Source organism: Rhinopithecus roxellana, chromosome 11 (genome assembly GCF_007565055.1).
Source record: "Rhinopithecus roxellana isolate Shanxi Qingling chromosome 11, ASM756505v1, whole genome shotgun sequence".
NCBI lineage: Eukaryota > Metazoa > Chordata > Mammalia > Primates > Cercopithecidae > Rhinopithecus > Rhinopithecus roxellana.
In genome coordinates, this window is record NC_044559.1 from 125954775 (window position 1) to 126098953 (window position 144179).

The 144179-nt window shown below is 40.0% G+C and overlaps 1 protein-coding gene across 1 annotated transcript; it reads left to right on the top strand.

The window, feature by feature from the left end:
• Window positions 1-30427: 30427 nt before the first annotated feature.
• On the top strand, window positions 30428-100292 carry LOC104677081 (cyclin-Y-like protein 2). The gene is given in 13 exon segments (XM_030941152.1): window positions 30428-30650; window positions 33241-33315; window positions 35261-35292; window positions 42724-42822; window positions 51755-51792; window positions 53642-53653; window positions 60018-60061; window positions 74638-74749; window positions 76142-76145; window positions 86479-86645; window positions 97724-97782; window positions 97785-97885; window positions 99412-100292. Coding segments are annotated over 13 exon segments (1077 nt in total). The 3' UTR covers window positions 99523-100292.
• The last annotated feature ends 43887 nt before the right edge of the window (window positions 100293-144179 follow it).

A 144179-nucleotide genomic window follows, 5' to 3' on the forward strand; every position in this document is an offset into this window, starting at 1 on the left:
AGAACAATTGTGGATACGTGAGTCCAGAATCACAGCCATAAACCATGAGGTGCTTGGGAGATTTTCAGAAAATGTGCTAATGAAATCCAAGGGAAAAGACACATATTCAAAAAGTGGTGTTACCTTTGACTCCCCAAAGCGTATATAAATCCTCAACTCATCATAGATCTAAATATAGGAACTCAAACTTAAAACTTGTAGAAGAAAACGTGAGAAAATTTTTATAGGTTTGAGTTAGGTGATGATTTTTATATAGGACAATAAAAATATGGAACATACAAAAATAAATTTAATGCTCTTAATTTAAAATAATACAAATGATTTATGCACTTTAAACTTTGATAAGTTAGATTTTGTTAAATTCAAAAGCTTGTGTTCTTCAAACCACACAGTTAAGGAAATAGTCGAGTTATGGACTAAAAAAAATACTTGTAAAACAGCTTTGGATAAGAATAGAAGAAAAATCCCAATAAGAAAATTGGTGAAAGATTGGTATGGAAAGTTCACTACAGAAAATGTACAAATGGCAAATAAGTCTGATTTGGGGGATTGTGTTCAATACCAATGCTAATTTTTAAAATGTCCTGTGGTTAATTTTTTGGAGTGTGTGATTTACAACATGCCCCTACTGCATGGAGGGAGAGAAGATGGTAAAATGAACAGAAGTAATAATTGTAAAAGTAAAATCTCAATGGGTCATAATTTTCCACAGAACAGAATAAAATGTGTAGCTGTCAATTTACAACACCACTCAGTAGGAACACAATACAATAATTCCACTATTAATACTGGCCAAATTTCTTGTCTTGAAACCAGCTCAATTTTCCTATACAATTGGTGTTTATGGGGGCTTTTGGGGGGGAGTAAGCATAGAAATTGACAGTTAAGACCATTCTTGCATTGCTATAAATACCTGAGACCAGGTAATATAAAGAAAAGAGGTTATAAAGGGAAGAGGTTTAATTGACTCAGGTTCTGCAGGCTTTACAGGAAGCATGGTACTGGTATCTACTCGACTTCTGGTGAAGCCTCAGCTTTCACTCATAGCAGAAGGCAAAACAGGAGCAAGAGAGAGGGAGCTGGGGGAAGTGCCACATACTTTTAGATGACCAGATCTTGGGATAACTCAGTATCAGGAAGACAGCACTAAGCCATATGAGGGTTCCATCCCCATGATCATCTCCCACCAGAACTTAACCTCCAGCACTGGAAATTACAATTCAACATCAGATTTAGGCAGGCAAAAATATCCAAAGTATAGGATTGACCTCCCAGTCTTAAAGGTTGAGAAATTTAACATTTGTCATCTGAGTTTCTTTCTCAATAAACTGATCATTAGGACTCCCACATAGTTTCACGGACCTGAAACTTTACAGAGAACCACAACTGGAAAATGAGACCTGTTGCCAGTTGACTAACTCCTCTTCCTTCTCTCTCATTCCTGTTTTCCCACAGGTGGTTACAATGAGATGCTAGGCCTCTCATCTAACCACCTGCTGCCTGTTGATCATCTTCCTTAATCCCTTTAATTCCTGTCTATATAAACTCCTAACTTTAGTTGGGAGAGAGACGGATTTGACGGTTAGACTGACAGCATCCACAATAAAGCTCTTCCCTGGCAATACTCGTCTTAGTGACTAGCTTTCTGTGTTGTGAGCAACCACACCTAGGCCAAACTCCTGGTGTTCAGCAGCAGTACATTTGTTCTACTTTATTCTCTGAGCTAATAGCTTTGCCTTATTAAAACTTGCCTCACAGCCACTCAGGTCAGGGGATGCTCAATGAGGAAGAAACCATTAAAATAACTATGTTATCCAATTTTGTCTGGGGCTGCTGTGATCGGGCAGTTCACTGTGCAGTGAGAAGCCTCCAGAGCAACATGCAGCAGCCCTGTCATCACGCTGTTTTCCTCCTCCATCTAGCAGAAATCTTCGCACATCTGTGAAGCCAACTATAGCCATAACTGCAGCCCAGGCCGAAGCTTTTTGCTAATAACCAATGAGCTAGAAAGGTGGGGTTGGCCCATTTCTCTGTACATTGTATCTAAGCCCTGTAGTTTGGGCCCTAGAAAAGAGCTCTACCTAACAATGAGCTATTCTGCCAAACAGTCAACTGGGGATTTCAAAACTTGGACTTGTAGGGACTTTCAGTATTGTCTAATAAATATGCACTCTATGTCCATATCTTTTCATATTTTCAAGTGCAAAAAGTAAACATTTTTGCTCAAATATTCCAGTTACCAAATAATTCATATGACGGTATTGGATTGACCCCCAAATAAATATAAGCTGAGAAACTGGGCAAGGCTGATATGTTTACCTCCTCCCATGTTCATGGAATGGGAGATGTACTTAGTGAGATTTGTACTTGTATGGATCTTGCTGCTGGCTTTTCTTGGACTAGTTTGAGACACTCAAGCCCTAGAATCCTTTAAAAATCAATAAGGTCCAGATTGAGGACCCTCAGAATGTATGCTCTTTTCATTTTTTCACTTATGCCAACCACTTTTTTCACTGATGATAAGCACTCAAATTGTATTTCTCTCTTTAATACTAATATACATGTGTTAGAAAAGAAAAATAGAAAAAAAACCTGTATATAATGTGTGTGATACTTGGTTTTAAGTGAAACCAGTAATGTTCCAAGTAAAGATGTGCTTTCCTAGTGTTACACAGCTCATTCAGGTGGTGCATTTCTCTAAGTACACTGCTGGTATATGATGAGTAGTTGCAAGGGGCTAGTTAGTAGAACACCTGGGTTAGAGGCTCTCCCACTTCCTCCTACATCTGTCTCTGGTTCTCCAGTTTATTTCAGGACCCCTTTCCTCACCTTCTCTAACACACCAAGCCTGCATCTACTGTCAGCAGGATGCCATTGACACAGAGTCAAATTTATGACTTAACAGAATTTGAGCTGAATAAATGTTTGCAGAAGTATAACAAACTCAATATAATGCATGCCATAAAAGAGATATGGCCGTAGTGCCAAGGAAGCAGAATGAAAGAACTGCGTTTTCAGGTAGAACAAGAGCAAGAAAGTTACCTGAAAGAAGTGGCAATTTAAGCTGATTTTGATACTTGGATATAATTCTAGTGGGCAGAAAAACACATGGGCAGTTGAAACTGAGAGAGGGTGGTTATGTAATGTAATGGTTAGGGGATGTTTGGGGCTAATGTGAGTCATGCAGTTTGGCTGATGAGTGGGGAGAAAATGTAAGATCTATGTGGAGAATCTAGAAATTTATGGTTGGAAACACTACTGAAGAACAGGGAAAGATATTCGCACTGAAGTGTGGGATATAATTGTGTTTTAGAAACTAATCAGAAGATTTTAATATGCAATGAGCAATAAGAGTCTAGGGGTGAGGAAGTCTGATAGAAGATGTGAGAAGGGGGTTAATATAATAGGAGGGAGGATGCAGAGGACCTAACAGGCTTAACTAATTCATTAATTTATGTTGAGCCCTAGGGTTGTGGTGGTAAGCAAAAATAGCCATATTACAGTCTAATGCAGTGGGAGAAATTAAGTAATTGCACACAGCTGAGCATAATCACGGCAGCGATGTATACTCAATAGAAGCAATCTCAATCTAGGAAGATTTGAATACTCAGTCCTAGTACTTACTAGGAGTGACTGAGAATATCATACTTTCTGTCACAAATGATTCCCTGTTAAAAAGTTTGGGTTTTGTCTTTTCGATAATGAGACACCATTGAAAATTTTGGATCAGAAACTAAAATTTAAAAAGTCATTTTTTCCATATTTCTTCCAATCATGTTTTCTTGTTTCTAAAGATGTGCATTACATGATGTACACCATAACATTCTGGAAGCTGAGTCAGAGACAGCAAATCACATAAGTGTCTCTTCTATCCTGAGTTTACGTCCAGTGGGCATGAAGTGTTCTACTTTCATTCAATGAAATACTTTTTTGAGACAGAGTCTAGCTTTACCACCCAGGCTGGAGTTCAGTGGCATGATCTCGGCTCACTGCAATCTCCCCCTCCCGGGTTCAAGCGATTCTCCTGCCTCAGTCTACCGAGTAGATGGGATTGCAGGCGCCAACCACCATGCCTAGCTAATTTTTGTATTTTTAGTAGAGATAGGGTTTCACTCTGTTGGCCAGGCTGATCTCGAACTCTTGACCTCGTGACATGCCTGCCTCAGCCTCCCAAAGTGCTGGGGTTACAAGCTTGAGCCACCACATCTGGCCAATGAAATTCTTTAAATAATGCTTCTGTGAGCACACCATAACTCATCCATAACAGTATAGAAACTCAACTTACATTGTAGCTTTCTAGATAGGGGACTTTTCCTTCCCTACATTGCATTGTTCAATTTTCTAGAGTTATAATTAGGCATATTTGGTTATATTTGTTGGCTGGTAAAAAGTCAAAATAAGAGGAGACACAGTGATCTTAAGAACTCCAGCCTGGGTGACAGAGCAAGACTCTGTCTCAAAAAAAAAAAAAAAAAAAAAAAAAAAAAAAAGAAAGAAAGAAAGAAAGAAAAGAAAGAAGAAAAAAAAAAAGGAAAACCTCTAACTTTGTTTTAGTTTTTATTTTTAACTTTTATTTTAGGTTCAGGGGTATACGTGCATGTTTATTATATAGGTAAATTGTGTGTTGCAGGACTTGGTGTACAGATGGCCACCCTCCACCTTAAGTAGGCCCTGGTGTCTGCTGTTCCCTTCTTTGTGTCCATGTGTACTCATTGTTTAGCTTTCACTTATAAGTGAGAACATGAGGCATTTAGTTTTCTGTTTCTGTGTTAAAAAACTATAACTTCGCTACTCTGCCTATGGAGTAGCCATTCTTTTTCCTTTACTATCTCAATAAACTTGCTTTCACTTAAAAGAAAAACTATAACTTTAAAACATGTTTCTATGCATCTCATAAAACTGCCATTAGAGATTTCATGTATTAGGTTTATAATTTCCCACTATATTTAGGTACAATTTAAGTACTTGCCTTCAAATTTGTTGCCAAATGTTTGGACAAACGGAGGCAAGATGACGCACTTCCGGGTTCTTCATCACCAACTTTTCCCGTGCACGTGAAAACTCAGCCGGCGCCCAGGAAGGTGCAGACCAACCAGGTATGCGCCAGGTGATGTCAATCTGAAGAGACCAAGATTCACCTGGTTGCACCTACGGAACGCCCCCCCCCCCCACCCCCCCCCACACGCCCGTGCCCCGCCTATTGCCCTTCCACTCCTAGAAAAGCCGCTCCCGGTGAAGGAGCCGTGTGGGCTTCCTCAGCCCCCATTTTTGTCGGAGACCGACAGACCTCACCCCCACACTTTCTTCCCTGAAGCTAGATGATCAAAGAATAAATTTGCAGTTTTGCTCCTAGCCTTGCCTGCTTGCTGGTTCTTTTGTGCTCACTCTGGTGGTCTTAGAAAAACAAATCACCAAAAACCCCTTATCCCAACTAACATATGTTTGTAGTTTTGGGTTTTGTTTATAAAAATCAGTATTCTTACTTATTCTATCCTGATTTCAAAATTGTGATATCATTTAATCTACTTGTAAGTGTACAATTCAATGGCATCAAATACGTTCACAAAGTTATATAACCATCAATACTATCTATACCTAAAATTTTTTCACTTTCCCAAGAAAAACTTGATCTATTCAACCTTAATCTTTCCTTCTCTCCTCCCCGTCCCTGGTAACTTATTTTCTACTTTCTGTCTTTATGGATTTGCCTATTCCAGGTACGGCATGTAGGGAGAATCATGAGATATGTGTCACTGTGTCTGGATTATTTCTCTAAGCATAACATTTTCATGGTCCATCCATGTTTCGCATATGTTTAAAAATTTGTATGGCTGAGTAATGTTCCTTTGCATGTTCATACCTTGATTTGTTTACCCATTCATCTGTTCATGGGCACATGGGTGATTTGTACCTTTTGGCTATTGTGAATGATGAACCTGTGTACATTGATGTACATATGTCTGTTCAGATCTCTATTTCCAGGTTTTTGTATGTACACTTTACAGCAGAATTGGCACTTTTATGTTAAAACTTCTGAGAAAATGCCACACTATTTTCTTTCTTTTTTCTTTTTTTGAGACAGAGTCTTGCTCTGTCGCCCAGGCTGGAGTGCAGTGGCATGATCTCAGCTCACTGCAACCTCTGCCTTCAGGGTTCAAGTGATTCTCCTGCCTCAGCCACCCCCCACCCCCCACCCCCAGGTAGCTGGGATTACAGGGGTGCACCACCATGCCAAGCTAAGTTTTTTTTTTTTTTTTTTTTTTTTTTTTTTTTTTTTTTTAGTACAGACTGGGTTTCCCCATGTTAGGTAGGCTGGTTTTGAATTCCTGTCCTCAAGTGATCCACCTGTCTCCCCCTCCCAAAGTGCTGGGATTACAGGTGTGAGGCATCGTGCCTGGCCCACCACACTATTTTCAACAGCAGCTGCACCATTTTACTTTACCACAAGCAAAGCACAAGTGTTCTGATTTCACCACTTTCTTGTCACCTCATGTTATTTTCCATTTTTTGTTAGCATACACATTTTACTAAGTAGAAAGGAATATCTAATTGTGATTGATATTTGTACTTCTCTAATGACTAATGATATTAAGCATCTTTTCAAGCTCTTGTTTGTCATTTTTGTATATTCTTTGAGTAATGTCAAAGAATTTTCAAGTCCTTTTCTTGCTTTTAATTAGGTTATCTCTTTGATTATGGTGGTGTTATTCGTGTTCTTTATATATTTTGGATATTACTATCCTGTCAGACATATGATTGGCAATTATTTTATCATATTCATCTTTCTGAAGATTGTTTTAGCTATTTGGTGCCCTCTGTAATTTTATATTAATTTGAAAATTAGCTTTTCCTTTTCTGTTAAAAGTGTTACTGGAATGTTAAAAGAAATTACATTGAATTTTGTAACTCTCTTTGAGGAGTACTGGCATCTTAACAGTGTTAAGTCTTCCTATACACAAACAGGGATATCTGCCCATTTATTTGTTTCTTCTTTAATTTCTTTCAGCAGCAGTTTATCATTTTTAGTATATAAGTCTTTAATCTACTTAAATAAATATATTGCAAAATATTTTTCTTTTTAGGTGCTATTGTTAATGGAGTAATTTCCTAATTGTGTTTTTGGATTTTTCATCAATGGTATAGGAAACAAAATAGCTCATCTTGTACCCATAATCTTGCTGAATTTGTTTATTAGCTCTGGTGGTTTTCTTTGGATTCTTTGGAATACTCTACATATAGGTTCATGTCATCTGCAAATAGAGATATTTTTACCTCTTTCTTTCTATTTTGGATGTTTTTATTTTTCTATCTAATAGCTCTGGCTAGAACATCCTGTTAAATAGCAGCAGTAAAAAGGAGTATCCTTGCCTTGTTCTTAGTGGGAAATATTTTTAGTTTTTCACCACTGATTATGGTGTTAGCCATGGGTCTTTCATAAATACGCTTTGTCATGTAGAGGAATTAATCCTTTATTCCTAGTTTTCTGAAGGTCTATCATGAAATAGTGTTGGAATTTTTCAAATGCCTTTTTTGTATCAACTGAAATGATCATGTATAGGTTTTTCCCCCTTTCTTCTATTAATAATATGTATTGCATTTGTTGATATATTTGTGTTGAACTACCCTTGCATTCCTGGGATAAATGCTATTCACTCATAATGAATAATTCTTTTAACAGACTATTGAATTCAATTTACTAATATTTTGTTTAAAATTTTTGCATTTATAATTGTAAGAATTTTGAGTTTCAGTACAATATTTAATAAAGTAAGATAATTAACACTTTATTATAAAATAGGCTTTGTGGTAGATGATCTTGCCTTCCTGTAGGTTAACGTAAGTCTTCTGACCATGTTTATATGGGCCAGATAAGCCATGATGTTTTGTAGATCAAGTACATCAAATTCATTTTCAACTTATATTTTCAACTCTCTTTATGGAGATGTAACCCCATGGTAACTCAATGTGCATCTGTAGTTGGTTAATGTATTGTTCAAGCCTTTTTTTTTTTTTTTAACTTTTCATCTATATGATTGATGTATTTGTGATTGTAAGTAGGGCACTGAAGTCACCAACTATAATCACAGAATTGTTTATTTCTCCCTTCCATTCTGTCAATTTTATGTCATATATTTTGAGGGTTTGTCATTAGGAGCATCAATGCTTATAACTTTTATTGCTCTATTGACTCTGTTAGTGATATAGTCTCCTTTATCTCTTTTAGGCTTTAAGACTTAAAGTTTATTTTGTTTTAATATTATTGTAGCCACTCAGATTTGTTTTGCTTACTATTTGCATGTAATACATTTTACTATCCTTTTACTTTCAAGTTATTTTTGTCTTTAGACATACAGTGAGTCTCCTGTAGATTTTGTATGAATATTGTTGTATCGTTTCTTAAAAATTAATTCTGCCTATTGTTCTTTGATTGGAACTGTTAAACTGTTCACATTTAAAGTAATTGCTGGTGAGACGGGGCTTAATTTTACCACTTTGTTTCTTGTTTATTATTATTTTTTATTATTTTAAATTGTACTTTAAGTTCTAGGGTACATATGCACATTGTTCAGGTTTGTTACATATGTATACATGTGCCGTGTTGGTGTGCTGCACCCATTGACTCATCATGCTATCCCTCCCCCTTCCCCTCACCCCATAACAGGCCCCAGTGTGTGATGTTCCCCACCCTGTGTCCAAGTGTTCTCACTGTTCAATTCCCATCTATGAGTGAGGACATGTGGTGTTTGGTTTTCTGTCCTTGTGATAGTTTGCTCAGAATGATTGTTTCCAGTTTCATACATGTCCCTACAAAGGACACGAACTCATCCTTTTTTATGGCTGCATAGTATTCCGTGGTGTACATGTGCCACATTTTCTTAATCCAGTCTATCATTGGTGGATATCTGGGTTGGTTCCAAGTCTTTGCTATTGTAAATAGTGCCACAATAAACATACGTGTGCATGTGTCTTTATAGCACCATGATTTATAATCCTTTGAGTATATACCCAGTAATGGGATGGCTGGGTCAAATGGTATTTCTAGTTCCAGATCCTTGAGGAATTGCCACACTGTCTTCCACAGTGGTTGAACTAGGTACAGCAATGAGACATAGATTTGGTCTTTTCACATAGTCCCATATTTCTTGGTGGCTTTGTTCGTTTCTTTTTACCTTTTTTTCCCTAAACTTCTCTTTTTGCTTCATTTCATTCATTTGATCTTCAGTCACTGATATCCTTTCTTCCACTTGATCAGATTGGCTACTGAAGCTTGTGCATGCATCACGTAGTTATTGTGCCATGGTTTTCAACTCCATCATGTCATTTAAGGTCTTCTCTACACTGTTTATTCCAGTTAGCCATTTGTCTAATCTTTTTTCAAGGTTTTTAGCTTCTTTGTGATGGGTTCAAACATCCTCCTTTAGCTCAAAGAAGTTTGTTATTACCGATTGTCTGAAGTCTTCTTCTCTCAAATCGTCAAATTTATTCTCTGTCCATCTTTGTTCAATTGCTGGCATGGAGCTGTGCTCCTTTGAAGGAGAAGAGGTGCTGTAATTTTTAGAATTTTCACCTTTTCTGCTCTGGTTTCTCCCCATCTTTGTGGTTTTATCTACTTTTGGTGTTTGATGATGGTAACATACAGATGGGGTTTTGGTGTGGACGTCCTTTCTGTTTGTTAGTTTTCCTTCTAACAGTCAGGATCCTCAGCTGCAGGTCTGTTGGAGTTTGCTGGAGGTCCACTCCAGACCCTGTTTGCCTGGATATCACCAGCAGAGGCTGCAGAATAGCAAATATTGCAGAACAGCAAATGTTGCTGCCTGATCCTTCCTCTGGAAGCTTCATCTCAGAGGGGAACTGGGCTGTGTGAGGTGTCAGTCTTCCCCTACTGGGAGGTGCCTCCCAGTTAGGCTACTCGGGGGTCAGGGACCCACCTGAGGAGGCAGTCTGTCCATTCTCAGATCTTCAACTCTGTTCAGGGCGGACCACTAATGTCTTTGAAGCTGTCAGACAGGGATGTTTAAGTCTGCAGAAGTTTCTGCTGCCTTTTGTTCCTGTTGCTGGTTTTTGATATGTGTTGTAAGTTTTTTTTTTTTCCTTACTTCCTTCATTACTGCCTTTTTACATAATTTTTTGTTGTGAAAATTTGATTTTTATCTCATTTACTTATGTGTATATTCTTTAGATATCTACTTGGTAGTTAGTATAGGGATTACATCTAACATCCTAAAGTTATAACAATATAATTTGAATTGATACCACTTATGTAACATACAAAAGCTGTTTCTCGGTTGGGTGCAGTAGCTCTTGCCTATAATCCCAGCACTTTGGGAGGCCAAGGCAGGCAGATCACAAGATCAAGAGATTGAGACCATCTTGGCCAACATGGTGAAACCCTGTCTCTACTAAAAATACAAAAGTTAGCTGGGCGTGGTGGTGCACACCTGTAGTCCCAGCTACTCAGGAGGCTAAGGCAGGAGAATCGTCTGAACCTGGGAGGCAGAGGTTGCAGTGAGCTGAGATCATGCCACTTGCACTTCAGCCTGGTGACAGAGTGAGACTCCATCTCAAAAAAATGAAACAAAACAAAACTGTTTCTCTACAGTTTCATCCTACTTTCTGTTATTAATGATACACACTGCATCTTTATTCATTGTGTGCTTAATAATATAGATTACTAATTATTTTTACACATTTGTCTTTTAAATTTTATAGAAAAGAGAGTTAGATTACAAACCAAAATCAGAAAACAAAATTATTATTTGTAACTGTCCATGTATTTACGTTTACCTTACCTTTATTTAAAAAACAAAAAACAAAAAACAAACAAAAAAAAACCATGGTGTATTAGTCTGTTCTCAAATTGCTATTAAGGAAGTATCTGACACTGGGTAATTTATAAAGAAAAGAGGTTTAATTGACTCACAGTTCCACATGGCTGGTGAGGCCTCAGAAATCTTAAAATCATGGCAAAAGGCACCTCCTCACAGGCAGCAGAGGAGAGAATGAGAGCCAGCAGGGGAAATGTCAGAAGTTTATAAAACCATTAGAACTCATGAGAAATCACTCTCACAAGAACAGCATGGGGAAAACCACCCCCATGATTCAATTACCTCCCAGCAATCCCTCTCACAACACATGCAGATCATGAGGATTACAATTCAAGATGAGATTCGGGTGTGGAGACACAGCCAAACCATATCAGAGGCTTCAGGTTACTGCCTAACTTTCTTTCATTTCAACCTGAAAGAATCTCTTTAGCATATATTGCAGGGCAGGTCTAGGGAAAAATGAACACCTTTAACTTTAAAAACTTTTGTTGAAAGTGTCTTCATTTATCTCTCATTCATGAGGTAAAATAGTTTTTCTGAATATAAAATCAAGTAAAAATTATTCAAAGCATTTTTTTCGAGATCGAGTTTCACCCTTTGTTGCCCAGCCTGGAATGCAATGGTGCGATCTTTGCTCACTGCAATCTCCACCTCCTGGATTCAAGAGATTTGCCTTCCTCAGCCTCCAGAGTAGCAGGGATTATAGGCACCTCCACCACGCCTGGCTAGTATTTTTTTGTATTTTTAGTAGAAATAGGGTTTCGTGGTTTCACCATGTTGGTTACACTGTTCTGTTAATAACTAACTCCTGACCTCAGGCAATCCACCCGCCTTGGCCTCCCAAAGTACTGGGATTACACGTGTGAGCCACCACACCCAGCCTCAAAGAATTTTAAATATATTCAACCACTAACTTCTGGCCTCTAAGGTTTCTCATGAGGAATTGGCTGATAATGTTACTGATGGTTTGTTGTATGCGATGAGTCGCTTCACTTTTGCTGCTTTTAGTATTCTCTCTCTGTCTTTTAATATTTTGATTATAATGTATCACAGTATGAGTAATGTTGAGTTTATCCTATCTGGGGCTTGTTGAGCATCTTTGATTTGTAGATTCATCTTTTTGCATAAAATCTGGGAAATTTTTAGGCATTATTTATTCAAATATTCTTTTTGCCCCAGTCTATCTCTCTTCTTCTAATGGGATTCCCATGCTACATGTTTTTTTGCTTGATGATACCTCACATATTCCCTATGCTCTCTTCAGTTTTTATTACTTTTTTCCTTTCTTTTCCTCAGAGTCAATAATTTCAATGGTTCCTTCTTCAAGTTTATTTATTATTATTTTTGGTTTGCTTAAATCTGCTCTTAAACCTTTCTAGGCATTTTCAGTTAATGTACTTTTTATCTCTAGAATTTCTTGGCTCTCTTTTACAATTTTTTAAAATTATTATACTTTAAGTTCTAGGGTACATGTGTACCATGTATAGGTTTGTTACATATGTATACATGTGCCAGGTTGGTGTGCTGCACCCATTAACTCTTCATTTACATTAGGTATGTCTTCTAATGCTATCCCTGCCCCCTCCCCCCTCCCCACAATAGGCCCTGGTGTGTGATGTTCCCCTTCCTGTGTCCAAGTGATCTCACTGTTCAATTCTCACCTATGAGTGAGAACATGTGTTATTTGGTTTTCTGTTCTTCTGATAGTTTGCTGAGAATGATGGTTTCCAGCTGCATCCATGTCCCCACAAAGGACACGAACTCATCCTTTTTTACAGCTGCATAGTATTCCATGGTGTATATGCACCACATTTTCTTAATCCAGTCTGTCACTGATGGATATTTGGGATGATTCCAAGTCTTTGCTATTGTGAATAGTGCTGCAATAAACATAGGTGTGCATGTGTCTTTAGAGCAGCATGATTTATAATCCTTTGGGTATATACCCAGTAATGGGATGGCAGGGTCAAATGGTATTTCTAGTTCTAGATCTTTGAGGAATCGCCACACTGTTTTCCACAATGGTTGAACTACTTTATAGTCCCACCAACAGTGTAAAAGTGATCCTATTTCTCCACATACTCTCCAGCACCTATTGTTTCCTGATTTTTGAATGATCGCCATTCTAACTAGTGTGAGATGGTATCTCATTGTGGTTTTTATTTGCATTTCTCTGATGGTGCATGATGATGAGCATTTCTTCATGTGTCAGTTGGCTGTATGAATGTCTTCTTTTGAGAATTGTCTGTTCATACCCTTTGCCCACTTTTTGATGTTTTTTTTTTTTTTTTTTTTTTTTTTTTTTTGCAACTGTGTGCAGCTTTGAAAGGTCCTATTTTCTTCTTTTTATTTATTGTTTTATTATACTTCAAGTTCTAGGGAACATGCGCACAATGTGTAGGTTTGTTACATATGCATACTTGTGCTGTGTTGTACTGCACCCATTAACTCGTCATTTACATTAGGTATATCTTCTAATGTTATCCCTCCCCCCTACCCCTCCCCACAATAAGACCCAGTGTGTGATGCTCCCCTTCCTGTATCCAAGTGATGTCATTGTTCAATTCCCACCTATGAGTGAGAACATGCGGTGTTTGGTTTTCTGTTCTTGTGATAGTTTGCTGAGAATGATGGTTTCCAGCCGCATCCATGTCCCTACAAAGGATGCAAACTCATCCTTTTTTATGGCTGCATAGTATTCCATGGTGTATATGTGCCACATTTTCTTAATCCAGTCTGTCACTGATGGACATTTGGGTTGATTCCAAATCTTTGCTATTGTGAATAGTGCCACAATAAACATATGTGTGCATGTGTCTTTATAGCACCAGGATTTATAATCATTTGGGTATATCCCCAGTAATGGGATGGCTGGGTCAAATGGTATTTCTACTTCTAGATCCTTGAGGAATCGCCACACTGTTTTCCACAATGGTTGAACTAGTTTACAGTCCCACCAGCAGTGTGAAAGTGTTCCTATTTCTCCAAATCCTCTCCAGCACCTGTTGTTTCCTAATTTTTTAATGATATCCATTCTAAATGGTGTGAGATGGTATCTCATTGTGGTTTTGGTTTGCATTTCTCTGATGGCGAATGATGATCAGCATTTTTTCATGTGTCTGTTGGCTGTATGAATGTCTTCTTTTGAGAAGTGTCTGTTCATATCCTTTGCCCACTTTTTGATGGGGTTGTTTGTTTTTTTCTTGTCAATTTGATTGAGTTCTTTATAGGTTCTGGATATTAGACCTTTGTCAGACGAGTAGATTGCAAAAATGTTCTCCCATTCTGAACGTTACCTGTTCACTCTAATAGTAGTTTCTTTTGCTGTGCAGAAGGTCTTTAGTTTAATTAGATCCCATTTTCAATGTTGGCTTTTGTTGCCATTGCTTTTGGTGTTTTAGACATGAAGTCCTTACCCATGCCTATGTCCTGAATGGTATTACCTAGGTTTTCTTCTAGAGTTTTTATGGTTTTATGTCTAACATTTAAGTCTCTAATCCATCTTGAATTAATTTTTGTATAAGGAGTAAGGAAAGGATCCAGTTTCAGCTTTCTACTTATGGCTAGCCAATTTTCTCAGCACCATTTATTAAATAGGGAATCCTTTCTCCATTTCTTGTTTTTATCAGGTTTGTCGAAGATCAGATGGCTTTAGATGTGTGGTATTATTTCTGAGGACTCTGTTCTGTTCCATTGATGTATCTCTCTGTTTTGGTACCAGTACCATGCTGTTTTTGTTACTGTAGCCTTGTAGTATAGTTTGAAGTCAGGTAGCATGATGCCTGCAGCTTTGTTCTTTTGGCTTAGTATTGACTTGGCAATGTGGGGTCTTTTTTGGTTGATATGAACTTTAAAGCAGTTTTTTCCAATTCTGTGAAGAAACTCATTGGTAGCTTAATGGGGATGACATTGAATCTATAAATTACCTTGGGCAGTATGGCCATTTTCAAAATAATTATTCTGCCTATCCATGAGCATGGTATGTTCTTCCATTTGTTTGTGTCCTCTTTTATTTCACTGAGCAATGATTTGTAGTTCTCCTTGAAGGGGTCCTTTACATCCCTCGTAAGTTGGATTCCTAGGTATTTTATTCTCTTTGAAGCTATTGTGAATGGGAGTTCATTCATGATTTGGCTCTCTGTTTGTCTGTTACTCATGTATAAGAATGCTTGTGATTTTTGCACACTGATTTTGTATCCTGAGACTTTGCTGAAGTTACTTATTGGCTTAAGGAGATTTTGGGTTGAGACAATGGGGTTTTCAAAATATACAATCATGTCATCTGCAAACAGGGACAATTTGACTTCTTCTTTTCCTAACTGAATACCCTTTATTTCTTTCTCTTGCCTGACTGCCCTAGCCAGAACTTCCAATGCTATGTTGAGTAGGAGTGGTGAGAAAGGGCATCCCTGTCCTGTGCCAGTTTTCAAAGGGAATGCTTCCAATTTTTGCCCATTCAGTATGATATTGGCTGTGGGTTTGTCATAAATAGCTCTTATTATTTTGAGATACATTCCATCAATACCAGACTTATTGAGAGTTTTTAGCATGAAGGGCTGTTGAATTCTGTCAAAGGCATTTTCTGCATCTATCGAGATAATCATGTGGTTTTTGTCTTTGGTTCTGTTTATATGCAGGATTACGTTTATTGATTTGCGTACGTTGAACCAGGCTTGCATCCCGGGAATGAAGCCCACTTGATCATGGTGGATAAGCTCTTTGATGTACTGCTGGATTCGGTTTGACAGTATTTCATTGAGAATTTTTGCATCGATGTTCATCAGGGATATTGGTCTAAAATTCTCTTTTTAGTGTGTGTCTCTGCCAGGCTTTGGTATCAGGATGATGTTGGCCCTATGAAATGAGTCAGGGAGGATTCCCTCTTTTTCTATTGAATGGAATAGTTTCAGAATGATTGGTACCAATTCCTCCTTGTACCTCTTGTAGAAGTCGACTGTGAATCCATCCAGTCCTGTACTTTTTTTGGTTGGTAGGCTATTAATGATTGCCTCAATTTCAGAGCCTGCTGTTGGTCTATTCAGTGATTCAACTTCTTCCTGGTTTAGTGTTGGGAGAGTGTAAGTATCCAGGAAATTATCCATTTCTTCTAGGTTTTCTAGTTTATTTGAGTAGAGGTGTTTATAGTATTCTCTGATGGTAGTTTGTATTTCTGTGGAGTTGGTAGGATATCTCCTTTGTCATTTTTTATTGCATGTATTTGATTCTTCTCTCTTTTCTTCTTTATTAGTCTTGCCAGCAGTCTATCAATTTTGTTGATCTTTTCAAAAAACCAGCTTGTTGATTCATTGATTTTTTTGAAGGGTTTTTTGTGTCCCTAGTTCTGAGTTCTAGTTTGATTGCACTATGGTCTGAGAAAGTTTGTTATAATTTCTGTTCTTTTACATTTGCTGAGGAGTGCTTTACTTCCCACTGTGTGGTCAGTTTTTGAATAAGGGCGATGTGGTGCTGAGAAGAATGTATATTTTGTTGATTTGGGGTGGAGATTTCTGTAGTTTTCTGTAGATTTCTGTAGATTAGGTCCACTTGGTGCAGAGTTGAGTTCAATTCCTGGATATCCTGGTTAGCTTTCTGTCTCGTTCATCTATCTAACGTTGACAATGTGTTATTAAAGTCTCCCATTATTATTGTATGTGAGTCTAAGTCTCTTTGTAAGTCTCTAAGGACTTTCTTTATTAATCTGGGAGCTCCTGTATTGGGTGCGTATATATTTAGGACAGTTAGCTCTTCCTGATGAATTGATCCCTTTACCACTATGTAATGGCGTTCTTTGTCTCTTTTGATCTTCGTTGGTTTAAAGTCTGTTTTATCAGGGACTAGGATTGCAACCCCTGCCTTTTTCTGTTTTCCATTTGCTTGGTAGATCTTCCTCCATCCCTTTATTTTGAGCCTATGTGTGTCTGCACATGAGATGGGTCTCCCGAATACAGCACACTCATGGGTCTTCACTCTTCATCCAATTTGCTAGTTTGCACCTTTTAATTGGACCATTTAGCCCATTTACATTTAAGGTTAATATTGTTATATGTGAATTTGATCCTGTCATTATGATGTTAGCTGGTTATTTTGCTCGTTAGTTGATGAAGTTTCTTCCTAGCATCGATGGTCTTTAGGATTTGGCATGTTTTTGCATTGGCTGGTACTGGTTGTTCCTTTCCATGTTTACTGCTTTCTTCAGGAGCTCTTGCAGGCAGGCCTAGTGGTGACAAAATCTCTCAGCGTTTGTTTGTCTGTAAAGGATTTTATTTTTCCTTGACTTATGAAGCTTAGTTTGGCCGGATATGAAATTCTGGGTTGAAAATTATTTTCTTTAAGTATGTTTAATATTGGCCCCCCCTCTTCTGGCTTGTAGAATTTCTGCTGAGAGATCCACTGTTAGTCTATTGGGCTTCCCTTTGTGGGCAACCCGACCTTTCTCTCTGGCTGCCCTTAACATTTTTTTCTTCATTTCAACTTTGGTGAATCTGACACGTATGTGTCTTGGAGTTGCTCTTCTCGAGGAGTATCTTTGTGGCATTCTCGGTATTTCCTGAATTTGAATGTTGGCCTGCCTTGCTAGGTTGGGGAAGTGCTCCTGGATAATATCCTGCAGAGTGTTTTCCAACTTGGTTCCAGTCTCCCCGTCACTTCAGGTACACGAATCAGACGTAGATTTGGTCTTTTCTCATAGTCCCATATTTCTTGGAGGCTTTGTTTCTTTTTACTCTTTTTTCTCTAAGCTTCTCTTTTCACTTAATTTCATTCATTTGATCTTCAGTCTGATTACCTTTCTTCCAGCTGATCGAATTGGCTACTGATGCTTATGCATCTGTTACGTAGTTCTTGTGCCATGGTTTCAGTTCCATGAGGTCATTTAAGGACTTCTCTACAGTGGTTATTCTAGTTACTCATTCGTCTAATCTGTTTTCAAGGTTTTTAGCATCTTTGCAATGGGTTCAAACTTCCTCCTTTAGCTCAGAGAAGTTTGATCATCTGAATCCTTTTTCTCTCCACTCGTCAAAGTCATTCTCCGTCCAGCTTTGTTCCATTGCTGGCAAGGAGCTGCATTCCTTTGGAGGGGGAAAGGCACTCTGATTTTTAGAATTTTCAGCTTTTCTGCTGTTTTTTTCCCCCATCTTTGTGGTTTTATCTACCGTTGGTCTTTGATGATGGTGACGTACAGATGGAGTTTTGGTGTGGATGTCCTTTCTGTTTGTTAGTTTTCCTTTTAACACTCAGGACCCTCAGCTGCAGATCTGTTGGAGTTTGTTGGAAGTCCACTCCAGACCCTTTTTGCCTCGGTATCACCAGTGGAGGCTGCAGAACAGCAAATATTGCAGAACAGCAAATGTTGCTGCCTGATCGTTCCTCTGGAAGCTTTGTCTCAGAGGGGTACCCGGCTGTGTGAGGTTTCAGTCTGCCCCTACTTGGGGGTGCCTCCCAGTTAGGCTACTCAGGGGTCAGGGACCCACTTGAGGAGGCAGTCTGTCTGTTCTCAGATCTCAAACTCTGTGCTGGGAGAACTGTTACTCTCTTCAAAACTGTCAGACAGGGACATTTAAGTCTGCAGAGGTTTCTGATGCCTTTTGTTCAGCTATTCCCTGCCCCCAGAGGTGCAGTCTACAGAGGTAGGCAGGCCTCCTTGAGCTGCAGTGGGCTCCACCCAGTTCGAGCTTCCCTGCCACTTTGTTTACCTAGTCAAGTCAACAACGGTGGGTGCCCCTCTCCCAGTCTCACTGCCACCTTCCAGTTGGATCTCAGACTACTGTGGTAGCAATGAGTGAGGCTCCGTGGGTATGAGACCCTTGAAGTCAGGACATGGGACATAATCTCCCAGTGTGCCATCTGCTAAGACTATTGAAAAATTGCAGTATTAGGGTGGGAGTGACCTGATTTTCCAGGTGCCATCTGTCACAAGCTCCTCTTGGCTAGGAAAGGGAATTCCCTGACCCCTTGAGCTTTCCAGGTGAGGCACTGTCTTGTCCTGCTTTGGGTCATGCTTGGTGGGCTGCATCCACTGTCCTGCACCCACTATCCGACAAGCCCCAGTGAGATGAACCTGGTACCTCAGTTGGAAATGCAGAAATCACCCGTCTTCTGCTTCACTCATGCTGGGAGCTGTAGACTGGTGCTGTTTCTGTTTGGCCAACTTGCAACTATCTGCCTATTGGTTTCTTTCCATCATTTCTTCTGTATTTGTTTGGAATGGTCTAGTAGGGAACAGCTGTTCCTTCTACACCACTTATTTATTCAGTTATTTATATTATTATGCATGCATGGCTGCTTAGTATATTCTTTGGATTATGATCCAATGCTAATATTATTTATTTTGTTTTCACCTTGTGTCAACTGTTGTGGTGATCAGACCCAACACCAGGCCATGGGAGCTATGAAAGTCTGGCAGAGTCAAAGGAAGGAGAAAAGACAAGCTAAGAGAGAATGTGGGACCAGGGGGCGAATGCTAGTATGGAGGCTGTGAAGGCCCTGAACTCTGGGAGCCCACTGTTTATTGGTGATCAAACGAAGAAACAGCTGGTGAGGATGTGGGGGTTGAAAGGAAGCAGGGTATGAAGTGAATGAGCTACAGCTGTGATGGTTTAGCATTTTTCTTAGAAACATATGGCTACTTGAGATAAAGGGAGTGCTAGAAGCAAGGAGCCAGCTAGTCTAGATGTGTTTCAAAAGCCATGAGGGGTTTTAGACCTTGGACCCTTGCCATGTTCCAAGCATGGCCTCAGCTTCTCTCCCAACCCTCAGCTTTTCTCCCAACACTCAACATTGGCCTTTGAGAGCCCCTTCAAGTTGGCACCTGTTTCCTTTTGATGTGCCTTAATCATTTTTGAGTTCTTCCTTATTTTTGGCATCATAAAGCATTCCAGGCTTATCATGCATCTTCCCTGACCTCAGCCCTGAAATTAACCCTATTTCTAGGGAGCTCTGGTTCATTAACTGGAGAATGGTACTAGAAACTATGATCTGATCACTGGGTGTGCTCATTAGCACTGGAATGTCATTTACTCTAGGATCTCTCCATTGACAGAGCTAGGGACTCTATGTTGGTATACTCACACATGCATTAACATTTGTCTATACCTATCTGACTGTGTGTCTACCTCCCTACTTATAAAAACCATGAGTCCATACTGTTGTTTTTGATTCCACTCTAACACCACCGAGTTTATTCTAGCTTTTCCTTCTTGGTAACTTCCAACGGTGAAAACATTGTCTTTTATTTTCCAAGATATGTTCACTTGTTTCTTTGTTCCTGGTGTGTGTGTCTCTCTGTGTGTGTGTGTGTGTATAGTAGACTGAGAATTGTGAAACTGTATGCTTGTTGAGAAACAAATTTACTAATTAGAAGATATTATTTGTGGGACTTTTTTTGTCTTTAGCTTCCAACAATGAAAATGGAGGTTTCCAAAGTTACTTAGGCTTGTTATGTTCTTCCCCACCTCTTTCTTCATGCTCATATTATTAGATTTTCTTTTATTAGATTCCCATTTCATTATATTCCCTTTTTCCTTTTTAAATATCTTATGCACAAATGAGCAGATAAAGTGTATAATTTTTAATATCCCCTCCTCATTTTATGAAGCATAGCTTATACACTCTGTGCATTTGTGTTCATGTGGCCTTGATGTTGGCAAATTCAGATTGGTGCCTGTAACTGCAGTTTCAACAGGTTCAGGACCAGGATAAAGGGCTTCCAAGCTTCCTCCAGTTTCCTGGTTGCATGCATGTGCAATATACTCCCCTCGCCTGGGTCTTTTCTGCCTCTTCTTGCCAGTTGGGTCTCAGCTAGCTTATTAACCAGTGTTTTCTGAGATTTAATGGAACTGGCTCAGACTAGTTGGAGACTTGAAAAGGGCTATGTTATAGTAATAGATTTTGAAGGTATATTATTATTTTAGAGTAGATATGAGTGTACAGCAAAATGGAATGCAGAGTCCAGAGTTCCCATATGCCCTCGATTCCTGTATACTCTTGGGTCACTCCACCAACAACCTCCTACACCAGACTAGAATATTTATTATAGTCAGAGAACTTACATTGACACATCATTGTCACCCAGAGTGATACTCTTGGTGGCACACATTCTAAGGGTTTGGAGAAACGTATAATGAGAATGAAATGTATAATGAATGTGTTATTATAGCTGTTATGATGTTCTGCAGTATATTTTCATTACTGTAATAATCTTATGCTCTATTTATTTATCCTTTCTTTTCCTAACCACTGGGAACCACTAATCTTTTCACTCTCCATAGTTTTGCATTTTTCTGAATGTTATATACTTGGAATCATAGAGTAGATAACTTTTCAGATTGGCTTCTTTCAGTTAGTAATATGCATTTAGTGTGTAATATGCAGTTAGTAATAGCTCATTTCTTTTCAGAAGTGATTAATATTTCATTTTCTAAATATACCACATTTATATTTATCATTAAGCTACTTAAGGACATCTTGGTTCCTCCGAACTTTTGGCAGCTATTTTAAAAGCTGCTATAAACATCTGTGTGCAGGTTTTCATGTGGACATAACCTGTCTGGTCATTTGGATAAAGGCCTAGGGAGTGCAACTGCTGGATCACATTGTAAGAGTATGTATAGTTTTGCAAGGAACTGCCCATATTAGGAGAGTCTTTATGATGGTAGAGGAGAACATGTTAACATACCGATGAATCAGTCCAATGAAGGAGGTAGAACTTGAAAATCCAGAAAATGACATAACCATGAGAGCTCTTAAGATACAGTTAGGCACTTTGAAAGATTAGGAAGTATATTTGAGCATTCAGAAATTTATAAACCAGTCAACCTGAGACTGCAAGCACCCCAGAGCTCCCACAGAGAGGCTTAGGGAGGGTGGGGGAAGACCCTTATATAGTGAATGTGGAAGAAAAGGAAAATACTTGATTGGGTAAAATGGAGCAGTGGCCTCATTTGGAACATTACAGTGGAAAGTCTCTAGTTAGATGGTAGTTGGTGGTTTCTGATTGGTTAAGCTTAAGTTTCCTTTTATTATTTATACTGAGTTAAGTTTTGGTTTGTTGAAGGAGGAACTGAGCATACTGGAGCCACCTCAACCTCATGGCCATCTGTTTATTTGACCATTTTTAACAGAGCTCCATTTAAAAATATTTGTTGCCACACCTGGAGTGCAGTGGTGTGATCACGGATCACTATAGCTTCAATCTTCCAGGCTCAGGCGATCCTCCCACTTCAGTGCTCCCTACCCTGAGTGGCTGGGACTACAGGCATGTGCTACCACATGACCATGCTCGGCTACTTATTTGTTTGTATTTGTTTTAGAGATGCGATTTCCCTAAGTTGCTTAGGCTTGTTTTAAAATCCTGGGCTGAAGTAGTCTGCCTGCATTGGTCTCCCCAAGTGCTGGAATTACAGGCCATCTAAATCTTTTATCTCAGATTTGCCTTGTGAGAAAAGGAGGGGTACTTTTTCTGACATGATGAGGCAGAGAAAGTTGGGATGAGAGCATCCTGTGCATATTATTTTCTTAGGTGATGGGAAGATGATTGACTCTTGCCTAATGGGATATATTTTATCCTTGAATGATTTGGCAAGATATCAGGTGAAAGAAGTTGAATAAAAGTTAGAAGAACATAGAAAAGATTTGTTATACATGTTGGGTTTTTGAATAAATGATGTCACTGGAGAAACAAAACTTTTATTGAGTTTTGGAAATATTCAGGGCTAATTTGTTGTGTTAAGTAATTTGAATTTATGATGATACCTCTGACCACTTTTTGATATTTTTGTGGTTCAGCTGAGTGGTGTCATTAAGCCAACACCAAATGGGGCTCATCCAGGGATGAGATTTTGCCAGAGAAAGGATGAGCATCAAGTCAGGGAGCTTAAGATAATTATGAGAAAGTGACTATCTAAAATTGCTTAGGTAGGAGAGAGATTGGATGTTTGTGTATTTGGTATTTGGGAGAAGAGGGGTGTGGGTATGCACATGAGATGTGTTGTTTATTCTCTTAAGAGATAAAATAAGGGGATTCATGGACTGTAGTTCTGGACAAGGTGGAAAACTCTTAAAGTGGAAGTATTGGTGCAAGTGCTGTGACAGGCTGGAATGGTGCAGTCAGTCCCTTCATCCGTAAATCAGTAGAATATTAGCAGTTCAGACTCAAACCTTATAAAAAATAGATGGAGAAAAGGAAGTCCCTCACAGTAACTGGCACCATAATCAAGATAGAATGTTTCCAGAATAAATGGAGTTATTTGCTTTCAGCCCCAGGTGGTAGCTGTTGTCTGCCCTGATGATATGTGATAATAATTTGTGATCCCGACGTCTTAAAATGGGGTCACTCATCTCCAGTAGAATTAAGGCCACAGTGAAGTTGTCCCCTCATCCCCAAAGAGGTAAACATATATGAATGGACTGAGGTGACAACAACTACTGCCACCTGGGATCATGAGAGACCTGAAATAAACTGATAGGAAGTGAAAGGTGGCTGAGAAAATGAGAATGGACCCATCTGCAGAGGATCATAAAACCAGTAAAGACAAGATCTTGTCCAAGATGCCTTCAGAAGTTTTGCCCATGAGAACTCTAAGGACTTCTCCATACCTGGTGGCTGCTGCTGTGATCTCTACCCAAAAGGAGCCTCTGACAAGCATCCAAAGGGCTTCTGGACCCATTGGAGTCTTCTAGAGGTACATTGGTCTCCTGAGACATCACTGAGGTTTTTTACTCTCTTTATTATTGCCTGTGTGTAGAATGATAATTGCCTAATTGATATCTAATTGATAGTGTGAATACCTCTTGATATGTGGTAAATCTGAGCATATATAATTGGGTGTCATGTCATTGTGAAGCCTCACAGCTTCAGTCAGTGTCAGCACAGCTAGGCAGCTTGCACTTAATGCAAATATAAGTGGGCATTGTCTACAGGCACCTGATGACTCAGGTACTTTAATGGTCACTAATGAGTGTATCTCCAAGGAATAGTCTGACAGCACATGGGTAGCCTGACTCAAGGTAACTATATGTCCAATCCAGGGTCATACTGAGTGGACATCTACCAACCACAGGTCATTCCCCCTGCCTGCCATTGAGCAGTTCAAAAGTGACTGGTGTAAGCAGACAGGAGTGGGCTTATTCAACTCACTATTTTCTTCTTCTGAAGGGATCATACTCAGGATCTAGGTCATTGTGCCTTATTGGAGTCCTACACATTTCACTTTCAAATTATGTTTGAAAACTAAATGACCATGTTGCTAATCATTCACAAAACATTTTTAAAAATTACATTCTAGAACCCATATTAACATCCTGTGACCTGTAGAAAACAATAGAGAAATGTATTAGGCAAAACGTTCTGGCAAAGACCAGTCTGATATTGGCCTGATTACTAAACCTCAGGCATTGGTCACATTAACTCACAGAGCTAAGAAAAATAAAAAGTACCAGCCTTGTTACTCAAGATATTAGGAATTATTAATTTAGATAGATAAAAGATTTTAGCTAACAAAATATTACAATGCCATCCTGAAGAATATGTCCCTCTTCCAGAGAACCCAGGAGATTATCATGACCCCTGGAAAGCCCAAACAGCAATAATAGTGAAAGTTACATAGCTGCCTGAGTGCAGAAATATAATCTCTACTGAAAATTAGTTTTATACTAGGCACGAATTTCAAGATATACATAGAATTTTTGCTCACGAAGTCAAATTACATGTACAAATTCCATATGGTTTAGGAGTTAATAGTAGTAAATTCATTATGCTTACAGGAAGCGAAGTAGGGTAAGATTATTATTCACTTCTGATGTGACAGGACTTTATAGGGCAGCTGAAAAAATTCTCATGAAAAACCACGTTTACAAAATGTCAAGTTATGATATCCAAGATGAAACCAATGAGTCACAACATTCACATAATACACTGTACAACCCTGATCTCTTGAAGGTCATAAAATGTTTCTTACCTCTAAACCAAAGTTCCATTTTATAATTTATTTTTTCTCATTTTTTTCTGTCCTCTCAGCTTAAGGAAAGATCATTACAACCTTTTTTGTATGTTTTCATATATGCTTGCAAAGGGTTGTAAATTTTATTGTGATCATTCTTGCTTTAAGCCAAAACTTCCCTAATCTTTCTTTAGAGATTGTGGAATAGCATGCTAGCTTCCTTTCCATATCCAATTGTTTCTTCTGTATTCATTACCCTAGCTATAAGATTATGTCTTTTGGACCTCCCCTGCAGCTAGGTATGGCCATGTGACTAAGTTTTAAGCCAATAATTTGTAAGCCCTATGCTATGAGTACCTTCTAAAAAGCCTTCCTCCTTCTTTTCTCCCTCTACCCTATTCTATGGAATGAAGATCCAATAGCTGGAGATCAGTAGTCATCCTAGGTAAAGCAGGCAGGGGTGATGGGCAACACGGTCTGTTAACTCCCTTACTGGAAGATAACTTTCACAAGAATAAGAACCTTGGTTATGTTGGTTCAAGCAATATCCCCAGCACTTATATACAGTGTGCCACATATTTGCTAAGGGCTCAGGTACTAAATGGGTAATGAATGAATGGATGAATTATTTAGTTTACTTTGGAGCTATAAATAAACAAGGTCTCCACTCATTTCACAGAATCAAACTCCTGATTAATTCAAATCACTCTAATTTATTTCTCTTTGCTCTCTCAGACTTGCCAATATTATGGTAGGATAGGATTTTTCTTAATGTACTTCAATATTACCTTCTATCAAAATGTTTTAAAATCTATTTTCATAACAATGCTTCCCAATATTTTCCTGTTTAGAGAGTTTAAGTCTTCCATTTTTAAAGTCATGGATATCTGTGTGCCGCGTAAACCCAACACTTTGGGAGGCTGAGGCGGGCAGATCACGATGTCAGCAGTTCGAGACCAGCCTGACCAACATTGTGAAACCCAGTCTCTACTAAAAATATAAAAATTAGCCAGGCATGTGATGTGTGCCTGTAATCCCAGCTACTCAGGAGGCTGAGGCAGGAGAATCGCTTGAACCTGGGAGGCAGAGGTTGCAGTTAGCCGAGATTGCACCACTGCACTCCAGCCTAGGGGACAGAGTGAGACTCTGTCTCAAAAATAAATAAATAAGTATATAAATAAATAAATAAATAAGGCAGGGCGTGGTGGCTCACGCCTGTAATCCCAACACTTTGGGAGGCTGAGGCGAGCGGATCACAAGGTCAGGAGATCGAGATCATCCTGGCTAACATGGTGAAACCCAATCTCTACTAAAAATAGAAAAATTAGCCGGGCGTGATGGCAGGTGCCTGTAGTCCTAGCTATGCCTGAGGTTGAGTCAGGAGAATGGCGGTTGAACCCGGGAGGCGGAGCTTTCAGTGAGCCAAAATCACACCACTGCACTCCAGCCTGGGCCACAGAGGCAGTCTCCGTCTCAAATAAATAAATAAATAAATAAATAAATAAATAAATGAATAAAAGTAAAGTCATTGATATCTGTTTCTGAGTGTGTCTGTTGTTAAATGCAGGCACTATTTTGTAACTTTAAATAGACATCATCTCAAGTCTACAAGAATTATCCAAAATGGTATCTAATGATATTTCTAGGTCTTCAGACACTATTAACGAAGATTGTGGCCACTGGGTCCTGAGGGTTTTACTAGATATTGGTTACTGAAAGTGAACTTGCTTGAATTCTTTTTTTTTTTTTTCCACCGTGGTTTCCCTCATTTCAAAGTATCACCTGTTTTTGTTCTCGAACTTTATTTAAATATTTTCAACAAAATTTTATTACATATGAATCATCCCTTCTTCCATGATTTTTGAAATTACTCATTGCTTCCTATGATAATGATTCTTCTGGTCCTTTCTGTAGTTAACTTACGTTAGAGTTTGTAAATATTCACACATTTTGGAATTGCATATAATTTTCTTCTTAATTATTTTTTCCTCTTCCCCCAAAGTTGTTGTTATTTCTTTTAACTCTTTGTGGGAAAAATTAAGCCCATGTTTCACTTTTTTTATATACTTGTCTGTCATGGAACTCCTGATTTATGCTCAAATTACTTTTCAAGTTTTAGGGAAAGACATTATTTGGGTTTTGTTTAGTGTATCAAGCTTTTTTTGTTTGTTTGTTAGACGTATAAAGAAGTGTAGACTTTTCTATACATAATATCCTTTTCCCCACAGTAGTCTTTTGAAAATTCTGTTAAAATAAAGGTCATCAAAATATCTCTTCTTAAACCTTTCCTCTACCTGAAATACCTCTGGAATGACATGGTCCTTTCTCCCTTCTTGCTTTTGTAGAAGTCCAAAGCTAATCTGCCCTGATCCGGACTGCATGCACTTGTGCCTTTTGGGACGCTTGTGCCGTTTGTTCTTCCTTCTCTTCTAATCTCAAAAATGTATTTTCTCTGTTGGCTCTTTCCCTCTAACATAGAAGTATACTCACCCTTTTTGTTGAATCTTGGAATAAAAGCCTTTCTTTACCATGTGTCTCCCTTTAACTACTACTACATCTCTCTTCTCAGCCAAATACTTGGGAAGAGAAGCCCTCAGTTTGTGTAATTGTTTTCACAGATCTGGTTCAATACCTTACCCACTGCCTGACCTCCAGCTCACTCACACACACACACAAGCTTAATCATTAAGTTGTCATAGCCAATTTGTCGCTTTCCTGCCCTCCTGGCAACATTTGACTCTATGCTTTGAGATAATACATGTTGAGTACCTATTGACCAGGCACTGTGTTAGGTGCTGCTGTGATAGAAATGAAAAGCAGACATCATCTCCTTTCTAATGACTTACAGAGGCAGCCAATCCTGATTTATATGCAGGTCTCTTGACTCCCATTGCTCACTTTTGCAAGCTTCACTTAATGCCATAGAAATCACCCTATTCTCCAGGTTTTTTTCTTCCCAATTATTCTTACTATACATAGCTTCTCAAGGCAATCACTTCCATGCCCATGACTTCCATTGCATTCTCTATTCTCTGAGGACAATAGAATTTTAAAAGTTTTGTTTCATGTACTAGCTTTTATTTTATGCAAGATGTCTCATTTGCTATAACCATAGATTCAGAGTTGCTCCATGAAAGTAATAAATGAAAAATGGTGATATTGTTAGCATGCAAATTTTAGGAAATTTCTCCAGTTACTCTTAATGATTTGATTTAGTATGTGTGTTATTTTTGAAAATGTATGTTGGGATGTCACAGATGAACTAGCCTACAGAGATTTATATTCAACTTTTGACCATAGAATTCCATTTTATGTGATACTGAGAGTAAAACCTATCTTTTCCTCCTTACCTATTTCTCTTCTTATATTCTCTGCCAGGAGGAAGTCACCACTGTGTACCCAGTCTTCCCCAGCAGAGTCTGAGCACTCTGTTTTCCCTCTACTTCCCCTCTTCTTTCACATCTCATTACCAAGCACTTCCTATTCCATCTCCCAAATGATCAGAAAACTTTTTCCTCCACTTTCATCACTGGCACTGACTTTATCATTACTCTTCTTTTAGATATAGTCTCTTAATTGGTTTTGTTGCTTCCTTCAGTCCTTCAATATTATACAGACGAGTATACACACATCTGACAGAGATGCCTCATCTTTATATGGCTCAATGACTCAAATTTTCAGAATAAAATCAAAACCATCCCAGCATCAAATTTGGGGTCAAATAGAGGTGGGTCTGTATCCTAGGTTCATACCCTGTCCAGCAGTGTAGTCTCAGAAAATTGAACTCCTTAAACCTTTGTGTATCTGCCTACACTCATTGAGAGTTAGGACTGTTTCACACATACAGTGCCTGGTATGTAGAAGGGACTTACTCAATGTTGAATGAAGGGCAGGTGTTTTAAAATTCACATCAAAAAAATGTTTTTCTTTACAAATGTACTCATCTACAATGTCACCTTCCCTCCAAGATTGACTTCTACCTTTACTTTCTGATATGGTTTGGGCATGTCCCCACCCAAATCTCATCTTGAATTGTAATCCCACAATCCCCATGTGTTGAGGCAGGGACCCAGTGGGAGATAACTGGATCATGGGGACAGTTTCCCCCACACTGTTCTCATGATAGTGAGTGAGTTCTCACAAGATCTGATGGTTTTATATGTGTTTGACAGTTGCTCCTTCACACGCTCACACTCTCTGGTCTGCCGCCATGTAAGAAGAGCCTGCTTCCTTTTCCACTATGGTTGTAAGTTTTCGGAGGCCTCCCCAGTCATGTGGAATGTGAATCAATTAAACCTCTTTCCTTTATAAATTACTCAACCTCAGGTATTTCTTTATAGCGGTGTGAAAATGGACCAATACACTTTCTGATAATCATGCTTGAGAAATTGGGGAATTCATACTACCAGGGATCAAACTGTAGCCCCAGCCTGAGCAGTTGTGTGACCTTGGGGAGATAACTTATCTTCTCCATTTCAATGTCTTCTGTAAAAACTGGAAGATGAGATTGTTTCTGAGGGTTAATTGAACATAGCACAGTTAGAACACTGTCAGGGACATACTGATTACCAGATGTTGAGTACTCATCTTCATTGAATTAGGACTGTGGTACCCCACTTTATGGTTCTCTATTTTGTATGACAAAATCATGCTTAGTGCTTTGTTAGTAAAAGAGAGAAAATCTGAAAGTTTTTGCCATGGAAGAAGAAACAGAGGGGAGAAAAGGGAGTTGGTAAGTTTCAGCATTTCAGTGCTTGGAGGGACAAGGTAGGTTTCTATTTTATGGAGAAAGAGGTGGAGGCAGGATGGGTCCTAAGGTATCATTCAAGACACACAGCCATAACTCTTTATTGAAAGTATAGCTAGGGCCCCAGGGACTGCTATGGTCAAGTTGCAGACAAAAATGACCACTCATTGGAAGACAAAAGAGGAGTATTTAGTTACAAAAGCAGTCAACAATTCAGGTGTATCTACCTTCAGTCAGCAAATAAAAGTTGCTCAACTTGGTTGCTAATGGGACCCGCTCTACTAACTGAGGCTTTGTATAGAACTCATAGAGGAAGATGGCTTCAAATAAGGAACCACCTTGTGCTTTTCTTAGGACTAAAAAGCTCAGGAAGCTGGTGATGAATGAAAACCTTAGTCCAACTGGCACTGCACAAGGGGCCAGGAGAGCAGCAGCATCAAAAACCTCAGGGTGAGGCAGCCCAGGCAGGGGCATTCTGAGCTGTGGGGGAGGTGGGGCAGCCAGGGTGGGGCATTGTGAGCTGTCGGGGAGGGCATTGTGAAGTGTGGGGTGGGGCATTGTGAGCCACAAGCCTGGGCTCCCACCCGGGCCAATGGGCTTCAGTCTGTAGGTGACTGCAGAAGGAGGAGGAGCTCTATCTGTACTCTCTTCAGGCAGTTGTGTCTCTCAGTGCTTTTTGGGTTCATAACCTGTTAAATAAACCAGCTGGTCTTCACCCTCCAAGACAAGCCAACTCATGGGAGGCGGCAGGGTATGGGCATTGGCCCAAGCCCTGGCTGGGGCCGGGCTGTAGTGTCAGCAGGTGAGCAGCAGACAAGACCATCTCTGCAAGTGCAGCATAGTCTTGGCATAGGGTAATGGGAGTGTGTGGCCAAAGCTGTGAGCAGAAGCACAGGTGGTGACAGGAGTAGAGGCACCCCATGGGAAACATACTGACCTGTTGTGTGTGTCCCAGGACCAGCCCTGAGTTGGACCAGCACCAGGGGTCAGTATGTCCCTGTGGGTCTGTGATCTATGAGGCAGCAGCTAGCAACATGATAGCAGGAGTGCCTGTGGCTGCTGCTGTAGAGCCTGGTGAGGTGACTTTTGAAGCTAGTGAGGGCCTCCAAGTGCACTACATCTGTGAACGGGAGATGCCTGAATGTAAGGAGGTGATGGGTGCCATCTGCCCTTGGCACACTTCTGGCTGCTGCTGTCACCAGGGTCCTCTGGGAGGCATCTACAACCTCAGGCTCCTTTCTGCCTGTAGCCAGCTTTCCCAGGGCTAGCCAGTAACAAAAGCTGGCTTTGCCTTGCATTCCCACCCCTTAGTCTTTCCCCACAGAATCCAGTTTCTTTTCTCCTTCCCTCCCAAACTCCCAGTTCTTTCTCCCTCATCTCATTCTCCCATTCTGGCATGGGACCATTTGTTTATGGCTGTTCTTGTCTGTAGCTCTGTTTACTACCTGTGGGACTTTGTTGAGGCTTCTTTGGAATATTCTCTTCCTTTTCTCAATAAAAACTCAACTATCCCAACTTTCCAGTACCCATCCCATTCTCTTTGTACCTATCCAAATGGTACCTAAGTGAAGGAACCAGGTAAGTGCCTAATTGTTTGCTTTGTTAAAGTAGCTAAATCTCAGGACAATTCATACTGAAATATTTGGGGATTTCTTATTTAAAATCAGAATGCAGGTTGCCATAGGAGAGACTGTATGGGTTGTTTTAAGTCACCTTGATAGAAGCTGCTTAATTTCTTCTAACTAATTTGAACACAGAAGGAAAGAAAATGGAGGGTGCTTAAAATAATTGGGAAAGGTGTGAAATGTCATGGCCAGGGCCGCAGAAAAATGAGTGTGTGTGTGTGGGGTTCCTCCAAAGGAGTTTGCCTATGAGGCTCTGATTACTTTAAAATTCTTACTTTAACACAAAATGTGTCTGCAGATTTATTCTGGTGACTTAACAGACATTATTTACCTCCTTGTTCTAACAGAGAGCGGGGGATGGTTTGTGTTCAAAACTTTCAAAAGACATAAAACATAAATGTAGACTTTGAATATGTAATATAAAGATGGAAGGTTAAAATGTCAGACCTTGCCTGTGTAAGAGTGTTTGTTGCCATAGCTCCCCTTTTGTCCTTCCCCCTCCTGACAATAACATCTTGTTCAAAGATAAGAAAGTTGGAGTTTTTTGGTCTCTATACTGCTGGAAGTGGCAGAGGGATGGGAGGGGGTAGAAAAGAGAAAACAGTTGGTTTGCCTCTAAAATTTTGCAAAGATATGAATCTAAGTAAAAAGAATTCTGGGTAACAGTATGGTTCTTTAATAAAAACAAAATTTTTCCAAATAGAAAACATTGTATCATAAAGATATTAAATCCATTGGCTCTTTGGTTTTCTTTAAATGCCAGAGATATTATTACTATAGAGGAGATGTCTTATAGCTCTTCTATTTAAACTTTGATTGGGCTCCTTATAGCCAAGACAACCCTAAGCAAAAAGAACGAGAACACATGGACACAGGGAAAGAACATCACACACTAGGGCCCATTGGGAGGGGTGCAGGGCAAAGGGATGGAGAGCATTAGGACAAATATCTGATGCATGTGAGGCTTAAAAGCTCAATGATGGCTTGATAGGTGCAGCAAACCACCATGGGACGTGTATACTTATGTAACAAACTTGCACGTTCTGTATATGTATCCCAGAACTTAAAGTGAAAAAAACACACACACACACACAACTTTGGTTGGGCTATTTTTTTCAGAGGTACAATAATTAAGACTTATGATGAATGTGACTTTGTAACTTGGAGTACTATACTCACTTTTCAAGATATTTAATAATTTGGAATAAACAAATATTTGAATTAATTCATTATACTTTTATATACAAAACATGTAAGTACTTGTGTAAACATACTCCACTTGGTGGTGTAAGGAAAGCCTCTGAGTGATTTTACACACCAGTTAATAGATGAGTAGTGTCGGATGAGAGCCCAAAAAAGGCTCTTTATTGTCATTCTTTAGGATTACAGCACAGTTTATGTATGTCTCATTTGGCCCTTTGCAACACAAATAAGGCCTATATATATGTTCTCCCTATGTTTTGCTAATGAAGAAATGAAGACTTAGAGATCGCACATGAGTATAGAAGACAGCTACTCAACAGAACTAAGGTTCTGTGTCCTCAGAATGACATGGAAGAGACAGATATGCTGAATTTACTTTTTAAAAATTTTAAAAACAAACCTGCACGTTATGCACATGTACCCTAGAACTTAAGGTATAATAAAAAATAAATAAATTTTAAAAAAATTAAAAAAAATAAAAACCCCAGAATACATTTAAGTTATATTTTGCCTATAAAATAGACCTGTCTTTTAAAACATAGTGCCATTTTGTTTTATTCTATGCAGTCGATTTTTACACAATGTAAAGACAAATTTATGTTTTGGTTTTGTTTTGTTTTGTTTTGTTTTGTTTTGTTTTAAATAAAGGTGGGTCTCACTATGTTACTCATTCTGGCCTCAAATTCCTGACCTGGGCTCAAGGGATTTTCCCATCTCAGCCTCCTGAGTAGCTGGGACTACAGGCATGTGCCATCTTGCCTGGCTTCATCTTATGTCTATACATTTATTTCAATGGATGAGAATAAAAGTAGAGGTAGTGAAATAGCCTAAATGCAGCAGTCAAATAAATGAGTTGATATATTTTTATAAATGATCACATCTTTTTTTATTCTCTCCCTCTATAGATATACATTTGGAGTCCAACCCTTCTGACCATCCAGAGTCAAGCACAATATTCCTGAGAAAATCTCAAACAGATGGTGAGACAACATTGTCTTTTCTGCCAAGAAAAAGAGTGAAAACTCTTGTTGTTTGATCAGATGAATTATAGAAAGTATTTAGAAACTCGCATTGGTTTGATTTTTTAAACTTTTCACATATTTACTTGTCTTATTTTAATATGTTATATACTTTTTCTTAATTGTTACTGTGTCAATGAAATCATGTAAACTTTTTGTCTATACATTTTGCCATCTTTTTATCAACACAATTTGTCATGTGATGAAGGAGTCATAGATTTATCTTTATTTATAATTCTTTGCCCCTTCTCCCTTACTCCAAAGAGTACATTTTAAAGATAGAACTTAGGCTTCAGCTTGGTTTCCATTTAAACAAATAAAAAAACATGGTTGCTCATCAACAGAGATTGAATCTGTGATTTTGGCCTCCTCTTGCATAGTCTCCTGATCACATGAGTTTATCACATCTAAGCTTATGCTTCCCGAAACTTTTAACTTATTAACCTTTTCATCTGATGTAATGTAAATTTAAACATGCCCTACTTCTGCTTATTTTCCTTAATGTTATGTTAAATCCTCATTTGTTTGCTAAAAGGCCATACACAGCCAAGTTTTCCATTTGATTTAAGCAGCAAGAATACAAGTGAGGATCTATAATAAAATGGGAAGTAATGCAGCACAGTAAAATAGGGGCGTTTGTAACCTTTCTTTTTGTAGTTTGAGTAGACTTTGTCTGTCTTGAGTCAGGTATTTCTGGTTAGAATTTGTGTTCATTTTTGCATTACTATAAAGAGGTACCTAAGGCTGGATAATTTATAACAAAAATAGGTTTAATCGGCTCATAGATTTTCAGGCTGTACAAACATGGCTTCAAAATCTGCTTCTGGTGAGGGCCTCAGCAAGCTTACAATCATGATGGAAGGCAAAGGGGAAGGAGGTGGTTCCACATGGTGAGAGAGGGAGGGAGAGGCTGGTAGAGGGAAGGTGTCACACTCTTTTAAACTACCAGAATGAGAATTTGCTTATTACCATGGGGATGGCACCAAGCCATTCACAAGGAATCCACCGCCATTACCCAAACACTTCCCACTAGGCCCTGTCTCCAATATTTAAGGGTCACATTTTAAAATGAGATTTGGAGGGGGGAAAATACCCAAACCATATCAGAGTTGTTTTTCCCAGTTCCTTCCAGAGCTGTAGGCTTCTCCCACATGGAAAGCATGGAAGAGGTAAAACAAAAGCTATTCCATGTCCCTCACTCTTCGGTGGTAGGAATGTTTGCCTGCAAGGCCCTTCCACCATCAAAGGTGGAGGCAGTGTAGGAAACAAAGCATGGCCCAATTCCTCTTAGAGCTTTTATTATGCTGGCCTGTTTTTTGTTTTTTGTTTTAGAAAAAAATGATTTTTTGTGCTGCAGATAAGATGCCCAATCGGGGTTTGTATAGTCATTTTAAAATTTAAATTTAAGATAGGTTACTTTCCAGTTGTTTTGTTTTTAGTGACATAATAGTAGATAACCACTAAGTGTGGTTCGAGATGCTTACAGGGATTCTGGTGCATCTAGAGGTAGGTGCCTGGCCAGAAAGTAGTTCTTAGAGCTGTTAACTTTTAGATTCTGGTAAATGAGAAAATACTCATGGCTCATATATGCAACAGTTAAACTGTTTTATTAGCTAACTTTTTTATCTGGCCTCATTTTCTTTGCCCTTTTCTTTTGTACACAAGGATTCTTTCATGTGTATGTAATAGAAACAAAAAGTAAACTAGGTCAAAAAGTAAAACTAAGTTTTTAGATTTTACTTTATGAGATTTATCGTGCCAGATAATTTAAATATAAATTGTTGAAAGTATTTTTTAAATGGAATTTTTACTCATTTAGGAGTGTTTAGTAAGACATTACTACTCTTATTTTATGGTATTTGTATCAGAAGATCAGAAGTGACCTTTTTTTTTTTTTCATTCTTAGTACAAGAGAAAAAAAACAACTATACAAAGCATGTACATAAACAGTCAAAAAGTTAAGCAATTGATACTTTGTGATACTTTGATATAAAAATGTGTCTCTCTTGATTCCTTTAAATTATAATGGGGACTCAGTGATAATAGCATGGACCTCTTTTTCTATTTTCCTAGGTATCAAATTTATTCAGAGAAAAGTCTGCAGCTTAGTGTGTCCACCTTTTAAGAGTTTCTGACATTTAAGTTAAATTTCAATAGTCTGGTTGTGGTATAAAGATCTGCCTTAAATATTTAATCATATTTTAAATCAAATAACAAAAATAGAATAGCTAAGAAATAACAAAGAACAAAATAACAAATACAGAATAATAAATAACAAAAATAGAATAGCTATCAGCACTGTCTATTGACTTTGTCATAACAGGTGAAAGCATACCTTCCTCACTACACCATGACTTTATTTTTCTCCCTCTGTTTCTTCCAACTGTAGCACACTTTTAAATTAAATCAGTAATATTTGCATGATTATGACTATGCAAATTCTATTCACTGCTATGTCATATGGTGTTTTCACTATGCCTCTGCATTATATGTCCTTCATTCTTTCTCTGAAACAGTTCTGAAATCTGAGCATTTCTGCACTTTTTCTGGATCATCTCTTTCTTCCTAGCCTATGTTACTTTACTCAGCCAAATGCTGTAAGGAGCCCCTGGCTGGTCTGTTTGCTTTCACATCCATTTTTTTTTTTTTTTTTTTTTTGTTATACTTTAAGTTCTAGGGTACATGTGAATAACGTGCAGGTTTGTTACATATGTATACTTATGCCATGTTGGTGTGCTGCACCCATCAACTCATCAGCACCCATCAATTCATCATTTATATCATGTATAACTCCCCAATGCAATCCCTCCCTCCTCCCCCCTCCCCATGATAGGCCCCAGTGTGTGATGTTCCCCTTCCCGAGTCCAAGTGATCTCATTGTTCAGTTCCCACCTATGAGTGAGAACATGCGGTGTTTGGTTTTCTCTTCTTGTGATAGTTTGCTAAGAATGATGGTTTCCAGCTGCATCCATGTCCCTACAAAGGATGCAAACTCATCCTTTTTTTTTGGCTGCATAGTATTCCATGGTGTATATGTGCCACATTTTCTTAATCCAGTCTGTCGCAGATGGACATTTGGGTTGATTCCAAGTCTTTGCTATTGTGAATAGTGCCGCAATAAACATACGTGTGCCTGTGTCTTTGTAGTAGACTAATTTATAATCCTTTGGGTATATACCCAGTAGTGGGATGGCTGGGTCATATGGTACATCTAGTTCTAGATCCTTGAGGAATTGCCATACCGTTTTCCATAATGGTTGAACTAGTTTACAATCCCACCAACAGTGTAAAAGTGTTCCTATTTCTCCACATCCTCTCCAACACCTGTTGTTTCCTGAATTTTTAATGATTGCCATTCTAACTGGTGTGAGATGGTATCTCATTGTGGTTTTGATTTACATTTCTCTGATGGCGAGTGATGATGAGCATTTTTTCATGTGTCTGTTGGCTGTATGAATGTCTTCTTTTGAGAAATGTCTGTTCATATCCTTTGCCCACTTTTTGATGGGGTTGTTTGTTTTTCTCTTGTATATTTGTTTGAGTTCTTTGTAGATTCTGGATATTAGCCCTTTGTCAGATGAGTAGATTGCAAAAATTTCCTCCCATTCTGTAGGTTGCCTGTCCACTCTGTCGGTAGTTTCTTTTGCTGTGCAGAAGCTCTTCAGTTTAATTAGATCCCATTTGTCAATTTTGGCTTTTGCTGCCATTGCTTTTGGTGTTTTAGACATGAAGTCCTTGCCCATGCCTATGTCCTGAATGGTACTACCTAGATTTTCTTCTAGGGTTTTTATGGTATTAGGTCTAACATTTAAGTCTCTAATCCATCTTGAATTAATCTTCCTATAAGGAGTAAGGAAAGGATCCAGTTTCAGCTTTCTACTTATGGCTAGCCAATTTTCCCAGCACCATTTATTAAATAGGGAATCCTTTCCCCATTTCTTGTTTCTCTCAGGTTTGTCAAAGATCAGATGGCTGTAGATGTGTGGTATTATTTCTGAGGACTCAGTTCTGTTCCATTGGTCTATAGCTCTGTTTTGGTACCAGTACCATGCTGTTTTGGTTACTGTAGCCTTGTAGTATAGTTTGAAGTCAGGTAGCGTGACGCCTCCAGCTTTGTCCTTTTGACTTAGGATTGTCTTGGCAATGCGGGCTCTTTTTTGGTTCCATATGAACTTTAAAGCAGTTTTTTCCAATTCTGTGAAGAAACTCATTGGTAGCTTGATGGGGATGGCATTGAATCTATAAATAACCTTGGGCAGTGTGGCCATTTTCACGATATTGATTCTTCCTATCCATGAGCATGGTATGTTCTTCCATTTGCTTGTGTCCTCTTTTATTTCACTGAGAAGTGGTATGTAGTTCCCCATGAAGAGTTCCTTTACATCCCTTGTAAGTTGGATTCCTAGGTATTTTATTCTCTTTGAAACAATTATGAATGGAAGTTCATTCCTGATTTGGCTCTCTGCTTGTCTGTTACTGGTGTATAAGAATGCTTGTGATTTTTGCACATTAATTTTGTATCCTGAGAATTTGCTGAAGTTTCTTCTCAGCTTAAGGAGATTTTGGGCTGAGACAATGGGGTTTTCTAAATATACAATCATGTCATCTGCAAACAGAGACAATTTGACTTCTTCTTTTCCTAACTGAATACCTTTGATTTCTTTCTCTTGCCTGATTGCCCTAGCCAGAACTTCCAACACTATGTCGAATAGGAGTGGTGAGAGAGGGCATCTCTGTCCTGTGCCAGTTTTCAAAGGGAATTTTTCCAGGTTTGCCCATTCAGTGTGATATTGGCTGTGGGTTTGTCATAAATAGCTCTTATTATTTTGAGGTACGTTCCATCAATACCGAGTTTATTGAGCGTTTTTAGCATGAAGGGTTGTTGAATTTTGTCAAAAGCCTTTTCTGCATCTATTGAGATAATCATGTGGTTTTTGTCTTTGGTTCTGTTTATATGCTGGATTACATTTATTGATTTGCGAATATTGAACCAGCCTTGCATCCCAGGGATGAAGCCCACTTGATCATGGTGGATAAGCTTTTTGATGTGCTGCTGGATTCGGTTTGCCAGTATTTTATTGAGGATTTTTGCATCGATGTTCATCAGGGATATTGGTGTAAAATTCTCTTTTTTTGTTGTGTCTCTGCCAGGCTTTGGTATCAGGATGATGTTGGCCTCATGAAATGAGTTCAGGGAGGATTCCCTCTTTTTCTATTGATTGGAATAGTTTCAGAAGGAATGGTACCAGCTCCTCCTTATACATCTGGTAGAATTCACCTGTGAATCCATCTGGTCCTGGACTTTTTTTGCTTGGTAGGCTATTAATTGTTGCCTCAATTTCAGAGCCTGCTATTGGTCTATTCAGGGATTCAACTTCTTCCTGGTTTAGTCTTGGGAGAGTGTAAGTGTCCAGGAAATTATCCATTTCTTCTAGATTTTCTAGTTGATTTGCGTAGAGGTGTTTATAGTATTCTCTGATGGTAGTTTGTATTTCTGTGGGGTTGGTGGTGATATTCCCTTTATCATTTTTTATTGTGTCTATTTGATTCTTCTCTTTTCTTCTTTATTAGTCTTGCTAGTGGTCTGTCAATTTTGTTGACCTTTTCAAAAAACCAACTCCTGGATTCATTGATTTTTTGGAGGGTTTTTTGTGTCTCTATCTCCTTCAGTTCTGCTCTGATCTTAGTTATTTCTTGCCTTCTTCTAGCTTTTGAATGTGTTTGCTCTTGTTTCTCCAGTTCTTGTAATTGTGATGTTAGAGTGTCCATTTTAGATCTTTCCAGCTTTCTCTTGTGGGCATTTAGTACTATAAATTTTCCTCTACACACTGCTTTAAATGTGTCCCAGAGATTCTGGTATGCTGTATCTTTGTTCTCATTGGTTTCAAAGAACATCTTTATTTCTGCCTTCATTTTGTTATGTACCCAGTAGTCATTCAGGAGCAGGTTGTTCGGTTTCCATGTAGTTGAGCGGTTTTGATTGAGTTTCTTAGTCCTGAGTTCTAGTTTGATTGCACTGTGGTCTGAGAGACAGTTTGTTATAATTTCTGTTCTTTTACATTTGCTGAGGAGTGCTTTACTTCCCATTATGTGGTCAATTTTGGAATAAGTGCGATGTGGTGCTGAGAAGAATGTATATTCTGTTGATTTGGGGTGGAGAGTTCTATAGATGTCGATTAGGTCTGCTTGGTGCAGAGATGAGTTCAATTCCTGGATATCCTTGTTAATTTTCTGTCTCGTTGATCTGTCTAATGTTGACAGTGGAGTGTTGAAGTCTCCCGTTATTATTGTATGGGAGTCTAAGTCTCTTTGTAAGTCTCTAAGGACTTGCTTTATGAATCTGGGTGCTCCTGTATTGGGTGCATATATATTTAGGAGAGTTAGCTCTTCCTGTTGAATTGATCCCTTTACCATTATGTAATGGCCTTCTTTGTCTCTTTTGATCTTTGATGGTTTAAAGTCTGTTTTATCAGAGACTAGGATTGCAACCCCTGCTTTCTTTTGTTCTCCATTTTCTTGGTAGATCTTCCTCCATCCCTTTATTTTAAGCCTATGTATGTCTCTGCATGTGAGATTTTTTTTTTTTTTTTTTTTTTTTGAGATGGAGTCTCGCTCTGTCCCCCAGGCTGGAGTGCAGTGGCAGGATCTTGGCTCCCTGCAAATTCTGCCTCCTGGGTTCACGCCATTCTCCTGCCTCAGCCTCCCGAGTAGCTGGGACTACAGGTGCCCGCCAGAGCGCCCGGCTAATTTTTTGTATTTTTGGTAGAGACGGGGTTTCACCGTGGTCTCGATCTCCTGACCTTGTGATCCCCCCTCCTCGGCCTCCCAAAGTGCTGGGATGTCACCGCGCCTGGCCTCCCAAAGTGCTGGATGAGCCACCGCGCCTGGCCTATTCTTACTATTTTTATACCAGTACCATGCTGTTTTCGTGACAATGGTCTTATTTTATAGTGTGAGGTCAGATAATGTGATGGCTCCATATTTGTTGTTTTTGTTTAGTTTTGTTTCGGCTGTGTGTCATCTTGTTTGGTACCGTATTTTAGGATTGCTTTTTCTATTTCTGTGAAAAATGATGATGGCATTTTGATAGGAATTGCATTGAATTTGTAGATTGCTTTTGGCAGTATGGTCATTTTCACAATAGTGATTCTACCCATTCATGAGCATGGGATGTCTTTCCATTTGTTTGTCATCCATGATTTCATTCAGCAATGTTTTGTAGTTCCCAATGGCATATCAAAAAGATAATGCACCATGACCAAGTGGGTTTCATACCACGAATGCAGGGATGTTTTAACATATGCAAGTCAATAAATGTGATACACCACAGAAACAGAATTCAAAACAAAAATCACACGATCATCTCAATAGGCAGAAAAAGCATTAGGCAGAAAAAGCATTTGACAAAATCCAGCATCCTTTTATGATTAAAACCCTCAGCAAAATTGTTATACAAGGGACATACTTCAATGTAATAAAAGCCATTCATTACAAACCCACAGCCAACATAATGTTGAGTGACAAAAAGTTGAAAGCATTCCCCCTGAGAACTGGAACAAGACAAGGATACCCACTCTCCCCACTCCTATTCACTATAGTACTGGAAGACCTAGCCAGAGCAATCACACAAGAGAAAGAAATAAAGGCATGCAGATCAGTAAAGTCAAACTGTCACTGTTTGCTGATGATATGATCATATACCTAGAAAACCCTAATGACTCTTCCAAAAAAAACTCCTAGAACTCACAAAATGAATTCAGAAAAGTTTCAGGATACAAAATTAATGTACACAAATCAGTAGTTCTGTTATACCCCAACAGCGACCAAGCTGAGAATCAAACCAATAACTCAACCCCTTTACAATAGCTGCAAAACAACAACAACAACAGCAAAACCCTTAGAAATATACATAAGCAAAGAGGTGAAAGACCTCTACAAGGAAAACAGCTTTAGTGTTTTTAATGTGTTAAAATGAGAGGCAGCAGGTACAGTGGAATAAGTCAGTGGTTGGGCATTGGTGTCCAATGAGTACTGGACCTTTGATAGTAAGGCTTTGGTTTTGACTTACTAAAATAAGAGGTATGATTATTTTCTAGTTTTTGTCATTAAACCTTAAAAGAACTAAGTCATCCCTTCCGTTTCTCATTAAAGACTATAAAATTTCATACTCTGTGATTTATGCTGACTGAAGTTAGATTTGTTTCTATTTTGTGGCTACCTTAAATAATACCTGTAAACAGTAATCTGTTAGTAGTGTTTTTGCTGTGATTAAATGCAAAATAAGACTTACTTACCTTCCAAATTATAACTGAATTAATTTGTCAAATACTTGTTGAACTTTTTGATTTATTAAAAATTTTATGCTGAGCAGCTGGAGGTAGGAACAGTTAGGGCTCTCCCTTACTCTTATGGAGAGGCATACTTTCTCATGAGGGAAATACTCTGCTAGAATTAGTATCTTGTAACCAGTTAGTGTAAAAAAAATGTGTTTTGATGAGGCTACTGGCAAAGAGATCCAACAAGGTAGACACAGTCAAGCTTGCTGAAACAAGGAAAGAGAAAAGCATTATTCCAGTTAGAGAACAGGGGTAGAGCAGGAAAATGCCTAGGTGCAGGTCAAATGATTTATAGAATAAAATTAATCAAGTTTTGAAATGAATGAAAAGTATTCTCTGAGAGTCTCATTTGAGTCGTGTCATGGCAGTCTTATTTAAACATGAAGTGAAAGTTAAATTTTTTTAAGTTGTCATCTGTTTTCAGGGTGTGAGAGAATATTTAAGTGTTACTCGTTTTATCCTCCACATAAGAAAACAGGACTAGGGAAACCTGTGTTTTCCTCACTTGTTGGTCACCTAGCAGCCCTGGTACACAGAGCCTCTGAATCTGAAACACTTGTTTTGTCACAATATTGCCTGAAATGATACATTTAGGATTAGTAACTTAGTAAATGCATTAGTCTTGTATTCATTGCAGTAAATGGTCTTGTACCAATATTATTTAATACATTACATTTTACTGTAGTAAATAAATAACAGAAATAGAAATTCTCAGCTGTTTTATGTCACTATAGAAAAAAACAATGAAATCTTATTTTAAACTTTTCTCATTATTTATAAAGGGAATTCATAAAATTCTTGTGAGATTTGATGATAGGTACCATGTTAAAGGCAGCATTTTATAACCCGTATCTCAAATATCATCTGTGGAAGTTAAGAGCCTCTGATGAGTTTTTTATAGAGTGCATATGATACCACACTCAGGCAGTTCATGGAGTGTAAGAAATATCATAGTGCTTTGAAAAATTTGACATTTTAACCAATGAAAAAGTACACTTTGATAAGTTTAACTTATACTTCCCTTCCCTGTCAGGTATCTACTGAGCATTTTACTCAACAATACAGTTCATATTTGACAATATTCCTTGATGACAGCACAGCCAGTCAACCTCATCTTACAATGCCACTAAAATCATGAGTACAACTATATTGCCAAGGGACAGACTCCTTTTTTCAAAAATTATTTCAGCCATTTGGTTGTACTCTTCAGCAATCAGCTTAAGAAATTGAAGTCAACTATATATTGATATCCAGATTCTAAATATTAAGTATCAATTTCTCTTTTAATCTTAGATGTCATGGTGGAAGGAAAAATCAGCAAATAAGCAATCCCAGAAAAAACGTAGCTATTTATTTGATGTCTTCATGCCTTAATACAATATTGAATGCAATGAGAAGGATAGGTTCCTTTTATTGAATGATTTTTTGCAAAATATTAGTTTTTCAGTGCATTGTAGGCTTAAATCAATGTGTACTACTTTGGACATTAGTCTTGGAAGAAGGCACAGCTTTTTCTCTTCTGGCACCACAGTGTATCTACATTTGATTTTCTCCCATTGTGCATGAGCACCTCATGGGCCACAAAGATGCATTTTGAGAGTATCCTGAGATGAACTTTATTTTAAAAGGAACTACAACCAACACCACCACCAGCTCCATTGGGTTTGTCTAGTGTACATCATTATCACCTCCTTAGGTTATGATTTTTGATTTTTAGGACACAATTTGGAAAGTGCTAATTTAGAATAATTTAGAATAATAAAGAATATTAACTTTACTTTTCATTCTATAAACATAACTAGCTTATAAACAATTTTATTTCAAATGTTCTAGCATTTTTAGCTAATTCAATTTTCAGTAACTTTTACTTTAATTAAAAATGGCAGCTGGCTCCTGACTTGGAGACACCTCCTAGCAGGGTTTGATAGACACCTCATACAGGAGAGCTGGCATTTGGTGGGTGCCTCTCTGGAATGAAGCTTCCAGAGGAAAGAGCAGGCAGCAATCTTTGCTATTCTGCAGCCTCCGCTGGTGATACCCAGGCAGATGGTCTGGAGTGGACCTGCAGCAAATTCCAGCAGACCCACAGAAGAGGCCTCTGAGTGTTAGAAGGAAAACTAGCAAACAGAAAGCGGTAACATCAACACCAACAAAAAGGACAACAATCCAAAAACCCCATCAACATCAAAAGGTCATCAACAACAAAGATCAAAGGTAGATAAATCCATGAAGATGAGGGAAAAAAAACAGCCTAAGAATGCTGAAAATGCCCAAAACCAGAATGCCTCTTCTCCTCCAAAGGGTCACAACTCCTCACTAGCAAGGGAACAAAACTAGATGGAGAATGAGTGTGTCAAATTGACAGAAGTAGGCTTCAGAAGGTGGGTAATAACTAGCTCCTCCAAGCTAAAGGAGCATGTTCCTACCCAATGCAAGGATGCTAAGAATCTTGATAAAAGGTTACAGGAACTGCTAACTAGAATAAAGAGTTTAGAGAAGAACATAAACGACCTGATGGAGTTGAAAAACACAGCATGAGAACTTCATGAAGCATACACAAGTATCAATAGCTGAATTGATGAAGCAGAAGAAAGGATATCAGAGATTGAAAATCACCTTAATGGAATAAAGTATGAAGAAAAGATTAGAGAAAAAAAGAATGAAAAGGAACAAAGCCTCCAAGAAATATGGGACTATGTGAAAAGATCAGACCTATGATTCATTGGTGTACCTGAAAGTGATGGGAAGAATGGAACCAAGTTAGAAACCACTCTTCAGGATATTATCCAGGAGAAGGTCCCCAACCTAGCAAGACATGCCAACATTTAAATTCAAGAAATACAGAGAACACCACCAAGATACTCCTTGAGAAGAGCAATCCCAAGACACATAATTGTCAGATTCAGCAAGGTTGAAATCAAGGAAAAAATGTTAAGGGCAGCCAGAGAGACAGGTCAGGTTACCTACAAAGGGAAGCACATCAGACCAACAGCAGATCTCTCTGCAGCAACCCTACAAGCCAGAAGAGAGTGGGGGCCAGTATTCAACATTCTTAAAGAATTTTCAACCCAGAATTTCATATCCAGCCAAACTTATTATCATAAGTGAAGGAGAAATAAAATATTTTACAGACAAGCAAATGCTAAGGGATTTTATCACCACCAGGCCTGCCTTACAAGAGTTCTTGAAGGAAGCACTAAATATTGAAAGGAGAAACTTGTACCAGCCACTGCAAAAACAGCAAAATATAAAGATCAACCACACTATGAAGAAACTGCATCAACTAATGTGCTAAATAACCAGGTAGCATCATGATGACAGGATCAAATCCACACATAATAATATTAACCTTAAATGTAAACAGGCTAAGTGCCCCAATTAAAAGACACAGACTGACAAATTGGATAAAGAGTCAAGAACCATCGGTGTGCTATATTCAAGAGTTCCATCTCATGTGCAGTGACACACATGGGATCAAAATAAAGGGATAGAGGAATATTTACCAAACAAATGGAAATCAAAAAGAGGGGTTGCAATTCTACTCTCTGATAAAACAGACTGTAAACCAACAAAGATCAAAAAAGACAAAGAAGGGTATTACATATGGCAAAGGGATCAATGCAATAAGAAGAGCTAACTACCCTAAATATATATGCACCCAATACAGGAGCACCCAGATTCATAAAACAAGTTCTTACAGACCTACAAAGAGACTTAGACTTCCACACAATACTAGTTGAAGACTTTAACACCCCACTGTCAATATCAGACAGATCAGTGAGACAGAAAATTAACAAGGATATTCAGGACTTGAACTCAACTCTGGACCAAGCAGATCTAATAGATATCTACAGAACTCTCCACCTGAAATCAACAGAATATACATTCTTCTCAGCACTTATTTGAAAATGGGCCACTTAAATAGAAGTAAAACACTTCTCAACAAATGCAAAAGAATGGAAATCATAACAGTTTCTCAGACTACAGTGCAATCAAATTAGAACTCAAGATTTAGAAACTCACTCAAAACCACACAACTACATGGAATCTGAACAACCTGCTCCTGAATGACTATTAACAACAACCTGCTCCTAAATGACTACTGAGTAAATAATGAAATTAAGGTAGAAATAAAGAAGTTCTTTGAAACCAATGAGAACAAAGGCACAACTTACCAGAATCTCTGGGACACTGCTAAAGCAGTGTTTAGAGGGAAATTTGTAGCACTAAATGTCCAGATCAGAAAGTGGGAAAGATCTAAAATTGACACCCTAACATCACCATTAAAAGAACTAGAGAAGCAAGAACAAACAAATTCAAAAGCTAGCAGAAGAAAAGAAATAACTAAGATCAGAGCAGAATGGAAGGACATAAAGACCCAAAAATCCCCTCAAAAAAATCAATGAATCCAGGAGCTGGTTTTCCAAAAGGATTAACAAAATAGATAGACTGCTAACCAGATGAATAAAGAAGAAAAGAGAGAAGAATCAAATAGATGCAATAAAAAATGATAAAGGGGATATGACCACCAATTCCACAGAAATACAGACTACCATCAGATAATACTATAAATACCTCTATGCAAATAAACTGGAAAATCTAGAAGAAATGGATAGATTCCTGGACACATACACCCTCCCAAGACTAAACCAGGAAGAAGTCGAATCCGTGAATAGACCAGTAACAAGTTCTGAAATTGAAGCAATAATTAATATCCTAAAAACTAAAAAAAGTCCAGGCCCAGACAGATTTTCAGTTGATTTCTACCAGAGATACAAAGAGGAGCTAGTACCATTCTGAAACTATTCCAAACAATAGTAAAAGAGGGACTCCTCCCTAACTCATTTTATGAGGCCAGCATCATCCTGATACCAAACCTGGCAGAGACACAATAGGAAAAGAAAATCTCAGACCAATATCCCTGATGAACATCGACATGAAAATTCTCATTAAAATACTGGCAAACTGAATCCAGCAGCACATCACAAAGTTTACCCACCATGATCAAGACGGCTTCATCCTTGGGATGCAAGGCTGGTTCAACATATGCAAATCAATATATGTAATCCATCACATAAACAGAACCAATGAGAAAAACCACATGATTATCTCAATAGATGCAGAAAAGGCCTTCAATAAAATTCAACACCCCTTCATGCTAAAATCACTCAATAAACTAGGTATTGATGGAACATATCTCAAGATAATAAGAGCTATTTATGGCAGACCCACAGTCAATATCATACCGAATGGGCAAAAGCTGGAAACCTTCCCTTTGAAAACCAGCACAAGGCAAGGATGTCCTCTCTCACCACTCCTTTTCAACATAGTATTGGAAATTCTGGCCAGGACAATCAGGCAAGAGAAAGTAATAAAGGATATTCGAATAGGAAGAGAGGAAGTCAAATTGTCTCTATTTGCAGATGATATGATTATATATTTAGAAAACCCCAACGTCTCAGCTCAAAAACTCCTTAAGCTGATAAGCAACTTCAGTAAAGTCTCAGGATACTAAATTAATGTGCAAAAATCACAACCATACCTATACACCAATAATAGACAAACAAAGAGCCAATTCATGAGTGAACTCCCATTCACAGTTGTTACAAAGAGAATAAAATACCTAGGAATACAATTTAAAAGGGACATGAAGGACCTCTTCAAGGAGAACTACAAAACATGCTCAAGGAAATAAGAGAGAATATAAACAAATAGAAAAATATTCCATGCTTTTGGATAGGAAGAGTCACTATCATGAAAGTGACCACACTGGCCAAAGTAATACATAGATTCAATGCTATTTCCATCAAGCTACCACTGATTTTCTTCACAGAATTAGAAATACTACTTTACATTTCATATGGAACAAAAAAAGAGCTTGTATTAGCCAAGAAAATCCTAATCAAAAAAGAACAAAGCTGGAGGCATCATGCTACCTTACTTCAACCTATACCACAAGGCTACAGTAGCCAAACAGCATGGTACTGGTACCAAAACAGATGTATAGACCAATGGAACAGAACAGAGGCCTCAGAAATAATGACACACATCTACAATCATCTGATCTTTGACAAACCTGACAAAAACAAGCAATGAGGAAAGGACCCCCTATTTAATAAATGGTGTTAGGAAAACTCACTAGCCATAAGCAGAAAACTGAAACTAGAGCCCTTCCTTACACCTTATACAAAAATTAACTCAAGATGAATTAAAAACTTAAACCTAAGACCTAGAACCATAAAATCCCTGGAAGAAAACCTAGGCAATACTATTCAGGACATAGGTGTGGGCAATGACTTCATGACTAAAACACCAAAAGCAATGGCAACAAAAGCCAAAATTGACAAGTGGGATCTAATTAAACTAAAGAGCTTCTGCACAGCAAAAGAAATTATCATCAGAGTGAACAGGCAACCTACAGAATGGGAGAAAATTTTTGCAATCTATCCATCTGACAAAGGCCTAGTATCCAGAGTCTACAAGAAACTTAAACAAATTTACAAGAAAAAACCACATGAAAAAGTGGGTGAAGGATATGAACAGACACTTCTCAAAGGAAGACATTTATGCAGCCAACAAACATATGAAAAAAAGCTCATCATCACTGGTCATTAGAGAAATGCAAATCAAAACCACAATGAGATACCATCTCATGTCAGTTAGAATGGCGAGCGTTAAAAAGTCAGGAAACAACAGCTGCTGGAGAGGAAGTGGAGAAATAGAAATGCTTTTACATTGCTGGTGGGAGTGAAAATTAGCTCAACCATTGTGGAGACAGTGTGGTGATTCCTCAAGAATCTAGAACCAGAAATACCATTTGACCCATCCATCCCATTATTGGGTTTATACCCAAAGGATTATAAATCATTCTGCTATGAAGACACTTGAACATGTATGTTTATTGTTGCACTATTTCCAATAGCAAAGACTTGCAACCAACCTAAATGCTCATCAATGATAGACTGGATAAAGAAAATGTGCCACATATACACAATGGAATACTATGCAGCTGTAAGAAAGAATGAGTTCCTGTCCTTCCCAGGGACATGGATGAAGCTGGAAACCATCATTCTCAGCAAACTAACACAGGAACAGAAAACCAAACACCACATGTTCTCGCTCATAAGTAGATGTTGAACAATGAGAGCACGTGGACACAGGGAGAGGAATTTCAAACACCAGGGCCTGTCAGGGGGTCGGAGGCAAGGGGAGGAATAGCATTAGGAGAAATACCTAATGCACGTGGGGCTTAAAACCTAGATGATGGGTTGATGGGTGCAGCAAACCACCATGGCACGCGTATACGTATGTAACAAACCTGCACCTTCTGCACATGTATCCCAGAACTTAAAGTATAATTTAAAAAAACATGGTGGCCAGGCATGGTGGCTCACGCCTGTAATCCCAGCCCTTCAGGAGGCCAAGGCAGGCCGATAACTTGAGTGCAGGAGTTCGAGACCAGCCTGGCTAACATTGCAAAACTCCATCTCTACTAAAAATACAAAAATTAACTGGGCGCGATGGCGGCTGCCTGTAATTCCACCTACTTGGGAGGCTGAGGCAGGAGGATCGCTTGAACCCAGGAGGCAGAGGTTGCAGTGAGCCGAGATCGCACCATTGCACTCCATCCTGGGCAACAAGAGCGAAACTCTGTTTCTAAAACGAATAACAACAACAACAACATAGAGGCAAGTTTACACTCATAATAATGTCACTTCCCTCTCTCCCTTATCACAGTAGTAGTGATGAAATTGTGTTTCAATATTAATTGGATTCAAACCCTGTATCAAGTCCTAAGCTTTGGGACCTATTGAGTAATCACTAAATGTCTCTATTCAGCCAAGCCTCTAAATCCTTGAGCAAAAAAAAAAAAAAAAAAAAAAAAAGGCACTCTGGCTCATGTCCCTGGCTTCTTTTGAATTCAGAAGTTTTGATGTGTTAGCATACAATTTAAAAGGAGTTTTAAACATTAATCCATTAATCTTGCTCAAACAAATTTCATGCTTTTTTCCTCATTATTCTAATATTTAGAAGTCTACTTCTGAAAGGAAAGTAAATTTTAATTTCCCATCAAGTTTGAGAAATTATCATTTGGTATATTCACTATCAGTGAAATAAAGGTTTATTGAGCAAATTAATAGGGCAAATTGGCTTCAATAAAAGATTTTGAAAAATGTTTATTATAGGTTAGTAGTGCACTGTTGTCAATGGGGTAGATGGAACTCATTGGGATCACTTTTGCAGGTTTATTTTTCAAAATACATGTCTGCAAACATTTGTATCTTCCCACCTCAACCTTCCCTCTATTTCTAGGCACTATTTTTAGGAAAATAGGAATGGATGTGAGGCATCTTTATGTGAAGAAAAGCATCCCAGAAGATTCTGATTTTCACCCCAACTCAATCATTCCAAACTTTGCTGCACGTTGAAATCACCAGGGAAATTTTTAACAACAACCCTGATGGCCAAAGTCCTACCCAATGCTAATTAATTAAATCAAAAAGCCTCAAGTTGAAAATGAGGCAGCTATTAAAGCTCCTCAGTTGATTTTAAGGTGCAGCAAAATTTGAGAGAAACTGCTCCTATATGGTGGGACCTTGGGCAAGTCAGTTTTAAGGTTTGTTTTCCTGATTGGTAAAATGAATGTTGGATTAAATGTCATGGTCCTTGGTCCTTTCCAACATGTAACTTCAAATTCTGTGATTTTAAAATGATTTTAGAGATGAAAACTACTTGAAGCACTATAGACATATCCACCTTAAATGCTAATGATACAGGGTTTTTAAAAAGTGCTAATATTGTATAGACCTATTATTAAAATTCAGATTTGCCTTCCCTCAGTTATTCTGAGCCTCATTCTAGATGCCGAGGGCAAATGGAAGCACATAACTTATGTAAGAGAATCTCTTGTTTTGTGATGCGCAGAATCTGTGAGTAACTTAGGAATACAGTTACATATATCTGAAGAGGTGTATCTGTTCATAAATATTTTAGTTAAACTAATTGAAGGTACCTACCGTTCACATTAGACTGTGTCCTGTTACACTGCCTTGTCAGCATGGCTCATTTTAGGATCACTGCACATATCATTGATTTCCTGTGTGCTTATGTTTACTAATATATTTTTAATAATTATACAAAAGCGATTTCAAATAATGTTATTATAAAGCACTTTCATTATGTATTTTTAGGGAAATAATTAAAAATGGGTTATAGGAGATAGTGAACTAAACTAAAATGCAGGGCCTAACATCTTAAAAAAAGAAAACACTACTGTATGGCTTAAATATATGGACACGATTTATAGTCCTTTGGGGAGTTGATGGGTGCAGCACACCAACATGGCACAAGTATGCATATGTAACAAACCTACACGTTGTGCACATGTACCCTAGAACTTAAAGTATAATAAAAAAGAAAAGAAAACATATGGACACATAGATGTAAACTGCATGAGGCTGTGTGCGGTGGCTCATGCCTGTACTCCCAGCACTTTAGGAGTTCCAAGGCAGGCAGATCACTTGAGGCCAGGAGTTTGAGACCAACCTGGCCATCATGGCGAGAACCTGTCCCTACTAAAAATACAAAAATTAGCTATGCATAGTGGCTCAAACCTGTAGTTCCAGCTACCTGGGGGGCTGAGGCATGAGAATTGCTTGTACCTGTGAGGTGGAAGTTTTGGTGAGCCAAGATTGCGCCACTGCACTCCAGTCTGGTTGACAGAGTGAGACTCTGGGTCAAAAAATAAATAAATGCATAAAATAAATTGCATGGAATGAAAGGTTTTATGGGTAGAAGAGCACGTAACAGGGAAATATGTTATTATTTATATATTATGGTCATCAACAGAAACATGTCTTCTAAAACATACTACCTTACATTGTGGTTCTCATATTTTTGCTAAAAGTCAAGAAATAAAAATAAGAAACTGCCCTTATGGTACTGTTCTGAACTATAAGATTTGAATTTCACAGCTGCTAGGAGAGTTTCCTCTACCCCTGTTTTAAAAAATGTCTTCAAGCCTAACAAATAACATTTATTGTTATGAATTTTTTTCCTTCCACAGTGTGACTTTGGCGATATATTATCATATCAAGCAAAGGTGAGCATTTTTAAAACCTGTCTTGTTATTCTGGCTAATTACTTTGCATGATATCAAGCTCAGTGTTACGTTCTGGCTCTAGACATCATAAGCTGTATTTTGCCTATTAAAATATCGAAGCAAATTATTTGTGTTTTCTTTGGTCCTTGAGACTTTTAAAATTTTTAAATGATAAAGTATCCCAGTGAGTATGATTTTATATTGATTACATTGACATTTACTGTGATAGAAATATAAAATTGAGATTTTTGTCAAAATCTATTTTTAGTTTAGATTTCACAGCCTTAACACTATTGATATTATGAGCTAGATAATGCTTTGTGAGGACTGTCCTGTGCATTGCAGAAAGTTTAGCAACATTGATGGCCTCTACCAAATAGATATCAGTAGTAACCCATGACCCAGGTTGTGACAATAGAAAATATTTCTTAAATTTTTAAATGAAAATATAACTTTTCTATGATAAAAGATTGAGTAAAAAATGTGTCATGTGTTTATATTATTGAAAATCTGTAGTGTTGAACTTAATAGAAGGCAGCTGGATTCTCTATCTCTTTCTTTGCAATTTGCTTTAAGGAAGCAATAAGATAACCTAGCCTCATGCAAATATGTAGCTGGTAAAAGGTGTATTTTTAAAACTTTAAGACAATTGTGGGTGTTCTTTAATACTAAATCAAAGCTTCACTAGTGCTAGTTTCTTAAATTAGTTACAGTGGCATTTTACATATTAGCAAATGTATTCCATCAGTACTCACTGATCTTTCTTGCACAATAAATGGTTCTTTCCCCCACATACTTGCATTTATAATATGCATTAGTTATTTGGAAAATATTGGTTTATGTTTTATTGCTTCAAAAATCACTTAATTTAACCACCCATCTTATTTTAAAACGTCTTTAAGTATTGAGAAGCTGTCAAGCATACAGTAGAAGGAACAAGTTTTTCAAAGTCCTCAGGAAAGGTTAAATTTTATCTTTGGAAACAAATACTTATTTTCCTTATGACATGAGTGACACATTTCCTTGTGAATGAGTGACAGCTTCATTTATTTTTGAGAATGATAGTTGTATCATTTTTTTAGACTGAGTTTCACTCTGTCACTTGGCTGGAGTTCATTGGTATGATCTCAGCTCAAGCAATTCTCTCAGCTTAGGCTCTTGAGTATCTGGGACCACAGATGTGTTTCAGCATGCCTGGATAATTTTTTTTTTTTTTTTTTTTTTGTATTTTTGTTAGAGAGGGTTTTGTCATGTTGCCCAGGCTGGTCTCAAACTCCTAAAGGAGCTCAAGTGATCTGCCTGTTTTGGCCTTCCAAAGTGCTGGGATTTTACAAGCATGAGCCACTGCACTAGGAGGTTGTATTTTTAAATGAAATTGATGTTTCTCTTTAGTTCTCTGTAGTATATTCTCATGATGTATTTATTATTTTCAGTAATTTAAATTAAAGGAAGCTAGCAAATCTGAATCACATTTACATTTATTAAAGTTCTAAAGAGATTATTGCCCACCACTGCTGCTTTGTAAAACATTCTTGTGTTTCATTGTGTGGTTAGAGGAGTGAAAATGTGTTTGGTTTATTGTCATTGCCTGTTAGGAAGGATCAATACTTACAGACAGTTCTGACTGGTTATGGTATAAAAGACTTCACAGTACAGGACATGCTGTGCTAAGAAAGAAGAGGTCAGGAAACCCTCTGCAAGTCAGTATCAAGGAGAATTTGTAAAAACCATTTGCTTGGGTGAAGTAAACACTAAAGCACATAGGCACATAGGAGGCATTATTTTACTAAACAGATATTATACTAAGATATTAACAGTTTTTGAAGTAATACACATTCTTATTTCATAGAGATGCAGATAGATATTTGGACTTTTTTTTTTTTTTTTTAGTTGTCTTTTCACATTTATTTAGCATAACTCTTTTGTGATTCATTCCTTTTTTTTTGTGATACAGTCTCGCTCTGTCACCAGGCAGGAATGCCACGGCATGATCTCGGCTCACTGCAACCTCCGACTCCCTGGTTCAAGAGATTTTCTCTTTTTTTTTAATTAATTAATTATTTATTTATTATTATACTTTAAGTTCTAGGGCACATGTGCATAACGTGCAGGTTTGTTACATATGTATACTTATGCCATGTTGGTGTGCTGCACCCATCAACTCGTCAGCACCCATCAATTCATCATTTATATCATATATAACTCCCCAATGCAATCCCTCCCTCCTCCCCCCTCCCCATGATAGGCCCCAGTGTGTGATGTTCCCCTTCCCGAGTCCAGGTGATCTCATTGTTCAGTTCCCACCTATGAGTGAGAACATGCAGTGTTTGGTTTTCTCTTCTTGTGATAGTTTGCTAAGAATGATGGTTTCCAGCTGCATCCATGTCCCTACAAAGGATGCAAACTCATCCTTTTTTATGGCTGCATAGTATTCCATGGTGTATATGTGCCACATTTTCTTAATCCAGTCTGTCACAGATGGACATTTGGGTTGATTCCAAGTCTTTGCTGTTGTGAATAGTGCCGCAATAAACATACGTGTGCCTGTGTCTTTGTAGTAGAATAATTTATAATCCTTTGGGTATATACCCAGTAGTGGGATGGCTGGGTCATATGGTACATCTAGTTCTAGATCCTTGAGGAATTGCCATACTGTTTTCCATAATGGTTGAACTAGTTTACAATGCCACCAACAGTGTAAAAGTGTTCCTATTTCTCCACATCCTCTCCAGTACCTGCTGTTTCCTGACTTCTTAATAATTGCCACTCTAACTGGTGTGAGATGGTATCTCATTGTGGTTTTGATTTGCATTTCTCTGATGGCGAGTGATGATGAGCATTTTTTCATGTGTCTGTTGGCTGTATGAATGTCTTCTTTTGAGAAATATCTGATCATATCCTTTGCCCACTTTTTGATGGGGTTGTTTGTTTTTTTCTTGTATATTCGTTTGAGTTCTTTGTAGATTCTGGATATTAGCCCTTTGTCAGATGAGTAGGTTGCAAAAATATTCTCCCATTCTGTAGGTTGCCTGTTCAGTCTGATGGTAGTTTCTTTTGCTGTGCAAAAGCTCTTTAGTTTAATTAGATCCCATTTGTCAATTTTTGCTTTTGCTGCCGTTGCTTTTGGTGTTTTAGACATGAAGTCCTTGCCCATGCCTATGTCCTGAATGGTACTACCTAGGTTTTCTTCTAGGGTTTTTATGGTATTAGGTCTAACATTTAAGTCTCTAATCCATCTTGAATTAATCTTCGTATAAGGGGTAAGGAAAGGATCCAGTTTCAGCTTTCTACTTATGGCTAGCCAATTTTCCCAGCACCATTTATTAAATAGGGAATCCTTTCCCCATTTCTTGTTTCTCTCAGGTTTGTCAAAGATCAGATGGCTGTAGATGTGTGGTATTATTTCTGAGGACTCTGTTCTGCTCCATTGGTCTATATCTCTGTTTTGGTACCAGTACCATGCTGTTTTGGTTACTGTAGCCTTGTAGTATAGTTTGAAGTCAGGTAGCGTGACGCCTCCAGCTTTGTCCTTTTGACTTAGGATTGTCTTGGCAATGCGGGCTCTTTTTTGGTTCCATATGAACTTTAAAGCAGTTTTTTCCAATTCTGTGAAGAAACTCATTGGTAGCTTGATGGGGATGGCATTGAATCTATAAATAACCTTGGGCAGTATGGCCATTTTCACGATATTGATTCTTCCTATCCATGAGCATGGTATGTTCTTCCATTTGTTTGTGTCCTCTTTGATTTCACTGAGCAGTAGTTTGTAGTTCTCCTTGAAGAGGTCCTTTACATCCCTTGTAAGCTGGATTCCTAGGTATTTTATTCTCTTTGAAGCAATTGTGAATGGAAGTTCATTCCTGATTTGGCTCTCTGCTTGTCTGTTACTGGTGTATAAGAATGCTTGTGATTTTTGCACATTAATTTTGTATCCTGAGACTTTGCTGAAGTTGCTTATCAGCTTAAGGAGATTTTGGGCTGAGACAATGGGGTTTTATAAGTATACAATCATGTCATCTGCAAACAGGGACAATTTGACTTCTTCTTTTCCTAACTGGATACCTTTGATTTCTATCTCTTGCCTGATTGCCCTAGCCAGAACTTCCAACACTATGTTGAATAGGAGTGGTGAGAGAGGGCATCCCTGTCTTGTGCCAGTTTTCAAAGGGAATTTTTCCAGTTTTTGCCCATTCAGAATGATATTAGCTGTGGGTTTGTCATAAATAGCTCTTATTATTTTGAGGTACGTTCCATCAATACCGAATTTATTGAGCGTTTTTAGCATGAAGGGCTGTTGAATTTTGTCAAAAGCCTTTTCTGCATCTATTGAGATAATCATGTGGTTCTTGTCTTTGGTTCTGTTTATATGCTGGATTACGTTTATTGATTTGCAAATGTTGAACCAGCCTTGCATCCCCGGGATGAAGCCCACTTGATCATGGTGGATAAGCTTTTTGATGTGCTGCTGAATCCGGTTTGCCAGTATTTTATTGAGAATTTTTGCATCGATGTTCATCAGGGATATTGGTCTAAAATTCTCTTTTTTTGTTGTGTCTCTGCCAGGCTTTGGTATCAGGATGATGTTGGCCTCATAAAATGAGTTCGGGAGGATTCCCTCTTTTTCTATTGATTGGAATAGTTTCAGAAGGAATGGTACCAGCTCCTCCTTGTACCTCTGGTAGAATTCAGGTGTGAATCCATCTGGTCCTGGACTTTTTTTGGTGGGTAGGCTATTAATTGTTGCCTCAATTTCAGAGCCTGCTATTGGTCTATTCAGGGATTCAACTTCTTCCTGGTTTAGTCTTGGGAGAGTGTAAGTGTCCAGGAAATTATCCATTTCTTCTAGATTTTGTAGTTGATTTGCATAGAGGCGTTTATAGTATTCTTTGATGGTTGTTTGTATTTCTGTGGGGTCAGTGGTGATATCCCCTTTATCATTTTTTATTGCGTCTATTTGATTCCTCTCTCTTTTCTTCTTTATTAGTCTTGCTAGCGGTCTATCAATTTTGTTGATCTTTTCAAAAAACCAACTCCTGGATTCATTGATTTTTTGGAGGGTTTTTTGTGTCTCTATCTCCTTCAGTTCTGCTCTAATCTTGGTTATTTCTTGCCTTCTGCTAGCTTTTGAATGTGTTTGCTCTTGCCTCTCTAGTTCTTTTAATTGTGATGTTAGAGTGTCAATTTTAGATCTTTCCTGCTTTCTCTTGTGGGCATTTAGTGCTATAAATTTCCCTCTACACACTGCTTTAAATGTGTCCCAGAGATTCTGGTATGTTGTATCTTTGTTCTCATTGGTTTCAAAGAACATCTTTATTTCTGCCTTCATTTCGTTATGTACCCAGTAGTCATTCAGGAGCAGGTTGTTCAGTTTCCATGTAGTTGAGCGGTTTTGATTGAGTTTCTTAGTCCTGAGTTCTAGTTTGATTGCACTGTGGTCTGAGAGACAGTTTGTCATAATTTCTGTTCTTGTACATTTGCTGAGGAGTGCTTTACTTCCCATTATGTGGTCAATTTTGGAATAAGTGCGATGTGGTGCTGAGAAGAATGTATATTCTGTTGATTTGGGGTGGAGAGTTCTATAGATGTCTATTAGGTCTGCTTGGTGCAGAGATGAGTTCAATTCCTGGATATCCTTGTTAACTTTCTGTCTCGTTTATTTGTCCAATGTTGACAGTGGAGTGTTGACGTCTCCCATTATTATTGTATGGGAGTCTAAGTCTCTTTGTAAGTCTCTAAGGACTTGCTTTATGAATCTGGGTGCTCCTGTATTGGGTGCATATATATTTAGGAGAGTTAGCTCTTCCTGTTGAATTGATCCCTTTACCATTATGTAATGTCCTTCTTTGTCTCTTTTGATCTTTGATGGTTTAAAGTCTGTTTTATCAGAGACTAGGATTGCAACCCCTGCTTTTTTTGTTCTCCATTTTCTTGGTAGACCTTCCTCCATCCCTTTATTTTGAGCCTATGTATGTCTCTGCATGTGAGATGGGTCTCCTGAATACAGCAGGCTGATGGGTCTTGACTCTTTATCCAGTTTGCCAGTCTGTGTCTTTTAATTGGAGCATTTAGTCCATTTACATTTAAGGTTAATATTGTTATGTGTGAACTTGATCCTGTCATTATGATATTAACTGGTTATTTTGCCCGTTAGTTGATGCAGTTTCTTCCTAGCCTCGATGGTCTTTACATTTTGGCATGTTTTTGCAATGGCTGGTACCCGTTGTTCCTTTCCATGTTTAGGGCTTCCTTTAGGGTCTCTTGTAAGGCAGGCCTGGTGGTGACAAAATCTCTCAGCATTTGCTTATCAGTAAAGAATTTTATTTCTCCTTCACTTATGAAATTTAGTTTGGCTGGATATGAAATTCTGGATTTAAAATTCTTTTCTTTAAGAATGTTGAATATTGGCCCCCACTCTCTTCTGGCTTGTAGAGTTTCTGCCGAGAGATCTGCTGTTAGTCTGATGGGCTTCCCTTTGTGGGTAACCCGACCTTTCTCTCTGGCTGCCCTTAAGATTTTTTCCTTCATTTCAACTTTGGTGAATCTGGCAATTATGTGTCTTGGAGTTGCTCTTCTGGAGGAGTATCTTTGTGGCGTTCTCTGTATTTCCTGAATTTGAATGTTGTCCTGCCCTACTAGGTTGGGGAAGTTCTCCTGGATGATATCCTGAAGAGTGTTTTCCAACTTGGTTCCATTTTCCCCCTCACTTTCCGGCACCCCAATCAGACGTAGATTTGGTCTTTTTACATAATCCCATACTTCTTGCAGGCTTTGTTCATTTCTTTTTCTTCTTTTTTCTTTTGGTTTCTCTTCTCGCTTCATTTCATTCATTTGATCCTCAATCGCTGATACTCTTTCTTCCAGTTGATCGAGTCGGTTACTGAAGCTTGTGCATTTGTCACGTATTTCTCGTGTCATGGTTTTCATCTCTGTCATTTCGTTTATGATCTTCTCTACATTAATTAGTCTAGCTGTGAATTCTTCCACTCTTTTTTCAAGATTTTTAGTTTCTTTGCGCTGGGTACGTAATTCCTCTTTTAGATCTGAGAAGTTGGATAGACTGAAGCCTTCTTCTCTCATCTCGCCAAAGTCATTCTCTGACCAGCTTTGATCCGTTGCTGGCGATGGGCTGCGCTCCTTTGCAGGGGGAGATGCGCTCTTATTTTTTGAATTTCCAGCTTTTCTGCCCTGCTTCTTCCCCATCTTTGTGGTTTTATATGTCTCTGGTCTTTGATGATGGTGACGTACTGATGGGGTTTTGGTATAGGTGTCCTTCCTGTTTGATAGTTTTCCTTCTGACAGTCAGAAGGACTGTCTGTTGGTCTGTTGGAGATTGCTTGAGGTCCACTCCAGACCCTGTTTGCCTGGGTATCAGCAGCAGAGGTTGCCGAAGATAGAATATTGCTGAACGCGAGTGTCCCTGTCTGATTCTTCCTTTGGAAGTTTCCTCTCAGGGGTGTACTCCACCCTGTGAGGTGTGGGGTGTCAGACTGCCCCTAGTGGGGGATATCTCCCAGCTAGGCTACTCAGGGGTCAGGGACCCACCTGAGCAGGCAGTCTGTCCGTTCTCAGATCTCAACCTCCGTGTTGGGAGATCCACGGCTCTCCCCAAAGCTGTCAGACAGATTCGTTCGCGTCTGCACCGGCCCCCTCTGCTTCCCCTGTTGGTCTTCAGCTGTGCGCTGTCCCCAGAGGTGGAGACTACAGAGACAGGAAGGCTTTCTTGAGCTGCTGTGAGCTCCACCCAGTTCGAGCTTCCCAGCGTCTTTGTTTACCTACTTAAGCCTCAGCAATGGCGGGCGCCCCTCCCCCAGCCTCGCTGCTGCCTTGCGGATAGATCGCCGCAGACTGCTGTGTTAGCAGTGAGGGAGGCTCCGTGGGCGTGGGACCCTTCCGGCCAGGTGTGGGATATATTGTCCTGGTGTGCCTGTCTGCTTAAAGCGGAGTATTGGGGTGGGAGTTACCCGATTTTCCAGGTGTTGTGTGTCTCAGTTCCCCTGGCTAGGAAAATGGATTCCCTTCCCCTTGCGCTTCCAGGTGAGGTGATGCCTCGCCCTGCTTCAGCTCTCGCTGGTCAGGCTGCAGCAGCTGACCAGCACCGATTGTCCGGCACTCCCTAGTGAGATGACCCCAGTACCTCAGTTGAAAATGCAGAAATCACTGGTCTTCTGTGTTGCTCGCGCTGGGAGTTGGAGACTCGAGCTGTTCCTATTTGATGAATCTCAAGTGATTCTGGACGTTTTTTATGAACGGTTACACCCACTTACAATAAGTGTCATTTATTTGTTTGTTTGTTTGTTTGTTTTTGAGATGGAGTTTCACTCTTGTTGCCCAGGATGGAGTGCAATAGTGCCATCTTGGCTCCCTGGAACCTCCGCCTCACAGGTTCAAGTGATTCTCCTGCCTCAGTCTCCCACGTAGATGGGATTACAGGTGCCCACCACCACGCCTGGCTAATTTTGTATTTTTAGTAGAGATAGGGTTTCATCATGTTAGCCAGGCTGGTTTTCAATGCCTGACCTCGGCCTCCCAAAGTGCTGGGATTAGAGGCATGAGCCACTGCACCTGGCCCAGTAAGTGTCACTTTTATTGAGTTCATATTTTCTTTCTTCTTCTTCTTCTTCTTCTTTTTTTTTTTTTTTTTAGATGGAGTCTCACTCTGTTTCCCAGGCTGCAGTGCCATGGTGCGATCTCTGCTCACTGCAAGCTGCACCTCCTGGATTTATGCCATTTTCCTGCCTCAGCCTCCCAAGTAGTTGGGTCTACAGGTGCCCACCACCACACCTGGCTAATATTTTGTGTTTTTAGTAGAGCTAATGGAGTTTCACCTTGTTAACCAGGATGGTCTCGATTTCCTGACCTCGGGATCTGCCCACCTAAGCCTCCCAAAATGCTGGGATTACAGGTTTCAGCCACCATGCTCAGCCTGAGTTTGTATTTTCATCATAGATTTGTATCTGTTTCATGCCTGTAGTCAAAGGCATCTTCCTTTAAGTCTTGTTCCCCATTTCATGTGGCATCTCGTCATCTTATTTTAAAAGTGTTGTAAAAAGAACATGCTGGAATAAGAAGTGATCTGCAGGTATGTTTAATTAGTGAGCTAATATGAGTAAATATACTATCCAAATAACAGAAAATGTATCTTTTTAAAAGATGATTGTCGGTAGTATCAAGCAATATAAGTGTATGTAAATACTTTTAACACAGAAGCATGATTTTTATGAAGAGGGATAAAAATAATTTAAGTTCACTGGGTGCAATGGCTCACACCTTTGTAATCGCAGCACTTTGGGAGGTCAGGTGGAGGGATCACTGGGGGTCAGGAGTTTGAGACCAGCCTGACCAATATGATGAAACCCTGTCTCTACTAAAAATACAAAAATTATCCGGGCATGGTGGCACGTGCCTGTAATCCCAGCTACTTGGGAGGCTGAGATAGAAGAATCGCTTGAACCCAGGAGGCAGAGCTTGAAGTGAGCCAAGATCACGCCATTGCACTCCAGCCTGGGCAACAAGAGTGAAAATCCATTTCAAAAAAAAAAAAAAGGAAAAAGAAAAATTTAAGTTTAAATCAACTTACATGGTGTAAAAACGTAAAAATATATTTCCTCAGGTACCTAAAAGCCACATGTGGCTAGTGACTATTGTATTTACCAACACAGGCTTAGAGCCTCATGGTTACAGGAAACTATTTTTTCAAAGTTTATTGCAGAGAATAATGATATACGGTCAGTAAGACACTAAACCCTACTAGTAGCTTACATTTGGATGGAATTATGTGGGGGAAAGGGTTAAAAAGAATATAAACATTTTCTGAGCTTATGCTCATATTATTATCCTTTTTTTCTTCTTTTTTTTTAAATTATACTTTACGTTCCTGGGTACATGTGCACAACGTGCAGTTTTGTTACATATGTATACTTGTGCCATGTTGGTGTGCTGCACCCATCAACACGTCAGCACCCATCAACTCGTCACTTACATCAGGTATAACTCCCAATGCCATCCCTCCCCCTGCCTCATAATAGGCCCCGGTGTGTGATGTTCCCCTTCCCGAGTCCAAGTGATCTCATTGTTCAATTCCCACCTATGAGTGAGAACATGCGCTGTTTGGTTTTCTGTTCTTGTGATAGTTTACTGAGAATGAAGGTTTCCAGCTGCATCCATGTCCCTACAAAGGACACGAACTCATCCTTTTTTATGGCTGCATAGTATTCCATGGTGTATATATGCCACATTTTCTTAATCCAGTCTGTCACTGATGGACATTTGGGTTGATTCCAAGTCTTTGCTATTGTGAATAATGTGGCAATAAACATATGTGTGCATGTGTCTTTATAGCAACATGATTTGTAATCCTTTGGTTATGTACCCAGTAATGGGATGGCTGGGTCATATGGTATTTCTCGTTCTAGATCTTGAGGAATCGCCATACTGTTTTCCACAATGGGTGAACCAGTTTACAATCCCACCAACAGTGTAAAAGTATTCCTATTTCTCCACATCCTCTCCAGCACCTGTTGTTTCCTGACTTTTTAATGATTGCCATTCTAACTGATGTGAGATGGTATCTCATTGTGGTTTTGATTTGCATTTCTCTGATGACCAGTGATGATGAGCATTTTTTCATGTGCCTGTTGGCTGTATGCATGTCTTCTTTTTGAGAAATGTCTGTTCATATCCTTTGCCCACTTTTTGATGGGGTTGTTTGTTTTTTCCTCATAAATTTGTTTGAGTTCTTTGTAGGTTCTAGATATTAGCCCTTTGTCAGATGAGTAGATTGAAAAAGTTTTCTCCCATTCTGCAGGTTACTTGTTCACTCTGATGGTAGTTTCCTTTGCTGTGCAGAAGCTCTTTAGTTTAATTAGATCCCATTGGTCAATTTTGGCTTTTGTTGCCGTTGCTTTTGGTGTTTTAGACATGAAGTCCTTGTCCATGTCTATGTCCTGAATGGTATTACCTAGGTTTTCTTCTAGGGTTTTTATGGTATTAGGTCTAACATTTAAGTCTCTAATCCATCTTGAATTAATTTTTGTATAAGGAATAAGGAAAGGATCCAGTGTGAGCTTTCTACTTATGGCTAGCCAATTTTCCCAGCACCATTTATTAAACAGGGAATCCTTTCCCCATTTCTTGTTTTTGTCAGGTTTGTCAAAGATCAGATGGCAGTAGTTGTGTGATATTATTTGAGGGCCCTGTTCTGTTCCATTGGTCTATATCTCTGTTTTGGTACCAGTACCATGCTGTTTTGGTTACTGTAGCCTTGTAGTATAGTTTGAAGTCAGGTAGCATGATGCCTCCAGCTTTGTTCTTTTGACTTAGGATTGTCTTGTCAATGCGGAGTCTTTTTTGGTTCCATATGAACTTTAAAGCAGTTTTTTCCAGTTCTGTGAAGAAAGTCATTGGTAGCTTGATGGGAATGGCCTTGAATCTATAAATAACTTTGGGCAGTATGGCCATTTTCACGATATTGATTCTTCCTATCCATGAGCATGGTATGTTCTTCCATTTGTTTGTGTCCTCTTTGATTTCACTGAGCAGTGGTTTGTAGTTCTCCTTGAAGAGGTCCTTTAAATCCCTTGTCAGTTGGAGTCCTAGGTATTTTATTCTCTTTGAAGCTATTGTGAATTGGAGTTCATTCATGATTTGGCTCTCCGTTTGTGTGTTACTGGTGTATAAGAATGCTTGTGATTTTTGCACATTGATTTTGTATCCTGAGACTTTGCTGAAGTTGCTTATCAGCTTAAGGAGATTTTGGGCTGAGACAATGGGGTTTTCTAAATATACAATCATGTCATCTGCAAACAGGGACAATTTGACTTCCTCTTTTCCTAACTGAATACCCTTGATTTCTTTCTCTTGCCTGATTGCCCTGGCCAGAACTTTCAACACTATGTTGAGTAGGAGTGGTGAGAGAGGGCATCCCTGTTTTGTGCCAGTTTTCAAAGGGAATTTTTCCAGTTTTTGCCCATTCAGTATGATATTGGCTGTGGGTTTGTCATAAATAGCTCTTAGTATTTTGAGATACGTTCCATCAGTGCCGAATTTATTGAGCGTTTTTAACATGAAGGGCTGTTGAATTTTGTCAAAGGCCTTTTCTGCATCTATTGAGATAATCATGTGGTTTTTGTCTTTGGTTCTGTTTATATGCTGGATTACATTTATTGCGTATGTTGAACCAGCCTTGCATCCCAGGAATGAAGCCCACTTGATCATGGTGGATAAGCTTTTTGATATGCTTCTGGATTTGGTTTGCCAGCATTTTATTGAGGATTTTTGCATCGATGTTCATCAGGGATATTGGTGTAAAATTCTCTTTTTTTGTTGTGTTTCTGCCAGGCTTTGGTATCAGGATGATGTTGGCCTCATAAAATGAGTTAGGGAGGATTGCCTCTTTTTCTATTGATTGGAATAGTTTCAGAAGGAATGGTACCAGCTCCTCCTTGTACCTCTGGTAGAAATTGGCTGTGAATCCATCTGGTCCTGGACTTTTTTTGGTGGGTAGGCTATTAATGGTTACCTCAATTTCAGAGACAGCTATTGGTCTACTCAGGGATTCAACTTCTTCCTGGTTTAGTCTTTGGAGAGTGTAAGTGTCCAGGAAATTATTCATTTCTTCTACGTTTTCTAGTTTATTTGCATAGAGGTGTTTATAGTATTCTCTGATGGTAGTTTGTATTTCTGTGGGGTTGGTGATATCCCCTTTATCATTTTTTATTGCATGTATTTGATTCTTCTCTCTTTTTTTCTTTATTAGTCTTACTAGCCATCTATCAATTTTGTTGATCTTTTCAAAAAACCAGCTCCTGGATTCATTGATTTTTTGGAGGGTTTTATGTGTCTCTATCTCCTTCAGTTCTGCTTGGATCTTAGTTATTTCTTGCCTTCTGCTAGCTTTTGAATGTGTTTATGCTTGCTTCTCTAGTTCTTTTAATTTTGATGTTAGGGTCCCAATTTTAGATATTTCCTGCTTTCTCTTGTGGGCATTTAGTGCTACAAATTTCCCTCTACATACTGCTTTAAATGTGTCCCAGAGATTCTGGTGTGTTATATCTTTGTTCTCGTTGGTTTCAAAGAACATTTTTATTTCTTCCTTCGTTTCGTTATGTACCCAGTAGTCATTCAGGAGCAGGTTGTTCAGTTTCCATGTAGTTGAGCAGTTTTGATTGATTTTCTTAGTCCTGAGTTCTACTTTGATTGCACTGTGGTCTGAGAGACAGTTTGTTATAATTTCTGTTCTTTTACATTTGCTGAGGAGTGCTTTACTTCCAACTATATGGCCAATTTTGGAATAAGTATGATGTGGTGCTGAGAAGAATGTATATTCTGTTGATTTGGGGTGGAGAGTTCTGTAGATGTCTATTAGGTCCACTTGGTACAGAGTTGAGTTCAATTCCTGATATCCTTGTTAGCATTCTGTCTCGTTGATCTGTCTAATGTTGACAGTGCGGTATTGAAGTCTCCCATTATTAATGAATGGGAGTCTAAGTCTCTTTGTAAGTCTCTAAGGACTTGCTTTATGAATCTGGGTGCTCCTGTATTGGGCACATATATATTTAGGATAGTTAGCTCTTCCTGTTGAATTGATCTCTTTACCATTATGTAATGGCCTTCCTTGTCTCTTTTGATCTTTGATGGTTTAAAGTCTGTTTTATCAGAGACTGGGATTGAAACCTCTGCTTTTTTTTGTTCTCCATTTGCTTGGTAGATCTTCCTCCATCCCTTCATTTTGAGCCTATGTATGTCTCTGCATGTTAGATGGGTCTCCTGAATACAGCAAACTGATGGGTCTTGACTCCTTATCCAATTTGCCAGTCTGTGTCTTTTAATTGGACCATTTAGTCCATTTACATTTTTTTTTCATTTATTTATTCATTCATTTATTTGTTTAATAAATGTGTATCGAATGCTTACCACGTGCCAAGCACTATGTAACACAGGGAAATTTATTGTGAACCAGACTGTCCTGTTGTCAAGGAAACTAATTTTCTTGTCATATTGATCATCAAGAACAATAACTTATTTTCCTTCCCGTTCCCCTTCCCCTTCTGACTTTTCCCTTTCTACCTCTTCTTTCTCTTTCTCCTCCTCCTTCTTCCTCTTTCTGTTGCAACAGAATTATATTTTTTCATCTGCAGTCTAACAGAACTCCAAATAAAAGTAAAGGCTAGAGTCAGATTGTGAGTCCACTCTGTTCCTCCTCAATTTCAAGTCTGTCCTGTAGCACTCTAGGGATCCCTGAGTTAATGTTCCCTGGATCTTATGTATTTTCTGCCAGACTCAGTTTCCATTCCTGCAGGGCCTCTTCTGGGTTCCTGGCCCACTGCAATGGTCTTGATTTAACTCTCTGCCTGTATCCACACCAACCTTAAGTTCCTGCTGCTCATATCCAGTCATTCCTGGCTGAATCCAAACATGTGGCATCCAGGTCAGAATAGGAAATTAAGAAGGATTTAATGTAACATCAAGAAAAAAATGTGCTTAATGTCTCAAATTTAAACAACTTTTGCAAGTGGACAGGGTGCAAGAAGCTCACAGTTTTAGAACTGACTCATACTCTCACTCTTGATATCAAACCTGAGTCAAATTTTGGCATATGCTTCCGTTATTTTAAAAATACAAATATAAGAATGTTTTTTCTTCAATCAAGAACACAGAGGTTTAAAAATATGTAATCAAATGCAACAATGATCCAAAATTCTATTCTAGGGAACATTTTTGTGTATTCTCTTCTCTTTTACATTTTTATTTTATTTTATTTTTTTTTATTTTTTTTTCTTTTTATTTTATTTTATTTTATTTTATTTTATTTTTTTATTTATTTATTATTTTTTTTTAATTATACTTTAAGTTCTAGGGTACATGTGCATAACGTGCAGGTTTGTTACATATGTATACTTATGCCATGTTGGTGTGCTGCACCCATCAACTCGTCAGCACCCATCAATTCATCATTTATATCATGTATAACTCCCCAATGCAATCCCTCCCTCCTCCCCTCTCCCCCCTCCCCATGATAGGCCCCAGTGCGTGATGTTCCCCTTCCCGAGTCCAAGTGATCTCATTGTTCAGTTCCCACCTATGAGTGAGAACATGCGGTGTTTGGTTTTCTGTTCTTGTGATAGTTTGCTAAGAATGATGGTTTCCAGCTGCATCCATGTCCCTACAAAGGACGCAAACTCATCCTTTTTTATGGCTGCATAGTATTCCATGGTGTATATGTGCCACATTTTCTTAATCCAGTCTGTCACAGATGGACATTTGGGTTGATTCCAAGTCTTTGCTATTGTGAATAGTGCCGCAATAAACATACGTGTGCCTGTGTCTTTGTAGTAGAATAATTTATAATCCTTTGGGTATATACCCAGTAGTGGGATGGCTGGGTCATATGGTACATCTAGTTCTAGATCCTTGAGGAATTGCCATACTGTTTTCCATAATGGTTGAACTAGTTTACAATCCCACCAACAGTGTAAAAGTGTTCCTATTTCTCCACATCCTCTCCAACACCTGTTGTTTCCTGACTTCTTAATGATTGCCATTCTAACTGGTGTGAGATGGTATCTCATTGTGGTTTTGATTTGCATTTCTCTGATGGCGAGTGACGATGAGCATTTTTTCATGTGTCTGTTGGCTGTATGAATATCTTCTTTTGAGAAATGTCTGTTCATATCCTTTCCCCACTTTTTGATGGGGTTGTTTGTTTTTTTCTCGTATATTTGTTTGAGTTCTTTGTAGATTCTGGATATTAGCCCTTTGTCAGATGAGTAGGTTGCAAAAATTTTCTCCCATTCTGTAGGTTGCCTGTTCACTCTGATGGTAGTTTCTTTTGCTGTGCAGAAGCTCTTTAGTTTAATTAGATCCCATTTGTCAATTTTGGCTTTTGCTGCCGTTGCTTTTGGTGTTTTAGACATGAAGTCCTTGCCCATGCCTATGTCCTGAATGGTACTACCTAGATTTTCTTCTAGGGTTTTTATGGTATTAGGTCTAACATTTAAGTCTCTAATCCATCTTGAATTAATCTTCGTATAAGGGGTAAGGAAAGGATCCAGTTTCAGCTTTCTACTTATGGCTAGCCAATTTTCCCAGCACCATTTATTAAATAGGGAATCCTTTCCCCATTTCTTGTTTCTCTCAGGTTTGTCAAAGATCAGATGGCTGTAGATGTGCGGTATTATTTCTGAGGACTCTGTTCTGTTCCATTGGTCTATAGCTCTGTTTTGGTACCAGTACCATGCTGTTTTGGTTACTGTAGCCTTGTAGTATAGTTTGAAGTCAGGTAGCGTGACGCCTCCAGCTTTGTCCTTTTGACTTAAGATTGTCTTGGCAATGCGGGCTCTTTTTTGGTTCCATATGAACTTTAAAGCAGTTTTTTCCAATTCTGTGAAGAAACTCATTGGTAGCTTGATGGGGATGGCATTGAATCTATAAATAACCTTGGGCAGTATGGCCATTTTCACGATATTGATTCTTCCTATCCATGAGCATGGTATGTTCTTCCATTTGTTTGTGTCCTCTTTGATTTCACTGAGCAGTGGTTTGTAGTTCTCCTTGAAGAGGTCCTTTACATCCCTTGTAAGCTGGATTCCTAGGTATTTTATTCTCTTTGAAGCAATTGTGAATGGAAGTTCATTCCTGATTTGGCTCTCTGCTTGTCTGTTACTGGTGTATAAGAATGCTTGTGATTTTTGCACATTAATTTTGTATCCTGAGACTTTGCTGAAGTTGCTTATCAGCTTAAGGAGATTTTGGGCTGAGACGATGGGGTTTTCTAAATATACAATCATGTCATCTGCAAACAGGGACAATTTGACTTCTTCTTTTCCTAACTGGATACCCTTGATTTCTTTCTCTTGCCTGATTGCCCTAGCCAGAACTTCCAACACTGTGTTGAATAGGAGTGGTGAGAGAGGGCATCCCTGTCTTGTGCCAGTTTTCAAAGGGAATTTTTCCAGTTTTTGCCCATTCAGTATGATATTAGCTGTGGGTTTGTCATAAATGGCTCTTATTATTTTGAGATACGTTCCATCAATACCGAATTTATTGAGCTTTTTTAGCATGAAGGGCTGTTGAATTTTGTCAAAAGCCTTTTCTGCATCTATTGAGACAATCATGTGGTTCTTGTCTTTGGTTCTGTTTATATGCTGGATTACGTTTATTGATTTGCGAATGTTGAACCAGCCTTGCATCCCAGGGATGAAGCCCACTTGATCATGGTGGATAAGCTTTTTGATGTGCTGCTGAATCCGGTTTGCCAGTATTTTATTGAGAATTTTTGCATCAATGTTCATCAGGGATATTGGTCTAAAATTCTCTTTTTTTGTTGTGTCTCTGCCAGGCTTTGGTATCAGGATGATGTTGGCCTCATAAAATGAGTTAGGGAGGATTCCCTCTTTTTCTATTGATTGGAATAGTTTCAGAAGGAATGGTACCAGCTCCTCCTTGTACCTCTGGTAGAATTCAGCTGTGAATCCATCTGGTCCTGGACTTTTTTTGGTGGGTAGGCTATTAATTGTTGCCTCAATTTCAGAGCCTGCTATTGGTCTATTCAGGGATTCAACTTCTTCCTGGTTTAGCCTTGGGAGAGTGTAAGTGTCCAGGAAATTATCCATTTCTTCTAGATTTTCTAGTTGATTTGCGTAGAGGCGTTTATAGTATTCTCTGATGGTAGTTTGTATTTCTGTGGGGTCAGTGGTGATATCCCCTTTATCATTTTTTATTGTATCTATTTGATTCCTCTCTCTTTTCTTCTTTATTAGCCTTGCTAGCGGTCTGTCAATTTTGTTGATCTTTTCAAAAAACCAACTCCTGGATTCATTGATTTTTTGGAGGGTTTTTTGTGTCTCTATCTCCTTCAGTTCGGCTCTGATCTTAGTTATTTCTTGCCTTCTGCTAGCTTTTGAATGTGTTTGCTCTTGCCTCTCCAGTTCTTTTAATTGTGATGTTAGAGTGTCAATTTTAGATCTTTCCTGCTTTCTCTTGTGGGCATTTAGTGCTATAAATTTCCCTCTACACACTGCTTTAAATGTGTCCCAGAGATTCTGGTATGTTGTATCTTTGTTCTCATTGGTTTCAAAGAACATCTTTATTTCCGCTTTCATTTCGTTATGTACCCAGTAGTCATTCAGGAGCAGGTTGTTCAGTTTCCATGTAGTTGAGCGGTTTTGATTGAGTTTCTTAGTCCTGAGTTCTAGTTTGATTGCACTGTGGTCTGAGAGACAGTTTGTTATAATTTCTGTTCTTTTACATTTGCTGAGGAGTGCTTTACTTCCAATTATGTGGTCAATTTTGGAATAAGTGCGATGTGGTGCTGAGAAGAATGTATATTCTGTTGATTTGGGGTGGAGAGTTCTATAGATGTCTATTAGGTCCGCTTGCTGCAGAGATGAGTTCAATTCCTGGATATCCTTGTTAACTTTCTGTCTCGTTGATCTGTCTAATGTTGACAGCGGAGTGTTGAAGTCTCCCATTATTATTGTATGGGAGTCTAAGTCTCTTTGTAACTCCCTAAGGACTTGCTTTATGAATCTGGGTGCTCCTGTATTGGGTGCATATATATTTAGGAGAGTTAGCCCTTCCTGTTGAATTGATCCCTTTACCATTATGTAATGGCCTTCTTTGTCTCTGTTGATCTTTGATGGTTTAAAGTCTGTTTTATCAGAGACAAGGATTGCAACCCCTGCTTTTTTGTGTTCTCCATTTGCTTGGTAGATCTTCCTCCATCCCTTTATTTTGAGCCTATGTATGTCTCTGCATGTGAGATGGGTCTCCTGAATACAGCAGACTGATGGGTCTTGACTCTTTATCCAGTTTGCCAGTCTGTGTCTTTTAATTGGAGCATTTAGTCCATTAACATTTAAGGTTAATATTGTTATGTGTGAACTTGATCCTGCCATTAGATATTAACTGGTTATTTTGCTCGTTAGTTGATGCAGTTTCTTCCTAGCCTCGATGGTCTTTACATTTTGGCATGTTTTTGCGATGGCTGGTACCGGTTGTTCCTTTCCATGTTTAGGGCTTCCTTCAGGGTCTCTTGTAAGGCAGGCCTGGTGGTGACAAAATCTCTAAGCATTTGCTTATCTGTAAAGGATTTTATTTCTCCTTCACTTATGAAACTTAGTTTGGCTGGATATGAAATTCTGGGTTTAAAATTCTTTTCTTTAAGAATGTTGAATATTGGCCCCCACTCTCTTCTGGCTTGTAGAGTTTCTGCCGAGAGATCTGCTGTTAGTCTGATGGGCTTCCCTTTGTGGGTAACCCGACCTTTCTCTCTGGCTGCCCTTAAGATTTTTTCCTTCATTTCAACTTTGGTGAATCTGGCAATTATGTGTCTTGGAGTTGCTCTTCTGGAGGAGTATCTTTGTGGCGTTCTCTGTATTTCCTGAATTTGAATGTTGGCCTGCCCTACTAGGTTGGGGAAGTTCTCCTGGATGATTTCCTGAAGAGTGTTTTCCAACTTGGTTCCATTTTCCCCCTCACTTTCAGGCACCCCAATCAGACGTAGATTTGGTCTTTTTACGTAATCCCATACTTCTTGCAGGCTTTGCTCATTTCTTTTTCTTCTTTTTTCTTTTGGTTTCTCTTCTCGCTTCATTTCATTCATTTGATCTTCAATCGCTGATACTCTTTCTTCCAGTTGATCGAGTCGGTTACTGAAGCTTGTGCATTTGTCACGTATTTCTCGTGTCATGGTTTTCATCTCTGTCATTTCGTTTATGATCTTCTCTGCATTAATGAGTCTAGCTGTCAATTCTTCCACTCTTTTTTCAAGATTTTTAGTTTCTTTGCGCTGGGTACGTAATTCCTCCTTTAGCTCTGATAAGTTTGATGGACTGAAGCCTTCTTCTCTCCTCTCGTCCAAGTCATTCTCTGACCAGCTTTGATCCGTTGCTGGCGATGGGCTGCGCTCCTTTGCAGGGGGAGATGCGCTCTTATTTTTTGAATTTCCAGCTTTTCTGCCCTGCTTCTTCCCCATCTTTGTGGTTTTATCTGTCTCTGGTCTTTGATGGTGGTGACGTACTGATGCGGTTTTGGTATAGGTGTCCTTCCTGTTTGATAGTTTTCCTTCTGACAGTCAGAAGGACTGTCTGTTGGTCTGTTGGAGATTGCTTGAGGTCCACTCCAGACCCTGTTTGCCTGGGTATCAGCAGCAGAGGTTGCCGAAGATAGAATATTGCTGAACAGCGAGTGTACCTGTCTGATTCTTCCTTTGGAAGTTTCCTCTCAGGGGTGTACTCCACCCTGTGAGGTGTGGGGTGTCAGACTGCCCCTAGTGGGGGATTTCTCCCAGCTAGGCTACTCAGGGGTCAGGGACACACCTGAGCGGGCAGTCTGTCCGTTCTCAGTTCTCAACCTCCGCGTTGGGAGATCCACGGCTCTCCCCAAAGCTGTCAGACAGAGTCGTTCGCGTCTGCACCGGCTCCTGCTACTTCCCCTGTTGGTCTTCAGCTGTGCGCTGTCCCCAGAGGTGGAGACTACAGAGACAGGCAGGCTTCCTTGAGCTGCTGTGAGCTCCACCCAGTTCGAGCTTCCCAGCGGCTTTGTTTACCTACTTAAGCCTCAGCAATGGCGGGCGCCCCTCCCCCAGCCTCGCTGCTGCCTTGCGGATAGATCGCGGCAGACTGCTGTGTTAGCAGTGAGGGAGGCTTCGTGGGCGTGGGACCCTCCCGGCCAGGTGTGGGATATATTCTGGTGTGCCTGTATGCTTACAGCGCAGTATTGGGGTGGGAGTTACCCGATTTTCCAGGTGTTGTGTGTCTCAGTTCCCCAGGCTAGGAAAATGGATCCCCTTCCCCCTTGCGCTTCCAGGTGAGGCGATGCCTCGCCCTGCTTCAGCTCTCGCTGGTCAGGCTGCAGCAGCTGACCAGCACCGATTGTCCGGCACTCCCTAGTGAGATGACCCCAGTACCTCAGTTGAAAATGCAGAAATCACCGGTCTTCTGTGTCGCTCGTGCTGGGAGTTGGAGACTGGAGCTGTTCCTATTCGGCCATCTTGCTCCGCCCTCCTAGTCCATTTACATTTAAGGTTAATATTTTTATGTGTGGACTTGATCCTGTCATTGTGATATCACCTGGTTATTTTGCTCATTAGTTGATGTGATTTATTTCCTAGCATTGATGATCTTTACAGTTTGGCATGTTTTTGCAATGACTGGTACCGGTTGTTCCTTTCCATGTTTAGTGCTTCCTTCAGGATCTCTTGTAGGGCAGGCCTGGTGGTGACAAAATCTCTAAGCATTTGCTTGATTGTAAAAGATTTTATTTCTCCTTCATTGATGAAACTTAGTTTGGCTGGATATGAAATTCTGGGTTGAAAATTCTTTTCTTTAAGAATGTTGAATATTGGCCCCCACTCTCTTCTGGCTTGGAGAGTTTCTGCCAAGAGGTCTGCTGTTACTCTGATGGGCTGCCCTTTGTGGGTAACCCGACCTTTCTCTCTGGCTGCCCTTAACATTTTTTCTTTCATTTCAACTTTGGTGAATCTGACAATTATGTGTTTTGGAGTTGCTCCTCTCAAGGAGTATCTTTGTGGTGTTCTCTGTATTTCCTGAATTTGAATGTTGCCCTGCCTTACTAGGTCGGGGAAGTTGTCCTGGATGATATCCTGAAGAGTGTTTTCCTACTTGGTTCCATTTTCCCCTCACTTTCACACCAATCAGGCACACCAATCAGGTGTAGATTTGGTCTTTTGACATAATCCCATATTTCTTGGAGGCTTTGTTCATTTCTTTTTCCTTTTTTTCTCTAGACTTCTCTTCTTGCTTTATTTCATTCATTTGATCTTCAATCATTGATACTCTCTCTTCCAGTTAATAGAGTCAGTTACTGAAGCTGGTCCATTTGTCATGTATTTCTCGTGTCATTTTTTTTATCTCTGTCAGTTTGTTTATGGCCTTCTCTGCATTGATTATCTAGTTATCCATTCTTCCATTCTTTTTTCAAGACTTTTAGTTTCTTTGCACTGGGTACGTATTTCCTCCATTAGTTCTGAGACGTTTGATCGACTGAAACCTTCTTCTCTCAATTCGTCAAAGTCATTCTCCATCCAGCTTTGATCCATTGCTGGTGATGAGCTGCGTTCCTTTGGAGGGGGAGGTGCGCTCTGATTTTTTGAATTTCCAGCTTTTCTGCCCTGCTTTTTCCCCATCTTTGTGGTTGTATCTGCCTTTGGTCTTTGATGCTGGTGATGTACTGATGGGGTTTTAGTGTGGGTGTCCTTTCTGTTTGTTAGTTTTCCTTCTAACAGTCAGGACCCTCAGCTGTAGGTCTGTTGGAGATTGCTTGAGGTCCACTCCAGACCCTGTTAGCCTGGGTATCAACAGCGGAGGCTGCAGAAGATAGAATATTGCTGAACAGTGAGTGTTGCTGTTCAATTCTTGCTCTAGAAGATTCGTCTCAGGGGTGTACCCCGCCATGTGAGGTATCAGGTGTCGGTCTGCATTTAGTGGGGGATGTCTCCCAGTTAGGCTACTCAGGGGTCAGGGTCCCAGTTGAGCAGCCAGTCTGTCTGTTCTCAGATCTCAACCTCTGTGCTGGGAGAACCACTGCTCTCTTCAAAGCTGTCAGACAGTGTCATTATCATCCGCAGAGGTTTCTGCTGCTTTTAGTTTAGCTTTGCCCTGTCCCCAGAGGTAAGCTCATATTATTTTTAAGTGAATGTTGATTAGTATTAAATCATGGTGGTATTTTAAGATCCCACTGTTCGTATTGAAAACACTAAAAGACGTCTCACCAATCAAAATTATCGTAAGTGCACATGGGCACAAATGTGAACACTGCTGTCTAAAGGGCACCTCAGGTTTTTTCTTTAATGGATATTTACTTTGCATCCTTTCTTCTTTCAGTGAGAAGAGGTTTTGGAGGAATATTTTAAGTATGATCCTGAACACAAATTGATTTTCAGATTTGTTCGTACTCTGTTTAAAGCCATAAGGCTTTTTTTTTCTTTTTTATACTTTAAGTTCTAGGGTATATGTGCACAACGTGCAGGTTTGTTACATACGTATACTTGTGCCATGTTGGTGTGCTGGACCCATCAACTCGTCGGCACCCATCAACTCGTCATTTACATCAGGTATAACTCCCAATGTCATCCCTTCCCTCTCCCACCTGCCCATAATAGACCCCAGTGTGTAATGTTCCCCTTCCTGAGTCCAAGTGATCTCATTGTTCAATTCCCACCTATGAGTGAGAACATGTGCTGTTTGGTTTTCTGTTCTTGTGATAGTTTGCTGAGAATGATGGTTTCCAGCTGCATCCATGTCCCTACAAAGGACACGAACTCATCCTTTTTTATGGCTGCATAGTATTCCATGGTGTGTATGTGCCACATTTTCTTAATCCAGTCTGTCACTGATGGACATTTGGGTTGATTCCAAGTCTTTGCTGTTGTGAATAGTGCCCCAATAAACATATGTGTGCATGTGTCTTTATAGCAACATGATTTATAATCCTTTAGGTATGTACCCAGTAATGGGATGCCTGGGTCATATGGTATTTCTCATTCTAGATCCTTGAGGAATCGCCATACTATTTTCCACAATGGTTGAACCAGTTTACAATCCCACCAACAGTGTAAAAGTGTTCCTATTTCTCCACATCCTCTCCATCACCTGTTGTTTCCTGACTTTTTAATGATTGCCATTCTAACTGGTGTGAGATGGTATCTCATTGTGGTTTTGATTTGCATTTCTCTGATGACCAGTGATGATGAGCATTTTTTCATGTGCCTGTTGGCTGTATGCATGTCTTCTTTTTGAGAAATGTCTTTTCATATCCTTTGCCCACTTTTTTGATGGGGTTGTTTGTTTTTTCCTCATAAATTTGTTTGAGTTCTTTGTAGGTTCTGGATACTAGCCCTTTGTCAGATGAGTAGATTGAAAAAATTTTCTCCCATTCTGTAGGTTGCCTGTTCACTCTGATGGTAGTTTCTTTTGCTGTGCAGAAGCTCTTCAGTTTAATTAGATCCCATTTGTCAATTTTGGCTTTTGCTGCCGTTGCTTTTGGTGTTTTAGACATGAAGTCCTTGCCCATGCCTATGTCCTGAATGGTACTACCTAGGTTTTCTTCTAGGGTTTTTATGGTATTAGGTCTAACATTTAAGTCTCTAATCCATCTTGAATTAATTTTCATGTAAGAGTAAGAAATGGATCCAGTTTGAGTTTTCTACTTATGGCTAGCCAATTTTCCCAGCACCATTTATTAAATAGGGAATCCTTCCCCCATTTCTTGTTTTTGTCAGGTTTGTCAAAGATCAGATGTTTGTAGATGTGTGGTATTATTTCTGAGGACTCTGTTCTGTTCCATTGGTTTATATCTCTGTTTTGGTACCAGTACCATGGCAATCGTTAAGTTTGGTAAGATATTTTCTATTTATAAAGCAGCTTTAGAAATTCTTCTTGTAAACAGGGTGATGTGATTTGTTTTTAAATAACAGTAGGTTTCTGAAATTATCTCATAATATTAAGAGAAAATTATGAAAGCAAATACATTTTAGTTGAATCATCATTGTGACTTAAAATGTCACAGTTGCTTTTCTCATCACAGAACAATTGCTATTAAAGGCAGTAGGAGGGATTTCTGATTTCTCCCCCAACACTTCAGTAAACGCAGTGCACACACATCCAGGGCATGTGTAGGGCTTGGAATGGGGAGCAGTAATGAAACCATCTGGCCGATGGGCAAGAAGGATGCTGGTGTAGATCTAAGGTGAGTCCCAGGCTGTATCCCCAGGCAATTCTGATGCATATTGTCATGGACAGCTGCTGCCTTCAATTCTTTGTTCCTTGGATGATGTGTGCTAATCTGTCCCTGCTGGTGACCTGTACATGCTCATAAAGTTGCCCAGGAATGTGGTTCCAGTTGGTCTACCAAACCATAGCTGTGTTATTACATTTACATTATCCCTACAGAATTCCTTTTGTAAAACTATCATTTTAAATAAAAATTCTGTTCAAATTGTTAAAAATAGTCTTACTCCTCTCCACAACAAACCCGTATAGGAAAGTCAACTGTATGGCCAGGAATGAAAAAATACTTATGTCAATACTTCCTTAGCAACCAGTTAGACTCTAACGGAGAAGGCTCCTGCTGTGCATTGAATCAAAGCCCTGAAAGGGCACTGGACCAGATACAGGCCTTCTCGAGGAGCTGCAGGTCATTTGGAACTCTTAGCACATACTAGAGGGAAGCAGGATGGTGCTTCCAGATGTAGAGAGATAGGTGATGGAGGAAGGAAAGCTGGATTGGAAAAGGGAGAATTGTGTACATGGGCTAAGCTTGATGTGTCTTTGAGAGAACAAAGTAGCAAAGTCTAGTCATCATTTGGATATACAAGACTAGAGCATGAATCTGATGTGGAGCTACAGAATGAAGAGCAACAGCGGCTGTTTAAATACCAAGGAAGTGTGTAGAATGAAATGGGACAAACCAGGCATGGTGGTTTCATGCCTTAGTCCTAGCTACTTGGGAGGCTGAGGTGGGGTAATTACTTGAGCCCAGCAGTTTAAGTCCAGCCTGGGCCAGATGAGGAGACCCTGTATCTTTTTATTTATTTATTTATTTATTTATTTATTTATTTATTTATTTGAGGTGGAGTCTCGCTCTGTCACCCAGACTGGAGTGCAGTGGCTTGATCTTGGCTCACTGCAAGCTCTGCCTCACAGGTTCATGCCATATTCCTGCCTCCGCCTCCCGAGTAGCTGGGACTACAGGCGCCCACCACAACACCTGGCTAATTTTCTTGTATTTTTAGTAGAGATGGGGTTTCACCATGTTAGCCAGGATGGTCTCAGTCTCCTAACCTCGTGATCTGCCTGCCTCAGCCTCCCAAATTGCTGAGATTACAGGTGTGAGCCACCACGCCTAGCCAAGACCCTGTATCTTAAGAAAGCAAAAAGTAAGGCCTGGTATAGTATCTCATGCCTGTAATGCCAGTATTTTGGGAGGCCAAGTTGAGAGGATTGCTCAAGTGTAGGAGTTCAAGAGCAGACTGGGCAATAAGGTGAGACTCATTTCTATAAAAAAAGAAAATTTAAGAAATTAGCTAGATATGATGGCACATGCCTGTGGCACCAGGAACGTGGCAGGCTGAGGCAAAAATATCACTTCAGCCCAGGAGGTGGAGGCTGCACTCCAGCCTGGGCAAGTGAGTGAGACCCTGTGTCAAAATAGATAAAGTGAACAGAAAATATGTCTGTAAGGACTATTACCATTTGAGGGACAAACCCCCAGTGGAGTAGCCACTAGAGTGGGAAGAGGAAAAGCAGAAGAGGATAATAAAAGGAGAAAGAGTTCAAGATAGGAGAAGCTGTGGTCACAGTGCTGAATGCTGCCAAGCAGTGACTTGATTCATGAACTGTCACTGGATGCTCTCTCTGTGCCACTCTTCTAAGTGCTGGGGTAGAGGAAAGGACAGGTGGAATACAGTTCTTGCTTTTATGAGCTTATGTTCTTTCTAGGAAGATTGAACTTAAGTATTTTCTCAGGTAGTATGAAACAGCAGGAAGAGGAAGCAGGATAAAGGGTTACAGAATGATTGGGGGCTATTTTAGATAGAATGATAAGGAAGAGCCTCTCTAGAGAGCTGACATTTGAACAGTGACCTGACTGAAGGGATGATGGGCAAGAGTGCTGACATTGCAGGCAGGAGGATGACTGCCAAGACAGACAATGTGTTTCTTATGTGTTTGAGGAACAAACGGCAAGGTGACTGGCATGGTCAGAGTGAAGAATGAAGGAAATAGTGGACATGAGGCCCCACAGGCAGTACCATAGCTCACAGGGCCTTTGGCTTCTAGGCTGTAAGAAGAAGTTCAGGTTTTACTCCAGTTTGATGGGAAGCTCGTGGTAGATCTTGAACAGAGGAGTGCCATGCTCTGAATGAAGAGGTTACTCTGGCTGCTGTGGGGACTGTAAGCCATAGTTGGGAGGCAGAGTGGAAGCAGTGAAGAGGGTAAGAAGCAACTAGGGTAATACAGGTGAGCAGTGACAGACTGTGGGTCACCATCAAACCATGCAGACTACCAATTAAGGTAGACATAAGAGGCATTGCACACAGATTGGAGTAGGGGAACTGAAATGCAGGTATTTGGCCCCAACACCTAGGCAAATGCAATGTGTGCAGAGCTTTAGTTTGTCAGCATGAAGGCACAAGAGACAAAAGCCTGTTGGCAAGAGGAGCCTTGGGAGAGTCATATCAGCAGGAGCAGGCAGTGTAGATGAAGGAGAGATGGAACACAAGGAGCTGGCATGAGGGATGCTGCTGTGAGCACCAGTGAAAGGACACAGTTGGAGAGGAGTGGGGAGTGGGATGGGGACAAAGGAAACACAATTTGGAGGAAATCTCTGGTAGAGAGGAAGAAAATCTTCAGAAAGAGGTGACTGTGGGAACAGTGTGCTGCAAAAGTGAGATGGGATCAACTGCACTGAGGGAAGAGTTGGCATCAGTAGGAATAAAGAATTCTCAAACTCACCCAGAAGGTCACGTGACATGGATGAGTGTCAGCAGGTCAGCAGCTTAGCAGGAAAGGGGACAGGAAGTAGAGGACTTGCCATGTTGTTTCAGAGGTCTCTGATTCCTGCGCAGTTGAACCCTGGCAGGGAGGTTCATTCTTGAAATACTTGAGAGCGCAGAGTTTGGGAGAAAGGGAGCAGAATCTGCAGAATCTGTAAAATATGTTCAATAGCCATTTGTTTTTGAAAACATATATATATATTTTTTATTATACTTTAAGTTCTAGGGTACATGTGTATAACGTGCAGGTTTGTTACATATGTATACTTGTGCCATGTTGGTGTGCTGCACCCATCATCTCGTCAGCACCCATCAATTCATGATTTATATCAGGTATAATTCCCAATGCAATCCCTCCCCCCTCCCCCCTCCCCATGATAGGCCCCGGTGTGTGATGTTCCCCTTCCCGAGTCCAAGTGATCTCATTGTTCAGTTCCCACCTATGAGTGAGAACATGCAGTGTTTGGTTTTCTGTTCTTGTGATAGCTTGCTGAGAATGATGGTTCCCAGCTGCATCCATGTCCCTACAAAGGACACGAACTCATCCTTTTTTATGGCTGCATAGTATTCCATGGTGTATATGTGCCACATTTTCTTAATCCAGTCTGTCACTGATGGACATTTGGGTTGATTCCAAGTCTTTGCTGTTGTGAATAGTGCCGCAATAAACATACGTGTGCATGTGTCTTTATAGCAGCATGATTTATAATCCTTTGGGTATATACCCAGTAGTGGGATGGCTGGGTCATATGGTACATCTAGTTCTAGATCCTTGAGGAATTGCCATACTGTTTTCCATAATGGTTGAACTAGTTTACAATCCCACCAACAGTGTAAAAGTGTTCCTATTTCTCCACATCCTCTCCAACACCTGTTGTTTCCTGACTTCTTAATGATTGCCATTCTAACTGGTGTGAGATGGTATCTCATTGTGGTTTTAATTTGCATTTCTCTGATGGCCAGTGATGATGAGCATTTCTTCATGTGTCTGTTGGCTGTATGAATGTCTTCTCAGAAATAATACCACACATCTACAGCCATCTGATCTTTGACAAACCTGAGAGAAACAAGAAATGGGGAAAGGATTCCCTATTTAATAAATGGTGCTGGGAAAATTGGCTAGCCATAAGTAGAAAGCTGAAACTGGATCCTTTCCTTACTCCTTATACGAAGATTAATTCAAGATGGATTAGAGACTTAAATGTTAGACCTAATACCATAAAAACCCTAGAAGAAAACCTAGGTAATACCATTCAGGACATAGGCATGGGCAAGGACTTCATGTCTAAAACACCAAAAGCAACGACAGCAAAAGCCAAAATTGACAAATGGGATCTAATTAAACTGAAGAGCTTCTGCACAGCAAAAGAAACTACCATCAGAGTGAACAGGCAACCTACAGAATGGGGGAAAATTTTTGCAATCTACTCATCTGACAAAGGGCTAATATCCAGAATCTACAAAGAACTCAAACAAATATACAAGAAAAAAACAAACAACCCCATCAAAAAGTGGGCAAAAGATATGAACAGACATTTCTCAAATGAAAACATATTTGAGTTTGGCAGTGTTCAGATCAGTGTCAGGTCTGGCAGTTTTCTGCAATCTGATACCCTTCAGGCAAGATATAAACTCAAGGTGAAATGGGGTGGGGGGCCCACCCAAGAAAGCCAAACAGGAGCAGCTCCAGCCTCCAGCTCCCAGCATGAGAAACACAGAAGAAGGTGATTTCTGCATTTTCAACTGAGGTACCGGGTTCATCTCACTGAGGTGTGTCAGACAGTTGGTGCTGGTCTGTGGGTGCAGCCCGACCAGCAAGAGCTGAAACAGGGCCAGGCATTGCCTCGTCTGGGAAGCACAAAAGGGAAGGGAATTCCTTTTCCTAGCCAAAGGAAATTGAGACACACAACACCTGGAAAATTGGGACACTCCCACCCTAATACTGCGCTTTACCAAGGGTCTTAGCAAAAGGCACACCAGGAGATTATATCCCACACTTGGCCTGGAGGGTCCCTCGCCAACAGAGCCTCCCTCATTGCTAGCATAGCAGTCTGAGATCTAACTGCAAGGTGGCAGTGAGGATGGGGGAGGGGTGCCCGCCATTGCTGAGGCTTAAGTAGGTAAACAAAGCCACTGGGAAGCTCAAATTCAGTGGAGCCCCCACAGCTCAAGGATGTCTACCTCCCTCTGTAAACTGCACCTCTGGGGACAAGGCATAACTAAACAAAAAGCAGCAGAAACCTCAGCAGAGGTAAATGTCCCTGTCTGACAGCTTTGAAGAGAGCAGTGGGTCTCCCAGCACGGAGGTTAAGATCTGAGAATGGACAGACTGCCTGCTCAACTGGGTCCCTGACCCTTGAGTAGCCTAACAGGAAGACATCCCCCACTAGGTGCACACCGACACCTCACACTTCACATGGCAGGGTACACCCCTGAGACGAAGCTTCCAGAGCGAGAATCAGACAGCAACACTTGCTGTTCAGCAATATTCTATCTTCTTCAGCCTTTGCTGCTGATACCCAGGCAAACAGGGTCTGGAGTGGACCTCAAGGAAACTCCAACATACCTGCAGCTGAGGGTCTTGAATGTTAGAAGGAAAACTAACAAACAGAAAAGACACCCACACCAAAACCCCATCAGTACGTCACCATCATCAAAGACCAAAGGCAGATAAAACCACAAAGATGGGGAAAGAGTAGTGCAGAAAAGCTGGAAATTCAAAAAATCAGAGCACATCTCCCCCTCCAAAGGAACGCAGCTCATTGCCAGCAACGGAACGAAGCTGGATGGAGAATGACTTTGACGATTTGAGCGAAGAAGATTTCAGTCCATCAAACTTCTCAGAACTAATGGAGGAACTACGTACCCAGCGCAAAGAAACTAAAAAGTAAAGCACTCCTCAGCAAATGTAAAAGAACAGAAATTATAACGAATCAATCAAAACTGCTCAACTACGTAGAAACTGAACCTGCTCCTGAATGACTACTGGGTACATAACAAAATGAAGGCAGAAATAAAGATGTTCTTTGAATCCAATAAAAACAAAGATATAACATACCAGAATCTCCGGAACACATTTAAAGCAGTGTGTAGAGGGAAATTTATAGCACTAAATGCCCACAAGAGAAAGCTGGAAAGATCTAAAATTGACACCCTAACATCACAATTAAACGAACTAGAGAAGCAAGAGCAAACACATTCAAAAGCTAGCAGAAGGCAAGAAATAACTAAGATCCAAGCAGAACTGAAGGAGATAGAGACACATAAAACCCTCCAAAAAATCAATGAATCCAGGAGTTGGTTTTTTGAAAAGATCAACAAAATTGATAGACCACTAGCAAGACTAATAAAGAAGAAAAGAGAGAAGAATCAAATACATGCAATAAAAAATGATAAAGGAGATATCACCACCAACCCCACAGAAATACAAACTACCATCAGAGCACACTATAAACACGTCTACGCAAATAAACTAGAAAACTTAGAAGAAATGGATAATTTCCTGGATACATACACTCTCCCAAGACTAAACCAGGAAGAAGTTGAATCCCTGAATAGACCAATAGCAGGCTCTGAAATTGAGGCAATCATTAATAGCCTACCAACCAAAAAAAGTCCAGCACCAGACAGATTCACAGCCGAATGATACCAGAGGTACAAGAAGGAGCTGGTACCATTCCTTCTGAAACTATTCCAATCAATAGAAAAAGAGGGAATCCTCCCTAACTCATTTTATGAGGTCAACATCATCCTGATACCAAAGCCTGGCAGAAACACAACAAAAAAAGAGAATTTTAGACCAATATCCCTGATGAACATCGATGCAAAAATCCTCAATAAAATACTGGCAAACCAAATCCAGCAGCACATCAAAAAGCTTATCTACCATGATCAAGTGGGCTTCATTGCTGGGATGCAAGACTGGTTCAACATATGCAAATCAATAAATGTAATCCAGCATATAAACAGAACCAAAGACAAAAACCACATGATTATCTCGATAGATGCAGAAAAGACCTTTGACAAAATTCAACAGCCCTTCATGCTAATAACGCTCAATAAATTCGGTATTGATGGAACGTATCTCAAAATAATAAGAGCTATTTATGACAAACCCACAGTCAATATCATACTGAATGGGCAAAAACTGGAGGCATTCCCTTTGAAAACTGGCACAAGACAGGGATACCCTCTCTCACCACTCCTATTCAACATAGTGTTGGAATTTCTGGCTAGGGCAATTGGGCAAGAGAAAGAAATAAATGGTATTCAGTTAGGAAAAGAAGAAATCAAATTGTCCCTGTTTGCAGATGACATGATTGTATATTTTGAAAATCCAATTGTCTCAGTCCAAAATCTCCTTAAGCTGATAAGCAACTTCAGCAAAGTCTCAGGATACAAAATCAATGTGCAAAAATCACAAGCATTCTTATACACCAGTAACACACAAACAGAGAGCCAAATCATGAATGAACTCCAATTCACAATAGCTTCAAAGAGAATAAAATAGTCAGGAATCCAACTTACAAGGGATGTAAAGGATCTCTTCAAGGAGAACTAAAACCAGTGCTCAGTGAAATAAAAGAGGACACAAACAAGTGGAAGAACATACCATGCTCATGGATAGGAAGAATCAATATTTTGAAAATGGCCATACTGCCCAAGATAATTTATAGATTCAATGCCATCCCCATTAAGCTACCAATGCCTTTCTTCACAGAATTGGAAAAAACTGCTTTAAATTTCATATGGAACCAAAAAAGAGCCTGCATTGCCAAGACAATCCTAAACAAAAAGAACAAAGCTGGAGGCATCATGCTACCTGACTTCAAACTATACCACAAGGCTACAGTAACCAAAGCAGCATGGTACTGGTACCAAAACAGAGATATAGACCAATGGAACAAAACAGAGCCCTCAGAAATAATACCATACAACTACTGCCATCTGATCTTTGACAAACCTGACAAAAACAAGAAATGGGGAAAGGATTCCCTGTTTAATAAATGGTGCTGGGAAAATTGGCTAGCCATAAGTAGAAAGCTGAAACTGGATCCTTTCCTTACTCCTTATATGAAAATTAATTCAAGATGGATCAGAGACTTAAATGTTAGTCCAAAAACCATAAAAACCCTTGAAGAAAACCTAGGTAATACCATTCAGGACATAGGCATGGGCAAGGACTTCATGTCTAAAACACCAAAAACAATGGCAACAAACGCCAAAATTGACAAATGGGGTCTAGTTAGACTAAAGAGCTTCTGCACAGCAAAGGAAACTACCATCAGAGTGAACAGGCAACCTACAGAATAGGAGAAAATTTTTGCAATCTACTCATCTGACAAAGGGCTAATATCCAGAACCTACAAAGAACTCAATCAAATTTACAAGAAAAAAACAGCCCCATCAAAAAGTGGACAAAGTATGTGATCAGACACTTCTCAAAAGAAGACATTCATACAGGCAACAGACACATGAAAAAATGCTCATCATCACTTGCCATCAGAGAAATGAAAATCAAAACCACAACGAGATACCATCTCACACCAGTTAGAATGGCAATCATTAAAAAATCAGGAAACAACTGGTGCTGGAGAGGATGTGGAGAAATAGGAACACTTTTACACTGTTGGTGGGACTGTAAACTTATTCAACCATTGTGGAAAACAGTATGGCGATTCCTCAAGGATCTAGAACTAGAAATACCATTTAACCCAGCCATCCCATTACTGAGGATATACCAAAAGGATTATAAGTCATGCTGCTACAAAGACACATACACACGTATGTTTATTGTGGCACTATTCACAATAGCAAAACTTGGAATCAACCCAAATATCCATCAGTGACCGACTGGATTAAGAAAATGTGGCACATATCCACCACAGAAAACCAAATACCGCATGTTCTCACTCATAGGTGGAAATTGAACAATGGGATCACTTGGACATAGAAAGGGGAACATCACACACCGGGTCCTATTGTGGGGAGGGGTAAGGGTAGGGATAGCATTAGGAGATATACCTAATGTAAATGATGAGTTAATGGGTGCAGCACACCAACATGGAACATGTATACGTATGTAACAAACCTGCACGTTGTGCACATATACCCTAGAACTTAAAGTATAATAAAAACAAAAGAAACAAAAACAAACAAACAAAACAACAAAAAGGAAATGAACTCACTCATTTATATAAAGTTTTGTCCTTTTGTTTCAATGTAAAAAGTTTAAGTAGCTCACAGACATACTGTTCTGCAGAGCACCCTCTGAGGTAACACCTCACAGCTCACCTTTAATCTTTACTCAGCTGTTCATTTTGTCCAATTATTTTTAGGACAGATGTTTGATAGATGTAAAGTAATTCATTGAATTGTCTCACCAACTGCCTGGTAGGTTTAGAGGAATCCTAGGGATAGAGAGACTGGCAGCTCTTTCTATCTTAAAACCAACAGAATTGTCTAAGTTGCAGATGATGTAAGACAGAATAAATTTTTATGAAGTGATCATGAAGATGTGAAAAATAGGGGATGTGAGAAGGAACATCTTTATACAAGTGGGTTTCTTATCAAGTGAGCAACTGAATATGGGGAATGTTTTACAACCCCATAGACCTGTGTCTGTCATGCTGCTCTTCACAGCCGCTACTGGGAGGCTGTCTTGACCAGCAGTTTATTAAGCTAGTGCCACAGAAAGGTGAGCTTTTGTGAACAGGAGGTTAACATTTGCTCACTATCACATGGGTTTTACATATTCAAACTTGACAAACTTGTAAAATTCCCATCTACCTACCAGCTCCGTGTGAGACATTATATGTGGTAGACACTTAAGGATTTATTGAATGACTTTAATCCACACTGGGCCTGTATGTGTGCTGTCTTTTATGAGTGTGAAGGTGACAACACTTCCTGTCTTCATGATGCCCTTGGCTGAGATATACGGTCATTCTTGTGACCAAAATTGGGCTGTGAATTTCCATGGGAAGAGTAGGTAGCAGAAATATCTGATCAATTGTGATGTGGCCCCTTGTTTAGCCTGATTAAGCCAATCTCTGTAGAACGTAAGCATAAGCACTTACTTTCTGGTCAAAACCAGAAGAAATCTGTCATTCATAAGAGTTCTTATCACAGCACTTAAACTGAGCTAAGTCAAAGGCCAGTGCTCTGTTTTGCAGATTTACATAGAAAGACTTGTAAATTATGCTGATATCAACATTTGTCCAACTAACTGGAAGAGGATTGTATTGGGAGCCATTCTTCTTGCATCCAAGGTTTGGAGTGATATGGCTGTGTGGAATGAGGACTACTGCAAGCTCTTTGAGAACATTACAGTTGAAGAAATGTGAGTTTGTACGGTTTTTGTGAACTTTCTAACCATTTTTCAGTACTTTACATGCTCCCATAAACTTAAACGCTTTAGGAAATATTTTTAAAGTTTACATTATGCAGATAACGAAAATGGGCATAAACACCGCATACTTTTTCCATCCAGCTTTAGAACAATGGTTCATATTTTTCATTGTTTGCTGGTAGGTCTTGGTAAATTGATGTTTTCATAATCTGCCCATAAATTGGAAAATATTTTTCTGGTGAATATTTTTGGCATTATATTACCAGTGTACTACAAGAACATAATAATACAGTAAATATCTTTGTGGCTTTTTCAAAGCTGTGTGCAAGTTCCAGTCTCTTTTTAAGGAGCACATATGTGGCCTTTGAAATAATTATTTGTCCAGTGAACGGTCTAGGGCCTCTGGACTGTGAAAAATGTGGTTTCACCCTGAGTTACACCTTGTGAATTTGCTTTTGCTGGTGTTCCCCTGCTTTTATCTGAAGTTCTGTTTTATAGAAACTTTGAGATACAGAATAGCCACAGATCCCTCTGCCTCTGTCCCATCCCCAATAGGAGTGTTGCATGTGTTTAGAAATTGGGCTGATGAGTTAGAAGTTCCAGTGTTCCCCCTCAGGCAGTCTGAAAAACATTGCTGGAGCATCACCCAGCGCTCACCACACTCAGGAGGTTCCCGGGGCACTCATACAAACACAGCAGCACTTTGGGGGCCCCGTGTTACCTGTGAGAGTGCAAGAAATCTTGCTGAGTCATGGGGCTGCTCACAGATGGCACCAACATGATACTGAAACGGGACCTTCCTGGGGTATTTCTTCCAGTCTCGCCTCATGACTTCCGTAAAGGGAAGGGCCTTGGAGCTGGTAGGTAGAGAGAGCCAGGGAGGCATTTCCAGCAGAGGCTCTCACAGTGTCCACTAGACAGTGAGAATGGCTTTGTGGGTGACACTTAGGTAAATCTGAAGGAATACCTCTTGATGACATTGAGCAGCATATGAAGATCAAGATCATGACAGGCAGTGGCAAGAGGTTTTGGGTTGTTGTTTTTCTTTTCTTTTCTTTTCTTTTTTTTTTACATTTGCCTGTTACTCCAGTTAAGACTGTCTTTCAGAATGTATGCAGTCACAGAGGTGGAGCCTGATGGTTGAATGGCAGTCACTGCCAATTTTGCTCCCGCAGGAATAACAAATTTAGCAACTATCTAAATAAAAAAATCACCTGCATAGGAACTAAAAATCTGGTAAACAATCATAGTACCTGGTTTTAACTTCATATCACTGAAAGAAGCACTGAATAGTGTAGAAAAGACAGTCTTGAATTGCTGATGCCACCCCTTCCCCATGTCCCAGCAGTGGACCTGTGGTGAGGAAAGGGGCTACATCCTTAGGGGAAGGAGAACACAGCAACTGTGGGACTTTGCACTAAATTCAGCGCTGCCTTGTCATAGCAGAAAGCAAAACAAGGCTGCAGTCATCCAATGCCCACCCATGGAGGAAAAATTTAGTCTAGTCCTAGCCAGAGAAGAATTGTTCATCCCAGTGATTGGAACTTGAGTTGTGAAAGGTTAACGGCTACTGTGGGATAAAATACTCTGGGGTCCTTAATAAATCTAAAAGTCTGTCTAGGCCACAAGGACTGCTGTGCTGTGCTTGGAGACAGTGTATTTAGGGGAATGTGACCTACAGAGACAGCAGCTGGGGCAGCTAGGGAGTGCTTGTCCACCGCTCCTCCAATCCTAGACAGTGCAGCTCACAGCTCTGACAGAGACCTCTTTCTTCCACTTGAGGGGAGGAAAGAGGGCTTTGTCTTGCAACTTGGATACTAGCTCAGCCACAGCAGGAGAGGTCAGAGTCATGAGACCCCCATTTCAGGTTCCAGCTTCAGGATAACATCTCTAGACAAACCTTTGGCCAGAAGGGAACTTGCTGCCTTAAAGGGACTCAGTAATGGCAGGATTCATCACTTTCTGATGAAAGAGCCCTTGGGCCCTGAAGAATCATCAGTGGTGACCAGGTAGTACATGCCATGGGCCTCGAGTGAGACTCAGAGATGTGCTGGCTGCAGGTGTGACCCAGGACATTCCCAGTTGTGGTGGCTGTGAGGAGAGACTCCCTCTGCTTGAGAAAAGCCAAGGGAAGAGTTAAGAAGATTTTTCTTGAGCTTAGATACCAGCTCAGCTACAATGGAGAAGAGCACCAAGTGGACTATTGGAGTCCCTGATTCAGGCCTTGGCCCTTGGATGGCATCTCTGGAGCTACCCTGGGCCATAGGGGAGCCCACTGCCCTGAAGAGTGAGTTCCAGGCCAGGCAGCATTCACCACAAGCTGACTGAAGTGCTTGGGCATTGAGTGAGCATCAGTGGTGACCTGACAGTAATCCCCAGGGGACTGTGTTGATGGTGTACATGTGGACAAACTACTCTGCCTGGGGAAAGGGGAAGGAAGAGTGGGAATAGATTTGCCTGGTAGATTCAGTGCCAGCTCAGCCATGGTAGAACAGAACACCAGGTAGGTGTCTAAGGTTTATGACTCCAGCCCTGGCTCCCAGACAGCACCTCTGATCCCATCCAGGGACCAGAGGAACTTACTGCACTTAAGGGAAGAATAGAAGCCTGGCTGACTTCACTACTTGCTAATTGTAGAGCCCAGGGGCCTTGAGTGAAATAGGTGGCAGTGGGTAGTTGTTACAGCGGGCCTTGGTCCGCCACAGTGCTGTGCCAGCTTCAGACCTAGTGCTGTCCCAGTGTTGGTGACCACAGGGGTGCTTGTATTGCTCCTCTTTGAGCTCCAGGCAGCCTAGCACAGAAAGAGAGACTTCATTTGTGAGAAAGTAAGGGAAGAAGTGAGTCCCTGTGGGCTAATCCAGAGAATTCCTTCAGGTCTGATCTCAGCCCACCAATGTGGTACCTCTACAATTCTGCAAAACACAATGACATTCTTCACAGAAATAGAAATTAAAAAATGAATTCTAAAATTTATACATAACTACAAAAGACTCAGAATATCCGAAGCTATCCTGAGCAAAAAAACAAACAAAACTGGAGGAATCACGTTATCTGATTTCAAACTATACTCTATAGCTATAGTAACCATAACAGCATGGCGCTGGCATAAAAACAGACACATAAATGAATGGAACAGAATAGAAAACCCAGAAACCAGTTTATACATCTGCAGTGAACTCATTTTCAGCAAAGGTACCAAGCATATACAATGGGGAAATGACAGTCTCATCAATAAGTAGTGCTGGGAAAACTGGATATTCATATGCAGAGGAATGAAACTAGACCTCTGTTTCTCACCTTATACAAAAATCAAATCAAAATGGATTAAAGATTTAAATCTCAGCTGGGTGTGGTGGCTCACGCCTGTAATCCCAGCACTTTGGTAGACTGAGATAGAAGAATCACTTGAGCCTGGTAGGTCAATACCAGCTCAGGCAAACCAGTGAGATTCTGTCTCTATTTTTTAAAACATTAAAAATTTAAAAAAATTTAAATACGGAATCCTTTCCCCATTTCTTGTTTTTCTCAGGTTTGTCAAAGATCAGATGGCTGTAGATGTGTGGTATTATTTCTGAGGACTCTGTTCTGTTCCATTGGTCTATATCTCTGTTTTGGTACCAGTACCATGCTGTTTTGGTTACCGTAACCTTGTAGTATAGTTTGAAGTCAGGTAGCGTGATGCCTCCAGCTTTCTTCTTTTGACTTAGGATTGTCTTGGCAACGCGGGCTCTTTTTTGGTTCCATATGACTTTAAAGCAGTTTTTGCCAATTCTGTGAAGAAACTCAGTAACTTAATGGGGATGGCATTGAATCTACAAATTACCTTGGGCAGTATGGCCATTTTCAAAATATTGATTCTTCCTATCCATGAGCATGGTATGTTCTTCCATTTGTTTGTGTCCTCTTTTATTTCACTGAGCAGTAGTTTGTAGTTCTCCTTGAAGAGGTCCTTTACATCCCTTGTAAGTTGGAGTCCTAGGTATTTTATTCTCTTTGAAGCAATTGTGAATGGAAGTTCATTCATGATTTGGCTCTCTGTCTGTTACTGGTGTATAAGAATGCTTGTGATTTTTGCACATTGATTTTGTATCCTGAGACTTTGCTGAAGTTGCTAATCAGCTTAAGGAGATTTTGGGCTGAGATAATGGGGTTTTCTAAATATACAATCATGTAACAAGAAATGGGGAAAGGATTCCCTATTTAATAAATGGTGCTGGGAAAATTGGCTAGCCATAAGTAGAAAGCTGAAACTAGATCCTTTCCTTACTCCTTATACGAAAATTAATTCAAGATGGATTAGAGACTTAAATGTTAGACCTAATACCATAAAACCCTAGAAGAAAACCTAGGTAATATCATTCAGGACATAGGCATGGGCAAGGACTTCATGTCTAAAACACCAAAAGCAATGGCAACAAAAGCCAAAATTGACAAATGGGATCTAATTAAACTGAAGAGCTTCTGCACAGAAAAAGAAACTACCATCAGAGTGAACAGGCAACCTACAGAATAGGAGAAAATTTTTGCAATCTACTCATCTGACAAAGGGCTAATATCCAGAACCTACAAAGAACTCAAACAAATTTACAAGAAAAAAAAACAAACAACCCCATCAAAAAGTGGGCAAAGGATATGAACAGACATTTCTCAAAAGAAGACATGAGTACAGCCAACAGACACATGAAGAAATGCTCATCATCACTGGCCATCAGAGAAATGCAAATCAAAACCACAATGAGATAGCATCTCACACCTGTTAGAATGGCAATCATTAAAAAGTCAGGAAAAAACAGGTGCTGGAGAGGATGTGGAGAAATAGGAACACTTTTACACTGTTGGTGGGATTGTAAACTAGTTCAACCATTATGGAAAACAGTATGGTGATTCCTCAAGGATCTGGAACTAGAAGTACCATATGACCCAGCCATCCCATTCCTGGGTATATACCCAAAGGATTATAAATCATGTTGCTATAAAGACACATGCACACGTATGTTTATTGCGGCACTATTCACAATAGCAAAGACTTGGAATCAACCCAAATGTCCATCAGTGACAGACTGGATTAAGAAAATGTGGCACATATACACCATGGAATACTATGCAGCCATAAAAAAGGATGAGTTTGCATTCTTTGTAGGGACATGGATGCGGCTGGAAACCATCATTCTCAGCAAACTATCACAAGAACAGAAAACCGAACAGTGCATGTTCTCACTCATACGTGGGAACTGAACAATGAGATCACTTAGTCTCGGGAAGGGGAACATCACACACAGTGGCCTATCATGGGGAGGTGGGAGGGGGGAGGGATTGCACTGAGAGTTATACCTGATATAAATGATGAGTTAATGGGTGCAACACACCAACATGGCACAATTATACATATGTAACAAACCTGCACGTTATACACATGTACCCTAGAACTTAAAGTATAATAATAATAATAAAAATTAAATCTAAGACCTGAAATATGAAACAATAAAACATTGGGAAAACTCTCTGGGATACTGGACTCAGCAAATATTTCTTGAATATTTCATAAGCACAGGCAGCCAAGCAAAAATGGGCAAATTAGGTCACATCAAATTAAAAAGCTTCTGCACAGCAAAGTAAACAGTCAATTAAGTGAAGAAACAACCCACAGAATGGGGAAAGATATTTGAAAACTATCTGACAAGGGATTAATAACCAAAATATTTTAAAAGCTCAAATAAGTCCATAGAAAATGAATCTAATAATCTTATTTTTAAAATGGGCAAAATATCTGAATAGACATTTCTCAAAAGAGGATACATTAGCCAGCATGATGACACGTGCCTGTGGTTTCAGCTGTTTGGGAGGCTTATTATTACCTGAGCCCGAGAGGTTGAGGCTGCAGTGAGCTGTGATTGTGCCACTGCACTCCAACCTGAGTGACAAAGTGAGACCCTGTTTCAAAACTAAGAAAGGCATACAAATAGCAGATAGGTATATGAAAAGATACTCAACATCAATATCATTGATCTTCAGAGAACTGTAAATCAAAATTACAATGAGAGATCATCTTACCCACTTAAAATGGCTTTTATTCTAAAGATAGCCAATAACAAATGCTGGTGAGGATACAGAGAAAAGGTGACCCTCATACACTGTTAGTGGGAATGTAATTTAAGTACAACCATTATGGAGAAACGTTTGGAGTTTCTCAAAACTAAAAATAGAGCTACCATATGATCCAACAATCCTACTGCTGGGTATATATGCAAAAGAAAGGAAGTCAGAATATCAGAGATACCTGCACTCTCATGTATATTGCAGCACTATTCACAACACCCAAGATTTGGAAGCATTCCAAGTTTCCATCAACAGATAAGTGGCTAAAGAAAATGTGGTACATATACACAATGGAGTACTATTCAACCACAAAAGAGAATGAGATCCTGTTATTTGCAAGAACATGGATGGAAATGTTCAGTGAAATAAGCCAGGCACGGAAAAACAAACTTCACATGCTCTCACTTATTTGTGGGAGCTAAACATTAATTCAGTTTTTTTGTTTGTTTGTTTTTTGAGATGTAGTCTTGCTCTGTCACCCAGACTGGAGTGCAGTGGTGCTATATCGGCTCACTGCAACCTCCGCCTCCTGGGGTCAAGTGATTCTCCTATCTTCACCTCCCGAGTAGCTGGGATTACAGGCATGTGCCACCATGCCTGGCTAATTTTTGTATTTTTAGTAGTGATGAGGTTTCGCCATGCTGGCCAGGCTGGTCTTGAACTCCTGACCTTGTGATCTACCCACCTCGGCCTCCCAAAGTGCTGGGATTATAGACGTGAGCCACTGTGCCTAGCCTCAAACAATTTAACTCATGAAGACATAGAGTAGGAGAATCGTTAGCAGAGGCTGGTAAAAGTAGTATGGGGGATGAGGAGTAAGGGGTAATGGTTAATAGATACACACATATAGTTAGAAAAAATAAATAAGATCTAATATACAGGGTGACAACAGTCAATAATTATTTAATTGTACATTTTACAGTAACTAAAAGGGTGCAATTGAATTATTTGTAAAACAAAGGTATGCTTGAGGCATGATGGATACTTCATTTACCCCGATGTGATTATTACACATTGTAGTCATCAAAATATTTTATATACCACATAAATATATACACCTATAATATACCCCAAAAACATTTTTAAAGACTTTCATTCAGAATTACTACACTGTATATTTACAAGTGAATTGAGGATTCTTGTGACTAAGAAGAGACTCACTAGTGATGGTCAGTTAGTTTTGAAATGGCTGCTAAATTACTGCTTTGCTAATTGTAGAAACTGAATTGTTATGGTGATATTGCTAGTAACCATTTTAGCAAAGGATGTAACAGAAAGTGAATTTGAAACAAATAGAAGTACTTTGAAAGCTGCAGAAGCTAAAGTGCTCTTAATCACTGCTGTCATCAGTCTGTAAATTGGTTTCTTGAAGGGAGCAAAATTTGTAATTATGAACACTTAGTCCTGCTATAATGGCAGCTATTGTTCTCAAAACCTGCAGCAAATCCAGTAGGGCTCTAGTTCTAGTTACAAGGTCAGAGAATATGCAGAGAAATGTGCAGGTTTCCACAGATGTGAGCTCCAGAAGCAGTGGTGGCAGAAGCCAGCTCCAGTACTACACAATGCTGTTTGTGAACACAGAAGCACCCAGATCTATGCTCTGAGCAGGAGCTATGTTCACGAATTTTAGAAAATGTAAAACATTGCAACAAAGTGTGTAATGTACATTTATCTTGTTCCTCTGCTGTTGATTGTAATGATCTCTTTTGGACTGTAAATTGAACCATTTCAAAATTAGTGTTTATCAGATTTTTCTTAAAACTTTTCAACATCTGTTTGTCTTGTTAGAATATATTTTCCTTCAGAAACATCACTAATTATCAGGGAAATGCAAATAAAAACCACAGTGTGATACCACCTTACTCCTGCAAGAATGGCCATAATTTAAAAATTGAAAAATCATACATGTTGGTATGGATTTGGTGAGAAGGGAACACTTACACTGCTGATAGGAACGTAAACTAGTACAACCACTGTGGAAAACAGTACTGCCATTCAATCCAGCAATCTCACACTGGGTTTCTACCCAAAACAAAAGAAGTTGTATGAAAAAGACACATGCACATGCATGTTGATAGCAGCACAATTTGCAACTGCAAAAATATGGAATGCCCATCAATGAATGCATAGATAAAGAAAGCTTGGAATATATACACCATGGAATACTGCTGAGCCGTAAAACAGAATGAAATAATGGCCTTTGTAGCAACTTGGATGGAGCTGGATGCCATTATTCTAAGTGAAGTAACTCAGGAATGGAAAACCAAATATCATATGTTCTCACTTATAGGTGGGAGCTAAGCTATGAGGATTTTATATGTATTTATACACATACACACACAGACACACATACATACATACATACATACATACATACATACATACATACATGTAAGTTAAACTGAGCAACTCCTATTCAGAAAATTTGCTGTGCCTGTAAAGGGTATGCTATTCAGCCATTTAAAAAACAACAAAAAACTAAGAAGATACATATCCTGTAGACATAATGGGTTTCTTCAGTAACTAAGCCTCTATTAATAAGCGTGTTATATAAAATATTGTATTTTATACATTTAAAATACGTTTGTGGAAAAACGTAAGAGATTATGAAGTGCATATATTCCTATAGTAAATTAAGTCCAGATTAGCTGATTATTAAAGCATTATCTGATTTATATTCCCATAGTCTTATGGTTATATGAATAGAAAATTAATGTTAGAAGTAGTTTCAGTGGGGTTTTCAGTTAAACAAATGAGAAAACCACATATCTGCTTATATCCTAACTGCTTTCCATACCAGAGAACATCAAGCATTTGTTGACTTATCCGATGGATAAAAGATTAAAACTTTAAAACCAAGAAACCTAATATGCTGTTGAGGTATTGTTTTTATACAGTTAAGTCTTTACAGGGATTACTATGAAAGTGGTAAGATTACTCTAGTTTTATATTTATTTAAACATTTGACAAAGTGCTGGATACAGTGGCTCATGTCTGTAATACCAGCACTTTGGGAGGCCAAGGTGGGAGTATCACTTAATCACAGGAGTTTAACACCAGCCTGGGCAACAAGTGAGACCCTGTCTCTACAAAAAGAATTTTTAAAAAGCGGCATGAACCTGTAGTCCCAGCTACTTGAAAGGCTAGGATCATGCCACTGCACTTTAGCCTGAGTGACAGAGCCAAGACCCTGTCTCAAAACAAACAATAAACAAAAATCTTTTGCCAGGACAGCTGAATAATCATGTGGCAGAGGGCTGCTCCCAGCCTGTTCCCCTCTCACTGCATTCAACTCATCCGCACATTCTGTTCTGTCCAGGGGTGACAGATGCTGAGCACCTTGGGGTTTCATTTCCAACTTAGAGGAAACACTGTGTAAGGCCATCGTCCTACAAAAAGGCGTGTCATAAAATGGGTTTAGTCTAGCCAAGGTGTTTCTCTTTGATCTTTCTACCATCTGAAGTGTAAAGAGTATTCCTGCCCCATAATAGTGACAGCTAATAAATGGCATCCATCATTTCTGTCATCTGATCACTACTGCAGCGCCTTGGGAGTGAGCGTGGAGTCTGAGATGTGCAATGGAACCCTCAAGAATGAGCCCTGAGTCAGCTGCACAAGTGCAGAGAAGCCTGTCACCTTTCTCCTCATCCCAAACTTGGGGTGCTAGATGCAGAATGGACTGCAAGCAGCTGTGCCCTGTTTGGACATTAGTGTAGGAATCCACCTGTATAGACTGTATTTGTTTCAAAAAAGAATTTAGAGCTATTCTAGTAGCTCAGTGTGATATTTTTAAATAAACAGAGAAAAATTTTATTAACTGACTTAACCAAAAAATACTGCCTATTAAATTCATTTAATATTGCTTAAGGAGTATCTACAAAATCCTGACCTCAGTGTTTTCTTGCAAAAGAAGTGAAAGTAAGGACAGAGACCCTTTCAAATGAAGAATCACTAAGATACAAAATATTTATAAGCAGTATAACATTTACTTATGCACATTTTTTAAGGTTATACCATAGTCAATTTGCATCAGGCTCTGATATTTTTAAATAAACGGAGAAAAATTTTATTAACTGACTTAACAAAAAAAACCTGCCTATTAAATTCATTTAATATTGTTTAAGGAGTATCTACAAAATTCTGACCTCAGTGTTGTCTTGCAAAAGAAGTGGAAGTAAGGACAGAGACCCTTTCAAATGAAGAATCACTAAGAAACAAAATATTTATAAGTAGTATAACATTTACTTATGCATAGTTTTAAAGATTATAACATAATCAATTTGCATCAGGCTCTCCAATTTAGGAACACTGAGAGGATTTCCCTGTAGGGGAAGTTTTCATATAAATGTTGAAGAAATTGTTAAAACTGAAAACTTTTCTGTATTTGATAATCTACTGGGGTTCCAATCCAGTGTGCTTTCTTATATTTATAAGGTCTATCTCCAGTATGTGTTATCATGGGTCTTGGAGCAAGTATTATGTAAATGAAGGCATTTCCACATTCTTTACATTCATAGGTTTTATTTCAAAAATGAGTTCTTATCTTCATGTGGAACTGGGACAATTGAAGACCTTACCACGGATGTTTGTATTTATAAGGGTTTTCTCCATTGAATCCTTTCATGTTTTTAAAGAAATGAAAAAGGTGAAGGATTTACCATGTTTCTTAAGATTATGTCATTTTTCTCCATATTAAATTCGAATATATCTTTGAAAGCACGTGGGAAAATCAAGTTTATTAACACAGTTTTTACATTCAAGTTGTTTTTGTTTTTCTAAGTTTTCAAAGAGAACTGGGAAAGTTCCATGCTTTCTTGTATTTCTTAGATAGTAGGGTTCTGTACAGTGTGAGTTCTTTCATGTGTTCTAATAAACTAGAGCACATGGTGATTTTACCACATTTCTTAACATGAAATAATGTTTTTGAACTAACATTGTCCTGAGTTGGTTTTGTTGTGTTTCTCCTTCCCCAGGAATGAGTTGGAAAGGCAATTCTTGAAGCTAATTAATTATAATATCAGCGTTACTGGCAGTCTTATAGCAGATTCTACTTTGATCTTCGCACCTTGGCACATGACAACAGCCTGTATTCTCCAGTTTATCTTCTTGACAGAGAAAGAACATGGAAGCTGGAGGTAAGGCTATGAAGTTACTAAGTGGGTTTTCATTCAAACACCAATGCCAACATCTGTGACTAGGTCATATTAAGTAGTGATTAGAAAAATGGAAAGCTTCAAAATTAACTAACATACTGAAGAGCTTATTACCTTTTTGGCATTCTATTTCCTGTATCTTTTATGATTTTTACAAGGATCCACATTATTGGAAAATTATAGATATTGTCTTCTCTTTTGTGACCATAATTCAGAATATTTTAATCAAATTTAGTTCATGTGTAATATTTCCCTTGTGAACCTTTACCCTTTCAAATAATCATACATAAATGATTTCTTGTTATTGTATTCTGAGCAATGTCTACATACATAATGCACTTACCACTCGAATATTTTTTATTATTCAGTTTGCAAATTTATGTCATTTTCTACTGTACATACCACAGTGCAGTCAATCCCATGGGTTTGTTAGACAAAGCAATAGTGCCTAAGCCAAGAGACCTGCACTTAGACTGTATAAAGTGTGTGTGTCTCAAGTACTGGATGCAGAAAGTTCATGGGATTTTACTGGAAATGATAAAATTTATGGGACAAAGTAATATTTGTGGTTTGTGACTTTTGGTAAGTACATAGCAAAGTTACAGCTGACAAGGATGAACATTTAAAATAGGCATGTTCTGTAGTACCTTGGAAGCATTTTAAAATAATACATTTTCTGTCATAATTAATGTGCAAGTGAAGTAATGCCTTTTGATGCTTTAGTCATTAGACTTCTTTGATATTCCAATACAATCCAGCACATGCCTGCATCGTTAAAATTTGCTTTGAATTATATAATAACTATTATAGATTGGGTAGAGTTTGAATAGATTAATAAACTAGCTTTTTGCAAAAGTGTACATTCATTATGTTTAAGGAACAAGTACACAGGTAACAGATGATACTGCTGTTAGAAGCCTGTCACAATACTGTGACGTCTTTGGGAGCCCAATTTTTAAGTAACTTAATAAAACAAGTTCCCCTTTGCTCCAGCAATCTAATTCTAGCCCTGAAAGGAGATTATGGTAGTGAGTTGACAGAACTTGGCAGTGTAAACATCAGCCAAGTAGCTATAACTGGGCCGGACGCTGTGGCTCATGCCTCTAATTCCAGCACTTTGGGAGGCCGAGGTGGGTGGATCACGAGGTCAGGAATTCAAGACCAACCTGGCCAAGATGGTGAAACCCCGTTGCTACTAAAAATATGAAAATTAGCTTGGCATGGTGGCGGGTGCCCGTAATCCCAGCTACTTGGGAGACTGAGGCAGAGAATTACTTGAACTTGGGAGGCAGAGGTTGCAGTGGGCCAAGACTGTGCCATTGCGCTCCAGCCTGGGCGGCAGAGCAAGACTCCTTCTCAAATAAATAAATAAATAGTAAGAAATAAAAAAAAGCAGCTGTAACTGAACTATTTAAAGGAGTTGCATGTGTGGCTTATCATCAGTGGTGACTGTTAAAAAGTTGGAACCCTTTTTAAAATTGTACCTCTTTTCTATTTAACATTCTTAGGTTTTTTCAAGGATGGAACAATATAAAGTTTTCTATAGTGCTGCCAAGAACGGGTCTTTGAGTGCTGATGATGTATTTCATCTTCAGTGTGCTAAGGCCATCCTCTTCTGAAGGAAGAAATGAGGGGTAATGTAACATCTGAACCCCTCATCAAAAACATGGGAAAATATCACTTCTCCTGGCTAAAGAACTAGAAAAGTTGGTATTTTCAAAAGAAGAAACACCTCAATTCAAGTAAACTCAAGGACAACTAAGATTGCACTTCATAGTAAAGAACGGGACCTTGTCAGGGTAACAATACACTCTTACACTATTCTGTCCCATTTAATGTAAAAGGAGTTATAAAAACCATTCCAAAGTGAAGACTCCTTCTGCCCCACACACAGATATTTGCTTAGTGTGTGGGCTGATAGCTGTGATCTATGTAAGACTTTTAAAACAATAGTTTAACTTTTTAGATTTTAAAGATAACTTTTCTGTTTATGTTTTCTCTTTTCCCCAATATTGCTGCATATGCATTTGGAATCAGTGCAGTATCACTGTTAAAACATGGGAGTCTAACAACTCCTAAAGCCACTAGGAGCAGACCCAGGATTGTCAGGTATGGAAGGACTCTTCCTTCCTACTTTTACCAGTAACTACTAGTTACTGGCAATCATCAAGCAAAAGCTGCCAGATAACATTTGCCATTCACATCCTTTGTAAGCCCTTCTTATTAGCAGTTTAGCATGTTTGGGGTCATAAAAAGAGAAAGTATTGGTTATTGATTATCTACTTTTATGAAGGTCTGTGGTGTATTTCTTGTGAACTATAATGATTCTCATTTGCTGATAAATTTCCTTATTGTCAAGTAAATGTATTCAAAGATGATTTCATAGTGCCAAGCAACATGGTGATCCAGTGGTTATATAAAAATAATAAAATATGAAGTGTCCTGAAAGTTTCAGGGCAGTTTTTAGCTTTAATATAGTGTGCCTGGGCCCTCCAGAGGACTGCAACATATATGTACATGCTATAAATCTTTACAAAATATCATTTGGAAGTGTAATTGTATTTCTTCTTTTTATTTTTAATAGATGGTGCCTCACTATATTGCCCAAGCTACAGTGCAATCAGAGACACAATCATAGTGCACCACAGCCTGAAAACCCTGGCCTCAAGCAATCTTCCCATGTCAGTCTACCAAGTAGCTGGGACCATAGGTGTGTACCACCGCCTCTAGGTTTATTTTGCAGAATTTGAATGTTAAGCTTTTAACTTTTTCATTTCAGTCAATATCTGCTATCTTCAAGAAGGGCTGAAACGAAAAATCAAAAGCTTAATATTCAGGAGCTTGGCATGCTTGTAGTCCCAGCTACTCACAAGTCTTAAATGGGAGAATCACTTGAGGCTCAGCCTTTGAGGCTGCAGTGCGCTGTGATTGTGCCTGTAAATAGCCATTGCACTCCAGCCTTGACAACATAATGAGACCCTGTCACTTTAAAAAATGGCAAAACTAAATAAACATAAAAGAAATACAACAAGTTTTTCAATGATGTTTTGTAAATGTTTGTAGAATTGTTACTTCTACAAGTATCAAAGCTTAAAATTACATTAAGAATTGTGGAATTCTTGTGTTTTACTTTTCTCTTGTACAGTAGCTCTTTGCAGGGCTTTTATCTACATTGATCACCTCAAATTATTTTCCCTAGATATGATAAAGGGGAGGATATGTGTTAATTCACATGTAACTAATTAGAAGGAATTAGACCCTAATAACAGTAGGTGATGTAATACATTTTATTATCCCACGTGTTAACCTGGGTACAGGTATCATATTTCATGTCCTGCTATTTAAAAAGAACTTCCATAAGCCTTAGGAACCCTACCTCCTGAAAAAGTATCATTTATGAAATGCAGAGCTTAAGAGATTGAAGTATTGATTGCAGTTTTATTTTCAAAAGATAAATGCTACAGGGGGGCGGAGCAAGATGGCCGAATAGGAACAGCTCCAGTCTCCAACTCCCAGTGCGAGCGACACAGAAGACCAGTGATTTCTGAATTTTCTTTTTTTTTTTTTTTTTAATTTTTTATTATACTTTAAGTTCTAGGGTACATGTGCATAACGTGCAGGTTTGTTACATATGTATACTTATGCCATGTTGGTGTGCTGCACCCATCAACTCGTCAGCACCCATCAATTCATCATTTATATCATGTATAACTCCCCAATGCAATCGCTCCCTCCTCCCCCCTCCCCCCTCCCCATGATAGGCCCCAGTGTGTGATGTTCCCCTTCCCGAGTCCTAGTGATCTCATTGTTCAGTTCCCACCTATGAGTGAGAACATGCGGTGTTTGGTTTTCTCTTCTTGTGATAGTTTGCTGAGAATGATGGTTTCCAGCTGCATCCATGTCCCTACAAAGGACGCAAACTCATCCTTTTTTATGGCTGCATAGTATTCCATGGTGTATATGTGCCACATTTTCTTAATCCAGTCTGTCACAGATGGACATTTGGGTTGATTCCAAGTCTTTGCTATTGTGAATAGTGCTGCAATAAACATACGTGTGCATGTGTCTTTGTAGTAGAATAATTTATAATCCTTTGGGTATATACCCAGTAGTGGGATGGCTGGGTCATATGGTACATCTAGTTCTAGATCCTTGAGGAATTGCCATACTGTTTTCCATAATGGTTGAACTAGTTTACAATCCCACCAACAGTGTAAAAGTGTTCCTATTTCTCCACATCCTCTCCAACACCTGTTGTTTCCTGACTTCTTAATGATTGCCATTCTAACTGGTGTGAGATGGTATCTCATTGTGGTTTTGATTTGCATTTCTCTGATGGCGAGTGATGATGAGCATTTTTTCATGTGTCTGTTGGCTGTATGAATATCTTCTTTTGAGAAATGTCTGTTCATATCCTTTCCCCACTTTTTGATGGGGTTGTTTGTTTTTTTCTCGTATATTTGTTTGAGTTCTTTGTAGATTCTGGATATTAGCCCTTTGTCAGATGAGTAGGTTGCAAAAATTTTCTCCCATTCTGTAGGTTGCCTGTTCACTCTGATGGTAGTTTCTTTTGCTGTGCAGAAGCTCTTTAGTTTAATTAGATCCCATTTGTCAATTTTGGCTTTTGCTGCCGTTGCTTTTGGTGTTTTAGACATGAAGTCCTTGCCCATGCCTATGTCCTGAATGGTACTACCTAGATTTTCTTCTAGGGTTTTTATGGTATTAGGTCTAACATTTAAGTCTCTAATCCATCTTGAATTAATCTTCGTATAAGGGGTAAGGAAAGGATCCAGTTTCAGCTTTCTACTTATGGCTAGCCAATTTTCCCAGCACCATTTATTAAATAGGGAATCCTTTCCCCATTTCTTGTTTCTCTCAGGTTTGTCAAAGATCAGATGGCTGTAGATGTGCGGTATTATTTCTGAGGACTCTGTTCTGTTCCATTGGTCTATATCTCTGTTTTGGTACCAGTACCATGCTGTTTTGGTTACTGTAGCCTTGTAGTATAGTTTGAAGTCAGGTAGCGTGACGCCTCCAGCTTTGTCCTTTTGACTTAGGATTGTCTTGGCAATGCGGGCTCTTTTATGGTTCCATATGAACTTTAAAGCAGTTTTTTCCAATTCTGTGAAGAAACTCATTGGTAGCTTGATGGGGATGGCATTGAATCTATAAATGACCTTGCGGAGTATGGCCATTTTCACGATATTGATTCTTCCTATCCATGAGCATGGTATGTTCTTCCATTTGTTTGTGTCCTCTTTTATTTCACTGAGCAGTGGTTTGTAGTTCTCCTTGAAGAGGTCCTTGACATCCCTTGTAAGCTGGATTCCTAGGTATTTTATTCTCTTTGAAGCAATTGTGAATGGAAGTTCATTCCTGATTTGGCTCTCTGCTTGTCTGTTACTGGTGTATAAGAATGCTTGTGATTTTTGCACATTAATTTTGTATCCTGAGACTTTGCTGAAGTTGCTTATCAGCTTAAGGAGATTTTGGGCTGAGACGATGGGGTTTTCTAAATATACAATCATGTCATCTGCAAACAGGGACAATTTGACTTCTTCTTTTCCTAACTGGATACCCTTGATTTCTTTCTCTTGCCTGATTGCCCTAGCCAGAACTTCCAACACTATGTTGAATAGGAGTGGTGAGAGAGGGCATCCCTGTCTTGTGCCAGTTTTCAAAGGGAATTTTTCCAGTTTTTGCCCATTCAGGATGATATTAGCTGTGGGTTTGTCATAAATAGCTCTTATTATTTTGAGGTACGTTCCATCAATACCGAATTTCTTGAGTGTTTTTAGCATGAAGGGCTGTTGAATTTTGTCAAAAGCCTTTTCTGCATCTATTGAGACAATCATGTGGTTCTTGTCTTTGGTTCTGTTTATATGCTGGATTACGTTTATTGATTTGCGAATGTTGAACCAGCCTTGCATCCCAGGGATGAAGCCCACTTGATCATGGTGGATAAGCTTTTTAATGTGCTGCTGAATCCGGTTTGCCAGTATTTTATTGAGAATTTTTGCATCAATGTTCATCAGGGATATTGGTCTAAAATTCTCTTTTTTTGTTGTGTCTCTGCCAGGCTTTGGTATCAGGATGATGTTGGCCTCATAAAATGAGTTAGGGAGGATTCCCTCTTTTTCTATTGATTGGAATAGTTTCAGAAGGAATGGTACCAGCTCCTCCTTGTACCTCTGGTAGACTTCAGCTGTGAATCCATCTGGTCCTGGACTTTTTTTGGTGGGTAGGCTATTAATTGTTGCCTCAATTTCAGAGCCTGCTATTGGTCTATTCAGGGATTCAACTTCTTCCTGGTTTAGCCTTGGGAGAGTGTAAGTGTCCAGGAAATTATCAATTTCTTCTAGATTTTCTAGTTGATTTGCGTAGAGGTGTTTATAGTATTCTCTGATGGTAGTTTGTATTTCTGTGGGGTCAGTGGTGATATCCCCTTTATCATTTTTTATTGCATCTATTTGATTCCTCTCTCTTTTCTTCTTTATTAGCCTTGCTAGCGGTCTGTCAATTTTGTTGACCTTTTCAAAAAACCAACTCCTGGATTCATTGATTTTTTGGAGGGTTTTTTGTGTCTCTATCTCCTTCAGTTCTGCTCTGATCTTAGTTATTTCTTGCCTTCTGCTAGCTTTTGAATGTGTTTGCTCTTGCCTCTCTAGTTCTTTTAATTGTGATGTTAGAGTGTCAATTTTAGATCTTTCCTGCTTTCTCTTGTGGGCATTTAGTGCTATAAATTTCCCTCTACACACTGCTTTAAATGTGTCCCAGAGATTCTGGTATGTTGTATCTTTGTTCTCATTGGTTTCAAAGAACATCTTTATTTCCGCTTTCATTTCGTTATGTACCCAGTAGTCATTCAGGAGCAGGTTGTTCAGTTTCCATGTAGTTGAGTGGTTTTGATTGAGTTTCTTAGTCCTGAGTTCTAGTTTGATTGCACTGTGGTCTGAGAGACAGTTTGTTATAATTTCTGTTCTTTTACATTTGCTGAGGAGTGCTTTACTTCCAATTATGTGGTCAATTTTGGAATAAGTGCGATGTGGTGCTGAGAAGAATGTATATTCTGTTGATTTGGGGTGGAGAGTTCTATAGATGTCTATTAGGTCTGCTTGGTGCAGAGATGAGTTCAATTCCTGGATATCCTTGTTAACTTTCTGTCTCGTTGATCTGTCTAATGTTGACAGTGGAGTGTTGAAGTCTCCCATTATTATTGTATGGGAGTCTAAGTCTCTTTGTAAGTCTCTAAGCACTTGCTTTATGAATCTGGGTGCTCCTGTATTGGGTGCATATATATTTAGGAGGGTTAGCTCTTCCTGTTGGATTGCTCCCTTTACCATTATGTAATGGCCTTCTTTGTCTCTTTTGATCTTTGATGGTTTAAAGTCTGTTTTATCAGAGACTAGGATTGCAACCCCTGCTTTTTTTTGTTCTCCATTTGCTTGATAGATCTTCCTCCATCCCTTTATTTTGAGCCTATGTATGTCTCTGCATGTGAGATGGGTCTCCTGAATACAGCAGACTGATGGGTCTTGACTCTTTATCCAGTTTGCCAGTCTGTGTCTTTTAATTGGAGCATTTAGTCCATTAACATTTAAGGTTAATATTGTTATGTGTGAACTTGATCCTGCCATTATGATATTAACTGGTTATTTTGCTCGTTAGTTGATGCAGTATCTTCCTAGCCTCGATGGTCTTTACATTTTGGCATGTTTTTGCGACGGCTGGTACCGGTTGTTCCTTTCCATGTTTAGGGCTTCCTTCAGGGTCTCTTGTAAGGCAGGCCTGGTGGTGACAAAATCTCTAAGCATTTGCTTATCTGTAAAGGATTTTATTTCTCCTTCACTTATGGAACTTAGTTTGGCTGGATATGAAATTCTGGTTTGAAAATTCTTTTCTTTAAGAACGTTGAATATTGGCCCCCACTCTCTTCTGGCTTGTAGAGTTTCTTCCGAGAGATCTGCTGTTAGTCTGATGGGCTTCCCTTTGTGGGTAACCCGACCTTTCTCTCTGGCTGCCCTTAAGATTTTTTCCTTCATTTCAACTTTGGTGAATCTGGCAATTATGTGTCTTGGAGTTGCTCTTCTGGAGGAGTATCTTTGTGGCGTTCTCTGTATTTCCTGAATTTGAATGTTGTCCTGCCCTACTAGGTTGGGGAAGTTCTCCTGGATGATATCCTGAAGAGTGTTTTCCAACTTGGTTCCATTTTCCCCCTCACTTTCAGGCACCCCAATCAGACGTAGATTTGGTCTTTTTACGTAATCCCATACTTCTTGCAGGCTTTGCTCATTTCTTTTTCTTCTTTTTTCTTTTGGTTTCTCTTCTCGCTTCATTTCATTCATTTGATCTTCAATCGCTGATACTCTTTCTTCCAGTTGATCGAGTCGGTTATTGAAGCTTGTGCATTTGTCACGTATTTCTCGTGTCATGGTTTTCATCTCTGTCATTTCGTTTATGATCTTCTCTGCGCTAATGAGTCTAGCTGTCAATTCTTCCACTCTTTTTTCAAGATTTTTAGTTTCTTTGCGCTGGGTACGTAATTCCTCCTTTAGCTCTGATAAGTTTGATGGACTGAAGCCTTCTTCTCTCCTCTCGTCCAAGTCATTCTCTGACCAGCTTTGATCCGTTGCTGGCGATGGGCTGCGCTCCTTTGCAGGGGGAGATGCGCTCTTATTTTTTGAATTTCCAGCTTTTCTGCCCTGCTTCTTCCCCATCTTTGTGGTTTTATCTGTCTCTGGTCTTTGATGGTGGTGACGTACTGATGGGGTTTTGGTATAGGTGTCCTTCCTGTTTGATAGTTTTCCTTCTGACAGTCAGAAGGACTGTCTGTTGGTCTGTTGGAGATTGCTTGAGGTCCACTCCAGACCCTGTTTGCCTGGGTATCAGCAGCAGAGGTTGCCGAAGATAGAATATTGCTGAACAGCGAGTGTACCTGTCTGATTCTTCCTTTGGAAGTTTCCTCTCAGGGGTGTACTCCACCCTGTGAGGTGTGGGGTGTCAGACTGCCCCTAGTGGGGGATTTCTCCCAGCTAGGCTACTCAGGGGTCAGGGACACACCTGAGTAGGCAGACTGTCCGTTCTCAGATCTCAACCTCCGCGTTGGGAGATCCACGGCTCTCCCCAAAGCTGTCAGACAGAGTCGTTCGCGTCTGCACCGGCTCCCGCTACTTCCCCTGTTGGTCTTCAGCTGTGCGCTGTCCCCAGAGGTGGAGACTACAGAGACAGGCAGGCTTCCTTTAGCTGCTGTGAGCTCCACCCAGTTCGAGCTTCCCAGCGGGTTTGTTTACCTACTTAAGCCTCAGCAATGGCGGGCGCCCCTCCCCCAGCCTCGCTGCTGCCTTGTGAATAGATCGCGGCAGACTGCTGTGTTAGCAGTGAGGGAGGCTCCGTGGGCGTGGGACCCTCCCGGCCAGGCGTGGGATATATTCTCCTGGTGTGCCTGTATGCTTACAGCGCAGTATTGGGGTGGGAGTTACCCGATTTTCCAGGTGTTGTGTGTCTCAGTTCCCCTGGCTAGGAAAACGGATCCCCTTTCCCCTTGCGCTTCCAGGTGAGGCGATGCCTCGCCCTGCTTCAGCTCTCGCTGGTCAGGCTGCAGCAGCTGACCAGCACCGATTGTCCGGCACTCCCTAGTGAGATGACCCCAGTACCTCAGTTGAAAATGCAGAAATCACCTGTCTTCTGTGTCGCTCGCGCTGGGAGTTGGAGACTGGAGCTGTTCCTATTCGGCCATCTTGCTCCGCCCCTCCGATTTCTGAATTTTCAACTGAGGTACTGGGGTCATCTCACTAGGGAGTGCTGGATAATCGGTGCTGGACAGCTGCTGCAGCCTGACCAGCGAGAGCTGAAGCAGGGCGAGGCATCGCCTCACCTGGAAGCCAAGGGGGAAGGGAATCCGTTTTCCTAGCCAGGGGAACTGAGACACACAACACCTGGAAAATCGGGTAACTCCCACCCCAATACTGCGCTTTAAGCAGACAGGCACACCAGGAGAATATATCCCACACCTGGCCGGGAGGGTCCCACGCCCACGGAGCCTCCCTCACTGCTAACACAGCAGTCTGCGGCGATCTATCCGCAAGGCAGCAGCGAGGCTGGGGGAGGGGCGCCCGCCATTGCTGAGGCTTAAGTAGGTAAACAAAGACGCTGGGAAGCTTGAACTGCGTGGAGCTCACAGCAGCTCAAGGAAGCCTGCCTGTCTCTGTAGTCTCCACCTCTGGGGACAGCGCACAGCTGAAGACCAACAGGGGAAGCCGAGGGGGCCGGTGCAGACGCGAACGACTCTGTCTGACAGCTTTGGGGAGAGCCGTGGATCTCCCAACACGGAGGTTGAGATCTGAGAACGGACAGACTGCCTGCTCAGGTGGGTCCCTGACCCCTGAGTAGCCTAACTGGGAGATATCCCCCACTAGGGGCAGTCTGACACCCCACACCTCACAGGGTGGAGTACACCCCTGAGAGGAAACTTCCAAAGGAAGAATCAGACAGGTACACTCGCTGTTCAGCAATATTCTATCTTCGGCAACCTCTGCTGCTGATACCCAGGCAAACAGGGTCTGGAGTGGACCTCAAGCAATCTCCAACAGACCAACAGACAGTCCTTCTGACTGTCAGAAGGAAAACTATCAAACAGGAAGGACACCTATACCAAAACCCCATCAGTACGTCACCATCATCAAAGACCAGAGACAGATAAAACCACAAAGATGGGGAAGAAGCAGGGCAGAAAAGCTGGAAATTCAAAAAATAAGAGCGCATCTCCCCCTGCAAAGGAGCGCAGCCCATCGCCAGCAACGGATCAAAGCTGGTCAGAGAACGACTTTGACGAGATGAGAGAAGAAGGCTTCAGTCCATCAAACTTCTCAGAGGTAAAGGAGGAATTACGTACCCAGCGCAAAGAAACTAAAAATCTTGAAAAAAGAGTGGAAGAATTGACAGCTACACTCATTAATGCAGAGATCATAAACGAAATGACAGAGATGAAAACCATGACACGAGAAATACGTGACAAATGCACAAGCTTCAGTAACCGACTCGATCAACTGGAAGAAAGAGTATCAGCGATTGAGGATCAAATGAATGAAATGAAGAGAGAAGTGAAACCAAAAGAAAAAAGAAGAAAAAGAAATGAACAAAGCCTGCAAGAAGTATGGGATTATGTAAAAAGACCAAATCTACGTCTGATTGGGGTGCCGGAAAGTGAGGGGGAATATGGAACCAAGTTGGAAAACACTCTTCAGGATATCATCCAGGAGAACTTCCCCAACCTAGTAGGGCAGGCCAACATTCAAATTCAGGAAATACAGAGAACGCCACAAAGATACTCCTCCAGAAGAGCAACTCCAAGACACATAATTGACAGATTCACCAAAGTTGAAATGAAGGAAAAAATCTTAAGGGCAGCCAGAGAGAAAGGTCGGGTTACCCACAAAGGGAAGCCCATCAGACTAACAGCAGATCTCTCGGCAGAAACTCTACAAGCCAGAAGAGAGTGGGGGCCAATATTCAACGTTCTTAAAGAAAAGAATTTTCAAACCAGAATTTCATATCCAGCCAAACTAAGTTTCATAAGTGAAGGAGAAATAAAATCCTTTACAGATAAGCAAATGCTTAGAGATTTTGTCACCACCAGGCCTGCCTTACAAGAGACCCTGAAGGAAGCCCTAAACATGGAATGGAACAACGGGTACCAGCCATTGCAAAAACATGCCAAAATGTAAAGACCATCGAGGCTAGGAAGATACTGCATCAACTAACGAGCCAAATAACCAGTTAATATCATAATGACAGGATCAAGTTCACACATAACAATATTAACCTTAAATGTTAATGGACTAAATGCTCCAATTAAAAGACACAGACTGGCAAACTGGATAAAGAGTCAAGACCCATCAGTCTGCTGTATTCAGGAGACCCATCTCACATGCAGAGACATACATAGGCTCAAAATAAAGGGATGGAGGAAGATCTATCAAGCAAATGGAGAACAAAAAATAGCAGGGCATTGCAATCCTAGTCTCTGATAAAACAGACTTTAAACCATCAAAGATCAAAAGAGACAAAGAAGGACATTACATAATGGTAAAGGGATCAATTCAACAGGAAGAGCTAACCCTCCTAAATACATATGCACCCAATACAGGAGCACCCAGATTCATAAAGCAAGTCCTTAGAGACTTACAAAGAGACTTAGACTCCCATACAATAATAATGGGAGACTTCAACACTCCACTGTCAACATTAGATAGATCAACGAGACAGAAAGTTAACAAGGATATCCAGGAATTGAACTCATCTCTGCACCAAGCGGACCTAATAGACATCTATAGAACTCTCCACCCCAAATCAACAGAATATACATTCTTCTCAGCACCACATCGCACTTATTCCAAAAATGACCACATAATTGGAAGTAAAGCACTCCTCAGCAAATGTAAAAGAACAGAAATTATAACAAACTGTCTCTCAGACCACAGTGCAATCAAACTAGAACTCAGGACTAAGAAACTCAATCAAAACCGCTCAACTACATGGAAACTGAACAACCTGCTCCTGAATGACTACTGGGTACATAACGAAATGAAAGCAGAAATAAAGATGTTCTTTGAAACCAATGAGAACAAAGATACAACATGCCAGAATCTCTGGGACACGTTTAAAGCAGTGTGTAGAGGGAAATTTATAGCACTAAATGCCCACAAGAGAAAGCTGGAAAGATCTAAAATTGACACTCTAACATCACAATTAAAAGAACTAGAGAGGCAAGAGCAAACACATTCAAAAGCTAGCAGAAGGCAAGAAATAACTAAGATCAGAGCAGAACTGAAGGAGATAGAGACACAAAAAACCCTCCAAAAAATCAATGAATCCAGGAGTTAGTTTTTTGAAAAGATCAACAAAATTGACAGACTGCTAGCAAGACTAATAAAGAAGAAAAGAGAGAAGAATCAAATAGACGCAATAAAAAATGATAAAGGGTATATCACCACCGACCCCACAGAAATACAAACAACCATCAGAGAATACGATAAACGCCTTTACGCAAATCAACTAGAAAATCTAGAAGAAATGGGTAATTTCCTGGACACTTACACTCTCCCAAGACTAAACCAGGAAGAAGTTGAATCCCTGAATAGACCAATAGCAGGCTCTGAAATTGAGGCAACAATTAATAGCCTACCCACCAAAAAAAGTCCAGGACCAGATGGATTCACAGCTGAATTCTACCAGAGGTACAAGGAGGAGCTGGTACCATTTCTTCTGAAACTATTCCATTCAATAGAAAAAGAGGGAATCCTCCCTAACTCATTTTATGAGGCCAACATCATCCTGATACCAAAGCCTGGCAGAGACACAACAAAAAAAGAGAATTTTAGACCAATATCCCTGATGAACATCGATGCAAAAATCCTCAATAAAATACTGGCAAACCGGATTCAGCAGCACATCAAAAAGCTTATCCACCATGATCAAGTGGGCTTCATCCCTGGGATGCAAGGCTGGTTCAACATTCGCAAATCAATAAATGTAATCCAGCATATAAACAGAACCAAAGACAAGAACCACATGATTATCTCAATAGATGCAGAAAAGGCCTTTGACAAAATTCAACAGCCCTTCATGCTAAAAACGCTCAATAAATTCGGTATTGATGGAACGTACCTCAAAATAATAAGAGCTATTTATGACAAACCCACAGCTAATATCATTCTGAATGGGCAAAAACTGGAAAAATTCCCTTTGAATACTGGCACAAGACAGGGATGCCCTCTCTCACCACTCCTATTCAACATTGTGTTGGAAGTTCTGGCTAGGGCAATCAGGCAAGAGAAAGAAATCAAGGGTATCCAGTTAGGAAAAGAAGAAGTCAAATTGTCCCTGTATGCAGATGACATGATTGCATATTTAGAAAACCCCATCGTCTCAGCCCAAAATCTCCTTAAGCTGATAAGCAACTTCAGCAAAGTCTCAGGATACAAAATTAATGTGCAAAAATCACAAGCATTCTTATACACCAGTAACAGACAAGCAGAGAGCCAAATCAGGAATGAACTTCCATTCACAATTGCTTCAAAGAGAATAAAATACCTAGGAATCCAACTTACAAGGGATGTCAAGGACCTCTTCAAGGAGAACTACAATCCACTGCTCAGTGAAATCAAAGAAGACACAAACAAATGGAGGAACATACCATGCTCATGGATAGGAAGAATCAATATCGTGAAAATGGCCATACTGCCCAAGGTTATTTATAGATTCAATGCCATCCCCATCAAGCTACCAATGAGTTTCTTCACAGAATTGGAAAAAATGGCTTTAAAGTTCATATGGAACCAAAAAAGAGCCTGCATTGCCAAGACAATCCTAAGTCAAAAGGACAAAGCTGGAGGCGTCACACTACCTGACTTCAAACTATACTACAAGGCTACAGTAACCAAAACAGCATGGTACTGGTACCAAAACAGAGCTATAGACCAATGGAACAGAACAGAGTCCTCAGAAATAATACCACACATCTACAACCATCTGATCTTTGACAAACCTGAGAGAAACAAGAAATGGGGAAAGGATTCCCTATTTAATAAATGGTGCTGGGACAATTGGCTAGCCATAAGTAGAAAGCTGAAACTGGATCCTTTCCTTACCCCTTATACGAAGATTAATTCAAGATGGATTAGAGACTTAAATGTTAGACCTAATACCATAAAAACCCTAGAAGAAAATCTAGGTAGTACCATTCAGGACATAGGCATGGGCAAGGACTTCATGTCTAAAACACCAAAAGCAACGGCAGCAAAAGCCAAAATTGACAAATGGGATCTAATTAAACTAAAGAGCTTCTGCACAGCAAAAGAAACTACCATCAGAGTGAACAGGCAACCTACAGAATGGGAGAAAATTTTTGCAACCTACTCATCTGACAAAGGGCTAATATCCAGAATCTACAAAGAACTCAAACAAATATACAAGAAAAAAACAAACAACCCCATCAAAAAGTGGGCAAAGGATATGAACAGACGTTTCTCAAAAGAAGACATTCATACAGCCAACAGACACTTGAAAAAATCCTCATCATCACTCGCCATCAGAGAAATGCAAATCAAAACCACAATGAGATACCATCTCACACCAGTTAGAATGGCAATCATTAAGAAGTCAGGAAACAACAGGTGTTGGAGAGGATGTGGAGAAATAGGAACTCTTTTACACTGTTGGTGGGATTGTAAACCAGTTCAACCATTATGGAAAACAGTATGGCAATTCCTCAAGGATCTAGAACTAGATGTACCATATGACCCAGCCATCCCACTACTGGGTATATACCCAAAGGATTATAAATTATTCTACTACAAAGACACATGCACACGTATGTTTATTGCAGCACTATTCACAATAGCAAAGACTTGGAATCAACCCAAATGTCCATCAGTGACAGACTGGATTAAGAAAATGTGGCACATATACACCATGGAATACTATGCAGCCATAAAAAAGGATGAGTTTGCGTCCTTTGTAGGGACATGGATGCAGCTGGAAACCATCATTCTTAGCAAACTATCACAAGAACAGAAAACCAAACACCGCATCTTCTCGCTCATAGGTGGGAACTGAACAATGAGATCACTTGGACTTGGGACGGGGAACATCACACACTGGGGCCTATCATGGGGAGGGGGGAGGAGGGAGGGATTGCACTGGGGAGTTATACATGATATAAATGATGAATTGATGGGTGCTGACGAGTTGATGGGTGCAGCACGCCAACATGGCATAAGTATACATATGTAACAAACCTGCACGTTATGCACATGTACCCTAGAACTTAAAGTATAATAATAATAAAAAAAAAGATAAATGCTACAATTGATGTGGTTTTCATTTCTCATGTTTATATTAAAAGAAAACCTAGTAAACTATTTTATTAAAATGTGCCAAGTGTGTTTACACACTTCTATTCACATAGTGTTGCCTCTCTGCCTAACTTAAATGGTTTAAATCAGTCTTGATATGTCTTAAAGCATTTTTGTAAGTTGCCTTGACCATACACAAGTTGGTTTAATCCATGCCTGTATTTAAGATGTAATATTTGCTTTCTCTTTTTTTTTTTTTTTTCCTTCTTTTTTTTTTGAGACAGAACCTAGCTCTGTTGCCCAGGCTGGAGTGCAGTGGCATGATCTCGGCTCACTGCAACCTCTGCCTGCTGGGTTTAAGCAATTCTCCTGCCTCAGCCTCCCTAGTGGCTAGTACTACAGGCGCATGCCGCCACACCCGGCTGATTTTTTGTATTTTAGTAGAGACCGGGTTTCACTGTGTTGCCCAGGCTAGTCTCAAACTCCTGACCTCAGGCAGTCCACCTGCCAGGGCCTCCCAAAGTTCTAGGATTACAAGCGTGAACCACCATGCCCGGCCTGCAATTTTAAGATAATTTATTACACTTAAAATAACACTTTGGCCACAATACTTAGTGGCATAATGCATTAGATGACATCTTTGAATAGTTGATTATTGTGTCTGAGAGGAAAAACACATTAGAATATGAAATTAGGTAAATACACCAAAGAGAAAGGATTTCCAGGAATAGTGTAGAATTAGAATGAGGGTGTTTGAAGTTTTCAGTTACACAGAAAAAAAAATGGAAGTACAGAAAGTGGAATTAAAGTTGCTGTGCAGAGGGTGACTTAAACCACATAATTTGACTTTAGCATAGTGTTTTCAAGCTTACATTTTAGTTAAAAATAAATGAGTTTTTTTTTTTTAGAATTAAAATTCTAGCCAGTCAGCTTCAGTGATTCTCACTAAATCCTGATAATATTGGTATATTTTTATTCATTTTAATTATTTAGTACCTAAGGTAAAATCTTTAACTCATCACCTTATCTTGATAAATTGCAAACTAGAATCAATGATCTGTATTAAACTTAGAAGAAAAAGTATATGATGAATCCTTGTTTATAAGATGGTTTGCACCTTATAATATGCCATTAACTAAATAGAAGTACTGACATATATAAGTGGTCAAAGATTTAAAAACCAGGTTGGCAGAGGGAGATTGGACATAAATTCATGACCTCATGAGTAAGTCAGGGTTGGGCGCAGTGGCTCAGGCCTGTGATCTCAGCAGTTTGGGAGGCTGAGGTGGGCAGATCACTTGAACCCAGCAGTTCAAGACCAGCTTGGCCAACATGGCAAAACCCCTTCTCTACTAAAAATACAAAAATTAGCCAAGCATGGTGGCAACTGCTTATGGTCCTAGCTCCCCGGGAGACTGAAGCACAAGAATTGCTTGAGCCTGAGAGGCAGAGGTTGCAGTGAGCCATGATCATGCTTGCACTCCAGCCTGGGCGACTTTGTCTCAAAAAAAAAAAAAAAAAAAAAAAGAATACATCAATAGAATAAGGAACACTAACATTATTCTCTCCTTTGGCTTGAATCCTAGAAGGGAATACAGTCATTTAGATAAATGAAAAATTGGGTCAGCTTAGAATAAGAATACAAATGTCACTGAGTGGGCAGGTTCTCCAACAAATGTCATGGGGCATGGAAACTACGTTGCTAGTAGGTGGTAATTACGACAGTTTTCTTAGAGTTTGATACCTGGGAAAGATTAGTTCTTTAACATATGACTATGAAAAGGATTATCTGAGTACCAAAGCTCTAATTTACTTTCACTCTTCGGGTTATTTTAATGTTTGTAATACAGACACGAGTGAAATTTTACTCTGGTAGAGCGTGAACTAACACTTCGCATCTTCATTACAAGGAAAAGACAAAGATCTGAAATATGTATTTGAACCAAGTGAAATGGCCATTTTTGGAGCACAAAAGCAGTTGCCTATTGGCAGTTTTATATAGTCCATTCTGAGATGAACTATCTAATCTTAGAGCTCAGTGTTTCTAGAGAAATTTTATCCCGGTCTTTTATTCACATTTTCTTTTTATGTATCCTAGATGCCCATACGTTACTAAAATCAAACAATACTAAATCCTGATTTTACTACAACTCAAGGTTCAGTTTTTTGATGTAGTTTTCCCACATTTCCAAATACACTATTCCTTGGTTTAAAAAAAAAAACATGCCAAAGCCAATCTTAACCAATAACCAAATTACTCTTGATTCTGTATTCAGGTTATGCAGTGTTTCCAGAAACTAATTTTGCTGCAGTGTGCTGGTTAGCTAGAATCTTTCATCACCCCAGTCCTTTCCCTAACCACATTTAAGATTTCCGTGGCTTCATTTTTTCCTCACACAGCATCCTTGAATATGGAACTATATCTTTGACAGCTGGCAGAGAAATTTCCCAGGTAAGTGCTAGTTTCTATGTAAATTTGTAGAGAACACCCAGAATCTATCAAGTTAAGGATTAGATGACCTTAAGTCTAACCGCCACTTATTTACCCAGTTGGGTCCAACATTGTGCCAGCAAGCAATGAAAAAGATCTAGGAGCCCTTCACTGAAGCCTGCCCCCTATGACACAGGTTTCTAAGGCAATTTCTATTGAACTCTTTTTTTTTTTTTTTTTTTTGAGATGGAGTCTAGCTCTGTTGCCAAGGCTGGAGTGCAGTGGTGCAATCTCAGCTCACTGCAACCTCCACCTCCCAGGTTCAAGTGCTTCTCCTGCCTCAGCCCCCTGAGTGGCTGGGATTACAGGTGCCTGCCGCCATGACCAGCTAATTTTTGTATTTTTGGTAGAGACAGAGTTTCACCATATTGGCCAGGCTGGTCTTGAACTCCTGACCTTGTGATCCGTCCACCTCAGCCTCCCAAAGTGCTGGAATTACAGGTGTGAGCCACTGCGCCTTATGACTATTGAACTCTTTTAAATGCATTTGGCAAGTGACAGAACATGTACTTAATGTGAAATTTAAGGAATATCAGCTTGTGGTTTAGGATTTCTAGGGTACAGAAAGAAGAACTAACTGGGAAAGAAAAATGGTATAGACATTATAAGAATCTTGAGTCCAGTGAAAAATGGTTAACATTCTTTAAAAAAGAACAGATTAGATGACTCTTATAATTGGTGTAAGGAAGCTGAGCAATTGGACTGTGATTAGGAAAACTCAGTGATAGTCCCAGAACCTAAGGTCTTTAATAAAATATGAGTGGTATCTCCTTCAAAAGACCTCCATGGATTCCCAAAAGCTGCTTGCTTCTTTAAAAAAATATATTGCTTCATCTTCACCTTCTCAATTCTACAAAACTTTACCTGTCACCTCAAGCTGGTGACTCCTATGTCTCTTCAGTGTGAAAACTGACTCACAAGCAGAGCTTCAAGTGTGTTATCCACCTCTTCTTCCAGCCCGTTTCACCCAAGACCCTTAGAACCCTCCTCAAACAAAATCGATTATCCCAGACTCACCCTTGCCTTTTCTGCTACTTTCCAATGTGGCAGTGCTTGATGTCTGTCATCATGACCCAATGCCAAAGCGTTAGCACCAGGTTCTGGAACATGCAGGTTGTATGTAGCTTGCAAGCTAACTGACCCCTTGTAATACCCTTTATGTGAGACCTCTGTGTGCGTTCTCTGAAACACCTGATTTGCAACCAATTTGCTGCACTTGCTGATTCTGACCTGCTCACAACCCTAATCATGTATTCTCAATCTAGCCTGAGGATGAGGTTGTACCCCTTCCTTCCAAAACCTGTTTTCTCTGGCATTAATGCCTTGTTCTGAAGGCAAACCCCTCTCATCTAACGGAGAGGATTCCATCTCTACCTCTAAAATCAGCCTTCTATAGTCATCTCCTCCACCAATTCTCCTCTTCAAAATTGCATTTCACCTCCCCAAACTGGGGATGCAGCAATTTTCGTTCGTTTCTCTAAAGGTCCCAGTGTTTTTCAAGACGTGGTCCCCACCCACCTCCCTCTCATCAGCTGAAAGAGCTTGTGAAAAATGCAGCTTCTCTAAATGCAGTATGGTATCCTCGATTTGATCCTGTGACAGATAAAGAACGTGAGTGGAAAACCTGATGAAGTCTGGAGTTGGTAGTAACGTGCCAACATTAATTTTTTAGTTTTAACAAATGTACCATGTCCATACAAGATGTTCACATTAGTGGGGAACTGGTAAGGGCATACAGAAACTGAGTTATTTTGGTGACTATTTTAAGTTTATTTTTATAAAATAGCCTTTTGAGCCCCAGAACTAATGAATCTTAATTCCTGGGACTAAGGCCTGGGAATCTAAAATTGTAACACATAACCTAAATGATTCTTAGATTCCAATTGAAATCCTTGTCTTGTCAATTTCCTTTTATTTCTTGTCTGAACAGTTGCCTCTCCCTTGTTTCACTTATCTTAACCTGCGGTAATCCTTGAACTCTTCTGAATCCTAGGATTTAAGTACTGTTATCTGTTTTTCCAAGATGAGAAAACTGAATACTAAGAGGTGGAGTGTCCAGGATCATAGAACTCATGAAAGGTGAAGCTGGGACTTATATTCCCGATCAGCCTGGCTCCCAAGTCTATGCTTACAGCCGCTCTGCATCAACCCTATTTCTTCTATTCATGATGAGCTCAAGAACTCTGTAACTAACTCAACAAAAAACACCATTCTCACCAATATTATCCTGGGCCCACCTATTTCTCCACCTTTTTAAGTCCAGCAGTCCCTCTTGCTTCATTCAGCATGTGGACTTTGCCCTTTCCCTTCTTTTTTTTTTGTTTGTATTTGTTTTGGTTTTGAGACGGAATCTCGCTCTGTCACCCAGGCTGGAGTGAAGTGGCGTGATCTCTGCTAACTGCAAGCTCCGCCTCCTGGGTTCACGCCATTCTCCCGCCTCAGCCTCCCAAGTAGCTGCGACTACAGGTGCCCGCCACCACGCCCGGCTCATTTGTTTTGTATTTTTAGTAGAGACCGGGTTTCATTGTATTAGCCAGGATGGTCTCGATCTCCTGACCTCGTGATCTGCCCGCCTCAGCCTCCCAAAGTGCTGGGATTACAGGCGTGAGTCACCGCGCTCGGCCCCCTTCTTTTCCACTGGGGGAAAATGAGCAATGGGAAAGCATGGGGAAGATGTGCTGATGAGAGCCCTGCACGCAGAAGGTGGAAGGTGCAGTTGCGCTTCTCTCAGGACTCAGCTCAACAACTATATTTTCTAGTCTGCCTCTCCCAGCTGCTTTAACTCACATACTAATGTCATCAAGTTCATAGCATCCGCCTTGACATGAAATTACATGCTCTCATATATTACTAATTCACTTCTCACTAGATTTATGTGGTCTCCCTGAAACACTTTAAGCTCCTAATTACAGTCATGTCTCCCACATACTATGTCTCAGAGTATGATGGAGAATGCTGACATACCAGGCCTTAAAGTGAGGTAGTGTTGGTAGATTGGTGGCCAATCCTTATTTTGCCAAAGCAGCAGACGGCAGAAGGTGGTGTGAAAATAGCACCTCAGGCTCAGTAAGCATCTGGTTAGATTACCAGGTAGAAGCCAACCCTCAGTTTGTACCTGGGCTTCCTGATGTGGACTTACAGCTCAGCAGCAAGTTGTGGATCCAACAGCTGAATAGAAAAGTTTTGGGAGTTTCTGTCTTCCAACCAGATGCACAAAAAAGCATCGTGTCTATTCAGATGGTTTCCGCATAAATGGAGCATTTATAAAATGGAAGGGAATCTCGGGCAATGACTGTTTTTCCACGTATCTCAATTTCTTCAAGTGGATCATGAAACAATAACAGGATTGCTAGGAGAAACCGAGGAAGTATATTCAATTAAAACATATTTTAAATAGTTCTGCTTCTGTGATTGAAATTTGCTTGAGTTTAAGATTAATACAATTTTTGCTGCTTATATTTTAAGTACATTTGAAAAATCTGATTCTAAAATTAAAATCCACATCTCTCCTCACATATCCTTAGGAAGCAGTGTATCTGCATGCAAACATGAAGAGAAAGAGACTTCTATGGCATCTCTTTATTTTCTTTGCTATTGCTTTAATACATTTTAAAATTAATGTACATTAATTGGGAACAAATAAACAAAAGCACATTTCTTTTTGTCATAAATAACTAATCTCCATATTTAACAAAAATCTTAAATCATTATTTTACCTTCCTACAAATACATGCAAAACTTTTTTTGCAAATAATAAAGTTAACAGAAATATATGGGACTAACATAACATACAGCTGCCATTCTACTGACTCTCAGGAACAAAATAAAAACAAGACTTACCAAGATGCTCTGGGTTTTCTTTTGTTAGTGTTAAAACTTCAGATTTATAATCTCATCTATATTATATAGATTTTAGCCACGATAATGTCCACCTGTGGTACATTGTCAAAAACAATGGGACTTCATGTTGGTTCAAACTGTATGTATAGTATGTACATTTTGTGGGTGTGAATATATATAATGTAGATGAGAGATTTAGTGACTTTTGATATGAGTTTGTTTTAGGTAGATTACTGAGGCCAAGTGAGGTACATACTAATTCAGTAGTTTAAATGCAGGCATTCAATACTCTTTATGATGTCCAGATATGTATAGTACTTGTCCCATGCAGTGTATGCACTGTCATGTTAAATCCAGAACTTACACATCAGAGCCAGTTATATTTTATTTGTAGACAATCAACTTGAATCTTTAAATTATTACTGGCAGGTGATTATAAATCTGCTTTACCCTTTATCTAAAAAGCTAAATCCTTGTGGCATTAAGATTTTCTTTCTCCAATTCCAGTTTCTATTTCTTGGAGACACATTGCTGATCAGCCAATTGAATGGTGATATTTAGGGAAAAGACAGAAATAATTCCTACCATCTGGATTTTTTCAGAATTGGGAAAGGAGAAAAACTATCCCCAAAGACAATGACAATCCATTCTAGCAAGATGGTGCAATGACCTGCAAAGAAAAATGCTCTCCAGGCACACCCAGGGGCACAGTGCAGAGGTTCTTCAGAGGGTGGTCACTGAGTACTTCAATGAGTAGAATAGGGGTGGGAGGATCCATATGATAGGATATCAGACTTGACACTAGAGTCAGACATATTAACATTCTAGCCAGTACTGCCACACCCTGAGTGTGTCATCTTGGAAAGATTTGTTTTCTTATTTCAACTTGCATTTTTATTAAGTATACAATGCATTTTATTGACAGAGCTTGAAAGATAGGAAAATATTCTCAAAAAAAACACAAGAATGTGACTCAGAAAAAATCTAATGATATATTTAATTTGTTAAAAATTCTTATTTTTTGGCTGGGCGCGGTGACTCAAGCCTGTAATCCCAGCACTTTGGGAGGCTGAGACGGGCGGATCACGAGGTCAGGAGATCGAGACCATCCTGGCTAACACGGTGAAACCCCGTCTCTACTAAAAATACAAAAAACTAGCCAGGCGAGGTGGCAGGCGCCTGTAGTCCCAGCTACTCTGGAGGCTGAGGCAGGAGAATGGCGTAAACCCGGGAGGCAGAGCTTGCAGTGAGCTGAGATCTGGCCACTGCACTCCAGACCGGGCGACAGAGCAAGACTCCGTCTCAAAAAAAAAAAAAAAAAAAAAAAAAAAAAAAAAAATCTTATTTTTACTTGTTCTTCTCCTGAGAATGTGTAATAAGTATCTGAGGTTTGTACCTTCCCGGGGTTGTTTCAAGCAGAATCTCAGGGCTTAGTTTTAGGGATATTACTGGGTGAGAAAGAAAAATTCTTTTCCTTTACCTGCAGAGGAATTAATACAGTTCCACAAGAAATTGTGATAGATCAATTGGTGATTTAAAAAAAAAAAAAATCAGTTTCTTTTTTCTGTAGGGCAGAGTATTTGTGATAGTGGATAAATCTATTCTGTAGGTGGGTGCGGTGGCTCAAGCCTGTAATCCCAGCAATTTGGGAGGCTGAGGTGGGTGGATCACCTGAGGTTAGGAGTTCAAGATCCGCCTGACCAACATGGAGAAACCCCATCTCTACTAAAAATACAATACTAGCCAAGGATGATGGCACACACCTGTAATCCCAGCTACTCAGGAGGGTGAGGCAGAATAGCTTGAACCCAGGAGGCGGAGGGTGTGCTGAGCCGAGATCACACCATTGCACTCCAGCCTTGCAACAAGAGTGAAACCCCATCTCAAAAAACAAACAAAAACAAAATGAATAACCTTGACTGAAAATCAGAGACCTGAGTGCAGGCTAAGGCCAATCTTGACCTGTCAAAGGAGTTCATGAATAGTATAGTCATTTCTTATTGGGGAGCTTTCCCTGCACTGTCCCAGCCTGCTCAGAGCAGCCATTGAAGGAGCTTTATATTGAGTGAAGCTACAGAGCCTGGGAAAGCTGGGAGTGCACAGGCAGACATGGTGAGAGTTGAGATGGCAGGCAGGTTGTGATGTCCTCTGTGAGGGTGTAATTGTTATTCTCCTGAGGCTGTTTCTTGATACTGTCAAATAAATTCAGATGTAGGTAAAAAGTGACTTTATTCTAAAGGAGTATTACAATGGGGAAAGCATCAAGCATCAAATCTACAAGCATCTCAAAAGGGGCAGAAAAGGGCTGTGTTTCATATGGAGGAGCAAACAAGATTAGAAGGAAGGTGGTAGGAAGAGAGGAGAATGGAGAATGGCAAAATCAGATTCAAGGGTAGATAATGTTTTGCCCTAAAGTCAGCCTTTTCTTAGGAGGGGCATAAATGTGGGGTGTGTTAGCTCAGACTGAAGGTGGAGCAGAGTCCGGGAGCCTGAGGAAAGGAGAGAAACTTAAAGTTTGTTTAACAAGTATTTTGTTCTGAACACTGAAGATAAAATTATTTGTTTATGAGAGAAAAATGAGAATTTAGAGTTTGTGCATCTGTGATATCTAAAAGAGGAAGCATCATCTAAAGTCATAATTAAAAGGGTATTTATTTGCAGTAAGCTGTTCCTGCAAAACACAAAGGATGGAGAGTTCTTAATCATGGCCGTTTACCAATATTTACTACCCACCACATCTTTCCCTTTCACAAAGTAAAGTGATGTCCTATTATTTTTTTTCCTGTACAGTTTTTTCCATTTGGTTTTCCTGAGTTGTATCCTATATAATAACGTGGTAAACACAGGTAAAGTTTCTCTGCTAAGTTCTGTGAGTAGTTTTATCAGATTATTAAACTTGAGCCAAGGGGATTATGGAAGCCTATGATTTATGGACAGTAGCTCAGAAGTATAGATGGAATCGCTGGAACCCAGGAAGCAAAGGTTGCAGTGAGCCAAGATTGTGCCATTGCACTCCAGGGTGACAGAGTGAGACTCTGTCTCAAAAATAAATAAATATATTAAAGAAAACGTTTTACATATTTTAAAATCTTGTTTTAATCAATTATTTGTAATTTTGTTAATATCAAAGACTCACCTCTAGAAAAAGTATTATAATTTTCTTCTTAATCATACCCAACTAAATTATACAACTCTGTTTTCTAAAAAAAAATAAAGTTCCTATTAACTAATCTGATTACAGTTTATATAGTTGATTCAAAATATGCTTAGACTTTGTGTTTCACCTAAATATTTCTCTTTCTTGGACAACCCAGTCATTTAATTTTAGGACAAAAAATTACCACACAAAATTCCTTCTTACATAAAATTGCTTTTTTTACTCTTCTTTATCAAAAATACATGTTTATATCTTAAACTTTCTTTACATCTCTTATTTCTTGGTTCTTTTTGCCTCATTTTATACATAATTTTTATAGAAGCTTTGAATTAGACAAAACTATTTACCTTTTAATAACATTTAAAAATGTTTTCCTGTATTTTTTAAGTTGGAAATTACTCAGCGACTTAATATCTATTAATAACCTTAGATTCCCAATCATATGACAAGTCTGTTTACAAGTATTTATTCCATTACATTTACAAAATTATTTAATATTTTACCTGGATTATTTATGAAAACTGTGATAGTCATTATTTAAGGTAAATTCCCTGTTAACTATTTTTATAGCTGTGAATTTCAGGTGTTTAAGTAATTTTCTTAAGGCTAAATATAAGAGTATTTTTACTAATAACTCAGAATTTACCTGTTTTCATTAAACCAACATATTCCATGTCTTATCAAAAATTACACAAGCAAAGATTATTCTGTCTTGGGCTGGGTTTTATAGTTTTATAACCCTTATGACAAACCTTATAGTATTCTGCAGGAATAAGCATGAAATCACTTGATCAACACATGCAAAGAGACCGGACACAGTGACTCACACCTGTAATCCCAGCACTTTGGGAGGCCAAGGCAGGCAGATCATCTGAGGTCGGGAGTTCGAGACCAGACTGACCAACATGGAGAAACCCCGTCTCTGCTAAAAATACAAAATTAGCTGGGTGTGGTGGCACATGCCTGTAATCCCAGCTACTTGGGAGGCTGAGGCAGGAGAATCACTTGAACCCGGGAAGCGGAGGTTGTGGTGAGCTCAGATTGTACCATTGCACTCCAGTCTGGGCAACGAGAGTGAAAGTCCATCTTTAAAAAATGCTAATAATTCTTCCATTTCTAATATTATTTTGTCACTAATTTGAAAGCCACCTTATTTATAAAAGATTTTACTTAAGTCACATGAACTTGAAAAGCATTTGACTAGTCTTTTTTATGATATAATGGTTGATTTATGTACATTTATTTTTCTTTAAATGAATTAATTAGAGCTATCTATTTATAGTAGGGAAACATTGTGTACACAACACATAAATACATAAACCTATTAGCCACGCTGACAGAAGTATGTCTTATAGATTCATAAGACCTTTTTTTTTTCCTATTTGAGACTTTTAAATTTTTTTCCCTTTTTATTTTTGTTTTTTATTTAAATAGATTTTTGGTGAACAGGTGGTGTTTGGTTACATGGATATGTTCTTTAGTGGTGATTTCTGAGATTTTGGTACACCCATCACCTGAGCAGTGTGCACTACCCAATATGTAGTCTTTTATCGTCACCCACCTCCTACCCTTTCCCCCAAGTCCCCAAAGTCTATTGTATCATTCTTATGCCTTTGTGTCCTCATAGCTTAGCTCCCACTTATGAATGAGAGCACATGATGTTTGGTTTTCTATTCCTCAGTTACTTCACTTAGGATAATGGTCTCCAGTTTCATTCATGTTGCTATCAATGCCATTATTTTGTTCCTTTTTATGGGTGAGTAGTATCCTTGGCGTAAATGCAGTCTAGGGAACTCCAAGGCTACTGAGAGTAAGTGGGATAGAGACATGCATGAGAGTGGATAATTCTTATTCTCTAGGCCCTCCCTGCTCCATGGGTGCAAGCTGCTTTGGCACTTATGAGCGGCACCTGCCAAGGTTGCAAGGACTCAGGGATGCAAGGACGGAAGAGGGAAAGAGGACACTCTTCCTTCTCTCCCTCACGTACCCTGGGTATATCTGCTAGGAAAAGAAGGAAACCAGGTGTGCCTGCTCCCCTCTTTCTAGATGGGTAGCCATTAATCTTCAGTCTATACCCCTTTCAAATGTATCCTGAACCCCTGGGACTCCTTTGAAAAATCATCTTTTCCTTTCTCCTCCTCTGCCCTCTTCACAGATAGGTAATTGTGTCTCCATACTGTGGGACATTTTCCTCAGTTGCATCCTCCAAACTGAGAAAAGTTAATTTCCCAAACCTTAAACTGGTTGGCTTAGGACTGGGCTCAGGTGAAGGGAACCAGAAGCCCAACATGCTGGCCAAAGGGTCAAGTTTTTTACCAGTTGAGCTTTTGGCCTCCCTCTCCCTGTGCAAACTGGTAAAATGGACTTTTGAACTGTCCTTACCCCTCCTCTTGTTTTGTTTTGTTTGTTTTCACCATGTTGGCCAGGATGGTCTCAATCTCTTGACCTCATGATCCACCTGCTGCAGCCTCCCAAAGTGCTGGGATTACAGGTGTGAGTCACCGTGCCTGGCTCATTTTGTTTTGATACATGTTTTCTAATAACCTGCTGTGTCTCTTCTCACCTTCAGCCATCAAACTTTGGATGTACATGCAGCTGGAGCCTTGGACAATGGCCCCTTCTCCCAGGGACCCTTAGATAGGCCTCTGAGGGGACTCTGAGTGCTGTTTTCCCAAAACTGCCCCTGACAGATGGAAGCAGTATCCTTATTCTAATGGCAGTTATATGTGCTTCTTTAGAGGGAGGAATGAGGCAGCTGAGTATAAAGGAGTCATCAGAGAACCTCCAACTGGCCAGCACAATGGGAGAAGTGTGCACTGGGGTGGAGCCCCAGGAAGTTTGCTGTGTTTGTAGTGGGGAGCCTGGCCCCTTCCCTTCCTGGGTGGAACCTGGAATTCAATCTGTGAGGCAGGAAGCCGATGCTAGCATGACTCTCACACTGCTGAGGGTCCCTGGTTCCCCTTTATCCTTTTTGCTTAATAAATTCCACTTTTCTCACCCTTCGAAGTGCCTGTGAGCCTAATATTTCATGACTCTGTGATAAGGACCCAGTCTTTAGTCTGGAATGTTTTACGTTGGACATTTATGCCTTATCATCCATGCATACCTGATGAAGAATCACCACAACAAAAAAGATAGCTCTTTAAATTTTATTTCAAGATGAATAATTGAAATAATTTTAATGATTTTATTTCCAACACTTGACACTAGTGCTGGCTTGTTTTTGAAGAAATAGTGATTGAGCATTTAATATCACTTATTTGGAACATATATAGAAAATGGTTCCTAGTGGCTGGGCGCGGTGGCTCACGCCTGTAATCCCAACACTTTGGGAGGCCAAGTCAGGTGGATCACGAGGTCAGGAGTTCAAGACCAGCCTGGCCAACATGGTGAAACCCTGTCTCTACTAAAAATACAAAAATTAGCTGGGTGTGGTGGTGGACACCTGTAATCCCAGCTAGTCAGGAGGCTGAGGCGGGAGAATGGCTTGAAACCAGAAGGCGGAGGTTGCAGTGAGCCTAGATCCTGCCACTGCTGCACTCCAGCCTGGCAACAAGAGCAAAAATAAATAAATAAATAAATAAATAAATAAATAAATAAATAAAAAGGAAAATGGTTCCTGGTCTAAAGAAAACCTTTGTAACCCCCTTTACAAAAACAAAGATTTATATCTACCTCATAAAAATTTCAAGTAGATCTGACATTCTTGAATATTTTCTAACTTTATTATTGCCTGATTCTCTATGATTGTGAGAGAATAAAAATGAAAAAAAAAAAAAACACGATTATATATTCTGGTCTGAAAAAGTTGTCTCTACAATTTTTTTAACTCAGAAGTTTCAAGCTTCATATCTTCATTGTATTTTTAAAGATTTTTTTTTGAACTTAAAATTTTTACTGAAATTGCCCCTTTTGAAGACACTAGTTAGGGATAAAATTTTTGTAATTTAATCATTATTAGGTTCACTACAGAGTCAACCATTCATTACTCTGTGCTGGCATATTTTGGGAAACATATTATTAAGTTAGATTTTAAATAATTTTGATGTATTTCTGAAGTAAGGATTTTGAAACATGAGATACATTTAATAAATTGCTATGGTGTTGAGATATTTTATAAACCAATTTAATAACAATAGTTTTAAAAGTTTTAAATAAAATTTTAAAAATGAGTATGACATAGAGTATCAAACATTGTCCAATGTTCGAATGTAATGGAGCAAATAGGAAAATTATGAGAATTAGTTTTCCTTTTATATTTGTGTTGACAAAGCTAAATAATCTATATAATATCCTGCCATCTATTTTATCTTGATTAAAACTATGGGTGACTATAATTAAAATCAAATATATCAGAATTTCTACAAATATATTTTATTCTATGTCTTGTATTTCTTACAGGAATACATCTCCACTGACAGTGCTGCATTCCCATATCTATAATGAAAGAGTAAAATCTTGATCTCATAAATGGTTACTTAGTGAATGCAACATTGATGCATTATTATGATTATTTCATGGATTTGTTAGCCTATTTGTATTTTGTTATAATTTAGCCCTACTGTAAAGGACTGTGTGCTCGCAAACCAGACGTTCCCGATAAGCCCTGCTCTTGCAGACAAAGCAGGACCATCCTTCTCTGCAAACAGGAAGGGCAAAGGAGCAAAGGAGCCAGCTGTAAACAGTGGGCTCTGGGAACTGGTCAATGTTTACTGATCTTGTGAGTCAAGGAAAGGTCAGAGAAGCAACACATGCCCCGAGACTTGGCAACGTTCCACAAATGGCTGGATAAAATAAAGCAGTGTGTGCCGTTGGGCGCGGCCGCCATGTTTCTTGTCCCGTGTTGTCTTGTGTGTTCATTCCTTTGTTTAGGAAACACGCGGACCCCAACACCCTACAGTATTGACTGTACTCACCACAGTGCATTAGGAATAAAACATAAACATTTATTCTCAAATAATGTAACAAAAAGAAATAAGCAAAGCACAATTTTCAAATTATCTTTCTTTAGAAACTACAATTTCCTAAAATCCTTCTCTGGTCTCATGTAATGCATCATCAGCTTGTGGGGCAAAAATGTAATGTTATTTGTTCTTTCCAAATAATATTTTCTAACCAAATATTTTTACTTTTGTTTTTTATTTTTCATTGTCTCAGCTTTGGCAATAAAACAGCTCTATGAGGACCTGGGAAACAGGGAAACCAGACTTAGGAGATCTGTGGAATCTGATACTGTTTGACTGCAGGGGATTTCAATGTGCAAATCCTAAGTGCCACAAAGAGGTGGCAGGGCCTTAAAGGGCAACATTTACATAATTTTTTAATTTTAAAAATGCCATTTTTGAGTCAGGCACGGTGACTCACGCCTGTAATCCCAGCACTTTGAGAGGCCGAGGCGGGCGGAGCATGAGGTCAGGAGATCGAGACCATCCTGGCTAACATGGCGAAACCTCATCTCTACTAAAAATACAAAAAATTAGCTGGGCGAGGTGGCATGTGCCTGTAGTCCCACCTACTTGGGAGGCTGAGGCAGGGGAATCGCTTGAACGTGGGAGGTGGAGGTTGCAGTGAGCCGAGATCACGCCACTGCACTCCTGCCAGGGCGACAGAGCAAGACTCCCTCTCAAAAAAAAAAAAAAAAAAAAAAGCCACTTTCATCTCAAAATGTAAAAAATCCTGGATAGCACCATAGTCTACAGATAGGGACAAATAAAGTAAGACTAAAAGAGCAAAATATACATGAAAGGTATACAACTTAGACAATTCTGGGTTTTCTATTACCTTGCGTATTTTACAAACTTATGCTTGGAAATTTTCTTCCGTTTCTAATCCCTCAAAGCACCTCTAAGAAAACAGCTCTACACCGGGCACGCTGGCTCACACCTGTAATCCCAGCACTTTGGGAGACTGAGGTGGGCGGATCACGAGGTCAAGCGATCGAGACCATCCTGGCCAAAATGGTGAAATCCCCTCTCTACTAAAAATACAAAAAATAGCTGGGGGTGGTGGCACATGCCTCGTTATACATCCAACTCAGCCTCCCAAAGTGCTGGGATTACAGTGAGCCACCGCGCCTGGCCTGCCACATCATTTTCTAAAGTGGTTAGGTCATTTTACCTTCCAACTAGAAATGTGTTGAAGTTCCAGTTATCTCATATGTTCATTAACATGTAGTTTTGCCAATCTTTACAGTCTTAGCCATTTTTGTGGATAGGGCATGAAGTAGTAAATTATGATGGCTTTAATTCTGTATATTAAAGTATATTATTCATAAATATAATATACTCATATTCCTCACAAATAGTGAGTTTCAGCAGCTTTTCAAATATTTATTGTATATTTGTATATCTTCTCTGGTGAAGTGTCTAATAATTTGCTCATTGTTTTAAAGGTTATTGTCTTTATAGATGTACAGATGCATTGCATAACTTTCAGGTACAAACCTTGTGTCACATGTCTGTGCTATAAGGAATATATCCCAGTTAATGACTTCTCTTTTTATTTTCTTAGCAATAACTTTGATGAGCATGTTATAATTTTGATGGTTAATTAAATTTAACTTTTTGAAACAAAAGTTTAATTTCTGTGGTTATGGTTATTGCTTTCTGAGCCTTGCCTAAAATGTCTTTGATTATCCAGAATTGATGAAGATGTTCTCCTATATTTTCTTCTAGAAATAACATATATTTCTTTCTTTTGAGACAGAGTCTCACTCTGTAGCCCAGGCTGGAGTGCAGTGGCACGATCTCAGCTCACTGCAACCTGTTTCTCGGGTCCAAGCAATTCTCCTGTCTCAGCCTCCCAAGTAGCTGGGAATACAGGCACGTGCCACCATGCCCAGCTAATTTTTCTATTTTCAGTAGAGACAGGGTTTTGCCATGTTGCCCAGGCTGGTCTTGAACTCCTGACCTTAAGTGATCCTCCCACCTTAGCCTCTCAAAGTGCGGGGATTACACGCATAAGTCACCACGCCTGGCCTAATTTTAGTTTTTATGTTTACATCTACAATGATCTCAAATTAGCTTTTGTCTATGGGATAAGGTAGAGGTCTATACTCACAGTTTCAGTGTATTTATTCAGTTGTTCCAGCACCATTTTCTGCAGACTTCTATTTCTCTATCTTCTTGCCTTGGTTTTTGTTAAATTGATTTGTTTATGGCTGGATCTATGTCTGGGCTCTCTATTCTGTTCCACTGATCTATATGTTCATTCTTGTGTCAATAACACATGCTCTGAATTACTTTACTTCTATTGTAAATCTTGTAGTAGTAAAAACCCTCCAGCTTTGTTTTCCTTTCTCTAGAATTCTTTGTCTATACTAGGTCCTTCACATTCCCATGTAAATATTATCATCAGCTGGTCATTTTATAAAAATAAATTTTGGAATTTTTATTGGTGTTGCAGAGAATATATACACCAATTTGAAGAACACTGGAATCCAAAGAGTATTGATCTTTTCTATTCACGAACATGGTATATACCAATATTTATTTGCTTCTCAGTTTAATTCTCTCAAAAATATTTTATAAATTTAAGTGCAGAGTTTTAGGATGTCTTCTGTTACATTTATAAGTGTTTTTACAAAAAAAAAAAAGTTTAAGGAACCATTTAGATTTTTGCAAGAATAATTTATAGACGACGTTATATTTTTTCTATCCAAACATTATTTCTAGCTGTCTTTCTTTTTGTGATATTAGCAGCTGTTTTGAATTCTTTTGTCAACTTGGCAGTAACCACTACACTTTTCTAAAACTAGGAACTCTATATTCTAGAACCCTCTTCCCTAAATGAATCCTGAACAAATTTGCAAATGAAGAAAATTCACACACAGTTCGAAAGATAAGAGTGAAGCCGAAGTCACTGTCAGCAATTTTTGGCAGCCAGGCATTGAGACTTTCAGAACCTTTAACACGGTTCTTCTCAGCAATTCTAGCATCCAGATGTAGCCCCATGATAGACCTTGCATGAGCATGTACTTCATAATCCTGCTGAATACGGAAGTTGCCTGGACTCTTTCATGAGCTGCTGCTTTCCCGCCTATATCAATGTTGTCAGCTGATGCCATTTGTGATTGCATTTCTGACTTTCTGAAGGAAACCTGCCAAACCTTCATTTTTTTTTTTTTTTTTTTTTTTTTTTTGCTTACATGCACATGAATGTAGGCACTAATTCTTACATTAAACTGTGTATTTCTATAATACTTAATTGGCTGTTTTCCTGGCTGAACCAAAGCAAGAGCAGCAGGGATGATAACTTGCAAAACTGATTAAATTAGAGGTCAAAAAATGGAGTCATTTTAATTCTATTATTCTTCTTTTGTATATTAAATATAAAACTTTTGTAGATAGTTTTTCTTCGTTATCTCTTTGGTTACCCTTAGGTACTGCTTGTAGAGAAAAGGTAGAATATGTGATTATTTTCCTTTATTTACCATTTTCTATTTATCAGTTACTATTTTATTTACCAGTTTTCTAAGTAGTAATCTGGTTTCCTAAAATCCTAGAAGGCACTTGAAGAAATTAAAATTGATTGACTTTTTAAAAATTAATTTGGAGAATTATTCTCCTGCCTCTTCTCAGTCTAATGAAATTTTTTCTGTAAGATATTGTATTTTTAAGTACTAGAATTTTTATTTTTTAAGTGTTATCTCTGCTGAGATTTCATATGTGTTTACTCAATATGATTATTATTTCAGTCCTTGAGCATATTTATAATACAGTAGTATCCCGTTATTTGTGGCTTCACTTTCCTCACTTTCAGTCACCCACAGTAAAAAAATATTAAATATAAAACTCCAGAAATAAACAGTTTATAAGTTTTAAGTCATGCGTTGTTCTGAGGATTGTGATGCAATCTCCCGCCATTTTGCTGTATTGGGTTCAGGATGTGAATATCCCTTTGCTCAGCAGATCCACACTTGTTGCCTCTTGCTCATTAGTCACTTGCATCCATCTAAGTTATCAGATGGATTGTCTCGGTATTGCGGTGTTTGTGTTCAAGTAATGGCCCCAATATGCAAGAGTAGTGATGCTCGCAATTCAGATATGCAAAAGAGAAACATGAAAATGCTTTCAGTAACTGAAAAGCCTAAAGTTTTCCACTTAATGAGGCAAAAAATGTACTGAGGTTGCTTACATCTAGGGTAAGAATTAATCTTTTATTTGTAAAATTGTGGAAAAGGAAAAATAAATTCTTGCTAGTTTTGCTTTTGTCAAACTGCAAAAGTTACAGCCACAGTGTGTGATAAATGCTAATTTCAATCAATATTCTGAGCCTAAATATATAGGTGAGTGCTGTCTCCATATTTGCACACGTGAAGTGCTCCTGAACCATAGCCCCATGTATCTCAAACACCATCACACTCACAGAACAGAAAGGAAAGGGCAGTTTCATCAGCCAGCCCTCATAAGCCACTCCCTGGAGTCCTCCCCAACATCTGCTAAATTTGGGAGGCCTGATTCCAGAGAGCTGGATGATGAACTGGGAACATAAACCCAGAAGAATCTTAATTGCAGACAAAGACAAACTCGGGTTCCAGCGCAGACAGACAGCCCATACCAGCGCTTTTGATGTTAGCTGCAGTTAAGGGGGCAGGAAAGGCTCCCACTCTATGGTCTGTGGCATGGTCAGCTCAGTGCCTCCACCTCGGAGGGCTCCATCCCACCATGACCCTCCCAATCAGGCTGATGGTGCCTCCTTATGCCAAGTGGAAGGAACTGCAATCAAATTCTGACACTTCCTACAAATCCTCCCAGGCCCTGGGCTACTGGCTAGGCCACCAGTAGGGCTGTGGACCAACCGATGAAACCCATTAATAACTAGCAGCACAGCAAGCCTCCTTCTCAACAAATTATGATGCTGATCCCCGGATTCAGCCATCCATGCCCATGGTGTTTTGTCCTTAAGCTTTCAAAACGCCTCCCCTGCTTTATGCTTTCTAGTTTTGAAGACTTGGCTTAAGCGTGCTTCTGAATTTCAGCTCCCTCTATTTGACAATTCTTTGTTGGGGTCTGTGTGTTTCCTGAACAAAGGAATGAACACACAAGACAACACAAGACAAGACAAACATGGCGGCCGCCCGGAACGACACGCTCCGCTTTATTTTATACCATCCTTTGTGGAATGTTACCAAGTCACAAGACACATTGTTGTTTTTCTGACCTTTCCCTGACTTTCTGGATTTCCAAGATGTTTACATATAAACAAGCCCCCAGGGTCTGCTATTTGCAACTGAGGCCAGTCTTGTAGGCTCCTTTGTCCTCCCTGTTTGCAGAGGAGGAATGCCCAGCTTCGTTTGCAAGAGCGGGACTTATAATATTAATGGGGGAATGGTCTGCTTCGTTTGCAAGAGCATATAGTCCTCTACAATTCTTTACACTGTTCTCCAGTTGGGACGGTGCGGGAGACACCATGGAGCCAACCTCTGCAGAAGGCAGGGCTTGGTAGAATGGAGAGACCTCAGCCAGGGGAAGGGTGCACTTCAGGCACCGAACTTCAGGGAAAGGGCTGTGGGTCAGGTGTCTCCTCCAGAATGCTCTATTTAAAGTTAAAAAGGCCGCCTTCAAAATAGTTGTAAAATCTATACATTCACCCAGACATACACATTTTTTGGGACATGGTCTTGCTCTGTCGCCCAGGCTGGAGTGCAGTGGCTCGGTCACAAGCAGTCGTCCTGCCTCAGCCTCCCGAGGAGCTGGGACCACAGGCCTGCACCACCATGCCTGGCTAATTTGTTTTTTTTCTGTTTATTTTCCTTTGTTTGTTTTGTAGGCATGGAGTCTGACTGTGTTGCCCAGGCTGGTCTTGAACCTCTGGGCTCAAGTGATCCTCCCTCCTTGCCAAGTACTGGGATCCAGTCGTGAGCCTCCAAGCCCTTCTCTATTAATTATTCTTAATTAAAACATTCAAAGGACGTGCGGTGTTTGAGGCCAGCGCAGCGTTTGCAGTGTCTGCTCCTGCCAGGACAGCTCAAGGGGATGCTCCGGAGAACCCTGAGCCCGCCTCCTGTCCCGGCCTGGTCTCGGGTCTCCAGACACAGCCTCTGACGGGTCACCCCCAGTGCTGCCCTGCCCGCAGCTCCAGGCTGCGCTCCCCACGAAGCCATCAGTGACAAGATCCAGAGAGGGGAAGCTCCAGCTGGAGGTGGCGCTGGTGTCACAGGCCTTCAGAGCAGCAATGTGACAGCTTCTCATGAGGGCGGGCTCAGTCCATGCCCTCCTCTGGCTTGATCCTTGTTGGTGTCTATTTCTTTGCCTTGCCATTATCTCAGCTTCGCTTCCTTCCAGGATTTCAGCTCTGAGTGGCTCTTGGTCCACACCTGTCTCCATCTCTCCTTTCTCTTCCCCACTCTAAACTCAGGACATAGTCACTCCTGCTCCTTACACACATACTCTCTTACACACACATACACTCTAACATACACACACTCAGACACTCTCCCTCCCCACCCCGCCCCTCCCACAAAAACCCTCCCACTCTGCCTTCGACAGGAAACAAGTTTCTCTCCCAAAACCTTTATTAAGACCTGTGGAATGACCAGGATCTGGGCCCCCAATGGGTCTGTGAGTGCGAGCCTTTGTGTGTGCAAAGATGTGAGCCTGTGTGCATCCACGTGGCTGTGGAATTTCAAAAGCATGTGTGTACACATGTGAGTGTGACGGTGAAGTGTTGAGAGTTGAAAGAGTGTGTGTTTGGGGTCAGTGTGGCCTTGATCATGTGGACACACAGGTGAGCTGTGGCAAGGGTGGAGCAATGTGAGTGACTCTGAGTGTGGAAACTGAGCCGGGGACAGATGGACAAATGCATCCTTTGAGTTCTGTGGAGGCTGCCACCCCATACCTTGTTCAACTACTCCCTCTTTGTCATCCTGTGCACCCTCAAATCAGGACGGTAGTGGGAAGGGGGAGTGAAGCTGCTGACCTCTGGGAAGGGGCCTGCCCACTCACTGGGCCTGTTAGCCCCTAATCTGTTACATGTTACTGTAAATACAAATTCCAGCTGCTGAGGAGCAAGACATCCTCCACCAGCCAGCTGGGGCCCCTGGCCTGGAAGTTGGTGGGGAGGGAGCTAGAGAGCAAGACACATGGGGGAGGGAAGCAGGGGACTGCATCGGAGAGGCTGGCATCAGGGACTCCTGAGTTCAGCTCGTAGTTTTGCCAAAGGTTAGCCTGGGTGCCCCAGTATTTCTTCAGGAACTGCAGAGCCAGAAATACCGTCCACGCCTCTGCCTCAGGAAGCTCCCCTACCTCTGCCTGATGAAGAGAGAGACTCCCCCCCTCAATAGCCAGCTTCCTGTCTTCTATTCACATCTTTCAAGTAAATGGGTAAAGAGAGAGGTCTTCTTGCTTTTTTTTGTAGAGGGGGCCATCTCACTATGTTGCCCAGACTGGTTTCTAATTCCTGACTTCAAGTGCTCCTCCTGTCTCGAGCTCCCAAAGCATAGCAATTATAGGTGTGAGCCAAGACACCCAGCAGCTTCTTACTCTTTAAATGACACACAAAATTCTCCTGGAGTTTCTGGAGGGGATTGTCTCTTTGAACTCAAAATCTTTCCCAGGACACCTTGATCAATCCATCAGGCTCTTACTAGATTGGAGGCTGAAGACACTGCAGCTTGGTGAACCTCTTTGCGAGGGTCCGCTCTGCAGCTCTTGAGGGGAGTGAAAACATTTTCATCTGGCCTCACCCCCATCTACAGTCAGCTCTTTCACTTCTGGAGCTGGGCTGATTGTGATAACCTGGAGGAGGGGGAATTAGTTGGGATGACTCACTTGCTGGAGCCCATCAACAAGGCTTGTGGCCAGACACCTGGTTAACCAGCCCAAGAGAGCTTCCTTTCTCAGGAAGAGAAAGATTATTGATTATTGGTCCTCTTTACCCATTCATTGCCCAGGACAGCGTCAGGTGCACCACCGGCCCTTGGGCATTTGTGTGGCATCATCAGCCTTATGCCTGGATCACCAAGTCAAACTTTCCCATTAGCTCTTCATGGCGAACTCGAATTCCTTGTGTCAGAAGGCACCACAAGGCCCAGATGTCCTGGGCCTCCCACCTTGGCAAGCCTAGCATGACACAGAAACCCCTGACACTGAGCCAAGATCTATCCCCTTGTCTTGGCTTGAATTTCAGATTTATTAATGTTGAGCCCTCCTGGCCCACAGTGGGACTCCCCTTGGCCTTACACAGGTAATGCCTATATCCTGGCCTAGGCTTTTCCAAGAATCCAGACTCTGGGAAGGACGTGGAGTGGAGGAAAAACCAGGCAGAGTGAACCCCATGATACTGAGGGGCTCTGGGTGCTGTATGGGACACCCTGCTGGAAATTTGCCCCTAATGGGGCCTCAAAGTCAGGCAAGCAGGGGCTCCTTCTCTACCAGAGGTTGGAAGCCAGGACTGCAGCTTCCCATCTTATTCTCAGGATGCAGGTTAGTTATTTTCCCTCAGATGAGGGAGTCTAACGTTCCAGTTTTATAAGATGAAAAGAAGGGCTGAGGTGAGGCCCCTTCTGCCACTTTGCTGAGTCCAGAGCTGTGATGAAGTGAAGAGGGAGAAAGCACAGGGCAGGACAAAGAATGGGGCACAGGGGCCTGGGAGTTTTCCTTGGCAGAAGTCAACTTGCCCCATCCCTGAGAAAACTCTAACCTTCTCAGCTGCAGGGAGGAAAGCAGGGACTGGGGAGGAAGGGACAGGGAGGGGCAACAGTCTGGAGCTCTGTGCTCTGAGAGAGAAGTCTGATGATGGCAAGTGACCTAGGAGGGGTTAAGAATATTCCTAAAGTAGACAAATCACAGCCTAAGCCAGTCCATGAATACCTCTTCTGGAGAGCAGATCTGTAGCAGGAAAAGTCAGCCCAATCTTTGCCTCACTGCCTGCTGTCTGGCCTGGCTGTTAATTAAGCCTCCCACCCTGTCCCTTCACCAACTCCTGTCACAGTGGGGATGGGGTAGGAGTAGTCAGAGGGGCCAAATCTCCCCCATCAACAGGGAACTGCAGCTGGGCCCAGGAGCACTAGGGCTCAGTGTCCACCCCCCGTCTACACTTCTGGTCTGAGTCAGGTAGGGGGACACAGGGGGACAGAGAGACAAAGTGCAGGCCTTGTGCATGGGATGGAGGCTGCCAGAATAGAGACCAGCCAAATTCTCCCACCCGCACACATGCATCACCAGCCATGCTCAGGCGAGACCTCCAAGATCATCATCAAACACCACCTTCTCCTAGCTGTGTGTTCCCCTTCACTTAGTGTACCTTGGAGTCTGATGGGCAGGGAGGAGTAGGGAGGGCCCTTCATGAACAAACCATGTCTTTGCTTCAGGGACAGGACTGGGTACATAATTTACGGGACCCAGTGTGAACTGAAAATGTGGAGTACGTTGTTCAAAAATTGTTAAGAATTTCAAGACAGTAATAGCAGAACATTAAACCAAGTTCAGGTCCCTTCTGAGTGTGGGACCTTTGCCACTGCACAGGTGGCACCTCTGCCACTGCACAGGAGGCACCTCCGAAGCCAGCCTTGTGCAAGGGTTTGATTTAATGAACATTTACTAAGATCCTACTGCTCAGCTCTTCTGGCTCTGTGATATGATCTGGCTCTGTGTCCCCACCCAGATCTCATCTTGATTTTAATCCCCATGTGTTGGGGGAGGGACCTCCTGGGAGGTGATTAGATCATAGGAGTGGTTCCCCCATGCTGTTCTCATGATAGTGAGTGAGTTCTCACGATATCTGATGGTTTTATAAGGGGCCTTTTCCTCTTTGTTCTGCACTTATCTCTCCTGTTGCTATGTGAAGAAGGACGTGTTTTCTTCCCCTTCCACCATGATTATAAGTTTCCTGAGGCCTCTTCAGCCATGCAGAACTGTCAATCAATTAAACCTCTTTTCTTTACCAATTACCCAGACTTAGGTATTTCTTCATAGCAGTGTGAAAACTAATACACTCTGCCACCTCGGAGGCTGCCTCTCAGTTACCCTGTTCTCAAATTTATGAAGATGGGATGCTCAAAGATCCCTCTCTAAACATGGAAGAGGGCTGGGCCCTGCTGAATCCTGGCCGATTTGTGCTCTCCAAAGGTACTGCTGCAGCCATAGTTCCAACCCCGCTCCCAACTGTTAGACCTTTGTGAGCCCTAGCATCCACTCCCACTTGCAGAGGCTCCCTCCTTCCCTCACCACTTGACCTGTCATCCATGGGATCCTGGAAAGAGCCCCCTGGGACTCCCATCTTGGTTCTGCTTCAGATTTGCCCTATGACCTTTGGCAAGCCATTTCCCTCTCAGCACCTCTGCTGCCCTTTCTGTCGAAGGAGGGCTCTTTAAGATCTCTCCAGACCCCAAATCTATGGTCTCCTGGGGTTGGAATAAGAGAGGACATTTTTCCAGAAGGAGCAGGGCTACCAAAGAGGAAGCTCTCTAGGGAGCAGAAGGCTTTCTCCTGAGGATGGATGCCCCCAATCCTCAGACCCAGAACCCAGGAAATCCACTTCTCCCGACTAGCCCTGGTTTCTCTGCCTTCCCCAGTCTCAACTAGGGGCTGGGCCTGGGTCTGGTGAGTCTAGAAGGGTCGAGGCCTATGGGAGGGCTTGGGAGGCTTTGGGCCATGCTGCCCTGCCAGGGCCTTCTCTGCTGCCTTTACAGGAGGCTCAGCATAGCTGCACCACCTGTCACTCCTGCATCCTGCTGTCTGTCTCCCCAGCTGACCCACCACACCCGCCATGATATTGGTTCCTGTTGGGGAGTTGTACAGCCTAATTGTGGCAGCCCAGGTCTCACTAACAGCTGAACAGGCAGGCTTCCATGACAACTGTTCCAGCACAGACTGAGTGGTTAAGTTAAATACTAAAAGCTGATAGAGCCAGTGTCTGATTTGTTTTTCTAAGACCACCAGAGCGAGCACAAAAGAACCAGCGAGTAGGCAAGGGTAGGAGCAAAACTGCAAATTTATTTTTGGTCACCTAGCTTCAGGGAAGAAGGTAGGTAGGGAGAGGTCTATCGGCCTCTGGCAAAGGAGGCCAAGAGAGTCGCCCTGTGGAGCTCTTGGGAGGAGTTCCTAATGCAGTCCCGACAGGAGTGGGGGGCTGGGAAGTCCGCGCCGCAGGCTCACAGGGAGCGGCTTTTCTGGGAGTGGGAGGGCAATAGGCAGGGGACGGGCGTGTCAGGGGGCGTTCCGCAGGTGCGACCAGGTAAATCTTGGTCTCTTCGGATTGACGTCACCTGGCGCATGCCCAGTTGGTCTGCACCTTCCCGGGGCGCCGGCTGCATTTTCGCACCAGCAGGAAAAGTTGGTGATGAAGAACCCGGAAGTGCGCCATCTTGCCTCTGTTCATCCAAACAGTGTCCTTACACAAAGCCTGGAATGTAACAAAAGCCCACCAAGAGTTGTGCCTAGGGCTTTCCTAGGCCTTGAAGCATAACAAGATAACAAAGAAATTCTTAACAGTACCTGGTTAGAATTGAACAAGTTTTATTGGGGGTCTGAAGAAACTCCCCTGATCTCCACAAAGAAGTTATATTGGGGGCATAAAGGAACTCGCCAAACCTCTGTGATTTAGCAGGATATAAGATAAAGGTAATCTCTGGTGAGTGAGGCATGAGAAAACCTGCCTATAACCTGGGCACTTGGGCTCTGCCACCTGAAGCACACTATCTCCTTCTCAGGAGTCAGGGCTGGGTGGAGGGGTTCTGGAAGAAGTTCCCCTCACCAACCTTGGAGACCTGGCCTGGGCTCAGGAGTTCTGAGACCCAGCCTCATTCAGCTCACTGAGGTGCTCCCTGGCACCCCTACCCTGAATCACAACTCAATTTTCATTCTCCCATCCTTTCTGACCAAAGGCCCCAGCTCCAAAAAACATGCTGAAATTATGGATGGCTTTTCCAAGAGGGATCTTGAAGTGTCTGAATTAAAATGCCATGTTATAATACCTCACCTTGATTTAACATGAATAGACTCTCCCTTAGCTGAGAAAACTAGAGGGACTCCTTTTGGCTCCTTCATTTGCAAGACATCAAGGGCTCCTTACCCACCCCCTTCCTCAAGGACTTAACTTGTGCAAGCTGACTCTCAGCATATCAAAGAGCCCAATTAACTGATAAGGTACTGAGGCAAGCAATGTCCGCAGTTCCCAGGAATTGGCTCAGGAGATAGTACCATAAAGCCCCTGCATTTGTGTCCGGCAGATAACACGCAGAGCCCCCACACCTATCACCTTGTGATGATTTTAAGCCCCTGCACCTGGAGCTGTTTGCTTTCCTGTAACCATTTGTCTTTTTAACTTTTTTGCCTGTTTTACTTCTGTAAGATTACTACAGCTAGAATCCCCCTCCCCTCGCTAAACCAAAGTATAAAAGAAAATCTAGCCCCTTCTTAGGGGCCCAGAGAATTTTGAGCGTTAGCTGTCTCTCGGTCGCCGGCTAATAAAGGACTCCTTAATTCATCTCAAAGTGTGGCATTTCTCTCTAACTCGCTTGGTTATAAAACAATGTTAGGTAGGATTTAAAATATTTAATAGATTTTAAGGTGAGATTAAAATATTTTTATATTTTTAAGGTGAATTTCAGCTTCTCAGAGATGTCATTCCCAATTAACCAGTCCAAAGAAAGAAATGGAAGCTGTAAAGCGTGATGAGATGTTTCCACGCACACATGGCCAGTTGATAGCTTAACTAGGCCTTAAGAGCTAGTATCTGCCTCCTGGTTCCCACTTTCCCATCTTGCCCAAACCAGGGCTATAGACCAGTGGGGTTTCAACCAAAAACAAATATATGCCTTTTATACTCCTGGGCCGTGCCCCTGCAGTGGCTTTGTCTCCCCCACTAGGTGCATGCCTGCTGGGCTGGGTGGGATGGAGTTCCGAAGAGCCCGGACCTGGGGTCAAACAGGCCTGAGTTTCAATCCTGCTCTTCCTTTTACCTTTTTCCTTTTATCTTGGGCAAGTCACGGAACCTCTCTGAGCCTCAGCATCCTCATCTCCAATGTGGAGATCATGCTTAGTTTTTAGCCTTCTAGTGAGGAGTAACTGAAATAGATTATGTAAAGCCTCGGACACATATCAGTACCTGGGCAACAGCAACAGTATCCATTTATCCTTCATTCAATAAACATTTCATGATTCTTCCATAACCTAGGAGTCTCCTGCCCCCACCCAATCCCCATCCCCATCCCCATCCCCATCCCCATCCCCATCCCCATTACCATCCCATCCAATCTGTCAGTAAGTCAGCCAATCCCACCTTCTGCCTCCCCAAGTCAGGCCACCATCAGCTTTCACCTGGACCATACTGGTGAGGAACCCTACAAATGTAAAGAATGTAGCAAAGCTTTTAACTAGGGCTCATTCCTTACTAAACGTCAGATAATTCATACTGGAGAGAAACCACTCAAATTTAACAAATGTGGCAAAGCCTTCAACCAGTACTCAACCCTTACACAACATTGCAGAATCCATAGCAGAGAAAAACTAAAACTATAAAGAATGTGGCAAACCCTTTAAAAGGTGCTAAAACCTTACTCAACACAAAAGAATTCACAGCAGAGAAAAACTGCAAATTCAAAAAATGTGGCAAAACCCTCAACTCATGCTCACACCTCCCTCAACATTAGAAAATAAGTACTGTATAAAAATCTTATACACATAATTATTTTGAAAAGACCTTTGTACACACTGTACACCACAGAAGACACCAGAGTAATTACACTGGAAAAAAATTATAAACATAAAGCAGTTGGCAAAACCTTTAATTGATTCTTTAATCTTACTCAACAGATAATTCCTATGAGTGAGAACCTCTACAAATGAAATAATTGTAGAATAGCCTTTGTTCAAAATGTATACTTTAAAAAACACCAGAGAGCTTATACTGGAAAGAAACTTTACAGGCACAATAAATGTGGGAAATTAATTTAAAAAAATCAACTCTGAAAATTTGATAAATGAAAATAAAAATTGGATTAATCACCCTAGAAAGAACTAAGAGACTCACAGTGGTATACATTACTCTAAATCAGAGTGTTTATTATGAAGAATAATCCAAAGTCCAAACAATAAAATAATTTAATTGTATGTTTCAAAAACCAGAGATTGATGGAGCGATAGATATATTCGGTGTATACTTTTTTGGTAATGATAGTATTTGAAATTATTTGAGCAAATCTTATTAATATAATTAAACTCTTGAGTTATCTGATGCTTTTTCTTCATTTGTAACATTTAAGTAAAAGTGTGAAGTGGATTTGTGCTACCCATCAGCTACTACAGGCTCTTATATATTATGTGAAGATCATTCACATGGAAGATTAAGGGTACAAAAATCTAAATGAATGTGGGTGCTCTTAGATTTGACATATAACAGTGTTGTAAGTCATGCATGAGTCAGGTATTCAGGATACAATTCTTCTGCATTAAATTATGAGACAGGGGCACTCTGAGGTTTAGAAATAAATAGTTTTACCAACGAGTTATTCAGGAGCAAAGGCTGGGCTTTTTGGATACACCTTTATAGTAGTAATAGTTAGAAGTCCTGAATGTTAGTTGGTGTAGTAGCAGTAAAGAAATTTTCACATATGTTAGAGAAATGTTCATATATAATTCCTATCAGTTAGGATGTAGATTTATTGTGAACTCAATTTTCTAAATACTTAACCTCAGATTTTTTAAAAAAGGACGCCCATGTTTTACATACAGCATGGTATCAGAAAGACAAGAATGCTTTGTGAGGGTTTGTAATCTACATTTTAGCCTTTGAGGATAGAGCAGATTTTGAAATGTCTTATTTAATCTATGTGTGTACTTAATTTGTTTTAACAATTAAAACTAAACTTTTTTTTAACACTGTTGTGTATTGAATGACATGTTATCCTGCAAAAATATTAACCTATTAACCTTGCTTAAGATTCTAGATAGCATATGATAATTACATACTATTGGATAACATAGCCCCATCTCTAGCAATTTTTATTCCCAGTGGTGTTAAACTCTAAATAGTTCCAAGAGTATTAATTCCACATATCAAAAATATTAATTCCACAAGTTGTATTTTATTCTTTTATTGTAACTACTGGGACTTTATCATGGCTATAAGAAAAATTTTATAGGAGTATAATAATAAACTATAATCTTTCTATAACATTTGATCCTATAATGTCTTTTCTACATGCCACTCCTCTGGGCCTATAAAATATACACAGAGGGCCAGGCATGGTGGCTCATGCCTGTAATCCCTGCACTTTGGGAGGCTGAGGCAGGCAGATCACCTGAAGTCAGGAGTTCGAGACCAGTCTGACCAACACGGGAAAACCTGTCTCTACTAAAAATACAAAAATTAGTGAGATGTGGTGGCACATGCTTGTAATTCCAGCTACTTGGGAGGCTGAGGCAGGAGAATCACTTGAACCTGGGAGGTGGATGTTGTGATGAGCCAAGATCCTGCCATTGCACTCCAGCCTGGGCAACAAGGGCGAAACTACCCCTCAAAAATAAATAAATAAATAATACACACACACACACACAAGCACAGAGAGTTTTGGATTTTATTTATAATAACAAATATACAAATATGCAAATCTAAAGTTTAGGAGTATGAGCACTATGGAACAATTAATGTGTGCGTGTGTGTGTGTGTGTGTGTGTGTGTGTGTGCAAGCAAGAGAGAGTTCCTATCTTGTGAATGAGAAGAAGAAACAGAAAATATTAGAACAAAATAGATTATTTTAAAAGAGTCGATGTTTTACTAGCAATCTAGAAACCTCACAGATAATGAAATAAATTGATGGTCTCTACATTGAATTCATTTATTCAAAAATATGGCTCCCTTAGTACAAGACCTGTGTTTTTTGCCTATTACTCATGTAAGAACTATTACATGATTTACATGTTCCAGCATTTATTAGGTTTTGTTTATATATTCTGCTAATAGTTCTGTTCATATAATCTGCTAATGGACACT